A 144,179-nucleotide genomic window follows, 5' to 3' on the forward strand; every position below is an offset into this window, starting at 1 on the left:
AACTTCTCTGTTTGTTTTTATTACTCGCAAGATGGGCAAGCATCGGTAAAAATTGCACAATAGATTCAAAAACACAATAAACAACATGGGATACATTTTTATCCGATTGTATTCCGTGCGATGTAGCGTATTTATAGAGAGACGTACCGCGCAAAATTGACAACAGTTATTTATTCGTAAGGGCCCCTCTATTCTTATTACATCTCTCTGGTCAGCCCGCTACAAATGGTTGCAAACCACGTGGCCGCATGCTCATTTCATACTCTCGTCTTTCGTACATGCTGAAATTCAAACAGTCAAAATTTAATCGAAATGAGCCGTGTTGTTTGCAACCATTTGTAGCAAACCCATTATAAGTAAAAACTACCTACCGATAAACAATAGAAAAATTAATTTACTAACCCTTTGAGTGCTGACGTCTTTTCTGTTGAAAGTCCGTCACGCTGAAAATTTCGCCGACATTTCCAACTAGAATTATTTAGAAATCCAATAGAAAGCTGGTATAAACATTGTAGGTAATCCCAACAAACCCTAGATAACTTTTTTTGTGGAATTCTCATATTTGGCATGTAAAAGGTACGTGAAAAATATTTTTTATGTATTTTTCTGAATTTATTTGTGAAAAATACAGCATGTTATGTAGTCGAATTTTCATTCAAAATAACGACAAAAAACATGGCATACCTGGAACGGAGTGACCGAGCAGCGATATTGTGCAAGAATTGCCGTATAAAATAATTCTCGTACACTATATGTAGGGCTGCCATACGTCCCGTATATACGGGACATGTCCCGTATTTGTCCCGTTTTCTCCCCAAACTCTGCGTGAGAGAATCGGCGCGGCAAGGATCTGTACCTTGATGATCCAATGAGTGAAGCTTATTTTTGCTTCTTGCATTCACAGCTCAATACATTTGGATCTCAAATTAAAAAAAATAGAAAAACCAAACATCACAGCCCTGGAAGTAAAGTCTTTATTAGAAGAGACAAAACGACATATGATCGAGAGAAAAAAATCCAATTTTATTGGAATGACGACAAAAAAATCTTGAATCTCTTAAAGCTTGATTCTGGAAACAGTGCCAAAGTGGAAACTTTCGAAAAACAGACTGTCGATTTCTTTAGCACTGCTGTGGAATACATTGATTGTGGTCCCAATCATTCAAAAAATTTAATGCTTTCGATTGGATGACTCTCAAGCAAGTTACTGAATGGGGGGAAATAGAACGAACCGTTGAATATTTGCAAGTAAGGAACATCGATGTTGGAAACAATGAGCTTCTTTTCAACCAGTTAGTATATTTAAAAGATTATTTAAATAAAAATAATACCAACGAAAACTTAGAGACAACGCTGAAATTGAGTATGGAAGAGAAATGGCTGAAGTTTTTTAGAGATACCAAGCATATTGAACAGAAGTCATGTTTAATAAAACTATGTGAGTATATATTTGCCATTCCAGCCCACAATGCCAATGTGGAGAGAATATTTTCCCTGATGTCAACAAAATGGTCGGATGAAAGAAATAAGCTGGCAGTTGAGACAGTTGAGGCAATTTTGGTTTGCCAGTATAATTTTAAAATGACTTGCGCCCAACTTTATCATCATGTAAAAGAGGAAAACGATTTAATTAAAAAAGTTAAATCATCGTTAAAATACGATTGGGCAATAAACTATTACCTACCTACTTTTCCATGTTTTATTTATGTAGCACTTTTGTTTTATTTATGTCCCGTATCAATGCTTGACAATTATGGCAACCCTAGCTATATGACAACATTGACAGGTCAATGAAATAATGTGGTGTACACTGTGATGTGCAAAAGGTCCTGGTGAAAATAACTTCAATATTAAGCGATAAAGTTAATGTACAGGGTCTGAGGAGGTTATGGAAGTATTCAACACAAATATACGAAACACGACAAAATTAACAAGAATGTAAATTGTCAAACTCTGATAGGAAACGATCGACTTGGAGTCGCAAATATCCAAGTCCGGCCAGCAGCACTAGAAATACTCCGAATAAATTCTTTTTAATCGAGGTTTACCCGCGGCTCAGAAGTCAGGTACCTCTCAATGGTTAGCATTAACGCAACTACTGAACTAAATTGCTGGCTATGAGTATGTAACAGTAAAAGTGTATTACCAGTTGTAATATATTTTGTTTAAAGTTTTATATAGTTTATATTCGACTACAAATTAACTAGTAGACGGTTCGGTGATTACTAGTCAAATGTGAACCGGTCACAGGATAACCGTTCGCTCTAGATCGGTCACACATGATCACCTGTCACACTAAAACTGGTCACGAGAAAACTGGTCACACCCTAAAATCGGACAACCAGTTTTCTCGTGACCGATTTTTGGGTGTGACCAGTTTTAGGGTGTGACCAGTTTTCTCGTGACCAGTTTTAGTGTGACGGGTGATCACGTGTGACCGATCTAGAGTGACCGGTTGTCCTGTGACTGGTTCACATATGATAAGTAGTCAGTTTACCCTAGTAGACATGCTACTACATATGAAAATACAGTTTCACCGGTGCTCGCCAGTAATTATATATAAGCTTTGTTGGTTCAGATTTTTTTACAGAATGTTTTAGAATTCAGCAATGCGTTAATATTACGTACAATTACGAATTATGGAATAGCGTTTCATATTATGATAACCCTAAGAATGTATTCAAAACGTGGCTTCCCGACTCAAATTGTTAGTCAAGTGATGCTTTCATGAAAAGCAGTACTGTGAATAAAATAATCTAATGTCTAGGTCTGTGAATCTTATTCAAAAAGTGGTCAAAAGAAACGGAATACAACGAAGAACAGAATACAAATTGACTGATTCTGACCAGTCATATTGTAAATCCACTGTGTCATATCGTTAGTCAGGAAGAAAAACGTCACAAGTCAAAAAATGTCTTTTTTTCAATAAAGTGTTGCGTAGGGGTGGGTGGAGGATCCAAGTAAAAGGCCAACAGTCGTTTCACAGCATTTATTGATGATTAAGGAGATACACGCACTGTCACTGCTCAGTCCAGAATGACATGGTATCGCCTAAGTACCGCCTTATAAGGGGTAGATCTCTCAGGACGTCTAATCTGTTAACCTACTGTATAGTCACGTATTCGGATATGTATTCCCACGGTATGAGAAGTGCAGTCATTGTTTAGCTTTCATGCACTTAGCTTGTCGCTAATCCTTAAAACCACTTACCCCGGTCACACGGTCTCTCAGGACGCTACCCGGCCTAATCCGATCGCAATTACTCGGCGGCTCTGTTTAGTATACGTAATAAAAGTTTGAACGTGGTGAACACTTCCCTACAAGTGGAAAACAAAAATATTTCCCTGTGTCAACTGTAATTTGAACTAGACAAATGACATTTTTCCAGCGAAAAGAATGAGTGTATGCAATCGATAACTCAAAAGTCGTTTCTTTTTTATTTGTGACGTTTTTCTTCTAGACTGACGATATAAAATAACTGGGTCTACCTCACGAGCCGGATTGTGAAATTACCGAAAACGCAAATATCGGAAGGCAAATATCGAAAATCGAAAGATCTTAAGTCGAAAGATCAAAAAAAAAGGGTGCATGGTAAACAGTACATACTCACTTAATTTTCGCAGGATACAACAGGAACAAGAGGAACAGGCTTTTCCTCCCTTCATCTTTCGATTTTCGATCTTTGCCTTCGGATATTTGCGTTTTCCGGCGTTTCACATTCGGGCTCGTGACGGAGACCGAAAATACTAACTACATGGGATAAATGAAACATATTTTTGCCAGCCAAATCATATTACAACTGGTAAATATGTACACTTTGACTGTAACATTATTTTATTTTGTTATTTGTTATTTTGTTTTTTTTGTGTTATATTTTTTGACCATTGTGGCGCTTTAGGAATTCCTGTTATGCCACAATGGTCTGTTTAGAATAAATAAATAAATAAAAAGCAAACCAAACTTTAGAAAAAAATGTCCCTTTCTCAAATACCTCGCATGACAGATTTGGTTTTCGCCCGGCAAATCAAACGTCAAATGGGCTGCCAGTAACAAAAATAAAATTTGACAAAAATAAATACCGACCCTAACAACCTAATCTTAATGAATATGGCCAACCCTAACTTAACCTAACCTAAACTAGCCCTTAAATAAGTGTTGGCTGCTAAGATATTACGATTACAAAGTGAAAATGTAACTGGTTATGATTTCACTGAAACGTCAAATTTTATTTTTGTTACTGGCAGCCCGTTTGACGTTTGATTTGCCGGGAGAACGCCGATTCTGTCGTGCGAGATATTGATATTGAGATGTTGATTTGATATTAAATGTATAATTGGGCACTCGGTAAATATCGCAATTCGGATCAACGGAATTAATAATTTAAAAGATTAATCTTTTTCAAAAAAAGTCTTTTGTTTTTGTCGGCGGATCATGTGAACGAAGTGATATGCCGCGTCTCTTTCCACGTTATACGATTCCAAGGGGAGAAAGAGGAGCATGGTGAGTGAGTACTTCGTTGACACGTACGCACGCACGCACGCACGCATTTGACAATTATTACATACGATGTGATATTTCAATTGGTTTAGCATTACTTTGTTGACTTTCCACTTTTTATGTATGATTTGTGAGTGAAAATTTCTTCCATTTCCAGTTTAAAATTTTGTATTGCTGCCAGTTAATTTCGCACTGAATTCTTTCAACTGCGTAATTGGAAATCGTTTTTAAGAGTAACCAATTCGAGAAATTTCGCCATTAAGTCAACAACTGCGACGATTAGATAAAATAAAGCGAATGCCAACATTGTATAACATGCGTTTACATTTTGATTTCAGCGTAGCTTCTGAAATGAAAAAAATATTAAAAGTACATATGTAGATAGCACAGACATTACACAGTTAAATTTTAAGCAAACACATTTACACTTAATATAATATATATTTTAATAGACGAATTTGATACATTTATAATATTGAAACATTGATGACTAGAGCTATTTGAACGGCTCATGTAAAAATATCACATTGAACATGGATTTAAAGTTTCTTACACACTGAGAGAACACAAATTAACTTTATAATACAATACAATACAATATGCATAATATAATGTAACACACACATACATATATGTAATATTTTAGGCTCTTTTGAAACTTATGCACAGACATTTACATACACAGAACGTTAATAAAGCATCCATTAATAATAACTACAGAAATGTACACATTATAATTATCTATTGTTTATACAAACATAAGTAACGATTTAAATTGAGATAGACACATATAAAAATATAGCTTTCGAATGAATTCATGAATACGTATTGTTGACGATCACTTTATTTTTGGGCTCTCAAAATAAGGATCGCAATAATACATATTGCGTGATTTAATCATCTACACAAACATATTGAAAAAAATTTTATATTAATTTGATGTTTGGGAAAAATCCTCGCATTATTATGAAAGTTTTACTAATAACATACTTATCTACATACAATATTATAATGAAAACATATTTGAGACGTCTTCCACAAATATTGACATTGAAATGTATATTTAATATACTTACATATATGGATACGGTACAAACAATGGTTAATTAAACATTGATTTGAATACAGTTAATACATTGATCGTACAAACAAACAAATTTAAATTTAATTAAGTATTAAAGTTTTCAATGCGTAGTAAGCAATTTGCATATACATATAATATCTATTACATAAAATATAATATGTACAATATATGAATTTATAATGAAAACGCGGTACCTAAATACATACATATTAATATATAAATTGAAAATTTACATACATACATACTATTTACAAAAATCATTGATATTTTTTTTCATTCTTATTAAAGAATCACATGTAAATAAAATATTACATTAGTTTAGAAATTAAATAATATTTTTAAGAGTGAAATATATGTACATATGTACATACATATGTACACACTTTAATATTCCAAAACAAGGCACTTTTATGAAAATGATTTCCACTTAAAAGTCAAATATTATATTTGTTCACAATAAGCGACACTAGATTTTACACTACTTAAATATACATATATCACTTTCTGTATTTATTTTCACAATTCAGAAGTGAAAGTGTCAATTTTTGATATGCCCACCTATTATTTTATCAACGTTGTTAATTTTCACAAACTATCGGTGTAATGTTTTAATCTTTTAATTATCCTTTTTGAAATACATATAAAATAAATGCTAATTAACATGAACGGCTTAAAAGTTTCGGCATCTTTTACACCACAATTAAATTTATTTTAATTTTATTATTTTCAAACATCACAATGGTTTCCAGATTTGATATTTCGTTTTGTGTCTGTGATCTTTGTGTTTTGAATTTCATGAAAATTTCCTTCCATTGTAAATGGAATTTATTAGCTATTCTTTGTTGCGAGTGGGTAAGTATTTTAGCGTGTCAGAGCTTACCAAGCCAACCGCTATAAATGTTTCGCTTCCAAACATCTGACTGTTGTTCATTTAAAACAGTACAAGACAAAGTTTTCACTCAAATTAATATGTGGAAAATAATCATATTATATTATTCAGAAGATACTCATACGTTTTTCACATTCAATCAATTACACTGAGCAACAAAAAAAAAATCACGTTTTTGAGTTACCAGAGCGGAGACTAATCAATCTTTACTAAGTTTGACTCACTAAATTCGAATATGATAATGATTTTTGTTGGTTTACTCTCATTTACGAGATATGAGCGTTTAAAAAAAATGCGCGATTTTTACAGTTTTTTGGCTTTTGCTGTCTTACTCAAAATCTAGTATTGTTGTGCTCAAAGTGAGTATTGGAATCAATAGTCAGATGTTTTTTCTATTGAGTTCGTTTGTCAGTTTATTATTTTGGGTACACTAAAACTGACGAGATTGGTTCTTGTTTTAACGAACGAAATGTTCATTTGGACATATAACATTACGCCAAAAAGTAATTTTTGAATATAATGTCACTCGGGAGCTCAGAATATCAACAAAATCTAGCGATTTTATATTTTCTGAATAGAAATTCTAATATTATATACATATATAACATATACATATATAATATACATATATAACAGTGGCGTGCCGTAGAAATCTGCCTGTTTTTGTCGCACAGCCTAACTCATGTGTGCGCGAGCAGGATATAAGGGGACTCGGTATAACGTCACCTAGCACCCTTGTATCCTGCTCGCACACATATTAGTAAGGCTGTGCGATAAAAACGGAGATTTCCACGCCACGCCACTGATACGTACATAGAAATTTGAAAGAATAAAGGAGGTTTGTAAAAAGTGTACCTGTGCATGTTAACTCAAACTCAAATCAACATCTAAACGAATTCCAGAGATATTATTAATGAAAATGCTAGACATATTATCTTAAAAAAATATTGGCACAATGTACTTATGTATGTACATATAGTTTAATTTTGTTTATTAAGTGGATATTTAATTCTCAATAAAAGTGTTTTCATTTTCAAAATACTATTTTATTATTTTCGCTTCAGCCTGTATTGTATGTATTATATATGTGTTTGTTTTATTTTGAAATTTTGATCCAAGCAAAGTTTTCCTGGAATACCCAATTGATTCCAGATTGATGATTCTTCGCCTTCCTGTTCATTTTGACCTGGTGTAAAAGCACCCATGTGACACCAACACCAATGCCAAGTTTACGAGACGGAGTGGAAAAATTTATGAGCGCGTCTCGGTCGAAACGACCCCTATACATCGAGTCGAGATTTATTTCAACAATGTAGCTGGATCTCAATCAAGAATGAAGCATGTATTGATGTACATCGGTACGTATACATACTATTATCGTCAGAATTCACTGCAAACTTTCTTTCAACACCAAGTGCTAAATTGTCCTATGAATTTTAAGTTTTTATTTAAATATGACAGCGGACTTTTGATTTCAAAAACCTTTTAAGAATAATATCTTTATAATATACATATGTACATATGTATGATTGAAATCTGTGGTAGATCCAATCGATTTATTTAATTGGATTATTTTTTTGTATAATTAATTTATACGTGAAATCATATATGCGTACGTGGCTATGGTTGTATTTTATGTTTAAAATTTGCATAAAAAAATAAATTATGAAACTTAAATTTCACCTTCAATATGTACCTACACTGCAGTCTGCAGTAGACCCAAGAAGAATCTTTGTGGTTTTGACTTTCAACCCTTGAAAATGCCTAGAAGGCAATTTTTTCCCAAGTAGACACGCTTTGTACGTAATATGATACAGTAGAAACATGTTATCATTAATTTAAAAATACACTGAAAAAGCTTTATAAAGCAAAATAAACGAGATTTTCAACAAAATTCCTTTCAAATTTATATACGCTCAGTTATTTTAGAATATGTAGGAATAATTAAGTCAGCTTTTGAACATTGATATTATTTCAGTTATTTGATAATTTCCAGACGGTACTGAATAAATATTTTTATTTAGAGTGTAATTATTATTCGTGAGTTCAAAAGGAAACGATGAATTCGTCGTCTACATTGTATAATATTTGTTGCTTAATGATCTCCAAATCGTTTGTTAGGCATTGAATGAAAATACATAATTATTTTGAGAGTCAGCCTCAATCGCCAATTAAGAATTTAGCTTCAAAGTAACAACGTTTTGAACGTTTAATATAATACATATATATATTTATTATATGAATATAAATATAAATAAACACCACTGCCTTAAACTCTGAAAAACATTATTGTGAAAAATGAAAAATTAGCAGTCGTTAGAAAGCCTTTACTGTCATTCAAGTATTTTAATTAAAAAAAGTGTATATTATAACGCAACTTAAACAAACGAGTTTTCTTTTATATATTATTATTTCATTTAATAAATTTAATATCCCAGAGTTCATTTGTTTCAATTTGCAATGAATTTTTATATTATAAAAAATGTTTTTAACTAATTCAGACGTTCTCAATAAATGGCATTTCACACAGTCATACATTAGGACTATTTTAAAATATGTTTTAGATAACTTTCATATTACAAACACATTCAAACACATAAAAACTTAGGTATATGTACATATATACTCGTATATGTAAGATTTCATATATTTATTTTTTGAAAACTGTCATATCTGAGACAAAATGTTCTTTTGGAAACATTTTTTTTCATTATCTGTTTGAAAATATTTATGTAGATGATCGAAAAGGTTAACGTTGGGTTGAACCGTGTTTGAATGTTGAATTTGGTATGGTTAGGTTAGGTTAGACCGTCTAACTTAGACGTGTTCCCGTGGTGATCCCACGGTCCTCCGGCGCTACACTTGCGTCATCTGCGTCTTATCAGCACCGCCATTGGCATCACCGTCTCCATCACCGTCATTCTGTGAAACCGGAAGCCATCTTGGTCTGAACAATTGGGCAAACGTTGCCCGAAACTGTCGACTCATAGTACAGTACAGGATGAAGTTGATTGCGGAGTTCACCAGGGCGAAAATGTCCATCAATTCACCTGCAGGAAATAAAATAGTGTTAGAACATTTAAAACGGCTTCAAATAGTCAAATTTCAGTAATGATAAGATAAGAAATTTATATTACGCATGAAATTGTACAGGTCGAAATATAAAATAAATAAATGTGGGGGTCAGAGAAATGTAATAGTAATAAAAGTGGCGTTAGGTGTCATAGTGTTGGAAAGTTATGGCTTTATATGCTTTATATTTGCAATCGGATTAGCCCGAGTAGCATCCCAGAGACTGTGGGACCGTTATAATTGGTTTCGAGGATTATCGGCAAACTAAGTGCATGTAAGCTAAACAATGGTGACCGAGTTGGCCGTTATTGGTCCCTTCTCAGAATTGACCGATACCTTGGTACCGTGGGACCGAATGTTGTGGGAATACATATCCGAGTACGTGACCATAACAATAGGTAAACGAATCAGACGTCGAAGATGTCCTGAGAGACCTGCCCCTCATAAGGCGGTACTTCTGGACTGAGCACTGGTGGTGTGTGTATCTCCTTAATCATCAATAAATGCTGTGAAATGACTTTGGCCTTTTACTTGGATCCTCAAAGCAAATATATTTATATGGCTATCACCATGCTTAATTAGTTTCAGCCACAGTCATGTGTGGTGACGATGATTTCCATATTTGAAGAAATGATGGAAAAATTTTTAGAAATAATCGTACGAACTTATATTGATATGAAGATGCCTCTCACCGATAAGGTCTACGTACGCATCCCGTGCCACACTTTTGAGTATGTTCATACCATAAAGAATTTCGTGAACCGTATGAATTGAACTCAACACAGATACATGTAATAATAATGATAGAAGTGGCTTTAGGAGTCATAATGTTCGAATTAGTTTACGCCACAGTCGTCATTGTGCATCATTGCACATCATCAAAGTGTACATTGTGCAACTTTAAACGATGCACTTCCCCATTTTGCGAGTAATATGAACAAATGTCTGTCAAATTGTTCAAACAAACATCCACAGTGACATATTTACAGCAATTTATAATCAAATTGGTGAACCTCAAGACGCTGAAGATTGGCAAAAGAGATAGGAAGGAGATGCCAATTTTACAGGAACCGTTTCAATGAAAATCAGAAAAATTGGCAAATTCTGTTAATAGCGATCGACCTGGAGTCACAAACCAAGGTCTGGCCAGCAGCGGGACTCCAGTGTCCACTGTCAACTCGTGACCATTCCACTCAAAATCATAATTTTTATTTATTTATTTTATTTTTATTTTATTTTTACATACATATATACCAGGAAGGCCTTACAGGTAAATCCCAATGCGCCTTCCTGGCCAATTACAAATTACAATTACAATTACAAATGCAGCATTTTTATTACAAGTCGTTGAATTACGAGACACTGAAAAACTCGCAAATTAACGAGACATCTATGAATTATACATACATTTTATTGTACATCAATCATACTTCAAATAGTGGTGACATAGTAGGTAAGAAGGATTTTTAGCCAATTTTTTTTCCGGTAACCGTTTCAACAATGAAATCAGAAAAAATTGGCAAAATCTGATATGAAACGATCAACCTGGAGTCACAAATCCAGGTCTGACCAACAGCATACTCTGAAAAATTCTTTTTCATTCGAGGCCCGGGCTCAGGGATCCAACCCGGCGCCTCTCGACGCTAAGCAGAAGCTTAACGACCGAGCTATACTGCTGGCTAATATGCTAACCACTAGTCTGCGCGGCTGGTTAAGATGTAAGCTTTAGCCTACATATTTTTATTATTATTATTATTTTTTTATTTTACATATATACCAGGAAGGCCTTACAGGTAAATCCCAATGCGCCTTCCTGGCCAATTACAAATACAAATGCAGCATTTTTTTATTATAAGTCGTTGATTTGCGAGACACTGAAAAAACTCGCAAATTAACGAGACATCTATGAATTGTACATAAATTTTTATTGTACATCCATCAAATTTCAAATAGTGGTGACATAGTAGGTAGGAAGGATTTTTAGCCAATTTTTTTTTCCGGGAACCGTTTCAACAATGAAATCAGAGAAAATTGGCAAACTCTGATAGGAAACGATCAACCTGGAGTCACAAATCCAGGTCTGACCAACAGCATACTCTGAAAAATTCATTTTCATTCAGGGATAGAACCCGGCACCTTCTTGACGGTAAGCAGAAGCTTAACGTCCGAGCTATGCTGCTGGCTGGCTGTATATTTGTATAGTATATGTACATATACTATACAAATATACCTTACTAGCGTATTAAATTATTATAACAATGGTAAAACAGGGCACGCTTGGTAATATTTTGAGATGAGTAGTTCGTGAAAATTCCTTTTGATCATCGTGAAATCTCTTTTCAAAATATTACTCGGGTGGTTTGGTTCCACATTAGTATGTATGTATGTACATAGAAGCCTCCTCTTCCATGCGATAAGAGCCACAAAGTGCCGTCAACTAAATGTTGAAATTCCATGTGAATCTATGATATTGTCAAATACAAACAATTATGTGGCTCAAATGTAACTATTATATACACACACACACATATATACACATATATGTATATATGTGTATATATATATATATATATATATATATATATATATATATATATATATATATACATATATGTATATGTATGTAAAAGTAGCGTGTGTGTGTTTTGTCGCATGTTTTTGATTGTTAGTACAAAAAATGTGAGATTAATTTTAAACATCAATCACAATCATACGTCTTTGAGTAAATCGAACCGACCGATGTCAGAAACAAAATTAATTAATTCAGGCCACGTCTAATCGGTTTAACCACGCGTGTTTTCCTAGAAAGCTTCAATGTACATACATATATGTACATATGTACATTTGTAAATGTATTCTGTATATACATATATGTATGCGCCTTCGCGGTTAATTAGCGAAAACGAAATCGTAATATTCGTTACGAGAATCCGCCTCACTCTTGTCCGTCGTTAAGGTTTTTAATTCGTTTGCGGTTTCGGAGAGGACCAAATTGGACAGCGTCACATTTAGGCAAATGGCCTTTTTCTTGTTTTGCATTTTCGTAACGACGTTATTAACACAGCGACGTTCGCTTTGTTAAAATTTTTGTCACGGTTTCGAATAAACCTCAAATCCCTCAATTATGTCTTCAGCAATGTAAAACTACTCAGTTAGTTGCTGGCAACAATATATGTACATAGTATACACCGATTCTAAAAGAATGAACCTTTGTTATATACATACATATGTATGTATATAAGTATGAACATATGTATGCCCACCTCGTACAATATAAAAAAAATGATTAAGAATATATCTATTTTTATACATTTTGATCAATATTTTAACAGTCGGAATTTTATACCTTGTGAAGAAACAGTATTATATTATAAATATTTAATTTCATTACCCATGTCCCAGAACATAGCTCTAGGCCACAATGACCAGACCAAATGTATAAAAATGTGAGTGACTAAGAAATCACCGGGTGTGAGACTATCTTACTGCATACATTCCTCGGAATCTGGAAGTGTCAGTTAGTTCATTATAATTTTCATTTTTATCGTTTAAAAATGTTTCTATTTCTTCAATTAAGCTCACAAATCAGCAATCTCAATCACAATGGCAACTTTGCGGCTCCTGGCTAGTGTGGAGAGTGTGAAGAGTGCAGCAAGGATCGGTACGTGACGATTGGGCGCCCAGGACGATTGGGCGATCAGTGTTACTCGCCACTGCGACAATTGGACGACGAGACTGGCGGACACTGCGTCAATTGGGCCCTGCGTCAATTGGGCGCCCATCGCACTGGGCGATCATCGAGTGGCCGACGGCGACCGGGCGACCAGGGCGCGTGGGCGACCACCGACACGGCCCGCTGGTGAAGTGGTCGCCAAGCTTACGTAAACTCTGCGTTTTGCAAGGAACGACCGCGAACGGAGCGTTATAGGAATTTCCGATGCACTGACAAATATTCTACCTACATACATATGCTTTATACCGCTTTATTTTTCGTTTCAGTTTTACCAATTTTTCGTAACAACACGAATCATACTATTAATTTTTTTCGCTATATTATATTACATTTGCTGGAATTTTATATTAAACGTACTTTTATAAATACATGTGTAGCACCTTTTCACAAAAAATAATTGTAAGATGACAAATCATATGTACCTACATATTCTCCAAAATAATATAAAAGAAAAATGATCGATTGAATCTTTCGCGCAGTGCTTTTAGTTTTTTTTCAAATGGACACACTTTTTTTTCTTTTAAATGTTATATTTCAGTTTTATCAATTGGATAAATTCACACTCTATTCTCAATTTTCTCAACACTGTATTAGTTATACATAATAACAAAATATTTTCTAATAGCGATTCTCAAAGTTTTCAAGATTATATTTTTTTTCAATGATGAAATACGTTTACGAAAAAAAAGCGCATACTTAAATTCGTTCGCGGAGCTCGAATAATTTTTTTCGGCTTTTCCCATAATTAAATTATTACATCGTTTACGATTCGCAGAGGCAATTCTCGAAAAAAATAGCTTTTTAAAGTAATTTTAAACATCTCCCGTTCTATGGTTATTGTTGAAAATTACATTGAGCCACAAAAAATCACGTTTTTTAGTTACCAGAGCGGAGACTAACCAATCTTTACTAACTTTGACCCACTGAATTCGAATATGATATTGATTTTTGCTGGTTGGTGATCGTTTACGTGATATGAGCGTTTAAAAAAATGCGCGATTTTTACAGTTTTTTGGCTTTTGCGGTCTTTAACTCAAAACCTAGTATTGCTGTGCTCAAAGTGAGTATTGGAATCAATAGTCAGATGTTTTTCCTATTGATTGTGATATTGCATTGCTTTAAAATACTTATAAATAATTGTCTAGCGAATTTTAAAAGTCAAAAAAATATTTTTTTTACGGATTTTTTCTCCGTGCTATTTTGCATTTATTTGGCAATTTTTTTATTTCACCTCGTTTATAAGGATTGGTTTTCTATTTCAATATTTTTTATTTTTATCTAAACGTACTTACTCGAGCGGTAATTGCAATTTAAATGCTTTCGTTTTTGTTGCTCAGTGTTATTATAGTCACATTAAAATCTATATGATAGTTTATAGTAATTAAGGCTCATTTCGTTTATCAATAATTTAATAAGGTATATTTTTACTAATTAATATCTTTCGCTTTTGTAAATTAGAAACATACATACATATGTATAACGAATTATGTTTACATCTATAACTGTCATCCAGCGCTCATCTGTTCATCTAATGTATAATTTCTTTAATAATATTTTATGCGTATAAAATATTACAAAGACCTTACAAGAAATTATATATTTTCAAATATTTGGACCGAATGAACGAACTCATTCAAAACGTTTTTTTTTTACTATGAGTGGCAGTTTTATTGCCTAAAGATAAATAATACCGCGTCTCATAGGCTAGGCTAGAGATGCTCTGCAAGTCATTTTGATAAAAGAGTTCTCAAAACGACTTTTGACAACTGTTTCTCGAACTACTTTTTTTCTTGATTGTTTTACATGACATGTTATACATACATACATATGTAAGGTTTTTCAACGGGTTTTTGCGGTATCATAAATTTATGGCCCTCAAATTTGGTTTAAAATAATGCAATGACGTAAATGATTTTATACCCTTTATCCTTTTATTAAATTCAAATTATTCTGAAATGGTTTTCATCGTTTTTTCAAAACCTCTCCGATAAAATAAACGTTTTTTATTCCAAAAAAAATGGCAAAGTTTCAAAGCGATCGGAAAAGTTTTAGGAGGTTTGTCCAAAACTAAGATAAACCTTGTAATTTTCAAATGTTATAATTAGCATGGAAATAATTTTTTCAATGTATGTATGTGTGTGTTGTATGAATGTACATACATATGTACATATGTTATTTTGAAAATTTTCAATTTAATATTTATTTTCATTATTCATCAATGAAAAGTAAATCAAAAAACTTTATTAATACTATGATTTGATGAATATACTAAATACTGGCGATTCTAGAATTGATCTAATGTTGAGAGTTACAAATTTTACACGTTTTGGATTTTCGTAAGATTAAAAATAAGCACCAATCACACGGTTGATCCCATATTTTTTAAGATCATCGAAAGCCGATGCAATTCGCGCTATTATATAAGTATTTATATTTTTATTTTTGAACATTTAATTTGTACGAATATTTTTTACGTAAATTTGTACGAATATCGATTTTTATATTTTCGGGGCAATGAGAGAATTTGTTCGCAGAAGGGCCAAAGAGGCATTGTATTGCATTAAGACGATTGTATCGTAAAAATATCAAATATTATGTTCTTCCCCTTTTTTTTGTCGAAGGGATCGGTACCTGAAGGGATCGGTCCAAAATATCATCTAATGTTGAATGAATCACTGTTAGAAAATATTTTGTAATTATGTATAACTATTACAGTGTAGTACAAAATTGAGAATAGGGTGTGAATTTATCCAATTGATAAAACTGAAATATAACATTTAAAAGAGAAAAAAGTGTGTCCATTTGAAAAATGTTTGCAATTTTGGGACCGACCATTTATTTCATTGTTTTGGTAGGTAATCGTAAAACCTGCTTCGAGAAGAAAAAAAAATACTGAATGAAAATCGACGGATTGATTGCAAAATTATTTAAGGCTCATTTCGTATTTACTTACCTATTATACAGTTCACATGGTTTTTAATATCTATTGCTTTTGTAAAGTAGCAACATACATACATACATATGTACATATGTACGTGTATAACGAATCATGTTTACATCTACATATGTACATATGTATAACGGTCATCCAGCACTCATCTGTTTATCTAATACAGCGGTTCAGATTTCAAATTTCCAGCAAGAAATTGTAAAAGTAAATCACTTGATCAGTGATATATTAATAATATTAATAATAATTTGAATACGATATTGAAAAAATAATATTGGAATAAATTAAAAAAGGTCGAATAAAACGGGTCGATTTATGAGTTTCTAGAATTGACTACATACCAGCAATTCTAAAATTAATTTAATGTAAATAAATAAATGTCTTTGAATACAAATTTTACATATTTTGGAATTTCGTAAGATTAGGAATAAGCATTTATTACGGTTGATCCACATTTTTTAACAAACAAACCGATGATAGTCGCTCTATTGATCGACTAAATAATAATTAAAAAACACAAATCGCAGCCGAATTGATTACAGTTATACAGGAAAAAAAATAATTACGTAGGTTAATTCTCGCTCGAATGTTTGGTGTTAGTTGGGTATGTTTTTGAGAACAATAAACTGACCATTTAAGACTCAAATTCATTGAAGTATCTACTTCAATGCTCAAATGTGATACGAAAATATCTCCCTACAATAGAAAGTTATAAAAAAAAACTCTCGAATGTTAGACAATACTTTAAACACGTTTTGTATATATTTTCCTTTTTTAATGTTAACTGTATAATTTATTTAAGTTCAGTTATTTTTTTAGTCAAATGAATGGTAAAAAAAGGAAGCAGATGATTATAATGAAAAAATTAAGGTGAAGAAATAGAGAATATTAAATTGATCACCAAAAATACAATGTCGAAAGTCAGTTTTTACGAGCCCAGCTCAAATATGCAAATTCGAAAATATGGCTGCCATATCTACGATAGAAGCTCACATGAATATGATCAATATGCTAATAAGTTACGAAATGTGTTTGATAGATTTAAAGATTTTTCAAAAATAGAGGATATAATATTATTCATGTCATTCCCATTCAATGATGAAATACAAATAGAAGAAATATCAATCAAATTAAAATAATTTTTGGATGTAGGATGAAAAAGGGTAGGTACCTGGGTCAGATTCATTCTCGCTCGGTTTTCGGAACAATAGACTGACCATTTAAGACTCGAAATATCTCCTACAATAGAAAGTTATAAAAAACTCCTGAATGCTAGACAATAACACGTTTTGTATATATATCTATAAGTAGTATTTTTCTTTGATATTCAATGATGAAATTCAAATAGAAGAAATATCGCATGATTTTTAATTTGTGTCGATATTCGTACAAATTTACGTAAAAAATATTCGTACAAATTAAATGTTCAAAAATAAAAATATAAATACTTATATAATAGCGCGAATTGCATCGGCTTTCGATGATCTTAAAAAATATGGGATCAACCGTGTGATTGGTGCTTATTTTTAATCTTACGAAAATCAAAAACTTGTAAAATTTGTAACTCTCAACATTAAATCAATTCTAGAATCGCCAGTATTTAGTATATTCATCAAATCATAGTATTAATAAAGTTTTTTGATTTACTTTTCATTGATGAATAATGAAAATAAATAATAAATTGAAAATTTTCAAAATAACATATGTACATATGTATGTATGTACATGCATTCATACAACACATACATACATTGAAAAAATTATTTCCATGCTAATTATAACATTTGAAAATTACAATGTTGGACAAACCTCCTAAAACTTTTCCGATCGCTTTGAAACTTTGCCATTTTTTTTGGAATAAAAAACGTTTATTTTATCGGAGAGGTTTTGAAAAAACGATGAAAACCATTTCAGAATAATTTGAATTTAATAAAAGGATAAAGGGTATAAAATCATTTACGTCATTGCATTATTTTAAACCAAATTTGAGGGCCATGAATTTATGATACCGCAAAAACCCGTTGAAAAACCTTACATATGTATGTATAACATGTCATGTAAAACAATCAAGAAAAAAAGTAGTTCGAGAAACAGTTGTCAAAAGTCGTTTTGAGAACTCTTTTATCAAAACGAACTCATAGTAAAAAAAAACGTTTTGAATGAGTTCGTTCATTCGGTCCAAATATTTGAAAATATATAATTTCTTGTAAGGTCTTTGTAATATTTTATACGCATAAAATATTATTAAAGAAATTATACATTAGATGAACAGATGAGCGCTGGATGACAGTTATAGATGTAAACATAATTCGTTATACATATGTATGTATGTTTCGAATTTACAAAAGCGAAAGATATTAATTAGTAAAAATAAACCTTATTAAATTATTGATAAACGAAATGAGCCTTAATTACTATAAACTATCATATAGATTTTAATGTGACTATAATAACACTGAGCAACAAAAACGAAAGCATTTAAATTGCAATTACCGCTCGAGTTAGTACGTTTAGATAAAAATAAAAAATATTGAAATAGAAAACCAATCCTTATAAACGAGGTGAAATAAAAAAATTGCCAAATAAATGCAAAATAGCACGGAGAAAAAATCCGTAAAAAAAATATTTTTTTGACTTTTAAAATTCGCTAGACAATTATTTATAAGTATTTTAAAGCAATGCAATATCACAATCAATAGGAAAAACATCTGACTATTGATTCCAATACTCACTTTGAGCACAGCAATACTAGGTTTTGAGTTAAAGACCGCAAAAGCCAAAAAACTGTAAAAATCGCGCATTTTTTTAAACGCTCATATCACGTAAACGATCACCAACCAGCAAAAATCAATATCATATTCGAATTCAGTGGGTCAAAGTTAGTAAAGATTGGTTAGTCTCCGCTCTGGTAACTAAAAAACGTGATTTTTTGTGGCTCAATGTAATTTTCAACAATAACCATAGAACGGGAGATGTTTAAAATTACTTTAAAAAGCTATTTTTTTCGAGAATTGCCTCTGCGAATCGTAAACGATGTAATAATTTAATTATGGGAAAAGCCGAAAAAAATTATTCGAGCTCCGCGAACGAATTTAAGTATGCGCTTTTTTTTCGTAAACGTATTTCATCATTGAAAAAAAATATAATCTTGAAAACTTTGAGAATCGCTATTAGAAAATATTTTGTTATTATGTATAACTAATACAGTGTTGAGAAAATTGAGAATAGAGTGTGAATTTATCCAATTGATAAAACTGAAATATAACATTTAAAAGAAAAAAAAGTGTGTCCATTTGAAAAAAAACTAAAAGCACTGCGCGAAAGATTCAATCGATCATTTTTCTTTTATATTATTTTGGAGAATATGTAGGTACATATGATTTGTCATCTTACAATTATTTTTTGTGAAAAGGTGCTACACATGTATTTATAAAAGTACGTTTAATATAAAATTCCAGCAAATGTAATATAATATAGCGAAAAAAATTAATAGTATGATTCGTGTTGTTACGAAAAATTGGTAAAACTGAAACGAAAAATAAAGCGGTATAAAGCATATGTATGTAGGTAGAATATTTGTCAGTGCATCGGAAATTCCTATAACGCTCCGTTCGCGGTCGTTCCTTGCAAAACGCAGAGTTTACGTAAGCTTGGCGACCACTTCACCAGCGGGCCGTGTCGGTGGTCGCCCACGCGCCCTGGTCGCCCGGTCGCCGTCGGCCACTCGATGATCGCCCAGTGCGATGGGCGCCCAATTGACGCAGGGCCCAATTGACGCAGTGTCCGCCAGTCTCGTCGTCCAATTGTCGCAGTGGCGAGTAACACTGATCGCCCAATCGTCCTGGGCGCCCAATCGACCGTGTCCCGCAAGGATAGCCGCTAGCCGCTAGACAAGGCACGACAAATACATACAAGAACGAAAGCTAAGGAACCACTCATACATACGATATCGCAAACAACGAACGAATATAATAAACCTATTCAAACAATTTTAAAACTCTCACAAAAAGTGTTTGTGAAAAAAATTCTGTCGCGGTCGAATAGTGGCGGGCGCATACAAATCGGTCCGCGGGCGCCATGGCGCCCGCGGGCATGGGGTTGGGAATCCCTGGTCTATCCTATACCATTCAACCGATTGACATGAAACTTACATGAGTTATTGTGTGTATGCCCGCGATGGTTTATGTAAAAAGAAATCGCCCAAAAAACGGGAAAGGGAACGGTAAAAGAGGATTGAGTGGCATTGCAACGAGATAATTTCAAATTTGTTCACCTGCGTTGTTAGGGTAAAATAAACAAAAAATTGAATACTTTCTAATGTGTTTGCCACCTGCGTTTTTCCGATAAATTATCATTACTGTAATTTAATTTGATTGTTAAGTATTAATTTGAAACTGAAATTGCATGCGTTATTGTGGCATTGTAACGCATGCCGGGTTCGGCTAGTTTATAAATAAATTTAAATTTTACCATGGTGCTATTACGAGTTTCACACTTGAGCAACACCCATGGTATTAAACTTATACATACATATGTATATGAATTTATGGATTATAAATCTGAAATCATATTAAATCTGACCAACCCATGACTTTATCTATGTATTTGAGAAGTATGACCATGACGTTATCTATGATTCGACAATGTCGTACATCATATGTACGAGCCGTTATATTTTAAAGGGGGTTAAATCTAATTTTCTTCATTTTGAGAAATATTTCGCCAAACATTAAATATAGTGTTTTGAGTTTAACAATATTTAAAAATATTGGTGGCCTGTAATACTTTTATTCTGAGATTCCGGACATATCGAGTTAAAAGGAGTGATAACAATTTGTGAATTAATTCAAACAAAAATAGTGTTTTTGGAACTGAAAATCGGACATCCGTCACTTTCAAATGTAACGGCTCGTATATCCACATTCACAAATACCGGCTATCAGAAAATTTTCGATACTACATATTATAGTTTGAGCTCTAATGTAGGGAAACTCACATAAGACAAATGTTTTACTTCCGCTTGTCGAAATTTTTTCACATTTTTTTAGCACTTATGGTAATAACCATTAATATTTTAAAATAACAAGATAGAGATATTTTAAAAGGTCAAAAAAAAAAAATGAAATATTATTAGGTACTACTTCTGGCTAACGATCTACTCTGCGTTATGTACATAGTACACAGAGAATATAAATAAAACTTTTCAGCTTGATGCGTTCAGTAGTGTGGATTAACCGGTTCGTCAAACTTACCTCGATTATCTAGAGTATAAGTACTACTTCCGGTTGAGGTAAAAATGTTTAAAAAATATTAGGGTATCAAATTTATAATTTCTATTACATGTAAAAAAATTCTGTCTGATTCGGTTAGCGGCTTAGGAGATAATTATAAGGATAATTATATAGGAGATAATTATAAGACATTCCCGGTCAACTAAAAAAATTGAAAAAAATTAACTTCATATCGATAAGAATTTCAGTAACCGATATTAAGTTTCAGTTCGATAGGATGGGTGTTCAAAAAATATCCAAAATACACAGACATGCATATTAACATACTTACAAATATGTGTACTAACAGACTCACATATTTTCGTGATCAGTGATCGATTCTGAGTTCGTCAAAAGTCAGTCAAAATATTCGCATGATCACAAAACTTCATCTATTGTTACTACGTATGTATGCATGAATGTAAATACATTATATATGAATAAAGTAAAAATATATATATGTATGTATATAATATGTACTTGAAAAAAAAACAGGTCCATCATGGGAAATTAAAATTTCGAATTTAATATATTTTATTAGATTTTGGTATATATTTACAAAATTTCATTAAGGAAATTATTCTTTTCATAAGATGGACACAAATGTATACGTATTCAATAAATTTGAATGAGTGGACTAAACCAATTTCCAGAAAGGTCCAGGGCTTGCCTTTTTTCGATGTTGCGTATCGATTTATTTCCTCAGGCAGAAAGACGAAAGGGTTCCATGAACTGTTTGCTAAGAAATAAGCACCTGTTAACCCTTTATAGTATGGCTAAGTAAACACTCTCTCGAGTACGTTTTGACTAGGAAATTCGCATAATGCAAAAATAACTCGGCAGCCGTCTAACGCAGAACTTTACCTGTCAGTCAGCAACTCATGTGGAATAATATACATGTTACATTACTGACATTTAAAAATCGGATATAAAGTTGACAAAAATGATATATTCATAGAAATAATATACAACATTACTGAGCAATTAAAAAATATAAACGTTCGCAATTGAGGTTTTATATGTGAATAATAAAACTGTTCTTACGTACATGTATATTTATACAAAGAAAATCTCTGTCAGTGGAGAGCAGTGATTTTAAGATTAAACGAAACTGTTTATCATATTATTCACATTTATTTTATATTACACTCTTAGAGAGTTATGTGTTGTATTATTTATAATATTTGAGGGCCAATAGAAATATTATAACGAGGTCCTTGGGGTCACATAAAACAATCAAAACTCTCATACACGTCGTTGTTGACTCGCACGTAAGTTACGTCATTTTCTTTTTACTTCAGCGAAATATGCGGACTTTTATATGGAATAATTTATTTAGACAATATTGAACAAGGGTTGCGTTATAGAGTTGTTCGAGGAATTTGGTTATATGCAAAAATATCGAATATTTACTATCTAGTATGTTTACGCATAACAATATTCCTCATCCGAATATTTATGAAAACGTTGTTTGTCAACATCCATACATAGATTTCAATATTGAAAAGCGGTATTTTTATGGGAAGTATATTGACAATGTATGCATGTATATATTGTATAATTAATGAATATATTCGTTGATCGTCAAATACAGTGTTAATTTAAATTCAACGTATATTTTAGATCGACCAAAATTCTGCAGGTGATTTCGAAAATATATACATGCTCAAATTATGTTATATTCATACTAAGCCTGCTATTATTACACTATCGGTAGATACTTCAGCCTTCTAAGCCTGATTCCTATACAAAGCTTTGATACATTCTGGAATTTACTATGAGAAACGAATCGTCTATGCAAAGGAAGTTTCAATATGGTCTTATCTTTATTGGATAAATACTGCAATTTTTCACAAATTGGGTTTATTACGTGGATATATGGAATATAGGTTGAGATCAAAGTGAAATAAACAGCACGCATAGAGAATCAAATAAGCTTGAAGATCTAGAAATATTGAAGAAAAATAAACTAAAGTTGGAAAATTAAAGTTGGACTTCCTTCGAAAATTGTCAGCCAATATGAATCGATGATACGTGTATACTTAGAACACATCTCCTAAAGTTTTATTCCGTTATATTTTAGGGAATAAAATTATTGAAGGATTCATTACACTGCGTTTGAATGATCAAGTGTTTTTTTTTTTTATTCAAATAGTAAGTATTAAAATATATATATATTTTTTAACTTAAGCTTATTTTTTTACTATTTTATAAAGTTATATTTAAGCTTTCACTGATAAAGGCCAATTTATATTATTCAGCACGGCACAACATTTTATATTTCATAATAAAATTTTTCAGAAATCAAAATCATCATACATACATATATTGAATATGTGTACATTATATGAAAATACAGAATCGTCTTTCATTATGATCGGTATCTTTCATTATCGGATGATACATACATACATATATCGTGTCAGTTGCTGCTGCTATAAATTTGTTCATATAGATTGTACTAAAGAATAGTGTTCATACTGCTGTTAACGTGCAAGTGCCGGTCTATGCTGCACTAGTATAAATAAGCCTTAAATCTTGTAAGCAATATACCCGCCAGGCTTAATTAGAAATCTATTTGGAAATGTTTCTTTTTAACAACGTTCAGATTAGTGTACGTGTATGTATTTCTTAGAAGGAATATCCTTGTAGTAAAAGCAATCGAAACTTTGGAATATACCGTATTAGCCAGAATATAACGAGATACATGTATGCTATTTCGATGAGGATTTAAAACAAAATAAAGATAGAAAAATTAAATCCTTAGGATTAATATAATTGTATATAATAAACATGTCCGGGGGCAAATTTTTATTAGAAAACTTGTCTTATGCTTTTCACTGTAGCTAAAATACAATGATTTGTATTTGATTTCAATAATTGATTTAAAGTTTCAGTGTGATGGGATAAATGATATTCGAATTATATCCAAAGTGCACAGATACTCTAGACTCTGAAAACGTGATCAATAATCGATTCCGAGTTCAATTCAGTTGAATTTTCGCATGATCACAAAGCATCATCTAGCAGCAAACCAGCAGCATACATCAAGGATTAGCATGAAATGCTTTTAATTTTGTGGTCACGGGTTCTATCCCTGGTGTGTGCTGCTTTGGGGATATGTGACTCCAATTTCGATCGTTTTCTATCAGTTTTCCAATTTATCCGATGTCATTGAAACGGTTTCAACGGATTGGCAACTACCTGTCCTACCTCTTTCGCTAAACTTCGAGTTATTCAGCATCGCGATTGTCGTTGATTTATATAAATGCCGCATATTTGTCCATAGATGTCTCTGTGGATGTTAATCGTTTGTATGTATTTGCCTTGTATAATACTTCTGTTCAATTTTTGACCATATATGTCTTGTTTACTCTAAATAAATGGGTGTAAACCTGTATATACATTAAATTAATGATTATTAATATGTATAGCATAGCATACCCATCGCATTGGAGAAATCCGTTAAATATTAAATAAATAAAATTAATAAAATAAAATTTATTAAGTAAAAAATATCGAGTTTTGTTCGGGGGTTATGTTGTATATTATGTATATACATATACATATATACATATTTAGCTATATAGTAGAATATCGTTTGAAAAACACAGCAAAGTATAAAAACAAGTTCATAAAAATCACTCCTATGGAATCTTTTTCACTATCGGAAAACAGGAATACGCTACAAAACACATTTGCAATTGAACGTGTCGTAAGGCTGTAATTGAAATCTCACGAGTGACATAAATGATATTTTCAGGTCTGGAAACTTCAATCAAAATAAATTATCTATTATGTCGAATTTTATTTTCAAGAATAATTTTTTTTTACTCAACTCTACGCCCACGTGTATCCGAGTATATAAATTTTGAATTACATATGTATATTCATAATATATTATTTTTGAATGCATATACATATATATGTGTGTAGATTGTTGATACGAGTTCAAAGCGATTGGTTTTGAAAAATGTAAATATTTAAAATTATTGTGACATCAAAAAAATTGAGTTTTAAAGCGCTTTAAACCATTTCAAACAATCCACACCTGCTAAATGTCGCATCAAAAAGCTTACGCTAAAGCTCACTTTTGTTTACTACATAATAGGCTTACGAAATTCAACATTGTTTATACCGAGAGAGCCGCCTTTGAAAATATCATCACGAGAAATTTCATTTTCAGATTTTTCCAGTTACAAATTCGGTTACGAAAGAGAGAAGGATTTCCTTAGCATAAAAAATAAGTACGGTGAGCTTTTTCAGAAATCCTACGCTTAATTCGGCACCACCGACGAGAGACTATTTTTCAACGGAGGGTGTTTGCGTGAAAGGGTGGCAAATCTTATTTATGAGCTTCCCTCCGGATCTCCCCCCCGGAATAGATTTAATTACATCGTCAAGTTAGCACGCACGAAAAGCGCTCAAACGAGAGAGTATTGTCGATCACGGAACTACGCGTGGCCACCCTTTAATCACGACTTGTTTTGGCTTTTAAGACATGCCAATTATCTCATGATGCAATATAATAACAAACGTATCTACGTACATATACATACATACATACATACATAAATATATATTTATATATATATATATATATATATATATATATATATATATATATATATATATAAATTTATCATAATTTTCAATCACCCACCGCCGCGTGTTTAAGTTTTGAACCAAGATACATATGTATGTATGTAGTTATCTGAAATTACATACATATGTTCCAGATACTATGTCACTAATTGTTAAATCACAAAACTGCCGACAGACATTCGTAATTAACTTTGAACGGATCGGAAAAGCTTATGGATTCAATTCAGAAACAGATTTCAAAGTCAACTTGAGAGCTATTTGTAATAATTTGAATTAAATTCAGATTGTCGTTAGAGAAATCTACAGTTATCGACCTTGAAGAAATTGTTTGAAAATAGAATTCTGTTTAGTATGTAATTTCATATATTGTATGAAATAAATTATGCATAATATGTTATATATTTAATACTTAAGTATATACATATGGCTTTTGAATATCGCTTGCTATTCAAAATCTATTCATATCGAATGTTAGAGAATAGCCAATATTACCTAACAAAACATGGACGGTATATGAAAATGTTATTATGAATTACATAGGCATAATTATCACTATCAGTAGAAATAATAAAGCAGAAACCTACCCTCCACTTCATATTATTTTTTTGAAGTATTGCATAATAACTTTTCTTTGTTGCCGTAAAACAATTTCACTAAAAAAAAAAACAATAAAACGAATGATTTCTGCATATTTTTGCTATTCATCAAAAGCAAAGGTTTATTAATTATTTTTCATAAATATACTGCTTTGAAAAAAAATATAAATTGAAATTGAAATTGATAATAGTCGAAATTTCATATGAAAATAATACTCTATTTGTTGATACTTACATATGTACATATGTATGTATCATCATTATTTACAGCCATTTTCCATTAATTGCTCTCCAATGGTCTCTGATTTGGGCAACTCTCATCCATTAATTTTTATAATTTCTTCCACCCATCTCCCTTATGGATTTTTTGTATCCTTTTACAAGCTCTCGGGTATTATTCGAGCACTTCTTTCCTCCACCCATCTGCTGTTCTTCTAGCTACGTGACCTACCCATTGCAATTTCAATCTTTATTCTCTCCACTATATCATCTATTCTTGTCATACTTCTCATCCTCGTATTCCGTTTTCTATCTCTCCTCATTATGTCGAGCATACAGCATCCCATTACATTGTTTTCTTAAAATTATCGTATCAATAACATTTCAAGGATTTTTTGACAACTAGACACAATTTCAGAAACTATTTATCAATATCTGTATTTAATTTTAACGACAGTTACTATATACATATGTATGTTTACTTAAAAGGTTCATATATGTATGGAAATTTATGAAAATAACTCTGAATTTCTCACCCACTAATCTCATAAGACGAACCCATGACTGTAACAAATCCAGTTTTATATTTTGATATGGTAAGGTGTCGATCCACATTGGGTTTGATTGAATATAATGTGGCAAAGCACTCTGTAACCACTGCCAGATACATACAATTCCGTTTATAAGCAGTCTAAAATTGATTTGAAATTTTTGTATAAATATTGTCTTCATCCGTTCTTTATTTCTAAAATCACAAAAATTCGAAAATGTTAATTCTTCTAATTATTAGACTCTAATACATAGAAAGGTTTCTTTCAAAATTCATATGCAAAATTTAAAAAAATATCCCCGTTTGATATGAAACTTTTAACACATTGACATTAGTGTCGTGGAAAATAAGGAAAAAGAAGCCAAATTTCCAATAGCGTAAGTTTTTTGTGACGACGATTCTTTTCACTTTTTAGAATTGTAAAGTTTGTTCGTTTTCGAGCAAAAATTCGATCAACGCGGCCGATAAAAAAGTTCGCAAGGTAAACTTTTCGTTTGATCCGAACCTTATTGAGTGATTTCATCTCATGCCATGACAAATTGATCAAATTACTCGGATGACTGTATCAAAGGTTGTTTTGTAATCACATATATCAGACCTGGGCAACAAACAATGTTTTTTTAATATAATATAAAACCATCCACAATTTTAATTGATATCACATATCAGAGTTCGATGAAAATCGTCGAATTTCAACTTAGTATCTTCTTAATTAAATTTTCGCTCTCTTTTATTTGAGAATATATTTCTTGTCGATGAGTAGGATTCGTTATAAAGTTTAACATCGATTATGAGTTTCTTTCAATTAAGATCCTGTAATTGATGGACGAAATAAAGAGCGCCAGCACCGAACGGTTGTTGCTCATTAGGAAACCTTTTGATCTTAAGTGTATGTATGTAGGTACAGATCTAAGATAAAAATGGGATGGTATAATTTTGAGCATATACATAAAGTGAACGTACATGCATACATACATAACCAGCAGTATCACTCGGTAGTTGCTAATTTGATTAAAAATAATTTATTATGATTATTTCTGCAGTGCTGTTTTGCAATTCTGAGTATATCTGTAATGCTGCTGGTCAGACTTGGATATTTTTGACTCCGATTAGATCAGAGTTTACCAATTTATCTGACTTCATTGTTGAAACGGTTCCTCATCAAATTGGCCAACCTACATACATACCTATTTTTTGTCACCATTATTTTATTATAATTTAAAAATTATAACCTATAAATTTATATATTTTCAAGTTTAAGACCTTAAATGTCGCTTTGGGGCCATATGTAATGTCACCAAGGTAAAAATATAAATTTTATTAAATACAAAAATATAAATTTTAATATGTTTATAAAAACAATAATAATAGTGAAAAGATAGTGCAAAAAGATGGTCAATTTCTATTAAAAAATGTTTGCATCTCGTTATTAGCTATAAAACTCCAAAAAGATAACCATATTAATAATCAAAAAGTATATCGCTTTATTATTAATTCTAACGCCGACTGTCAGAGAGAAACTTTAACAAAAGTACAAAACGAAAAAGGAAAAGCGCAAATCCTAAAAGTACATTGGCGCTTTTTGAAATAAAAATGAAAAGAATAAGAAAAAATATGAATGTAAGCGAAAGCCTCTATATATGGCGACAAACGTCAAAATAAAACTTTTCTCGGAAAAAGCCCGGAAAACTCGCAGCGTGGGTAGTTCAAAATTCATATCGGCCGAATCGTAAATATTTCTCTTACTGGGAAAGTTATTTTGTGCAAAATCGAAGGTTTCGCCGGGTAAACAGATATTTAAAATTAGAATCAATGCCGATTCGAATCAAGTAATTCATGTTCTACGGAATCTCGACAATATTAAATGACGGAAATTTGTATTTTCACGTTTTGAAAATGTCGAATTAATTTTTGAATTCCGATTTCACAAGTTTAATTCAATCGATTTTTAACATTGGAATGAAATTTTGCTAAAATAGGCCAAAATTGATGGTATTATTGTACAATATACTATGTATCTAGGGGAATCCAATGCCGGGATCCCGGGCATTAATGTAATCCCGAAAAACTCGTGGAAAATTCGTGGCTATATTTAAAAGATCACCTACAAAAATGATGCTAATCTACAAAAATATGCTAAAAAACGAGCACGGTAGAGAACATTTATTTATATTAGACTGTAAATCCAGGTGAATTAGTGTTTATAATATGCTGAAGCGATTTTATTTTTATAATTAAATAAAAATAAAGTAAAAAGCGCTAGCAGACATGAAGATTTTTTCTGATATTTAGTGAAAATGACTAAATGAAAAAATAACTGAAATTTTATTATTCAGTTTCAATCAATTGACTGAACTGAAATCACCATTGAGCAAAAATATACGGTAATTTCGTAGAAAAATGAAGACGAGAAAATTTCAGCGATATACTTAAATATCTATTACATAAAATAATTATAAATCATTTTATGACAATAAAACTGAGATAATGTTTTCGATAACCACTCGTAAAACTATAAGAGAAACAATGTGAATTTCAAGTACAATTTTTTACCAGCCTCATGTGCACAATAAAAACGAATATTGTATTATATTAATTTATCAATGTAAATTCTTAAACTATTGCAAATAATCACAATCCCGGGACTGGTCCCGGGTCCCGAGACCGTCTAATTGTAATCCCGAAGTCTCGGGCTCGAAATTTTGGCTCGTGATTGGATTCCCTATACGTATATACATATATACATATTTATGTGACCGAAACACGTGAATTCGGATTCGGAAATTCGGATTTTCATTGATGAAACTTAAAGAAAATTTTCATTTATATCATGAAATTATTAATTAAAAATTTAATTGATTTTAAACAATGCCTCTCCATCCAATCGATTTATCTCGAAAATTTTTTCGAAAAAGTAGGTTTTTTTTCACATATCTCTTTTTTTACCTATTTATTCACATATTGAAGTTTATTTGAGTAGGTTATAATGAGTGTTGACTGATCAATGATAATTCAAAATCGACGGTTCGCTCGAAAGACGTACAAAGAACGGCCGCACTCGCTATGAAGTTTGTATGAGGAAAGCGCCATTTTCATAAAATCGTCATTTTTTTCATGTCATTATTTTGAAAATAAAAATCGTTGAGAACTTCCTTGGGTACGAAGTTTTAATATGCACACAAAAATAATTTTATGAAAACAAAACGATCTATTTTGACGTGAACGTGATATTTTGGGATGGTTTTGACAAAATAGATTTAGTTCTGCATATAAGATCTAACTCATATTCATTTACATAATACTAGACAATATTGCCAAAAATATGCCGTCATTAAAATTTAAGAATTATCATAAACTAGTACAAAATGTTTGCATGAAATTGCAGATATCAAAAACGTCCATTTTCGGATTGGTAATTATTATTTTTTTTGAACCTATGATAAGATGGCTTACATGCTGTTAAAATTAATGGTCGGTGAGCAGGTGTGCTAGTATTAGATTGACAGTTATCTGTTGACACAACAGCGAGCTGTCAAATATGCTGATTACTTTATATACGAGGGAATTTATTTTTCGCAAAATCCGTACAATATAACTTAATCATTCTAAATTTAAATCTTTTTGACAGTTTTCAAACGTATTTTTTACGGTGAAAATAATCGATTACGGTCAGAGCGAGCGAGCACTTCTGATGAATACAATCAAATTCGTTTAAATTGTACAATTTGGTTCCATTCACTTTGATTGACAACGACTTCAAAGCAATCGCTTGCTCTTATGTCGACTGAATCTCAAGAAAACATTACAAATAATTAAAAACTAAACATTTCAAAGTATTCAAATTCGATCTGCATAACCATTACCATATTAAAACATTATTAATACAAGAACATTTTACATTAATTGCCAATCCAATCTATGTATATTTTTAATTACATAAAAACTTACACGTATAGTAGTACTTATTAGACATTTAATTAAAGGTACTTTGTGTGCAATTTACTCATTGTTAACACTATATTTAACCTTACTTCAAAATGTAACGCTTTTAAATTAACACAGAAAATAATAAAATTTCTTCTGTTAGAATAAATTATTTATGATCATTTAAATTTAGTCTTCAAAATACGAAAAATGTCACGTTTCGTATCATGACTAGAGCCCGGAATCTGAAGGGGCTGTTTATTGTTCAAAGATTGTAAATGCATTGTTAAAGGTTTGCCGAACCTTTTTTACAAAGGATTTACAACAATGGAACAATAAGCGGCACGTTTCCGGCCCCTTCAGATTCCGACCTCTAATCATGACAAGATTATCTATTCATAAGCTATAATGTTGTACAAACGGTGACTTACTCAATTAAGGTCCGTTTATATTATCCAGCACTGCACGGAAAAGACTACTTCTATTCATACTATACAGCACCGTCCGTTTCCGTTCATTCTTGTTTTGGACAAAATCGGCTTACATATATGCATATACATACATTACAGAGCACGACGATACGGTGCAATGTTGCTTGTGTCTTTTATTGAGTCAATATTGTCTCAATATGACGATTTCGAAAATTTTCATATCCACATGGCCGCACTTTTGTTAGTACGGGTGCACTCGCCACTATGGTGTTAATCATGCGTGAATATTTACACTTTGGCCAAAGAAAACCGGATCTGCCTGATGCGTTTCGGTCACATGTACTGTTGTATATTATGAATAGATCGTGTCGGTTGTTGCTGCTTTCGATACGCCACGTACATATTACGGAATATATGAATGTGTCCATATAGAATGTACTAAAGAATATTTTTCTTACTGCTATTTACGTGCAGTTGCCGACTTGAGATGTATTGGTACAAAATAACTATGTATTGGTATAGATACCCAATATGTGATATACGAAAAACGCGAATTTTGGATTTTCATCAATAAACCCCAATGCCCCTTCCTCACCAATTACAAACAATGCACCATTTTTATTACACAAGTCGCTGGATTACGAGACATTGAAAACTCGCAAATTAACGAGACATATATGAATTTTACATATATTTTATTGTACATTAGTCATACTCGAATAGAGGTGACATAATAGGTAGGAAGGTTTTTAAACAATTTAATCGGGAACCGTGTCAACAACGAAATCACAGAAATTGGCAAACTCTGATAGGAAACGTTCGACCTGGAGTCACAAATGTCTACGTGACGAGACAGAATGTTAAATGACAGAAAACGCAAATATCGGAAGGCAAAGATCGAAAATCGAAAGATCAAAAAAAAATGGTGCATGTGAGTGTCCTGCTCACACAAATTAAGTGAGTATATACGTGAGTATGTACCAAATTACCATGCACCATTTTTTTTTATCTTTCGACTTAAGATATTTCGATTTTCGATCTTTGCCTTCCGATATTTGCGTTTTCGATAATTTCACATTCCGGCTCGTCACGGAGACCGATACTATACATATATGTATGTATGTATTTACATTGCAGTGGTACTCGTATGATATTTTTGATTATCTTAAAAAAATTCAAATATGTCTATAATTCATTATTTTCGTATAAATGTAAAAAAAAAATAAAGAATACTTTCAAGAGACGCAAATCAGGAATCAGAAAAATCACTGTCATTGTATGAGAATACCAAAGTGCGTAATCAATTGTATGCGAATTTATATACGGTGAAACGAACAAATATAAATCCGTAATAACCCATTGGCTGCCGGCTGCGTAACGAACCGGAACATTTATCATATAAATACATCGTCGGTGTTTTACGCCGTTGTATCACTTCATTGGGCAATTTGAAGAACAAGTTTTGGTGATGTTTGCTACAATGATTTCGAGATTTATAAGCTGACATTTGGACTGTTGTTTTACTACGACGCCGAATATAACGGTCGGCTGCATCGAGAGAGTTAAATCAATTGATGAGCGAACATACATACATGCGGGTTCATGAGGTCGATTAGTATTTTTGTGCGAACGCCAAATCGTACAAATTGTAAATAATAAATATCATAGATCGGAAACAAATAGACCATAAAATGAACACATTTATTTAAATGCGAACATTTAATAACTAAATAAAAGAAAACTATGTAAAATGTCATTCACAAATTTTAACATGATGTTGGACACATTTCGCCATTTTTCTTAACGTTAATCTTTAGATTTTTTTGGAATAGTTTGGTTTCGGTATGATGGGGTAATTTTCCTTTCAAGTCACCCGAGAAATATTACAGCAATGTGTTATGTTTTGTTTCGGAAATGTTGCTTGACCTCCACACATGCCTGATTTTGGGCTGAAACGAGCTACGACGACCCCCTTCTGGACCCATATTTACTTTATGCTCTCTTGCAAAAAATATATATGGGCACAACGGGGGGTTGTCGACGTGTATGTTGAAGATGTTCAGGAGTTCGTTTCATCCTTTATCAGCATGCTATTATTCTTCGCGTAAAACTTTTCAGGAGAAAGTATTGTAGTGTGGATGTGTAACCGAGACTTATATTTTATTTTATTGCTCCAAATATATTGAATGCAGGGTTTTCATATTCATCAAAACCCCTTTAATTCGAATTATGTCATTAGGAAATAAAAAAAATTGATCAATATCATCAGATATAACTATTTTAGTGGGAAGCCTCTTGTAAACGTGCCTCCCAGATGCGAGAGAGAAAGAAGTATATTCACTATGTGCCGCGCTCGACGGTCAGCGTGGTAGTGATATCCGCCTTGGAATGACGGCTCTGCTTAAGCCGTTATTTTTTTCATTTCTTGCACTTATTTTATATTATTCGACATTTAATACATGATAAAACGATTTTTATAGCCAATTACAATAATTAACTTCGCAGATTTTGCATTATTTTAACTTAAAAACACACATTTTTAACTGGACGCTTAGCATCCAGCAGTTTCGTGACAATGAGTGACAATTTCGGCTGGAATTTGAACCCTTGACCTCCCTTCTGGTAAACAATGGCTTAACCAGTGAGCTGATATGTATGCAGGTAAATGCATATTGATTTTGTTTACCGATTGAAAATTTCGTTCTCAATTGGCGTTCATTTTAAAGATACTAATCGTCTGGTTATTTGCATTCCGCTATGCATAAATATTCAATTGTATGAAATGATCAGTGCAACGTCCGTTTTTAGTATAGTCGTAAGAATGAACGGAAGTGTTAAAATGAATGACGCACTAAATATATGTACAGGTAGTATATTGAAGCATGTCATATTGAAGCATTTAAGCAATAATGTCATATTGAAGCATTTAAGTTGAAAGACAATCCATCTGTATACTGAAAAGAGGACTATAGCTCGGTTCCTTCTTTTTAATTTTAAAATTTGATTGACATGTGTAAACGTTGTTGGAGCAGATTCTATTATATTATGTTTCAAAGTAAAACGTAAGTCTAAACGTCCGTATATTAGACGCTCGTGCAATTCAAAACCGACTGTCTAGTTTCTGTTTGTTTTAGGCCCGGAGTTTAATATAACGGGCGATCAAACATACTTTGATGCAAATAAAGGAGTCAACAGAATGTTCATGGGTTTAGCCAATATTAAAAAGTTTTCGGGTCACCTGTAATTACTCGACAAAAAAGTTGCTTTAGGCGTCATTAAATACTTTCAAATTCAATGATTAGTTGTACCATATAATTAATTTTCTTCCTTTACTTTGAAACGTTTCAATCGTTATCCATTTTACAACGTTCGTTAATTTCATTTCAGTATTTTATTTTATTTTTATTTTATTTTATTTTATTAATTGAAAAATCAACAGACAGGATGTACAGAGATAGGTATAAAAAACACAAAAAGTAAATAAATAATATATGTAACACCCGAGTCCAATAATAGATTTTTACAAAAATGAAAAAGATAAATATAAGGAAAACAAATTAAAAAGTAAAGAATAAAGGCATGACAAAATATGTAGTACATTGCATAATTAAACTATAGTATTAAAATAATTGGAAAAGGTTATAAGATAGAATATAAGAAGAAATTGAAATTTACAAATATAAAAAACAAATGAAAAAGGTAAATACAAAATAAACAAATGAAATGGAAAGGAATGAAAGCTATAATATGATTAAATAGCACATTACATAACTAAACTAAAGTATAAAAATAATGGAAATATTGGAAAAATAGAATAGAAGAAAAAATGAATCAATCGGTCAAGATTCTCTTGATGTTAGACCTGAATTGATGTAGGGAAATACCAAACAGATCAACCTCATTCAGCTCTCCGTTAAACATACGATAAACGCGCTGCAGATAAAAATATTTTTGGGAATTAGTATTGAAAGGATCAAGTGAAAAGAGTGCAACGCGTCTAGGGTATCGAACTGGGATTTTGAAATTAACCTTATTCAGTAAATCAGAACAATCAAGGAAACCATTTATGAGCTTAAAGAAGAATATAGCATCAGAATGTCGTCGCCTGACAGAAAGATTGTTAAAAGAAAGGATTTTTAAAATGTCGGAAACAGTAGAATGGGTATAGGTAGGAAAAAGGTAGCGTAAGGATTTAATAAATTTAAGTTGAACTTTCTCAATACAATTAATATGGGATAAATAAAAAGGTGACCAGATAATTGAGGCAAATTCAAGGTGAGACCTTACAAAGGAAAAATAAAGTAATTTTAGTACGTAAGGATCATTAAAGGGTTTTGTTGAGCGGAGTAGGAATCCAAGAGATTTAAATGCTTTGTTGGTAATAAAAGAAATATGTTCAGAGAAATCTAGTTTATCATTGAGTATTACACCAAGATCCTTAATAGAAGATGACGTGTTAAGGATTGAATGATTTAATTGATATTGATTAGTAATAATTGACTTATTTCTAGTGAAATTTAAAATAGAGCATTTTTCTAGATTAATAAAAAGATCATTATTTAAACAATATATAGAGAATCTATCTAGATCTTCTTGTATCTTATGACAATCGTCTATGGTGTATATAGGTTTGTAAATTTTTAAATCATCAGCGTAAAGAAGTATAAAGGAATGTTTGAAGATGTATGAGATATCATTAATATAGAGTAAAAAGAATAAGGGACCTAAATGCGACCCTTGTGGGACACCGGAAGGAATATGTCTAAGTGATGATCTAAAACCATTGAGAATTATGATTTGGTGACGATTTAGTATATACGAAGAGATCCAACGAAATAAATTTCCTCGGATTCCGAGGGACCAAAGTTTATTGAGTAAAAGGTTGTGATTGATTTTATCAAAAGCTTTAGAGAAATCCGTATAAACGACGTCTATTTGGATTCGTTTGTCCATATAAGATGTGAGAGTACTAGTGAAATTAAGCAGGTTAGTCTCTACCGATCTCCCCTTAAAAAAACCATGTTGTTCAGGTATAATGTAGTTTTTGAAATTGGAGAAAAGGAAATTATAGATAATTTTTTCAAAGATTTTACTAATGACAGATAGTTTAGATATAGGACGGTAATTCTCAATAAGATTCTTATCACCTTTTTTAAAAATAGGGGTGATGTAAGATAATTTCCAATAGTCAGGAAATTTACCGTTCGACATAGAAAGATTGAAAAGGATTGTTATGGGAAGAGATAATGGGACAGCACATTTAACAAGGAAAAAAGAAGGCAAACCATCACAACCCGCACCAAGATTAACATTGAGAGAGTTGATGTGACTGAGTACAGTAGATAAGTCAAAATGAAAAGTAGATAAGTTACAAGAAGAAGTATCTGTATTAGAGATAGAAAGGTTAATGGTAGAATCACTATTGAAAGTGGAGTCAAAATAGTCAGCAAAAATGGTACAGATTTCAGAACCATGTGAAGCCGACTTATTTCCATAATACATTACGGAAGGATATGAAGAGGAGGTATTTTTTTTTGAATTTATATATGACCAAAATGATTTGGGATTAGTTTTAATATTATTTTGAATAAGAGAAATATAATTTCTAAAGCAGATTAAAGAATATTTTTTAATTCGAGCTCTTAATAGTGAAAAACTTTGATAATCTAAGGGATTTGAATAAATTTTAAATTTTTTATGGAATTTGTTTTTTTCTTTTATTATTTTAATAAGAGACGATGTAAACCAAGGGGGATATTTGGTACGTTTAGATTTAAGAGTAAAAGGGACGTGGCATTCAATAATATTTTGTAAGGTATCGTAAAATTTTTTACAAGCTAAATCAATATTTAAATTGGACAAAAGTGAATTCCAATTGATATCGCTTAAAATTGGAATAATTGTAGCATAGTCAGCTTTTCTAAAGAGGAAAGTTTTATTATAATTATAATTCAAGGGTGAAGATTTGTTGTAAATTATTGAGATGCAAAAGGATAAATGATGAGAATCTTCATGGATTAGCGTAGAGTCAGCACGAGAAATATATAAGGGGAAACTACTAATAGCTAGGTCAAGAATACGATTATTAGTATTTGACAAATAATTGTATTGATAAAGTTTATTATAAGATAAGAATTGAGTAAAGGAAAGGGAAGAAAAATTAATACAATTGGAAGGAAATAGATGCAGATTTGAGTCGTATTTTGTCCAATCAATAGTGGGAAGATTGTAATCACCGAGTAAAATGAATCGATCCTCTGGATAATTGGTTATTAGATCAGATACTTTATTTAAATGGGTAACTAATAGAGTTTGGTGAGAATTACCAGGAGGAATATAGACAGTACAGATATTTAGTTTAAAAAATTTAGTGGTAATAGTAATCCAAAGGTCTTCTGTGGAAGTTAACCAATTATTTTGAATGACAGAGGGTAGATTATTTTTCACAGCTATGATTACACCACCACCAAATATTTGGTTATGAAGAGAATAATCTCTGTCACGTCGAAACACCTGATATCTGGCATCAAAAAACTCACTATTATTGAATGAGTCATTTAGCCAAGTTTCTGATAGACAGATAATATCATAATTATTAACTAATACATTTTGAAGAAAAGAGTCAGATTTAGTTCGGAGACCTCTGACATTTTGATAATAAATGACAAGACGATTAGAAGACATTGTAAAAAAGGAAGTAGATAGAGCACGTAGTGATATAAATATAAATATCCATATGCATAAATGAAAATAGATATATGCATATAAACATACACATAACTGCATACACAGATAAAGATATGGAATTATTAAGCAAACCATCCTTGGTGATACCAGTTGAAATACAAAGGTATACATGGACACAAATATAAAAATGAACTCGTACCTTTTTTAGTTTATGAGTAAAATATATGTAAATAGCATAGTTATATAGTAATAATAAAAATAATAAATTATATAGCCATACGTACATAATTGTTTGCACATACATTATAATATGTGATGCAGACCAGTAGACAATAAATGCATAGATAATTATTAGGTTATTAAAATTTAATATTGCACTTAGTCATTTGATTTTGCAAAGATCTGATTCTTTTGAGATTTGTATGATATTGGAGCTCGCACTTTTTCTAATCATGATCTTGCAATCTTTAACCCACAAGTAGGCGTAGTTATATTCAGTTTTCAATTGGCGTGCTCGCTTCAATAATAATTTATTCGTTGGTGTAAGGTGATCCGTGACGTATAGGGTGGTGGGCGGGCCTGGAATATTGATGTCGTTGGTGGTGATGCCGCGGCGGGCGCGCACGGCCGCCATCAGCAGCTCCTTACGACGGCGCTGAGTGAACCGTACGACCACTGATGACGTGCGCACACTCACATCGCTGTTGCCCTCTCGCTGTTGCTGTTGCTGTTGCTGTGAACCTGCAACGCCCTGGGACGGGTACGGCCGCACACGGTGTATGGTGTCAATATCTGTGTCGCACAATTTGTGACCCACGACAGCACATAAGTCATATAATATAGACACTAGATTTTCACCCTTTTTCATAGGTATGCCGGATATTTCTACATTGTTTTTTCTAGAGAATTGATCTTGCAGATTGTTTTCTTGTTTCAGTTCAACAATAGTATTTTGCGCCTCAATTAAACCTTTATTTACATCAGAAAAGCAGGAAATTTTCTTTTCAGCAGTGGTTAGTCTTCCATCAAATTCATCAGACTTAGCCTCTATTGTGAATAATTTATTGTTTATGTCTGTGATTACAGATTTTATGTTTTCAAACTCATTTTTCATGGTATTAAAGTCTGCTCGAAAGCATTTAATTTCATTAAGTATATCAAATAAAGATGGCTGAGGACTGATGACTGAATCTTGAGAACTGAGCATTAGTGATGAGGACTGAGACGGCGGAAGGGGGTTAGGATGGATACGGCAAGAAACGCATCGCCATTTTTCCTTATTCTTTGACGTCATTTTTTTGTATTTTGTTTCCGAAATCCCCACACAATCATGGTGGAAAGGTTCTTCACAAAGCTCGCACAGCACATAATTAGTCAACAACACAACACTTTTGCATTTATAGCAAATCATTGTTAAGTATTATTAGTTATTAGCGTCACAATTTATAATTTAAATAAGAGAATATTCTCAAAATTTCGCACAAAAATATGTATGAAATAAATAGTTTTTTGTTTAACAATGTTGCATTATGCTGTAATATTGTAAATATGCTCTGGGTTCGAGAGTTAATATATAATTTCAGAAATCAGTTTGATCACGTTCGTTGCCAAACGAATATTATTTGAAGAAACAAAAGAACTTTTTTTTTTTTTTTTTTTTTTTCTTCTTTTTTTTTTTTTTTTTTTTTTTTCAAGTGAAAATTATCTTTAAAATATAACCTTAGAAATCAGTTTAACCACTGTATTTAATCACAAATTGCAAAAATTTTAATCAAAAATTAAAGCAACACCAATAACTCTACACAATATGCAAAGCACGACACCATTAACCGACAATATTTACGAAAAAAGCATCCAAATAGCGGACGAGCAAAACAACGAACCAGCTAGTTATTATGCTACCTAGCAACATGTTAATTAGTATCATGTTAATTAGCAACATGTTAATAGATATCAACGTGTTAGTTAGTATCCTAACTAACACGTTGCATAACGTTCACCATCACAATGTTAACATAGTTCAAGATTTAATCCGATTAAGACAGCATAGAATATGCATAATTAATTCAGTGGACGAATATTCAATTTAGGTACATATGAGAGAGTTCAATATTCAAATTAGGTACATATTGCCAATTTAGGTACATTTTCTAATACATAGCTGAACAAAAATTTTATTTTTGTTTTTCTTCATCGATTTCTGAGCATTTAGATCCACTAACACACATTGCACAATGAAAAGAATTTATCTTGATTGATTTTTTCCACCAAAAAGGATTAAATTAATTTTGCATAGAAAAAGTTACACTCAGAAATTACATACATATATCTACAAGAAAAAAATATTTTTGACTGTTAAAATTCACTAGAGAATTAATTATAAATACTTTAAAGCAATAAAAACATCACATTCAATAGAAAAAACATCTGAATATTGTTCCAATACTCACTTTTGGCTGGCACAGCAATACTAAATTTTGAGTTAAATAATTAAAAAAAGCCAAAAATCTGTAAAAATTGCGAATTTTTTAAACGCCCATATCTCATAAACGAGAAAAAACCAACAAAAATTAATGTCATATTCAAATCTAGTGATAAAACTTAGTAAAACTTAGTATGTACATATATGTATATACATACTAAGTATTAGGTTAGTTGTCATTATCTCAATCGTCGCTGACATGACGCTGGGGGAATTTAATTATTAACGAAATCATTAATAGTTCATCATAATCATCTGTCAGATTGACGTAATGACAGCTGGCTATTACAAATTAAGCTCACTAATTAAAATATTACGTAGTTGAACAGTTATAACCAAAGACCGGCGGACGCAATGCTCGACGGCTAAAAATTGTTAACCATTTTATTTGCTCTCCTGTTTTCTCGGATAATAGACAGATCTGTTGTTATTTTATAGCAGCATCCTCGCCGCCTAAGTCTGGTTATAACTAAGGATCGTATGGCAATCAGGACACAAATGAAAAAACTAATAAATCCATGTAAAAATATTCTGCGCGCGCACATTAATACGGGAGGAAAAGCCTGTTCCTGTTGTTCCTGTTGTATCCTGCTCGCGCAAATTAAGTGAGTATGTATCGTTTACCATGCACCATTTTTTTATCTTTCGACTTAAGATCTTTCGATTTTCGATCTTTGCCATCCGATATTTATGTTTTCTGTAATTTAACATTCTGGCTCGTCACGTAGACCCGTTTTTGACATATCCATTTGTATACATATATGTACATACATACATAGTACGTATTATGTATTTTATTCAAGGGAGCGTTATGCGTGTTTTAGTTTTAATACTTTTGAATTCTGAGAAATTGACGGAACGAATGAAAACGAAAATTTTGGAAGCTTACAAACTCAATGATTTTTCATCGTCTAATAACACTGTTCGACAAATGACGACTTTTTCTTGGTTCAGAGACGAGATATAACTTTTCTTATAGATCTATGCCTAGTGAACACGAATCTGGTAATAAAAACTGTTAATTGGCTCGAGATTCGGAGATATATGTGTTTTTTAAATCGCGCGATTTTTCTATATCTTGGTTTTGTTCGGTCGATTTCTCAAAATCTGTTAATTTTCTGTTCAAAATGAATATTGGAATCTATAGTCGAGTATTTTATCTTTTATTTGTAGTACTTTTAAGTTTTCAAATCTCTCTAAGTAGTCGTCCAGTTCAAATCAAAAGTCAAAATTACGTATTTTCACTTGGGATTTTTTCCCACTGTTAATACTATATTATATTGAGTTTTTTCTATTGAAACATATTTATTAGAATAGTTTTCTGGCCACACTATTTTTTGTTTTCGTTTAAAAGGGTTAATTGGATGTGTGCTGAATTTTAAATCTGTAAATTTACAAGCAAAAAATTCGTATTAGTAGAGCACGGATTTGTGTTTGATCTCCGAATCTCGAGCCAATCAACACTTTTTATTACCAGATTCGTGTTTACTGTGCATAGATTTATAAGAAAAGTTATATCTCGTCTCTGAACCATTTTTTGTGTCGAACAGTGTAATAGATGAGAAAAAATATCATCGTTCATCAAAATAAACTTTAAAAAATATTCGGATACGAGATGTTGTTCAAAATCGAAAGCAATGATTGCAATTGATAAATTGACTAAGGTTAATATTGCACTTAAGAAGAATGAACAGGATATTTATAGATCATCGTTATTAAAATATCATTGATAATATTATAATGCGATTAAAAGAAAGATTTCAATGCGTTCAACAAATGCTAAAATAATTTTATTTTTTAACTGGTGAGGTAAACTTAAATTTTTAAAACATCAATTATAAACTTTTTGCGAAGATAAAGATACCAGGAGAATGTATCACATTGATAATTAAATATACTGGGTAGAACCCAATATCGAATTAGCGATACGTATATTTTTCACAGTGCTTGCGATAAATAGGAGAAATAATAAAATATAAATAGAAAGATGAATAGGCATCGACAGAAAGGAGTTTTAGTAAACTAAAAATACTTAAAAATTACAGTTTGAGATCGACCAGTGGTCAAGAGTGATTATCAAATCTAAGTATAATATATTATCAATAGAAATTGAATTAGCAAGTAATATAATAAAGGGGCGGCAAATTGATATTGCCAAGGGCGCCAAAAACATCGCTACGGCTCTGTACATGTATGTAACTATTGTTGGTACGTAAATCCGTGACATCATCGAATATTCAATTCATTCGAATATTCAAATAAATTTAATAGCATGTTTACTATTAGATTGGCCATGTTTAAGCGGTTTATATTACAAATACCGAACGAAGCCGGGTAAAAACACTAGTATATAGGCAGTGCAGGTTTTAGGGGGGGGGGGGAGTCGGACGGCACCCGAGGGCACCAAATAAGTTAGGGCGCCGAACGATGCGCCAAAGGCGCTTTAAAATTTAAAATTAGAGCGCCAAAGCCATTCAAAATTTTAGATTAGAGCGCCAAAGGCGAAAGCTCTTTCTAAGGGTGATTAGAAAAAAATGCCCGAGGGCATCATCGGGTGTAAGGCCGGCACTGTATATAGGTATAATATACAGAGCACAACTTGAGAAATGGTACTTATGAAATAAGATTTAGAGCTGTATGAAAAGAGCAAAGCTGTATGAAATAATAGCATACTTTTTTGAAAAATAGTGGTTATTCCAGAGCATTTCAAATTACCCTCTTGACATTTCAAATAATACCAAGCCACGCTTCTAGAGAATTCATTGAGGTTGGAGATCACCGTGTTGTACAATGTGTGCTTAAGTGTCACCGAGCATTTAAAAGGTTACAACATTATAAATTTCAATGTTGTAAAATTCTCTGGTGTACTACTGGTTGTGTTGAGGTGTGTTAAGCAAGCGTCACTTGAGCATTAAAACTTTCCATGGAACACGACGAATAATTGCGCGTTGTTCGACGCTTGTCGCATAGAAAGTTCGCAAAGTTTAGGTCGCACTCTTCTCGCATAAGATTATTACATTGATGGGGTTTCACTTTGATATTATTGCAAAGTAAAGTCTTTATTTGCCGTTCGTAACCGTGATCGTATTTGATTTGTGAAAACGATTACTCATTCCATTTCGTGAAATTTATTTGTGTTTTGCGTCATCGGAAAACTTTTCGGACGATCCATTTAGTATTCGCATTTCGAGCAAACATTCTGTACATTTGGATTATTCTGTAATCAAAAGTTTAGTACGACAGCCATTATTATGTAGACCTTTTTTGAAGAAGACATTCAAAGAAATCCTCCAAATTAAAAATTAAACAAATTCAAATTTGAGTATTGGAGCACGTAATCCTGTGCTATTGTTATATCTGATACCAAAATTCAACCATCCGAAATCCATCATTGCCATTTTACTTATTTATTGAAAAACAGCATTACAATGTATATAACATTAACACCAAAAAAGTTTCTAAAGATAACACCGACGAAAAAAATTAAATAAAAAAGAAAGAATAACAGCTTTTAATAATGGTAGATATGGAAGATATTGACATATGTATTACTAAGAAAAATGATCAAACAATATAAATTATAAACAAGTATAGAACAGGGATTAATGTGAAATAATGAATAGTTGCCAAGGGATCTGATTGGACATTAAAATAGGGTCTTACTAAGTAAATAAGGACTATCAATTATATAATTCGAAAAAAAAAAGCGTAAATCATAGATTTTCCTCCTAGATTGTAGGGAAACAAAACAATCATTGTAAAGACATCTAGAATGATAGTAGGAATTGAAATTTTTTATGTATGCATTGTAATTTATTTACATATACGGGAAATAAAGGATTCCAAACAGTACAAGCAAATTCCAGATGACTTCTTACAAATTAATTGGACAAAAATACTATGGGATTTAAAGGGCTTGCATAGACTAAACATGAATCAAAAACTTCTATATGCCTTGCTTATTATTAAATCAATGTGAAAACGGAAAATGCCAAGGTCCCTCAAACGATCTACCTTAAGTACAGTTGTTTAGTAGCATAAAATTTGTGTAAAATTCTCTAAAACTATCGAAGAAAATGAAAATATACGAATTGCTTTATATGATAGTATGTAGTATTATCACGTCTTATAATACTGAAGCGTCAGAGTTGAAAGGATGAGCCAAGAGTAAATAAATTACTCAGTCTCTAGTCAATTATTTATTCGAAAATGTTAACCGAGCTTCCCGCCAAATATGTCAGAAACACCAAAAACAATTCCCGAAGGGAATGTGGGCTTTATATACTTTCCAATACTACATTTATCTTTGTTATCCAAGGTGTATCAAAACAAAACGATATAAAATTATAGTTTTTAATGTTCAGGACGTTGTAATGGGATTCGAACAACACTACATACATATATTCATATGTATGTAGTGTACACAATTATCGACAAAAATCATCAACAATTTATGTCAGTTTGTTTTATTTTGTTTATTTAGAGTGAGCACAGAAAGTCCACTTCGGACATATTTTATTTACATTAATAGTGTCCTAACTTTGTGTTCAAAATTGTATTAAGCATCTCTCGAGTAATAATCTTATATACTAATCATTGAGCAACACTAACAAAAATCTATAACTTATATATTATAAATAGGTTTAAATCGCGACGTCCGTTTCTCAAGTTCTGACACGTCTAAGCACGGAAACGGCTGAATGCTTTTAATGCGGTTTTCTTCAGCATATAGGAAATTTTATTGGAAAGGTTTTAAGCTTTGTATTGTGTAATATTATCACGATACGACTTCAACAGGGTGAGTTTCAAAGACAGGCTAAAAGGTGACGATTTTATCCTTTGAACTTCGATCTTTACATGAGACTTGGAACGGGAAAGATTGTTGCGCATTTTTTAAACAATTCACATCCATTCTCAAATGGAGATGCTTTTTACTTTTAAATTATGTACACTATTATTTTATATGAACGAGAATTTTAAATCGTATTTTACATGAGATATTTATAATTATTGATCACTTATTCAGTTCCAATGTATGCATATTTGTATCCTTTAAAAGATTCGTTTATATTATCCAGCACTGCACGTCAATAACTCGGCACAAAACTGCACGGAAAAGACTACTTTTATTCTTACCAGACACGATTGGTCGTCACGCCACATCCCTATGCGTAATGTATACTTCTGGTATTTTAAAATTTATTTTTTTGAAATCTCCATACTTCTCCACGCACTCGCTAATACAAACATACATACATTTAGCCAGAAGTATGGCTCAATGGTAGCGTGTATGTTTAGCCCTAAGTGATCAGTGGGTTCGATCCACTATACTGCTGGTTAAATTTGAGGGTATTTGTGACTCCAAATCGATCGTTTTTTAGCAGAGTTTTACAATTTTATCCGATCATTATTGAAACGTTTCCTCAAAATTGGCAAAAAATCATCTTTCCTGCTGTCACAAATCTTCTGTATTTATTGTATGTACGATTTGGAAAAATTATGTACAAAATATAAATCCATAGATGTCTCAATGGATTAATTATTTAATCAATTAATTAATTAATTGTCATTTCGTGTTCTTCAGCTTCTCGAAATACAGTGATTTATTTAATAATAAAATGCTGCATTGTTTGTAATCAATTGGGGTCTTCCTTCGTCATGCCTTCCTGGTATATATATCTATGTACCTAAATAAAAATAAAAATATTATATCTATGTTTGTACGTATGTACATCCCATCCGTTTATATACATATATACATATACAGTAACATGCAGAGAAATCGCATCACTTTCAATTGTTCGATGTTTTCGATTTTTTTAATTACATTTCAGCTTACACAAGTTTTTTTGGTTTTATTATTTGATTTCAACTATTTAACATGTTTTACGATTAAAAAAGATTATTTATATTTTTAAATTAAGGCGAGATACGAATTAAAAAAAAACATGTACAATAGGGCATTTTTCTTATATGTATTTCAAATGTCTCTAGCTACAATAATATTACAGTAAATATTTTTCTATGAATTAAAATACATAGTCAATGGACATATGACAACAATAAATAGTAATATAATAATTACTAGACAATCGTCGACTTTTTTTAGTATGTCGTCCGAAATTTCTTCAAACCCTAAATTTTCAACAGTTATTTTAACTCATAATTTGCCCCAGGGTGTTGTTTTTATTCCCTTTGCTTTATAATAGCCCATAAATATTCTAAATATATATATATCATCATCATCATCATCATTTACAGCCATTCGCCATCCACTGCTGGATGAAGGCCTCTCCAACACGCTTCCACTCGTCTCTGTTTTGCGCAACACTCATCCATCTCATTCCGCACATTTTCCTAATTTCGTTCACCCATCTTCCTTGCGGTCTTCCTTTTACTCTTTTGCCTTCTCTCGGGTACCATTCAAGCACTTCTTTTGTCCACCTTTCGTCCATCCTCCTACCTACGTGACCCGCCCATTGCCATTTCAATCTCTTCACTCTATCCACTATGTCCACTACCCTTGTCATATTTCTCACCCACGTGTTCCGCTTTCTGTCTTTCCTCGTTATGCCAAGCATACAGCGTTCCATACTTCTTTGAGTGCATTGGATTTTATTTTGCATCTTGGCGTTCAGTGTCCAAGTTTCACATCCATACGTCATCACTGGCAAAACGCATTGATCAAAGATCCTTTTCTTCAGGCAGAGTGGCATTTTTGATTTCAAAACAGCATTCATCCGTCCAAATGCACTCCATCCTAATTTCATACGTCTCTTTATCTCTTCATTTTTACTACCAGACATGTCAATTATTTGACCTAAATATAAATAATTATTTACTACTTCTACTGGTTTATCATCTAAGGGGATGCTATCAGGCATGCAATAACTATTGAACATTAGTTTAGTCTTATATACGTTAATTTTTAATCCTACTTTTCTACTTTCCCTGTCCAGCTGTGTTAGTCTGATAAGTAGGTCAGCTGAATCACGAGCTACTAAAACTATATCGTCTGCGAACCGAAGGTGACTCAAAAAGCGACCATTGATGCTTACTCCGGCTGTATCCCAATCCAATTTCCTGAAAACTCCCTCAAGCACCGCATTGAATAACTTGGGCGAGATTGTATCTCCTTGTCTTACTCCTTTTCCTATGCTAAATCTATCTGTACCTGAAAAAATTTTAACCGAAGCTGTGGCATTCTTATATATTGCAGCTAACAGTCCCACATAGGGTTCCGGCACTCCCTGTGATTTTAGAGCGTTAAGTACTGCATTATGACTAACTGTATCGAAGGCTTTCTCATAATCGACGAAACCTAGGCACAATGGCCGTTGATATTCGTTGGCGCGCTCGATTAGTTCGCCAACTACTTGAAGGTGGTCCATTGTGCTGAAATTTGCCCTAAACCCTGCCTGCTCTATAGGTTGGTTCTCGTCGAGGATATTTTTCAGCCTTTCTGTAATAACCTTCGTGAAGAGCTTGTAGACCGCTGAAAGTAGACTAATGGGTCGGTAGTTCTTGATATCGCTTTTGTCGCCTTTTTTGTGTATTAAAATGATAGTTGCGTTATTCCATCCTTCTGGTATAGCTTGGTTCTGGATGCATTTGCTGAAAAGCCTAGCTAAGATATTAATTAGGGGGGGGCCGCCACATTTTAGTAAGTCAATGGGAATATTATCTTCCCCTGGGGTTTTACCGTTCTTAAATATATATATATATATATATATATATATATATATATATATATATATATATATATATATATATATATATATATATATATAAATATATATGTATATATATATATATATATATATATATATATAATACCATTAAGAATAACCGTAGCCTGAAAAAGTGCAAACAGGATCTTTTCTTAGGCAAAAACCAAATGATCGCAATCAGATCAGAGAGCGGAGTAATAATTAGGAATAGAGAAGAAATCATAGACAGAGTTTACACGTTCTATGCAAAACTATACGAGAACGACAACGGCCAATTCCCCACTCTGGAATCGACACACGGCCAAAGGGTTCCTGCAGTATTGCCTAGCGAAGTAGAGGCCGCGCTAAAAACTGCAAAGAATGGTAAAACCCCAGGGGAAGATAATATTCCCATCGACTTACTAAAATGTGGCGGCCCCCCCCTAATTAATATCTTAGCTAGGCTTTTCAGCAAATGCATCCAGAACCAAGCTATACCAGAAGGATGGAATAACGCAACTATCATTTTAATACACAAAAAAGGCGACAAAAGCGATATCAAGAACTACCGACCCATTAGTCTACTTTCAGCGGTCTACAAGCTCTTCACGAAGGTTATTACAGAAAGGCTGAAGAATATCCTCGACGAGAACCAACCTATAGAGCAGGCAGGGTTTAGGGCAAATTTCAGCACAATGGACCACCTCCAAGTAGTTGGCGAACTAATCGAGCGCGCCAACGAATATCAACGGCCACTGTGCCTAGGTTTCGTCGATTATGAGAAAGCCTTCGATACAGTTAGTCATAATGCAGTACTTAACGCTCTAAAAACACAGGGAGTGCCGGAACCCTATGTGGGACTGTTAGCTACAATATATAAGAATGCCACAGCTTCAGTTAAAATTTTTTCAGGTACAGATAGATTTAGCATAGGAAAAGGAGTAAGACAAGGAGATACAATCTCGCCCAAGTTATTCAATGCGGTGCTTGAGGGAGTTTTCAGGAAATTGGATTGGGATACAGCCGGAGTAAGCATCAATGGTCGCTTTTTGAGTCACCTTCGGTTCGCAGACGATATAGTTTTAGTAGCTCGTGATTCAGCTGACCTACTTATCAGACTAACACAGCTGGACAGGGAAAGTAGAAAAGTAGGATTAAAAATTAACGTAGATAAGACTAAACTAATGTTCAATAGTTATTGCATGCCTGATAGCATCCCCTTAGATGATAAACCAGTAGAAGTAGTAAATAATTATTTATATTTAGGTCAAATAATTGACATGTCTGGTAGTAAAAATGAAGAGATAAAGAGACGTATGAAATTGGGGTGGAGTGCATTTGGACGGATGAATGCTGTTTTTAAATCAAAAATGCCACTCTGCCTGAAGAAAAGGATCTTTGATCAATGCGTTTTGCCAGTGATGACGTATGGATGTGAAACTTGGACACTGAACGCCAAGATGCAAAATAAAATCCAATGCACTCAAAGAAGTATGGAACGCTGTATGCTTGGCATAACGAGGAAAGACAGGAAGCGGAACACGTGGGTGAGAAATATGACAAGGGTAGTGGACATAGTGGATAGAGTGAAGAGATTGAAATGGCAATGGGCGGGTCACGTAGCTAGGAGGATGGACGAAAGGTGGACAAAAGAAGTGCTTGAATGGTACCCGAGAGAAGGCAAAAGAGTAAAAGGAAGACCGCAAGGAAGATGGGTGAACGAAATTAGGAAAATGTGCGGAATGAGATGGATGAGTGTTGCGCAAAACAGAGACGAGTGGAAGCGTGTTGGAGAGGCCTTCATCCAGCAGTGGATGGCGAATGGCTGTAAATGATGATGATGATATATATATATATATATATATATATATATATATATATATATATATACATATATATATATATATATATATATATATATATATATATATATATATATATATATATATATATAAAAATATTTACGTAAATTTAAACTAAATAATATACACGATCATCAAGCTTTTTTATGATCCAAATATTTACATACGACGATAGACAAGATTAGTTAAATTGATATTTTGAAGACCCTTTACACATTTTACACGGAAAAGGCGTGATATTTCCATTCTGTTAGTGAAGAGAAATTATTAACTGCATAATAATTATTTAAATCCATAATTTGGCATATTAAGTAGCACTTCTTATCAACAATTTTATTGATTTGAATTATTCATCCAGGTTTTTCAATATGTACAATATCAAAGATTAATAATGCCACATATATGTATATGTACATATGTATGTGCATATGAATGTATGCAGCCAGGATTAGTATTGATTGCTGATGTGTATATCTAATCTTTTTATTAAATAGATTATGAGTATCAAGATGTGTATGTGGATGTGTGAGCTTTATTGCATTGACAAGTATGGAGATTAAAAAAAATAATTTACAATTATTTAAAGTACAGGTCGTAGAACGGGTGTGTATGTGTTTGGATATATATGTATGTAGTATGTATATATGTACATATAGCGTGTAATTCTTTTAATTGTGAAGTCACCGATTCAATCACTGTCACTACTGTTAGCCAGACCTTGGATATGTCACTTCAAGGTCGATGGCTTCCTATCAGAGTTTTTCAATTTATCTGATTTTAATTGAAACGGTTCCAACAAATTGGCAACCTATCTCTTTCGGTAAAATTCGAGTTATCCAGCAGCTCAGTTTTAACTGATTTGTATATATGCTGCATATTTGTCCATAGGTGTCTCTGTCGATATTAATCGATGTTTGTATTTGCCTTGTATAATACTTCTTTACAATGTTTGTCCATAGATGTCGTGTTTAATATAATTAAATGGGTGCATACCTGTATATATAATTAATGGTTATTAATATGTATTAAACAAAAATTCAAGCTTACAGCATCTTGTCAGCCGGTGTCCGTGACGAGCCGGAATGTAAAATTACCGAAAACGCAAATATCGGAAGGCAAAGATTGAAAATCAAAAGATCTTAAGTCGAAAGATCAAATAAAAAGAGTGCATGGTAAACGGTACATACTCACTTAATTTGCGCGAGCAGGATACAACAGGAACAAGAGGAACAGGCTTTACTTCCCGTATTAATGTGCGCGCGCAGAATACGGGAGGAAAAGCCTGTTCCTCTTGTTCTTGTTGTATCCTGCTCGCGCAAATTAAGTGAGTATGTACCGTTTACCATGCACCCTTTTTTATCTTTCGACTTAAGATCTTTCGATTTTCGATCTTTGCCTTCCGATATTTGCGTTTTCGGTATTTTCACATTCCGGCCCGTGAGGTAGACACCTTGTCAGCATATCTGCAGTGCTCCTCGATCAGGCTTCGATAGTTGTGACACCAAATCGATCGTTTCTTATTAGAGTTTGCCAATTTATTTGATTTCGTTATTGAAACGGTTTCTCATCAAATTGGCAAAACCATCCTACCTTCTATTTGTCACCACTAGTTGAAGAAGATTTCAAATTTTCAGTCTATAAATTTATATATGTACAAGTTTAATACCATAAGTGTCGCTCAGTGGTAAACCCCGTATTAACATCATAGTAATATATAAATTATATTTAAAAAAAAATGAGAATATAGGGCGACTCATACAAGTATATATGTATGTCTTATACATTGTTGTTGCTTGTTATTATTATCATATACATATAACTTTATTTTAATTCATGTATTTATCGCTTTTTGAAAGCACCCGTTGAAATATCAACGGGCACAACACTAGTTATATATAGTAAATACATATATGAGCCATTAAATTGAAAGTTGTATAATTCCACTTTTGTTCATTTCGAGAAATATTTCGTAAAACATTAAATATCACATCTCGAATTTAAAGAAATGATAGCAATTTGTGACTTAAGTCAAACGGAAATAGTGTTTTTGGAACTAAAAATTGAACTTCCGCCACTTTAAAATATAACGGTTCATTCAATGTAAGTAAACAGCGGACACAAACAACTAAAGCCCGGACCCAGAAGGTGCCGCGTATTGTTCAAATGTTGTAAATGCATTGTTAAAGGTTTGCCGAATCTTTTTTACAAAGGATTTACAACAATGGAACAATGAGCGGCCCCTTGGCTATCCTACCTCTACAAATAACATTAGTTGGATAAATACATACCTGTTTTTGTAAATGGAGAATATTACGGCGGTAAAATAAATAGTCAAAACAAAGTTTACGTAATCTACCCGTTAGATACAGTTGGCTTAGTAAATAAGTTTTCTCTGTGATTTTCCACGCACCTAGGCTAAATTTTAGTTGTAATTAACGCATTAACTCTGACGAGGCTTTTTGAAATCCCACTCGAAGGGACTATCTTGGACCCTAAGAACCCATACTAAACGTAATACCTTTTGAATGGATTATAACGAGATTCATGCCCATACATTTATGTGGTAATTTCATCATCCATCTCACAGCACGAAACCTTCGTTTGTAGTCAGATCACATTATAATTAACCCCGGAACGATGCTATGCAAAAAATGTACAAGCCTGAGAAGTTTATTTTTTTTTCGTTATTTCCTACAGTGCAATATACTGCATTTTTTAATACTTCGCCAGTAGCTGGTTCAAAAGCGGCAAAGCACACTCTAATATAGCATGAGACCACTAGATGGGAGTGTAAATAATTGCTTGACTGCAAAAGATTGCGTGGACGAGATTAAAAAGTGCCAAGAAAAGGACCAGTTTAGCCTCGGGGAGCTTTGAGCGAATCTTCCGCCTCAGAGGAGATCGTCGCAGCTTCTCTCGCTGACCGATAAGATTAATCCATCACCTAGAAAGCTTTTCTCGAGGACATGTGGAATGAGGGTGGGTTGGTGTAAACCCCCTTATTGTCGCAGCTACTTGGATAGTGTTTTCCGCAGGATTGAAGCACGGATTTGTCACACGAACAGTATTTTTTTCGTTCGAAAGCTATCGGATACCGAGTAGCAAAATTGCTTCGATAAAGCTCGCTTAGAAATTGACGCTCAAGTGACGTACGAATTCGATCTGGATTATAGCCTTTCAAAGCAAATTGCTCTTAATATATTTTCTTTCCTTAATATATCTCATTTTCCTTGTTTTTTTTTTTGCAAATTTGCTTTACAAACAAGCTGATTACAATGATGATTAAAATTGACTCTCAATCGTAATTTTATATACGTAAGTATAAGCCGCTATATTTGAAAGTGGTAATAGTCCACTTTTCTTGATTTCGAGAAATATTTCACAAAACATTAAATATAATGTTTTGCCTTTAACAATATTTAAAAATACTGGTGGCCTGTAATACGTTTATTCTGCTTTTCCGAGATTCTGAACATATCAAATTAAAAAAAATATATATACATATATATGTATATATGTGTAAAGGGTCTTCAAAATATCAATTTAATTTATCTTGTCTATCGTCGTATATAAATATTTGGATCATAAAAAAGCTTGATGATCGTGTATATTATTTAATTTAAATTTACGTAAGTATTTTTAAGAAAATAAATTGAAGCAGTGAATTATGTGATAATCAGAGCATGCACTGAAAGGCTGGATTTTATTAAATGACTTTAAAGGTAAAATCGATTTTCGAGATAAATTAGTATTCAAAACGCGATTCTACAGCTATGGGTCACGATTTAAAGTAAAAAACTTGACCGTTTTTTTTCTTTCGATTTGGAAAATAAAATATGTAGTTCATCCTTTTAGGTGTTTATAATATATTATTATGCGTATGTGCGACGTATTTTGTATTTCAAAAGAGAGAGCAATTTAATCAGGAGAATCGGAAGGTGTGAGAAAGGACGAGAAGATTGAGTGATGAATTACTATGAATGGATTGAAATTTCTTGTGATTCGTTGAAGATATGAAAAAAGTGTTTCCATGTGGGTATTTTTGTATTTCATAAATCGTATATTTTTTGTGTTGGCGTACATCGTTTTTTTTTCAATAAAATTACACACAAGAAACGGAAAGATACAAATTTGACTCGAAATGATATCAAAAAAAGGTTTTGATTAATCGTGCAATTCTAAAAACGGTGTGAAAAAATTGAGGATTTCGAGAATATCCTCCAGTGAAAAATACCGCGCTCATTTTACAACTGAAAAATGACCCTTTTAATTTTTCACCTCTACTCTCAACCGGCGTCTGGATGGATAATTCGGCGGGTACTCTCCAAAGTGAGTATCATATTGTCATCAAATGCGGATTTGAAATGATAAATTTCTGCGTATTATAACGTCTACTCGACGGTAAAAAATTAGGATGAAGGCCTCTCCAACACGCTTCCACTCGTCTCTGTTTTGCGCAACACTCATCCATCTCATTCCGCACATTTTCCTAATTTCGTTCACCCATCTTCCTTGCGGTCTTCCTTTTACTCTTTTGCCTTCTCTCGGGTACCATTCAAGCACTTCTTTTGTCCACCTTTCGTCCATCCTCCTACCTACGTGACCCGCCCATTGCCATTTCAATCTCTTCACTCTATCCACTATGTCCACTACCCTTGTCATATTTCTCACCCACGTGTTCCGCTTTCTGTCTTTCCTCGTTATGCCAAGCATACAGCGTTCCATACTTCTTTGAGTGCATTGGATTTTATTTTGCATCTTGGCGTTCAGTGTCCAAGTTTCACATCCATACGTCATCACTGGCAAAACGTTAGTTTAGTCTTATCTACGTTAATTTTTAATCCTACTTTTCTACTTTCCCTGTCCAGCTGTGTTAGTCTGATAAGTAGGTCAGCTGAATCACGAGCTACTAAAACTATATCGTCTGCGAACCGAAGGTGACTCAAAAAGCGACCATTGATGCTTACTCCGGCTGTATCCCAATCTAAGTTCCTGAAAACTCCCTCAAGCACCGCATTGAATAACTTGGGCGAGATTGTATCTCCTTGTCTTACTCCTTTTCTTATGCTAAATCTATCTGTACCTGAAAAAATTTTAACCGAAGCTGTGGCATTCTTATATATTGCAGCTAACAGTCCCACATAGGGTTCCGGCACTCCCTGTGTTTGTAGAGCGTTAAGTACTGCATTATGACTAACTGTATCGAAGGCTTTCTCATAATCGACGAAACCTAGGCACAATGGCCGTTGATATTCGTTGGCGCGCTCGATTAGTTCGCCAACTACTTGGAGGTGGTCCATTGTGCTGAAATTTGCCCTAAACCCTGCCTGCTCTATAGGTTGGTTCTCGTCGAGGATATTCTTCAGCCTTTCTGTAATAACCTTCGTGAAGAGCTTGTAGACCGCTGAAAGTAAACTAATGGGTCGGTAGTTCTTGATATCGCTTTTGTCGCCTTTTTTGTGTATTAAAAAGATAGTTGCGTTATTCCATCCTTCTGGTATAGCTTGGTTCTGGATGCATTTGCTGAAAAGCCTAGCTAAGATATTAATTAGGGGGGGGCCGCCACATTTTAGTAAGTCAATGGGAATATTATCTTCCCCTGGGGTTTTACCGTTTTTTGCAGTTTTTAGCGCGGCCTCTACTTCGCTAGGCAATACTGCAAGAACCCTTTGGCCGTGTGTCGATTCCGGAGCGGGAAATTTAGATATATATAAATATATATATATATATATATATATATATATATATATATATATATATATATATATATATATATATATATATATATATATATAAATATATATATATATATATATATATATATATATATATATATATATATATATATATATATATATATATAAATAAATATATATATATATATATATATATATATATATATATATATATATATATATATATATATATATATATATATATATATATATTGGTTTTCGTCAACGCATTATACAACAATTCTTAAAGTAATACAAACTTGCTTTTGATATTTTATTTTTTTTATTTATTTTGATATTTTTTTTATTTATACAAGGGAGGCCTAACAGGTAGCCAAAATGCAAATTTCAGGCCAGAAACGTTGAACGTTTTATACAAGTATTATTAATATAATATACAAATACATATCAATCAACATCCACAGAGCTTTTGCGAGAAAATGGAAAATTTGTTGGAACCGTTTCAATGAAAATCAGATAAATTGGCAAACTCTGATAGGAAAATATCGACTTAAAGTCACATATCTAAGGTCTGGCCAGCAGCACCGGGCAGGGATTGAACCCGCGACCACTTGGCTAATCACTCATCTATGCTGTTCGTTATACATATACATATGCTACAGTCATTCATTCATTCATGTTAGTTTGTTCAAACAATCTGACCAGTTATAGTGAACAAAAAAGAACAAATTGACAAACTTACTAGTTTGTTCATACACAAACTCTTAGGCATAAGCTAAAGTATTCTTAATCATTTGTTCCATCCTCTATATATATATATATATATATGTATGTATGCTTACCTTGTTTGCAAAATTTTAAATGTTAGTGGAATTAAAGTAACGTTTTAATGTGGTTTTCATATGATTTTTTGTTTAAAATACTTGGCGTTTTAACATCAAAAGTTTTGAAAGCTAAGAGTTTCAGATGGCACCTAGAAGAAATCTATTTGAAGATAGCTCTTAACTGTTAGCACTTATATTAAAATCGAAACCATTGACATGTCACAAATCCACTAAATAAAAAAAAACATTTTTTTTAAAAAAATGAAAAGTCAGGACAGGAGATGTAAGTATCTAGTTCCATGAATTCCTGGGGTGTTATACATGTGAGTCTTGAGTCCCAGAACTTAGTAAATAAATAAAACAGAAGTGTGTGTGAGTGAAAATGTACACACTTTGAAACTCGGCTTGAAAACACTAATTGCAAACTAATTTTATTCCTCGTTGTATATAGCTGCCAATTAAACCTGTTTGTATTTGTACATTACACCTTGCGGAAATTTAACGATGCCGTTGTAACGACTAGGGAACATTTCGACATCCTTAACGACTCCTCCATATACCTAAGTATGTATGTACATACATATATACGTACATAAGTATACCTATACCTTTTCCCTAGATTGATAGTAATTGCATAACGATTAATGAGTATAAACAAATTTGTATATCGCTTTATATTTACTATTAAGTTTTATCTAGATTTTCGATATTATTTATTAGAATTAGCAGGGCTGAGCCTAGGAGTTCGGCCACCTGTGTGCAAACTTAAATCGGCCGCTCTTTAATTTTATCGGCATTTGTATAAATCATATTACACAATAAATAAATAAAAAAAAAAATTAAATGCTTGCAAGTAGTGCAAAAATCTTACCTTGTGATAAATATTGTGTGAGAAATATATCTAGTGTTGAAAATTTTAATCACAATAAAAATTAACCAGAAAAACAGACAAAACCAAAATGTTTAGTTCTAAACAGGACCAGACGACAAGAAAGTGTTTTTATCCCCAATCCCACGTCCAGGACATTGTTCTTTCGATGACCAACCAATACTCAACATCCTTGAAGAAATACATCTAGCAGTCGCAAAGATAATAAATAGAGGTAGGATAGCCAAGGTGCCGCTCATTGTTCCATTGATGTAAATCCTTTGTAAAAAAGGTTCGGCAAACCTTAAATAATGCATTTACAACATTTGAACAATACGCGGCACCCTCTGGGTCCGGGCTTTAATAATAAAGAACATAAAATACCTTGGTCTATGCGGACCAAAGCCATACCTGCATCCCGTTATTTCCCCGAATTGGTTCGGGAGTGTTACGAATTGAAACTTGCAACAGCAATCCACAAGTATACAACAAGTCAACCTAAATGAATTATAAAAAGTACGATTTTTTATTTCGTATTTTTTAAGGAATATAATTTCTTCGACTCTCATTTATTTCGGCCGCCTGTGTGCGTTGCGCACAATTGTACATATGGTAGGTGTGGCCCTGAGAATAAGTTTAAAAAACATTCACGGTATATCTGATAGTATATGTTGATTAGAAATGCAAAATTCATCAAAATTCACCAACGGTTTCTGGTTAACAATAACCAAACACAAACACTAATGTATTTATGTACATCGAATATATCCCGAATACAAATATCCTATGGAAACCACATTAAAACGTTACTTTAATTCCACTAACATTTAAAAAATTTCTAACAAGGTAAGCATACATATACATATGTATAGAGGATGGAACAAATGATTAAGAATACTTTAGCTTATGCCTAAGAGTTTGTGAATGAACAAACTAGTTCGTTTGTCAATTTGTTCTTTTTTTGTACACTATAACTGGTCAGGTTGGTTTTATTGTTTGAACAAACTAGCATGTTCAGGAATGAATGAAATATACATTTAGACTGTACATATAACCAGCAGCATAGATGAGTGATCAGCATGTAATGTTTTCAAACCAAGTGGCCGCGGGTTCAATCCCTGCCCGGTGCTGCTGGCCATACCTTGGATATGTGACTTCAGGTCGATCGTTTCCCATCAGAGTTTGCCAATTTATCTGATTTTCATTGAAACGGTTCCAAGAAATTGATAACCTGTCTCTTTCCCTAAAATTCGAGTTATTCAGCATCTTGATTTTCGCTGATTTATATAAATGCTGCATATTTGTCCATAGATGTCTCTGTGGATGTTCATCGATGTTTATATTTGCCTTGTATAATACCGTTGTATAATTTTTGACCGATGTCGTGTTTAATGTAAATAAATTGATGTATACCTGTATATATAATCATTGACACTCATATTTAATTTAACATACGCAATTTATACGTAATACTGCTTCAATTTTATATATTTGTTTTTATATAAATTAAAAATCAAAAATTACGAGTGAATATATATATATATATATATATATATATATATATATATATATATATATATATATATATATATATATATATATATTTATATATATATATATATATATATATATATATATATATATATATATATATATATATATATATATATATATATTTGTTTTTTACTCGATAAAATAAAAACAAACAACCTGGATATTCCAAAATTTATTAAGAACATAAATAAAACTTTAATTTGGCTTATGGTAATAAATTGAATTAATTAATGAAAGGGGGAGACAAACAAACAGCGAATAAGCATGTTAGGATTAGACTTGAATAATTTAAGGTTATAAATAAATGAAAATCTTTATTCATCGCATTACAAATTTGCATAAAAGATACTTCTTTGTGGTTACGTTTTAACACATATATCGTCGTTACTAAATAGTTAAATAACCACTATACAAAACTAAATGCATATCTTGTCTGAAAAGTTATTTTAATAAATATGAAAAAACAAACAGTTCGTTGGTAAATATTTACTTTTGGGTCCCAAATAACGAAATTCTCGAAAAAACCCGAATCTGGCAGCGCGCGGCACCAAAAGGTGGATTGAATGTTGCCAATATTCGATGTTCATAATTCCCTAGAACATTGTGTAGCAACAATATTTTCCCCGACCGAAATAAAGTCATTGTCCACAGGTACATTTGTCCACAAGTAGACCACTCTCCCCTATACATATAAAATATGTGTACCGCTTTAAATGCCCATTTAAAAACATAAAATCATCGAATTGTGAGTAACGCAAATTTGGAATAAGCCCGCCGTGTTAATTTGTTTAATTGATGTTTTGGCGTAAATTTACGTAAACCGCGCAATTATTACGTGAAATTACTGAACCGAATCATAGCACACCGATTCAATATTAGCTCATATTATACATTAATTTCCGATCCAAATCGGTTTTCGGCAATGAGGGAGCGAAAGCCGGAACTAATCCCTGGATTAAGTCCTTGATAAGTCAAACACTCAACTCAAAGTCTTTAGGAGATAATTGATTATCACGATCGTGTATGCTTTGCCATGTATTCTACATATGTATGTAATATATGTATGTACGGATCTTAAACGTAATAATATTATTTTATATACAATAATACCTACATATGTGTAAGAAAATTATTTATCATATGAAATAATTACCTACCAAATACAATGTTTAGTACATATGAATATTTCAAATGATATATTTCGGATTTTGATTCTGTTTCTGCATTTAATTTTGCTTAATTGAAAAGATTTGTGAAAACTCTCGTGAATCCTTTAAGTACTTTCAAATCCTTTTATTTATTAGAGCTCGATAAAGAAGTGATTTATGAGATGCTTTAAGGATAATGAATTCGTCAAGCCTTTCCTCCTTTATAAATTTAGTATCACTTATTTCGGGATTCAATTTTATATCTCATTATTTTTTCTTGCAAAATTTTCCATGCATATATTATAGTTACTTTTTTATAATATGTATATTGGTAATACATAATATGTATATTATTTGCATTTTCATATACATTATTTGTACACAGAATGCTTTATATAATATACTGAATTTATTCAGTATATTAAATATCGACAGATTGAACATTCAATTTTACTTCAAATTTATTAAGCGTTTATACATGTATGTAATAATTTCCAGTAGTATTTCAACTTTCATCGATTTAAAACAATGTCCCGTGCCTCTCCAAACAACCGATTTATCTCGACAAAAATGGGATATTATTTTTAAAAATAAACACTCAATATTCACCTATCGCAGTTTGATTGTGTCGATTTTTATCAATTCTGACTGATTAACAAAAATTCAAATTCACCGTTTTATCAGAATCTCCCATTTGTATGGTGGAATCGTTCTTTTTAGAGAACCGTAATTTTTTTCAAGTTCTCATCACTATTTTGAAAACTTAAGTCATTGAAAGCGTCCTTGGAGATATACATTTAATTTAAACACGAAAAATAAGCAAGCAAATATTTCATATTTTGGTGCAAAACTGGTTTATGAACATCTTCTATCCGTGTATATGTATGGAAAAATGTTTTTTTTGTCCGCTATGTAAATCTATAATTTTAAATTGAAACCATATTTTTCAAAGTAATTTTGCTTAGACAGCACTGATTTTTGTTTGAATAACGTCCCATTTAATTTCTCAATTAATTTATAAGCCACCTGTGCAACGCCAGACAATTCGGCTAGGTGTATTAACGGTTCCCGGAAAGATGCACTAAATTGCACTGAATAGTAGCGCAGTTTCGAGAAATCCTAATTTTCAAAGGCGCTCAAAAAGAACTTTTAATTAGTTCTCGTTGAGCATCTTTGAAAGTTTGGATGTCTCGAGAGTGCAACTATCTCGAGTGCACTTTTCCGGTCACCGTTTTAACAATTAACAATTAACAAGAACTATGTAGAATCAACAAAATTTATGCTAATTGTAAATTTAATTTCCATAAAAACTATGAACCATTATACAGCCAAACCTCCTTATAACCAAGGAAAGGCGGTCAGGATCCCTTTTCCCCAAAAAATGGGTAACTATTGTCAATTTCTATTGTCAAACTTTTTTTCCCTCTAACTTTTTAGGACAATAGACAATAGTAATTGGCAATAGTTAACCCTTTTTCTTGGGAAATGGAAACTCGACCGCCGAAGACTACTTATAAATTTAGAAGTAATCTTCTAGTAGTTCTTTGTAACACAACAGATCGGTTCTGTAATAAAACAGATAAAAACAACAAAGCAAAAAAAATGAAAATGTAAGTAGACGTGATACAGAATACGCTTACAGTAAGTAGACGTGATACAGAATACGTTTACAGTAAGTAGTCGTGATACAGAATACACGTTTACGTGATACAGAATACGTTACAGAACACGTTTCCATTTTTTTACATTTTTCATACTGAACCGATGTACCGATTAATTGCAGCTGGATTTAACCACATTATTATTTAACCAAATGCACAGATACATACATTGTATGTACACACAGACATATTTAAATTGAAAATTGTTTGTTTTCTTATATACGTAGACACGTATTCTTTATCGTGAGTATCGTAAAATCGCTGTTTCGACATCATGAGAGTTATGTACTGAGTCTGGGAACCAGAAAGTCGACATTTAATTAGGGATTTAGTATATACGAGGCGGCTAGATTGCATGAGGGTCTAGTCTGGGATCGTCCAGGGTTGGCCCTTTGTACCCGTCGTCCATTAATCACCGACGTTCGTTACAAATGCTACCGACCCTTATATCCAGTTTTGGAATTTTACTGGGCGTCGTAGAAAAACTTCCTTTTGTCGTCCAAACACGAATCCATATTTAATTGCCCTGACTAATTCCAGATTAAAGGATCCGAAAATTCGGCTAGATGAAATGACTTAGCATATTCGCAATACGACTAAGTAACGCAATCAACTCAAAAGGATTTATTCAAACGTATAAAAACAAACACAAACTTAAGTAGTACAGAAATCGGGCTTTAACTGTACATAATATGTTTGTACATTACGTATGGATAAAAATACATACTCATACATTCTCAAATGGCTGATTGTTCTTTTTACATTGTCTATGTATTCCGTTGTATAAATACACTGTGAAATTTTCATCGTTCCCAGTAGAGATTCTGATTTAATTTCCTCGCCAGGATATCAACGTGAGATATGAACCGCTTCAGTTATTACGTTGTAATGAAAGTGCGAGCGCTGCGATCTTGACGATAAATTCGAGACTACAACACTATTATAAAGTGCAATAAACAATTGTGAACATAGGTATACGCAGTTCATTAATTTCTGTTTTTGATATTAATTTAACGCGTTTGAGGCGAAAATTTAATCATTATTCGGCGCGAGATGCGCTTGATGAACGTAAAATTTACGGCACGAATTTTAATATAAACGCTCATCAAGGGACGATTTGGAATTTCTTAATAAACACTCGAGAGTTTATCATTTTTTATATCATATATAGGTACATATTTATTATACATAATCGCACATATACATACGTATGAGAATGGAATTTTTACTTTATCTCCGTACTTGTACATATTTATACGCACCATTGTATTTAAAAGTGGCGGATGTCCAATTTTCAGTTCCAAAAACACTATTTCTGTTTGACTTAATTCACAAACTGTTATCACTTATTTTAAATCGATAATTCCAGAATCTCGAAAAAGCAAAATAAACGTATTACAGGCCACCAGTATTTTTAAATATTGTTAAACGCAAAACAATATATATTTGATATTTTACGAAATATTTCTCAAAATGAAGAAACGTGGACTTATGCCACTTTCAAATATAACGGAAATATACGAAGTTTGAAGTACGTATTGTAATCGTAATTTTCTATTTCTACTACTTAACTTAACTAATACTTCATGCTTCTCCAATTCATCGTTTCAATATTAAGCTCAAGATCAAAGTGTTCTTCGAATCAATGGCCCCCTTTTTTAATTTACCCAAGCCAAGGCCACCCCCCCCCCTTAAACCTGATTTTTAAAAATACGAGATAAAGTAATTAAAATTGTTTGTTGATACATATTTAAATACAACTAGTATAAAAGTTCTACAAAAATTAACTTAGCTCACCGATTTCAAAAACTCATCTTTTTCGATAAGGTTTCGACAAAATTTTGTCATTATGGATATATTTCCAAGGAAATATATTTTTTTAATAATGACGTTACGTGATTGATTATTTCACTTGAACCCAAATGACTTTTTATGGTCTGCAACGATACAAGCACAAATAGTTTTTTCGATCTTTTCACATTTCTGGGTGGTTAAATAAAGGTGAAGCAAAATAATATTATATACGTACAAGTGTATGACAAGAATTATTTTTAAACTTGCGATAGAACTTAATAAAATAATAACCAAATATAAATATAAAAATATATTGACTGAATCTTCATCGTCCTAATAAACTTAAAAACTATCCCTGAATCGTGACAATACATAAATAAGCATTTATATAATATTACCTTCATTTATGAATTTGTTTTTGAACATTCGCTAAAATTGCCGTTCTTAATATATTGGTATTTTGTTTTCAACAAGGAAAGAAATATAAACATATCGTTATTTCTTTGAACGCCGAATTTTTATTACTTTCGCCTATTTTTTTCACCAAACAAAGTTAAAAGCCAAGTATATTTACACACGTGCGTATAAGTGTATATATGTACGTAATTTCAGGTATATTTAATACAACGAACATGTACACTTATATAATAAAATCTCGCAATTTCGAATAAAAGAAATACCCTTTGGCGAAAATGGAAAACCCAAAGAAAAACATAGATTTTCTTCCAGCGAGTGAGTTTATTTCAAGATTTCGTTGATAATAATTGTTTTCCGGCTCGAGATCTGAATACGAAATGGCGTTACGGCTCAGTAGATTCCTTTTTTCAATATTATTTGCTTAGTACATGCGTGTACTGTTAATACAGCTTTTATAAATATTTGACTTTTATTTCAATTTGATTCATGAGGTTCGCATACTTTTATCAAAATCAAAATTATATCACATACATACATACATACAATGATGTCGTGACTTTTCCACACAATTTTTGGTTGGTATTATATATCGATTTATCGCGAAAAGGGTAGCAATTCACACCTTTTCGTAGGGGTGACGCCCTTTTCCGATCCGTTGCGGTCACGGGACTTTTCCCTTGTGTTTTAGACAATTTACCGAAATGGACTTAGCCTACGGCCATGCAAATGGACGTACATTTCGCCAAATTCTCACTTTGGTTCGCTCTCTCCACTTCGGCAGATCGAATTCAATAGAGACGGGTAAACCTCAGAACGAACTCTTCCACAATTAAGTTTACACCACGCAATTTGCTATCGTAATGCATACGTGTGAAACTCGACTCGATTTAATCAATACAATTGAAGACTGCTATTACGAAAAACGATAAAAGCTTACATTTAATTAAATCAATCTACTAATACATTCCGTTTCCACGAAATTGTATGAACGGCCCAAATTGTGTTGCAGATTTTGTGTTTATGTTTTGTGCATATTGTGCAATGATATTTTTGAAGCATGTATTGAAAATTTTCTTTTTATGAGACCTGATTCAGGATTGAGCATGATCCATTGTTTCTCAGTGGCAATGTGGATTTTAAATAAACTACCTATGTATATATAAAAAAATAATTACGGAAAAAAATTCATAGGTGAGATATTTTTTACATAAAGTCAATGTTATTATAGTTTTTATAATAGTGGATTGTTTCGTTGCATAATTACTAGACGGCACAAACGATTAATAAAAAACGAATCAATAATCAAAGTAATGTTTTTTACTTTATTTAATTACATTATAGGATGTATTTTATTAAATCTTACAGAAATCTAGACATGGATGCGAACCGCAAAATTTGAAGAAACTTTCAAGACAAGAACGCTTTTTTTTTGTTTTGAAAATTTGTAGCCAAACTCTCAAAATATAACGCCAATATGGGAGTATTTTTTGCGTGAAGCATCGTGAGAGTATGCAAAATGCAATTGAACGCTCTTGAAATATGAAAATATGCAATTGAACATTTCTTTTCTTTTTTTTCTGATACACTTGATTTCTGCAATCCCGGTGCTGAAGTAATCTTCCGGGATTGGAAGCACTAATAGTTATCGTTAACATGATGGACTTTTCGGCTGAGAGATGTTCCGTTATATAGATTTTAGTGACTTTTGGGCGAGCGCTTTGTGAGCAATAATCACCGAACCACATAAATATCGCACAAACGATTCAGAATATCTAAACTTATGCCTAATAGTTTGTACATGAACAGTCAATTTGTCAATTTGTTCTTTTGTGACCAGACTACATATAACTGATCAGATTGGTTCGTGTATTAACAAACTAGTGTGGTTATGAACGAACTGAATGTACACTTGGACTGTAAAATATATATATTCATAAGTCATAATTACATACGTATGTACACATGCTAGTATATAACTATGTATACTGATGTAATAACAATACTTAAACAATAAAAAACAATTCATACAATTTCTTTGCAAATAGATTCAAATTTTGCACTAACCGCAAACGAGACAATGATGAAAAACCTACTTCAATTTCCGTCCCTGTACAGTGTTTCCGGTTAAAAGCGCGTTCGCAATTAATATCGTGAGGGAAACCCGACAAACGTGCCTGTTTCCAACATTCAAATATGATAATAATATATCAAAACAAGAACACACAAGTATATATTAAATACATATTTTAACAAAACAAATCCCTTAGTAAACAAGACTCCGACTCCAATCGTAATTTTACGAGTTTTTTCACATTCGATCGCAAATGTAATCATAATCCCATTCAAATGTAACAATAAAATTTGAATTCGACCCGATTTCAATACAGTACATGTGCATGTATGTATTATATGTTGATATAATGTAAAGTTTCGGAATTTACAATTCAAATTTCGGTTTTCAATCAACTCAAATGGCATTTTTGGGATATGCGGGAGGGCCGAATGTCAAAATGTGATTTATCTTGATCCTGGTCTTTTTATGTATTCGAAAAAAAAATCCTTTATCACACCTACTCGACATTTCCCTTTTTGGTGCTAAATTTCTTATTCAGTGACGTTTTTCTATTTTTGAATTGTACGGATAAAAGGTCTAAATAAGTCGAAATGATTATGTAACTTGCTTAATATTTCTATTACAAAATTAAACATAAATCTGAACAATGCACATTTAAAGTGAGCCCAAAAAAGTGCTAATTATAAATTAGCATTAAATTCAGCAACGTAAAATTATGTCTTTATATGGAGAGAGAAAGCTTAAATTTTGTAAAGCGAACAATTTCAACTCGATTTCAACAATAAAATTTGTTCCATGAGACGGCAAAGCTTTTAAAACGAAAATCATACAATTGTGTCAACGATTTGAAGTGGGTACTCATTTAAATTCAACGATATTAAATAAAATTCTTAACGAAGAAAATTTATGACACTTAACGCATTCGCAGCCATGTTTCGTCGTATATTATTATATATTAAATAGAAATATGTAATATAAATTATTATATGAGTGGGAGGTTCCAATTAAGCGACATCGCACTATGAAAAATAAACTGCTAGTTTACGACCTCGATAAATGATAATATAAAAATTAATGTCATAATAAATATGCTTAAGTGGTAACGAACGTGATGCGCGAATTTATGCCATTGACTTGGGATTGATCTACAACACGTTTATATTATACACTAGTTTTATGCCCTTGAAAATTCAACGGGTGGTTTCGGAAAGAAACTGATCTGATTAAAAATAAAGTTACATTGTTTCAAGGACCTTCAAAAAAAACCTATGTATATATTTTAAAACGCAACATTACTATTGACATTTTATTTTCTCCATACATATGTACATACATACATATGTACATATGTGTATGAGGGGTATGAAAACGAAGGGGATAATATTTTTGGCACGGCTGTAAAATAAATTTCACGACATATGTCAAAACGACATTTAATGTCAAATTAACATCTTTAAAATAACTCTCATGACCCAATCGGGGTTCGCCCTGCAAATCAAACGTCAAATGGGTTGGTTTTCCGGTAACACAAATAAAATTTGACGTTTCAGTGAAATTATAACCAGTTACATTTTCACTGGGTAGAGTTCAGTGAAATCATATCCAATTAAATTTTCACTGGCCCCAATAAGTGAAATTATAATTTTTGACAGTTGGATGATAGCGCGTCGCCCCACTCCTGTCCATTCCCACTCTCCTCATGGTCCACACATTGTAATATCTTAGCAGCCAACACTTATTTATTTAAGGGTTAGGTTAGGTAAGGTTAAGTTAAGTTAGGGTTGGCCCTATTCATTTAATATTAGGTTGTTAGGGTCGGTATTTATTTTTGTTACTGGCAACCCATTTGACGTTTGATTTACCGGGCGAACACCGAAACTGTCGTGTGAGCTATTTTAGAGAGAGGCACTCTTTTTATTTGCAGGGCGAAATATTTTAGAAATGGTCATTCGCATATAATCGTGATAAATATCTAATTTGTCTGGAAATAGGGCTATTTATCGGGCCGATAAATGATACCCTTTTAAAACTCATCATTACTATTGATATTTTATTTCTTCCATATACATATGAGAGGTATCCTTGCGCGCTTTGGTTTTCTAGTCTTTTTTTTGGTTTTGGTTTTGATTTTTGTTTCTGATTTTTTGGTTTTGGCTAGTTTTAATCTCACACATTTCATCTCACTTCGGCGCACTTTTGTCCCGCGCGATTTTGACTGACCACCAAATCAATTAATGGATGGTGTAGGTGTTTTTAGTCACACTTGCTTATGCTAAATTTTGATATTTTGTATTTTATGTGCACCTACATAAAATAACCTGGAAATGGGACGACTTATAGAAAATAGGAAAGAAATTAGTATCTACATATGTATATGTTCATATGTGCATAAATACATACATACATACATATTATATGTACATGCTACTAGTATTCATACCACTTAACTCGAACGGTGCAAACGATCGAAAAGCGCCAGACAGACTGAACCACAGATTAACGACACGTGTACCTTATGCGTGCGCACTGCTCGCACTTACACTAAGCAAAATCTACCCGAAGTCCCAACATACCTACCCTGTATACTTTCTGTGCTTCTGATACTTTAGTTCCGAATTTTTCCTTATTAAATTATTAAAAACTCGCCAGAAAGATGCAACTCAATTTTAATAATTACCATTTTAATAATTGCATCTGTGCACATCGAAAGGTTACTCGTCATCTGATGTGCAATTTTTCATTCGTGAAGTCGAGAATTGCGTTTAAAGCAGCCATCCAGTTAATCTGTGGTTCAATCTGTCTGGCGCTTTTCGATCGTTTGCACCAAACCAGTGTGCACAAATTAAGGCACAATTTCATATCAGGTACGACACATAAAAAAATACATCATTGAATTATCGATAGTCTTTGTTTATTTTATCTCAGGTTTCCTTTTATCCGACGTCCAAATCTTAGAAAATCCCAGGGTTAAAAATGGTCATAGCGCGTGGAAACTGTGGAAAACGACGACTCTTTTCCCCATATCGAAACAACGTAGTATTTTCACTACATTTACCAATAAAAAAAAAGTTTCGTAAAGGATTTATGCCACACAAGAGATAAAATTAAATTCTATTTAACCCCGCACCTTTGTTTCGGCTGATACCAGAATTGCGCGAAAAGATGAAACGAGAACGGGGTAGGAGATGAGACTATAGCGGTCCAAAATTGTAAAGGTTTTCTCTTAAATTTTCCTCTTAATTTGAAATCGGAGAACTGCTGAAACAATTTGTATTTTGCTAGAATGGCAAGGCGAAATTTAATTTTGGGCTTTCACTCGCAAAAGCTTGCCGCACTAATTCAATAATGAGATTGAACGATATCGAAAGTGTCACAATACGAGATAGTGACTTTTTCAATTGTGAATTCAAATTTATTCACAATAAGCGAAATTAAAAAGTATCAAAAATATCCTTTCGCTTTTTACATACTTTATTTTATATGCGCTTTTAAAACATCTAACTAGCAATTTTTGTTATTTTCGTTTTTAATACATACATATTATTTCACAGTTTTTTTAGGTCTATTTGTTTTGTTTAAATTTCATAATAAATTTTGAAACACTTCTTCCAAAGCAATTTTATTGAAACACTTATCTAATACAGGGATAACACGATACGAGTAAGCCCAGACTTCCGTCAGACTTCCGAGTGACTCGTAAGCGTGGTGGACACGTAATCGCAACTCGAACAATTTTTAAATTATGGCTCTGGGTATATGTATGTATATCGCAATTTATACGAGCTGTCAGTCAACCGGCCCATTAAAATCATCACAAAAACTCCCACTAAAAGTACTAAAAATATAAAATTGGTGCATCCGTGTGAAATCTAAAACATAATACGTAATTTAAAAAATAAAAAGGCACCTGGGCGAGATTCAATAGATAACATCATAATCAAACAACTTCCATTTAAAGCTTTAGTCTCATTATCTAAAATATTCAACGCATGTTTACTCACCGGGTATTACCCAGAATACTGGAAAACAGCCAACGTAATTCCCATACCTAAGCCCGATCAAAGCCCAAAAAATCCGGCCAATTATCGACCCATTAGCTTACTTTGCACGCTTTCAAAAATTCTAGAAAAAATAATCTACACTCGTTTACTCAAAGTCGTAAATAAGAAATTAATACATGAACAATTTGGATTTCGCACTGGACATTCCAGGACCCAACAACTAACAAGACTAACTGAACACGCGACGAAAAACTTTAATATGAAGAGAAGTACCGGAATGGTATGTCTCGACATAGAAAAGGCTTTTGACACGGTTTGGAACGATGGACTCATTCATAAGCTCCTTATTAACAAAATAACAAACTACCTAATTCTCATCATCAAATCGTACCTAACTCGTAGAAAGCTAGTGGTTAGCGTAAATAATGAATTATCGTCTTCAAAAATAATCGCAGCTAGCGTTCCGCAGGGGAGCTTGCTTGGCCCACTCTTGTTCTCCATATATATAAATGACATACCTATTCCAAAAAACTGTCACATAGCTCTATATGCAGATGATACCGCTTGCTTCACAAGTAGCACAAAACCAGACACTATTCTTAAAAATCTTGAATTTGCAATTAAAACAATGACTGAACACTTCACTAAGTGGAAAATTCAAATTAATCAAACCAATACAGACACTATATTCTTTAGTGTTAAAATCCCCTCTGGAGAAAGTCTGAAATGGCAGTCAGTAACGTTCGATAAAAGAATGAGATTGGCACCTCACATTGAGGGAGCGAAACGCAAGGCGATGCGGGGTATATCCTCAATATATCCAATATTTAATCGCCATAGTTCTTTATCAACTCAAAATAAAATAAAATCATATCGCGCGCTCATATTACCATTATTAACCTATGCTTCACCTGTATGGAATAACGCCTCGAATACTAAGCTTTCCAAGCTCCAAGTAATAGAAAATAAATCCTTTTTCTGGGGGTGCTGTAGCGCCGCACCGCCCACGAGAAAATTGGTTGACCGATTTTAGGGTGTGACCAGTTTTAGGGTGTGAACAGTTTTCTCGTGACCAGTTTTAATGTGACGGGTGATCACGTGTGACCGATCTAGAGCAACCGGTTGTCCTGTGATTGGTTAACATATGACTAGTAGTCCGTTTACCAAAAGACTTGCCCTAAAGTCGCCTATCATTTCTTCACTCCACGATCCTCCCTTACAGAATCCCACATGTATATATATATATATATATATATATATATATATATATATATATATATATATATATATATATATATATATATTATTTACAATAACTAAATACTTTTGAAGATCCACTGCTTTATTATAATACTTGTAATATGTCAACCATTAGAAATTATTTATTATTTATTTGCGTATTTAATAATATATTGATTAATGACTCATTAATAATGAGCCATAACAAGGAGAAGCTTTTTCTTTTTGGTGTGATGCCAACAAGATTTGAGCACCCCCCTGGCGAAATATGTATATATTATATATATATATATATATATATATATATATATATATATATATATATATATATATATATATATATATATATATATATATATATATAATAGCACGTGCCGGAAAATTCTACCGATTTTTTTTTAATTTAATGTCTCAAACACATTCATAAAATAAACAAAAAAGCACAGAAAAGGAAATGAAGGAGACGTGAATTATAAATATGGTTCGGTTGGTTCCAATGAAATTACTATGTGTGGGTGAGAGGCTTTGTACGCGAACACATGGAAAAAACATTTCCTTCTGAATGTGGAAATTATACAATAAAAAAAATGGCTTTGAATCGCAATACCAGAAAAATAATATTGATTTTAGGCTTTATTTTTTATTTCAATTGATCGCGATCAAAAACAATAAATTGAACATACATATAATCGTTTCATATAAACGCAAAGATAAAAGGGTCATGTACAATACAATTTTTTGCCTAAGCTTGTTTTCATTGGCGTATTGTTTACGCATATAAATATTTTTACACGTAAAATAATAACGAAAAAAATCATCTATTATAGTCAACCATATAAATGATGCGCATTTATTTATAAATTGACAGTAAAAAAAATCGGATATGACCAACCAATGACTTTTATCTAAAATAAGTTTTTTGTGAAGAGCACACATATTTAAAGGATCGAGAAAATTGTGGAAAAAAAATCGAACAAAAGTAAACTGCAACTTCCGATTGACGGATCTTTACCAAATTTTATATATTATTTGGTATTAAACTTCTAGATTTGAAATTTCACTTGAATACATTGAAAGGTATCCGAGGAAAAACATAAAAAACCTTTAATCTCTAGAAGAAACGAAACACTTCAAAATATATTCATGCATAAATATTAAGATTTCTATTATACGTAAAAAAGTTTTAGTCTGGTCCGTTGAACGGTTTGGGAGATAATTGAATCCAGAAACATTAAAAAAAGACACCTACATATAAGGGGAGGTAAACTTAAAAATAAAAAATAAAATTACGTCATGTCAATAAGCATTTAAGTAACTGATTTCAAGTTTCCATTTGAAAAGACATACAGTAAAACACATACATACTGTTCAGAGATCGATTCTGAGTTCAACCGAGTGAAAATCTGAAGTAAGAAATTTCGAATGATTACAAAACGTCGTCTATTGTTACTACGTACATAGATAAAGTAAAAACCGGTGAAAATGATTCTTTATCTATACTATTGTACATACATATGTATGTACATGTAAATAATATTTATGATATATTCACAGACGGGTGCTTCATGTTAACTGGAGTGATATGGTTCGCAATGACAGTCGTAAATGAAATGAATGAAAGGAAAGATAATACGTATCATAGAAACGGGAAAAATGTCAAATTTCGGCATGCAATGAGGCATCCAAAGACATATATATGTACATACATAACATATTCCATTATTATTCAAAAATAGTGGACGACGGACATTACAGAAAAAAATCTAAAACGATGCCTCAGCAAATAAGATTTCCATTATTACCGCTAATACAGTAGAATAATAATCATAATAATATTTTACGTCAGTAAGAAAATACAAATAGACTCGCATAGTTTCAGTTTTTTTTCGTACCTTAGTAATGTGATGAAACATTCCATAAGAGATTATTTTAATTAATAAGAAAAAATAATTAATTAATTAATTAAATAAATTTTCGATAGATGGCACTAAATGTTCAGAGACTAATTTGCCTATAGGAAACATACCAATGTTTCCTATAGGCAAACAATATATATATATATATATATATATATATATATATATATATATATATATATATATATATATATATATATATATGTATATATGTGGGATTTTATGTGTGTGAGTGAATTATTATTTTTTTTTTTTATTTATTTATTTTTTTTTTTTATTTCATACCAGGAAGGCATTACAGGTAAACCCCAATGCGCCTTCCTGGCCAAATTACAAACAATACAGCATTTTTTATTATATAAGTCGCTAAATTACGAGACACTGACTTAAACTCGACAATTAACGAGACATCTATGAATTGTACATACATTTTTATTGTAATATTTACATTAATCATACTCAAATAGTGGTGACATAGTGGGTAGGAAGGATTTTTAGCCAATTTTTAATCGGGAATCGTTTCAACAATGAAATCAGAGAAAATTGGCAAACTCTGATAGGAAACGATCAACCAGGAGTCACAAATCCTGGTCTGACCAGCAGCATTACAGATTTACTCAGAAAAATTCTTTTCAATCGAGGTCAGCTCAAGGGATCGAACTCGGCGCCTCTCAGTGTTAAGCAGAAGCTTAACGACCGAGCCACGCTGCTGGCTCGTAATTATGTAATGAGTAATATTGAGGGGTGGTGTACAGGCAGTGGTACACATGTGTACCACTGTTAGGAGTTGGTACCCCAGACTCCGGTTGGGAGTAGATATCAATATGTAACGATTATATTATATTTTTCATATTATAAATATATGTACGTAGCTTATTTGAAATATTTATTCTCTTTATATTATCATACAAGTTAATTTCTATGCCGAATACAAATCTTCCGTCAGCTTAATTGTTCTAGTAAATATGTATGTGTCTGCGTCGGCGGCGTTGAAGCGCAGTTAACTCTTTACGCCCGTTGCTCTCGGTAATTAATATAATTTAATTAACGATTCGTGTGTACAAAAGCGTTAAATTTCAATTTTGCCATTTTCGTGAAAACTAAGGGATCGCATTTCGCTAATTAACCACGTAATCGGTTTTGATAAAACCGACATTCGGCTTTTGACAACCGAACACTCGCCGACATCTATTCGTACGATGTGTATTAACAACTGAAATGTGATTATAACGAATTTTTACACGAAAATCCACTAATGGTAATAGTATTTTGGTTGTTTTTCCACCACATCAGTTAACGACTCGACTTGGCGTCAAATGAATTTCCGACAAATTATAGTCTGGTAATAAGATTAAAATTCGTGTTGTGAATTTGATGGCGATAATACGCTTAACAATTTTCCTCGTCACGCACAATAATGGAATAAAATTTGCAACACATGTGGATACGAAGCGAAATTGCGAAGAGCAAGTTTTCTGCCACTCGTTTTAACTCAATTATTTCCGGTTTCATAACACGGTGACATTTTCCTAAGTGCATGAGCAACATATGCTCTTGATCTTCCTTAGGAAATTATTAAACTGCAGAAACTTTGTCGACAACGATAACGCGCGTAGATGTTGGAATAAGTACTAAATGCAATATAATATAATAGCATGAAAATCTTTTTAAAATTAATATATCTACATGAATGGTTTGGTATTTAGCAACTGTGTCACAGTTTCACAGTTGAAAGTACTTGGCAAGATATACACAGCAAATGTACGAATATTTATATAGTATTCTCTCGATTATCCGGGCGCGGATTATCCGTGCTTGAAAAATAATAATATATTTTTTTTAATTTTTAATTTTATTTTTTTTAAACCTAACCTAACCTAACCTAACCTAACCTAACCTCTTCATCTTATCTGGTAACAAATTATAGTTGAACTGTATTTTCAGTTGTAGTTTATTTTGACCAGTTGGAATGTAATTCGCCATATGAATCAACTTACGTGGTTTAGGCGAAATATATTACAACTGAAAGATACGCTTCAACTGTAACATATGTACATACATATATACAAATGTGCATTTTATTTACCACTGATATTTTTCATAAGCATTTATAAACGAATTCTTTCAAAAAATAAAATAAAAAATTCTATCCGTATTAAATTTAAATGAACCGCCTTTATTAAAAAAAAAATTAGCGTGAAGGAATAACGCTTAAAAGGGATATTCATAAAGAGCTTAGCGTATATTAAACATAAAAAAATTAATTAGCGACTTTATAATGGAATAAAAAAACATCAATATTTCATTAAACAAAAATGATTTTATATTCGTGTGCTTTTATTATTTATTTTATTTTATCTTACAATTGAATCACAGTAGTATTACAGGTAACGCCATTACGCCAATATAATTTAAAATTACGTTATATATGATTATAAAAACACACGACAGGCACGATATATTTTAATCTCAACATACATAATTGGCAATATATTTTCATAGATTTTAAATTTTTGAATAGATTTAATACTATAAATAAATATAATATAAGCTGCTGACTTGCTTGATGTTTTGGTATAGATACAAATACGCTATTGCCTTTTTACTTTATTTTTACCGCTTTTGCTTTGGGTTTTTCGTACAACAATGACCGAGTATATTTATTTACATAAAAAAACATTTCATTATGTTGGAAATAATTTATCACAATTTGTAATCCTCCATTCATAAAATTCATACTAATACTTTTCAGGATGCTGTTTCGCATAATATTTTAAGGAAATTTCACTGTCGCTCAAGTGCCATTCATTGTGTGATTCCAAGCTTACAAAGAGCGGCCGTAACTCCGAAAAGCCTCCATTGCTTAATTTTTATTCGTTGACGAAACGCAACCCCGGATTTAAAAGGTTAAAGTGAAGAGTGTTATAACAAAACCCTATATATTGTACCCTCGACGAGAGCAAACGACTCAACTTTTAGAAATTTAACCAACCCGAAGAAGATATTAAATCAGACCAAATGATTTCATTGATGCTACCAGTTGTAAAATATATATTTTTTAACAAGAACAATAAATATTTTGGTTTAATATATAATTTATTTTTTAAAAATATACTCCTTTTGGACTGTTATTTATTTATTTATTGAAAAATCAACAGGCCTCAAATGTAGAAATTCATAAAAACAAAGAGTAAATATAACAAAATAAGATTAAATTATTAAATTATATATGAAAAAATATTACAAATCGTAGAATTTATGCCATTCTTCTTTACTTAATTCCTTCCGATTGACTTCCGAGTATTTTCCGACTATTGACTTCCGAGCCCTTTTCTGGCGGCTCATCAATTAAGGAAAATTCATATACTGGATCTCAAAACGGTCAAATATGTACATTCCACAACATTTATTTCCAAAGAAGATTACCCACTTTCATCCGACTTAGTTAAAAAATAACACAAAATACTGATACGTATTGTTACATTCGTGGGTGATGTGTATTTTGTTGTTATTAATATTTCCGCTGCCACCAAGCGTTTTTGCGGAATGCTACTCCGTAAATAAAACTCTCTTTATTTTATAAGATGATTATCTTCTTTAATAGTAGTAAGTATACACGAGATTAATGTACAAGTTTGTATTACACGTTATTAGTTAGTAGTTACTAGTTAGGCTGTCTAATCGCAAGTCATCTTCCAAATGTTTAACATCAGTATATATTCAATAAGGGTAACAATTTGAACCAATCATAGCTCGTGAGAAAATAATATTTTAGGGGGGAACTCGAGTCGTTAATTAAAAACAATATTTTAAGACTTTAATATTTTGACCCTTGAGTGTATCGAGAAATGGTTTCGTGGATACACACAATTAGTTACGCAATTTAAAAGGGTTTTTGAGGGAATACGATTCGAATCGAGTCGTGTGAAAAATGCTGGTAAAACTAATTAAAGACAATATTTTAGTGTTTGCATATGTATCCCTTGAGGGTAGATACACATAATTCGTTATGCAGATTTTAAGGGTCGTGGGAATAATGCAGAAAAGCGATAAAGTTAGTTAGTTGGTTGAGTAGATGCACACAATTTGTTGTGCAGATTAAGAAGGATAATGATATTTGGGGGAAACATAATTTGTCTCGCAGATTTGAGAGGGTTTTGATTTTTGTGAGAAACACAATTTGTCACACAGATTTTAAGGACCGTGGGCATAATGCAGAAAAGCAATAAAGTTAATTAAAAACGATATTTTTAGTGTTAACATATGTGTCTTGAATGTATCGAGAAATGGTTGATTAGATGCACACAATTTGTCTCGCAGGGTCGTGAGAAAAGAATACAGCTAACATAAAACAAATAAAGACTTATGTAGACGTAACAGTATGTACATACATATATTCAAAATACGATTTCGGTCTATTCTAAGCCATCATCTATTTAGCACATATGTACATATTTATAATGTTTCTATTATTTTATTGTATTATTTATGTTTTCTATTATTTATGACACTAAGGCAAGGCTTACCCAAATCTAGAAGAACGGGTTTACACCACATTGACGAAGGTTCGTCGAGTCTAAACTTCAATTTTTTCATTATTATTTATTGTATATATTGCTGTCGGTTCCCTCATCACTGAGGATCGTGACTATGATGTGCGGTCAACCAGCTGCCTCCATTCAGTTCTAAATTCGGCCAGGCGAAGACTTGCTACCGTGGAAGCGCCCGTCGCTGCAGATACTTGGTCAGTCCAGCGTGCGGGGGATCTGCCTCTGGCTCTTCTGCCTTCGACGCTACCAACTACAACCAACCGCTCCAGGCTCTCCTCACCTCTTCGTGCAATGTGGCCGAAGAGCTGCAATATACGTTTCAGGCATATTGTTGACAGTCTATCCTTGATTTTTAATTCTTCAAGAATAGACACATTCGTGCGTTTGTCGGTCCAAGGCACGCGCAGTAGCCGTCTCCAGGACCACATCTCGAAGGCATCGATTCTCCGTCTATCCGCCGCCTTCATGGTCCATGTCTCGACACCATAAAGGCAGACAGAAAAAACGAGACTCTTCACGAGACGGATTTTGACAGCAGTTGTAATGGCTCTATTCTTCCAAATCTTCGTTAGTTGTGACATTGCCGATTTTGCTAATGTAATCCGGCGCCGTATTTCCAATTCGCTGCCGCCGTTGTTAGATATGAGTGACCCCAGATAGACAAAATTATCAACCACATCTATACCGTTTAAAGCTGAGTTGTTGTTTTGCAGCTGTTGGTGACGGTCAATTATCATAATTTTTGTTTTGGGGCGGTTTATCTGGAGGCCAAGCACATTACTCTCTGTCTCAACACGACGGATCAGTTCGGCCATTTCTTCATGATTATTAGCTATGAGCGTTGTGTCATCCGCATACCGAAGATTGGATAGTTTTTTTCCACCAATGGACACTCCACCCTTCCAACCATCCAGTGCTCTACGCATTATATACTCTCCATATATATTAAATAGGTCTGGAGATAATATACACCCTTGCCTTACTCCACGTTGTACTCGAAAATTTGTCGAGTTTAGCGAATTGATTCGAACTACTGCATTGTTATCATTATACAAGTTATGTATTATTTTTACAAGATGCATGGGGACTCCCATGTCCAGTAGAACTTTCCACAGATAGTCCCAGTTCACAAAGTCAAAAGCTTTTTTATAGTCTATAAAACAAAGAACGGCTGGAGTTTGAAACTCCCGACATTTTTCAATGAGTTGACGTATATTCAGTATTTGTTCCCTCGTCCCTTTGCCTTTTACAAACCCTGCTTGTTCGTTCGGTATTTGCCATCCAAGGTAACTGCTCAAACGATCTTTAATTATATACAGCAATACTTTACTAGAGTGCGATATTAAGGCTAAGGTCCTGTAATTCTCGCATTTTTTTGTAGATCCTTTCTTGTGTAAGGGAATGAATATTGAATTGACCCAATCTTTCGGCCATACTCCGTTTACCCAGATCTTGTTGCACATATTACATAGCGCCTTTATCGCAGTTTCACCAAGCTCTTTCAGAAGTTCAGCTTGTATACCATCGCTGCCAGGAGACTTTTTACATTTCAGTTTCTTTATGGCATTTACAACTTCAGATGTCAAGATGTCAGGCTCCCTGACATCATCAATTAGGGAAACAATTGAGGTCGACGAACTACCACTGTACAATTCCGAACAGTATTCTTTCCATCGGTTGAGTATCACATCAATATCTGTAAGCGTGTTTCCAAATTGATCATCTATTGTCCAAGTTTTGGGTGAAAATTTTTGAGTGACGATTTTTACTTTGTGAAAAATATCCCTTGCCTGATTCTTTAATGCGTGTTTTTCTATCTCCTCACATATGTCTTTTATATATTTAGCTTTATCCCGCCTACAACTCCTTTGAATATCTTTATGTAATATTGCATACCTTTCAAGATATTCTGTCGATGTTATGCCAGTTTGTTTAAGTCTTTTACGTTATTTTATCTTAACCCAAGTTGAATCAGAGATAAAAGACTTACGATGTTCATTTTGCGGTGTTTGATGTTTTCTGGCATACCGAATTATGATATCTTTAAAAATTTTCCAAGACTCTTCTACATCTACATTAGGATTTATTTGGAATTCTGCATCTTTTTCTCTGATTACATTGCCAAAATTAATTACATCATCATTGGTGAGTTTAATTGCTTTATTTTGATGTCTTTTAATCATTTTCAATTTCAGTCGAAATTTAGCAACAAGTAAGTTATGGTCCGATCCGCAATCTGCACCTGGATATGTTTTGACGTTATGTATCGATGATTTCCATCTAGAATTTATTAATACATAATCGATTTGGTTGCGGTGACGATCCCCAGGAGATATCCAAGTGTACAATCGCCTAGGATGATGTTGAAACCAAGTATTCATAATGGACATTTTATTTTCAATGCAGAAACTTATAAGTTTCTCTCCTCTCTCATTTTGAATACCCAATCCATATTTACCTACTATGTTATCAATGTTGCTATTATTACCGACTTTGGCATTAAAATCACCAAGAATGATGGTCATTTCTTTGTTTGAGATATTTGACAATGTATCGAGTAGTGAAGCATAGAACGCATTTATTTTAATATCTTCGGCATCTGCAGTAGGAGCATATATTTGAAGGATGTTGAGTTTATACGGATGCGTGTTGAGTTTTAAGTGTATAAGTCTGTCGCTTATGGGGTTGTAGCCAATTAGTGCACTGGTTAATTTAGATGCTAAGATCACCGCGACACCGCTATGTGACGAATCTTGGTTACCAGAAAAATATATCGTATTTCCATTTGAAGTTTTATAATGGCCGTTGTTCTTCCAGTGCGTTTCCGAGATTCCGAGTATATCTAGCCCATGACTGTACATCTCTTTCTCAACAACCAATGTTTTCCCAGGATTCAGGAGTCCTCTAACGTTCCAAGTACCTATTTTGGATTTGTTCCGTAAAGTTTCTCCAGTCGCATATTTTCCACATGATGCCTGGTGAGTCACATGCATGTGGCCAGTAGCCAATTTCACACCGTGAGACCTGGAACCTCGAAGGCGCCGGGTGTCAGCCGGAGAGTCAGACTTCTTCACACTTTTATTTTTGTACATCATAGTTATCTTGGGAGAATACTGCAGTGGATTCCCACTTCCTTCTACAGCGCAGTAAATGTTTTGACATCTTATACTGGCAGAGCTGCTGCCCACTACCAGGGATTTATTATAGAGTTTCCTTCTCTGTCAAAGATGATACGGTACCTTTGAAAACCGGGTTGTGCTTTTGTTAAGCGGCGGCACTTACTCGCCGCTGACCTGAGACCGTCATAGTGTTGTGTGACATTTTATAGAGTGAATCTTACCACGGATTCACTCATCACCACTCTTATCTCAGCGCTCCTTGTCCAGGACCACCATGTCGCCATGGCAGTTGACTGCAAGAGTCGTTCCCCTATTTGCAACTTGGGGACCTGAGCGGTTGCATGGAGCTCTGCTCTGAGCTTATTAATTACTCCGTGCGGACGGACGTGTGTTTCCATTTATGATATATTTACATATATAGACAGTTTATTCACAATCATAATATTTATGAAATTAGTACCAAACAATAACGTTAACGTTGAGTACAAGTATCCAATATCAAATATTAAATTATCAAAACTAAATATTAAATAATTCAACACTCAATATTAAATAATCAATTATGAAATAATTCAACACTCAACATTAAATAATCAATTATGAAATAATTCAACATTAAATATCAAACCATTCACTCAATATTAAATATGAAATAATTCAACGTTAAATATTATCAATACTATCATTAATAAATCAATCGACGTTAATAGTAAATTATTATCAAAAGAAATGTGATCGAAATTATGTGGGTAATTATGTAAATATGAAAATATTATAAATTTAAATTCCATTTAAAAAATATGAAATCAAGCATAGGTAATGATTCTGAATATGTACTAACTTGCGAGGCGCCAGAAGAGCTACATACTCATCCCAGCACCTCCTCTTTAGCTCCAATTTAACACAAAATTCTACATACTTATCGGGAACAACACACAATATTTATTGTATATTGGGCCATTAATAATGGAACGAAAATCCATTAAGGCCAGGGAACGAAAAACCATAGACTTCTTTGAAATGTAGTGCTGGGGCGTGTCATCAATCTGTTTTCAAAGACTCCTCAGCTTATTTGGACATTCCTATATAGGTACATACATATGTAGAATATATAATTACTATTTAATATAAATGATTATAATTATGTATAATAATCTGGCTCATGCCGAACAATTGGTACACATATGTGTTAGTACAAACATAATAATCCAACACAATATAAAAATATTCACCGCCAAATTCAAAGGAAAATTAAAGAAATCAAAGAAAAATGGATGGAAAATAAATGTAACGAAATTGAAAAATTACAAGAAAAACACGACGAATTTAACGTACATAAAAAACCAAAAGAAGCAACAGGATCATTCAGAAAAAAATATTTCATACTCCTTAGGAATAAAGATGGAAAAATCATTTTAAATATGGATGAGAAGAAATCAGAATGGACCGAGTACACAAAATTGCTCTTTAAAGACAATAGAGAAACCGGAGGGCATATTGAAGATCCAGAAACGGGACCATATATATTGAAATCCGAAGTGGAACATGCTATAAAACTAGCAAAGAGTCGGAAAGCTACTGGACCGGATCTGATTCCTGCCGAATTTCTCAAGTTATTGGACGACGATAACATAGAAAATCTAACAAAACTCTATAATAAAATATATTTATCAGGCGAAGTACCTAGCGATTGGTTACAATCCATATTTATCCCGTTGCCCAAAAAGAGTAACGCGAGGACGTGTAGCGACTTCAGAATAATTAGCCTAATGAGCCACACATTGAAGATCCTACTAAAGATAATACAGGGCAGAATTTACTCACGGTGTGAAGAGGCGATTAGCAGAGAGCAGTTTGGGTTCAGACAAGGCTTGGGTACCTGAGAGGCCCTTTTCTGTATGAAAACACTACTCCAAAGATGCAGAGAAGTCCGTAAACCTGTGTACATCTGCTTTATAGACTTTGAAAAGGCCTTTGACCGTGTCCAACACGCTCGCCTGATGGAAACATTAAAAAATATTGGCCTGGATGACAGAGATGTCAGATTGCTACGAAATATTTATTGGAATCAGACTGCAGTAGTACGTGTCGATGATCAATTCACTGATGAGATTCCTATAGAACGGGGCGTCAGGCAAGGATGCATCCTATCACCTACTCTTTTTAACACCTACACCGAATCCATCTTCCACGATGCTCTCCAAGAGGCGGAGGGCATCAAGGTGGGCGGCGAGACGATCACCAATATAAGATATGCTGATGACACGGCACTAGTCGCTGAAAATTTAGCAGACCTGCAAAGATCTCTAGACCGTGTACATCAAGAAAGCAATCGAAGAGGTCTGCGCATAAATCTAAAGAAAACAAAATTTATGATAGTAGATAGAATGCAAACAGACACCGGGAATCTAACCTTGGATGGAGAGGTGATAGAAAGATTAAAAAGATTCAAATACCTGGGTACCTGGCTGAATGAAGAGATGGACCCAGATGAAGATCTAAAAATCCGCATCGAGATGGCTAGAACAGCATTTGTAAAAATGAAGGCGGCCCTTACAAACAAGCATCTCAATCTTCATACGCGGTTGAGATTCGCGAAGAGCTACGTCTGGACAGTATTACTACATGGATGTGAGACGTGGACTCTGAAAACCAAGATGATCAGCCGCATTGAAGCTTTTGAGATGTGGGTCTATAGGCGTATGCTGAAGATTCCGTGGACCAAAAAGATATCAAACGAAGCTGTCCTCGGCATGATGGGGAGAGGCAGGGAACTTGTTTCTGTCATCAAGCGGAGAAAGATGGAGTACCTCGGACACATGATACGGGGTCCAAAATACGAATTTCTCCATTTGATAACCATGGGGAAAATAGAAGGAAAAAAATGGATTGGCAGGAAAAAGTTATCTTGGCTTCGAAACATGCGCATGTGGACCGATATGAGCGCCGAAGAGCTGTTCCGAGCCGCTGAAGACCGATGCGGATATATTCAAATAATCGACGAGGTGGTCGCCAACGTCCGGATGCGGACAAGGCATTAACAAGAAGAAGATGTGTTAGTGTTAAGAGTTGGTACCCCAGAGTCCGATCGTTTGCCGTCGACAGTTAGTAGCGTTGTACCGGATGCCCACGCGCATCGAATGTATACTTTATATACGAACAATAAACGTATAAGGTTGACTAAGATCGCCTTTTAATTGTCTCTCTCCTGCAATTCTCCCTACTACCCAGCGGATCCTACACATATATATATATATATATATATATATATATATATATATATATATATATATATATATATATATATATATATATATATATATATATATATATAATTTGCCCCAGGGTGTTGTTTTTATTCCCTTTGCTTTATAATAGCCCATAAATATTATATATATATATATATATATATATATATATATATATATATATATATATATATATATATATATATATATATATATATATATATATATACACATATATATATATATATATATATATATATATATATATATATATATATATATATATATATATATATATATATATATATATATATATAGAATATTTATGGGCTATTATAAAGCAAAGGGAATAAAAAAAACACCCTGGGGCAAATTATGAGTTAAAAAAACTGTTGAAAATTTATGGTTTGAAGAAATTTCGGACGACATACTAAAAAAAGTCAACGATTGTCTAGTAATTATTATATTACTATTTATTGTTGTCATATGTCCATTGACTATGTATTTTAATTCATAGAAAAATATTTACTGTAATATTATTTTAGCTAGAGACATTAAATATGTATGTATGTATATATATATATATATATATATATATATATATATATATATATATATATATATATATATATATATATATATATATATATATATAATAGCATACACACTGAATATACATAAATAAAATATGTATTATTTACAATAACTTAAACCTGTTCTCGTTTTGATACTCAACTTGAAATACTTGCATTTGTCGCTTTTCGTTGAAACTTGTCGTTTCGCAGAACAATTCCACGCGTGTGACACGTTAAAAGCTTTCTCCACCCCTCCCCCCCCACCCAGATTTTCTATTATGTCACATCATACTGTTGTTTCGCTTCGCCAGATTTAATTGCAGCTCTACTATTTCTCCCCGTGGAAATTCCGTGTTTGTTTTCCGCACCTCGAGAAAATATAAGATATTTTTATAATTCCATATTAGATTTCGTGCTCGTTTGGACGTGTCTAGAATGTCAGAACCCAGACGTGCAAGATTGATATTCAACGACTGATACAAAACTGAAGATGGCATTGTGAGGAAGAATCACACTAGAATTTGAATGTGTTTGGGCAGAGATCGTAAATCGTTTTCGGATATTGTAAAACACACATATCCCGTTTATAAATAAACACGCAATTATATGAACGTTTCGTGGAATCCTTTGAACTTTTGCCACGCCAATGAACTGATGCACATTTGCATTCAAAATAACTAACAAATGCTATTTCAATATACGAAATTGAATCTGTAATACGTACAACATATATTTACATACACACATAGGTACATATGTAGGTGTGAAAACCAGTTTAATTAATTTTGAAAGCCCCATCTACATACATATGTACATTATTAAAACAGTCTGTTGATAATTAATCTGCAGAACAATACGATCTAGTCCGAACGCACGGTGCACTTTTGCGGTTGCGCAGTTAATAGTGAGATTGTAATATATGTAAATATGTATGCACATTTATGTAGTTATAAATTTAACATATCAAGGTTTTCCAAATTCAAACAATTCATGCAATGCAACTAATATCCAAAATTATTAAAAAAATATATTTTTCTAATATTTAATATGCACAAATTTCACTTATATAATAAAGTATAATGCTTATAGCATATTAACGAAGTATTTAGCAGATTGTAAGCAAAAGCAAACATCACACAATTAATATTTCTACAATTTTATCGGCATTGAAGTAATATATTTTAAGATATTTGCACGCACAATGTGTCTACATACATATGTACAATAAATAATTTATATGTACATACATAGTTACTATCAAAATGTTTGTATAATCAAACATGTAAAATATGTATGAAATAAACAGATTATAAAACAATGATCACATGCATTTGAATATAGGTACATATTATGTATTTAATATGTAAATACTATAAGTTATAACTAGTCACCGGAGTCTGAGGGGGCCGTGTATTGTTCAAAGGTGGTAAATGCATTGTTAAAGGTTTGCTGAACAATGGATAGCACTGTGACTATCCTACCTCTAGTTATAACATTACCATATCGTACATAAATAATAGTAATATTCATACAAAATTGTCCCGTTTTATATTATATCAGTTAATGTTCTACGAAACATTGCATTAATGTGATGTGAACAACGAGCATATTATTATATGTACATATACATATACATATATGGTCTGGCAACTCAAAACAATAACATAAGTTGGTCTTAGATTCCTTCAGAGTCTCCTCCATTGGCTTGCGACCATCTGCTCTGTCTTATTAGCGAATAAATGACGCGCAAAATTGCAATTTTCCCATTATAATAAACGAAGAGACTCGGAAAATTACAAATAAAGTACACTTTTCTCATTTTTAAATTGATTTAAAAAATTAACGTAGATTAAACAAAACTTAATAATATTTTTAATATTATTAAGTTGATAAATAATTACTGAACAATTTTTTAATGTCTTCTCATCTACTATCAAAACGTTAGAGGTTTGCGAACTAAATCTGACTCTTTTCTACAAAATGTGCTATTAAATATAATTATGATATTATCTGTCTCTCCGAAACTTGGCGTAACGACTCATTCCATAATAGTGAATTTTTCGATGCCAGATATAAAATATTTCGGCGAGACAGAGATTATTCTTTTCTTAACCAAAAACTTGATGGTGGTGTCATCATAGCGGCTAAAAATTATCTATCCTCTGTTATACAAAATAGTTGGATGACTTCCACAGAAGACCTTTGGATTACCACCACCACAAAACTTTTTAAACTCAATATCTGTACTGTTTAAATTCCACCTGGTAATTCTCACCAAACATTATTTGTTACCCATTTAAACAAAGTATCTGATCTAATAACTAAAGCCCGGACCCTGAGGGGGCTGTTTATTGTTCAAATGTTGTAAATGCAATGTTAAAGGTTTGTCGAACCTTTTTTACAAAGCATTTACAACAATTGAACAATAAACGGCACGCTTCCGGTCCTACCTCTACTAATAACCAATTATCCCGAGGATAGATTTATTTTACTAGGTGATTACTAAACTACGGATACAGACCGTGCTTTTTCCAGGAATCGGGGCGGTTTAGCTCTATTTACAAAGCTAGAGTGCAAAAAAAAAAGGTTCGGCGAACCTTTAACAAAGCATTTACAACAATTGAACAATGGACGGCGCGCTATGGGTCCGGTGTCTAGTGATTACAATCTTCCCATTATTGATTGGATAAAACGTTACTCAAATCTGCATTTAATTCCGTCCAATTGTATTAATTTTTCTTCCCTTTCCTTAACTCAATTATTATCTTACAATAAACTTTATTAAAACAATTTTTTATTAATAATCATATTCTTGACCTAGCCATTAGTAGTTTCCCCTTATACATATACATTTTTCTCGTGTTGATTCCATGATTTATCCTTCTCATCATTTATCCTTCTGCACCTCAATAGTTTACGACAAATCTTTATCCTTGAACAATAATTATAATAAAAATTTTTAGAAAAGCTGACTATGCTACAATTATTCCCATTTTAAGCGATATCATCATCAATTGGAATTCGCTTTTGTCCAAATATTGATTTAGCCTGTAAAAAATTTAACGATGCCTTACAAAATATTATTGAATGTTACGTCCCTTTTACTCTTAAATCTAACCGTACTAAATATCCCCCATAGTTTACATCGTCCCTTATTAAAATAATAGAAAAAAATAAATTCCATAGAAAATTTAAAATTTATTCAAATACTTAGATTATCAAAGTTTTTCTATATTAAGAACTCGAATTAAAAATAATCTTGAATCTGTTTCAGAAATTATATTTCTCATATTCAAAATAATATTAAAACTAATCCCAAATCATTTTGGTCATATATAAATTCAAAAAAAATACCTCCTCTTCATATCTCTCCATAATGTATTATGGAAATAAGCCGGTATCCCATGGTTCTGAGACTATCTTTGCTGACTATTTTGACTCCACTTCCAATAGTAATTCTACCTTTAACTTTCCTATAACTAATACAGATACTTCTTCATGCAATGTGTCTACTTTTCATTTTGATGTACATATCTACTGTACTCGGTCATATCAGCTCTCTCAATGTTAATCTTGGTGCGGGCTGTGATGGTTTGCCTTCTTTTTTCCTTGTTTAATGTGCTGTTCAATTATCTCTACCTATAACAATCCTTTTCAATCTTTCAATTTCTAACGGTAAATTTCCTGATTATTGGAAATTATCTTATATCACCCCTATTTATAAAAAAGGTGATAAAAATCTTATTGAGAATTACCGTCCTATATCCAAACTATCTATCATTAGTAAAGTCTTTGAAAAATATATTTATAAGTTCCTTTTCTCCAATTTTAAAAACTAGATTATGCCTGAACTATTCAATCCTTCTGTGGCAGGTACAAAATCTAATATTAATGTTAAATAAACATTTTTGTTTTTAGAAACCTGCCATTGTTTAATGTATTAACAGAGGCTCAATGTTTGGAAGGATATCAACACTTTTTTAGACAATCAATAGAGAATATAAACAGTGAATCCACGCCGGATATATTGCTTTTATTGATGGCAACAAAAATTAAATATGAAGAGTTTGGTTGTGCAGCTCTAAAATATATTTGGAGTCCCGTCAATAGCGTGGATGCTGAAAGGTATTTTAGTAAATACAATATATGTAATTGTTACCGATCGTCGCACGAATCTCAAAAAAGAATCTGTAGAAATATGCTCCATGTTGAGTTTTAATAAATTTTAATTGCTTTTATATTCATATTTTTTGTCTTTGTATTTTTATATGTATTCATGTTTTTTTCATTGTAATTTTAATTCCAAAACATTTTTGAATTTTTCTATTATTTTTTAAATGTTGTGTTGTCATCGAAATTCATCGAAATTTTTTATTATTGAAAATGTAACTCTTTATAAAAATAGATGCTAAAATTGAACATTTTTAATGCCCTAAAGCCATTTTTAATGCGTAGGAAGTTTTGGATAGATTTGCCATATATTGTTTAAATAGTGACATTTTTAAACAATAATCCAGAAAAATGTTGTATTTTAAATTCTACGAGAAATAAATCTATTATCACCTATCGTTATCAATTAAACCATTCAATTATAAATATATCATCTTCTATTAAGGATCTTGGTGTAATACTTAATAATAAACTCGATTTCTTTGAACATATTTCCTTTATTACTAATAAAGCATGTAAAGCTTCTAAATGGTTTCCTTGATTTTTCCGATTTACTGAGTAAGGTTGGTTTCAGGATCTCTGTTAAGTATTCTAGACACGTTGCGCTCTTTTCACTTAATCCTTTCAAAAATTCCCTAAAATATTCCTATCTACAGCGTGTTTATCGTATGCTTAACGGGGAGATGGATAAGGTTGTTCTATTCGGTATTTCCTTACATCAATTCAGGACTGCCATCAGGGGAGTCTTGACTGATTGATCCATTTCTATTGTATATTCTTTGTCCAATTATATTATATCACTTTATTTTTACTTATGCATTGTCCTATTTAGTCATATTTTAGTTTTTATTCTTTTCTTTTTCATTTGTTTGTCTATATGTACTGGATATATTATGTATTTTGTAAAAATCTATAATTGGGCTAAGATGTTATTTTGTTATATTTATTCTTTGTTTTTATGAATTTCTACATCTGAGGCCTGTTGATTTTTCAATAAATAAATAAAAAAACATTAATTAAAATAGTTCAGTAAATAAAAAAATATTAATTGAAATATTAAAATATTAATTAAATAAGTCAACTGATAGATATAATAGATTATAAAACTGTTCATCCAGTTCCACCTCCATTATTTATCTTCTAAAAATAAAAATAAATAATGTGAGAGGGCGGAATCAAAATCTAAAACATGTAACTGAGAATACAAAAATTAATTAATAGAAAAACCAATTTTTAATTTAAAGTTTTATTATTCAACAAGAAGAAATATCATAATTGAATATTATTATAGTAATTAAAATGAGAATTTTATAATAAAAGTTATTAAAATGTTTAATTGTAGATGAAAAAAAAAATATAAAACCGATATAGAGAAGTTTCCTTTCAATTATTCTGATTATTCTTCAAAAAAAAATGATTAAATTTTAAGATTATCTCTTATACATATAATTTATGAGCCCAAAATGGATTTATTTACGGTTGAATATCACAGAAAAATAAATAATAAAACCATTTATATAATTTATAAGGTGCTTGGATTTGAATTGAAAAGTTTTAAAGCAAAAGAGCGAAGAGTGCGAATCTTCGATTCTGAAATATAATTCATATTTATTGCACGAATTGCGATATCGATTCTCAAAGCTGAAGTAGAAAAAAATATATATTTTTCAAATTTAGCCCAGAATACATGCATAAAATAGGTTTTTATGATAAGATTATACCCGAAAACTTACGAAATTAAACTTTGAAAATTACTAACGTTATTCAAAATGCAACCCATTTCAATACTGAATTAAATTTACTTTCATTGAATAAAATACGCTCCCTGAAAATTTTCAAAAACTTTTAAGTGAACTTTCAGAATAGCACTTAAGATAGGTTTATATATTTATGCTCCCCTTAATAAATAAAAAATAAAGGCTAAAACTTCCACAGCTTCACCTCTCTAAGGGATTTGACCAAAAATGGTAAAACGTTCTCAATTTCAAAAAAACACCGAACTCGAACGAAATGGATAACTATTTTGATAGCCATAAACGATTCTTATAAATACGATTTTTAAATCAACTTGATGGATACATCACGGCAGTGAAATCGAGTGCCACGAACGTGAAACTACATACATAAATTGGGTCTACCTCACGGGCCGGAATGTGAAATTACCGAAAACGCAAATATCGGAAGGCAAAGATCGAAAATCGAAAGATCTTAAGTCGAAAAAAAAAAAAAAAGGGTGCATGTTAAACGGTACATACTCACTTAATTTGCACGAGCAGGATACAACAGGAACAAGAGGAACAGGCTTTTTCTCCTGTATTCTGCGCGCGCAAATTAATACGGGAGGAAAAGCCTATTCCTCTTGTTCCTGTTATATCCTGCTCGCGCAAATTAAGTGAGTATGTACCGTTTACCATGCACCCTTTTTTTGATCTTTCGACTTAAGATCTTTCGATTTTCGATCTTTGCCTTCCGATATTTGCGTTTTCGGTAATTTAACATTCCGGCCCGTCATGGAGACCGACATAAATTACACTGTTCGACACGAAAAATGTTACGGAGACGAGATATGACTTTTCTTATAGATCTATGCCCAGTGAACACGAATCTGGTAATAAAAAGTGTTGATTGGCTCGAGATTCGGAGATATATGTGTTTTTTAAATCGCGCGATTTTTCTATATCTTGGTGTTGTTCGGTCTATTTCTCAAAATCTGTTAATTTCCTGTTAAAAATGAATATTGGAATCTACAGTCGGGTATTTTATCTTTCATTTGTAGTACTTTTCAGCTTTCAAATCTCTCTAAGTAGTCGTCCAGTTCAAATCAAAAGTCAAAATTACGTATTTTCACTTGGGATTTTTTCCCACTGTTAATACTATATTATATTGAGTATTTTCTATTGAAACATGTTTATTAGGATAGTGTTCTGGCCACACTATTTTTTGATTTCGTTTAAAAGGGGTTATTGGATGTGTGGTGAATTTTAAACCGGTTAATTTTCGAGCAAAAATTTCGTATTAGTAGAGAGCATATTTGTGTTGCGTGCGCTGTACATATATGTATGTAGCTTGTGAAGCGTGAAGCTGCACGAGCTATACGATGGTCGATGACTCACTATGCTCGCGATCTTTTTACCTCTTTTTATGTGTTTATACATTCGTATTGTACTTCAGTTCCCTTCGAGAGGTCTTTCAGTTCGAAAGGTGTTGATAAAACCATAGAATTTTACGGATCGAAGTTATAGACTTAATTTTTTTAAACGTATATTTACGTAAAAAATTTTTTTTTTTTTGTTTGAACTGTTTGAGTGTGTGATATTAAAATTGATTTTGTTTTTATTCCTATATATGTTCTGATATTTCAATATCAGAACATATATAACATAATATTTTATTTTAATATAGATATATTTTTATTTTTTCACAATTATTTATCTTTGAAATGTTCATTATCTTCGTATTTAATTTCATTTTGATTTTTGTTTTTATTTTCCATGTCTATTTTTATTTTTATTAGGGTGCTTAAAATGTACTGATACTTATTTTTACGTTATACATATTCGTATTCAATAAATATATTATTAAATTCAAATCCTTCTAATTATTTCATTACAAAATTATTTAAAAACACATTGAAAAAAGTTTGTGACCACTATATCGTTGTATACAATGTCAATGACGCACATACAGCGAACAATGATGCAGCGCACACAACACAAATTTGTGCTCTACTAATACGAAATTTTTCCTCACAGTTTTACCGGTTTAAAATTCACCACACATCCAATTAATCCTTTTAAACGAAATCAAAAAATAGTGTGGGCAGAACACTATCCCAATAAACATGTTTCAATAGAAAATACTCAATATAATATAGTATTAACAGTGGGAAAAAATCCCAAGTGAAAATACGTAATTTTGACTTTTGATTTGAACTGGACGACTACTTAGAGAGATTTGAAAGCTGAAAAGTACTACAAATGAAAGATAAAATACCCGACTGTAGATTCCAATATTCATTTTTAACAGGAAATTAACAGATTTTGAGAAATCGACCGAACAACACCAAGATATAGAAAAATCGCGCGATTTAAAAAACACATATATCTCCGAATCTCGAGCCAATCAACACTTTTTATTACCAGATTCGTGTTCACTGGGCATAGATCTATAAGAAAAATCATATCTCGTCTCCGTAACATTTTAAAAGTCGTCATTTGTCGAACAGTGCTACCGGTCTCCCTCACGGGCCCGAAAACGCAAATATCGGAAGGCAAAGATCGAAAATCGAAAGATCTTAAGTCGAAAGATAAAAAAAGGGTACATGGTAAACGGTACATACTATCCTAATTTGCGCAAGCAGGATACAACAGGAACAAGAGGAACAGGCTTTTCCTCCCGTATTCTGCGCGCGCACATTAAACAAGGCTGTATGACAAAAAGAGAGATAATTTCACCGCATGCCACTCATATATATTATACATATATAGATAGTACCGTTTACCATGCACCCTTTTTTTTTATCTTTCGACTTAAGATCTTTCGATTTTCGATCTTTGCCTTCCGATATTTGCGTTTTCGGGCGTTTCACTTTCGGGCCCGTGAGGTAGACCCATAAATTACATATGTATATATGTACATACATAATTGTAATCCGAGAAGGAAATTTGCAAAATTGTACTATCGTACGGTTAGGCGTGTAATGGATGAAGGCCATCACGTCTTTTTATTGGTGGCCTTCGTCCATTTCGGATGCATATTCGTACGTCGTAATTGGCCACACGCAGACTGGCCGATCACTAGCGCGTTGACACGTTCAGCGATCAAATACATGGAAACTCATAAATATTACACGAAAATCTCATTGAAGATAATCAAAACGGTAAACAAAAAAATACTCGGTAGCTCGGAAGAATAATTAGATACAGTCGCAATATGCCGGCGAGATCTGCACTTAATGGTTCGAAAATGTGAATAATTATTTGCCTAATTGAAGCAGACGGAGTTTCAATTCGATTAACGCTATAATTAATAAATATGATTTTTAGTACAACACTAATTTTGTGCGCGTTGATGTTTCAACGGCTAGTTTTTGAAAAATATTAAAATTTGAATTCGATGCGCCGAAAAAAATGAATGAAATCTTTCTTGTGAAACGAATTTTTTTCTATTTCAAATGTAATTTTTTATGTTTAGTCCTCTTTTTTCCATATTAAATATATATAAATAGACCGAGAAACTCTTCTAAACCATAAATATTAATTCTAAATTATAAATGTTTGTTATAGAGTGTGTATTGTGTATTGATTTACACACCTGCAAGATTCTCCATCTTTGTTAATTAATAATGATGATGTTACAAAAGATAATAAATAGACACTACTACGTAATATACATATATTAGAATGAATTTATTATAAACTAAACACATACATATGTATGTATGTATGTATATATGTAAATTGTACGTATATCAAACAACTTGGTTCTGCATTGAATATACATAAACCCTACATACTTGTAGTTTCTCAAAGACTTACTTGGTAACGGATAACCTCAGTATTTAATCATAAACTTTACCATGTAATTCACTTCAGATAATCCGTTACATTTTCAGCAAGTTTCTATATTTTACTGAAATGATAAAGAACGCGTTTTTCGTGAGATTTGATTATTTTTTTTCACCTATTCAAATATTTGCATCCATCTGGGGTAAGTTAAATGCAAATATAACGAACCGGAACTAAAAAAAAATGTATATTAATAAACGATCAGAACCTCTTGCGGTATACCGAAATAAGTATACGCACACCCACTTAGATTCTATACATATTTTATAAAGTCGTCAACCAAACAGGTATCCAAAAAGTTGAAAGCGAATGTGAAGCTAAGGGCTATAATCAATATCGTTTTAACATCAAAACGAATTTCCTTTGAAAAAATTCTCAAGCAATATACTTCAGTATAAATACGTACGCATTTAAATGTCCTTTTATGGTTTAAATTTAATAACATGACAAATTATAATAAGCTGACAAAATAAATAATGAATACTGTTTCATCACATCGAAATCCATTACCTATTTTTACCCACGGAAAGCTATATAAACTGAAACGGCTCCTCGGTTAAAAAATAATAGTAAAATGCTTAAAAGCTTTTTTTTCGATTTTCAATAAATAAAATGAAAAGAAAATTAAAAAAAAATAAACAACACCTGTCGATGAATCATTTTAAATATTTTTACAATTATTCTATAAAAGAAAATAAATTGAAAAACGCAAGTTCGTATTATATTATACATATACATATAATAATAAAACAAAAAAATTTAGTTTATGTAAAACGTGGTCCCATTCATGTAATAATATCTGATTTATTTAAATTAGACGTTCGTAGGAAATGTTTTATTCGTTTTCTTATGATACAAAACACACAGAGAGGTACGCGGCACGTGATTTTTTTTAGATAGTTTTCCACATGCAAAAAAACGTTTGTCGGTCAAATCTGTACCATCGAGTCTCTTCGCAAACTCCACCCTCTGGAGTGTTTTTTGTTATATTTTATCTTTGCATTGACATCGGTTTGACAGACGATAACGGTGATTTGAAGAAAAGTAGGAGAAAATTGTTGAAATAATTAGATCTTAAGAATGAACAACGACAGGAAGATACCCATCAAAATTGTTCACTACGAGCGCGTCCCGTGCCACACTTTTGACTGTATTCTCAACGTAATTTGCAAGTTATCAATACTGAGACGTATTTTTTTCCTTTAGAAATTTATAAAGGCGTAAAAATTTTATTTGTTGAAGTTTTTTTCAACCGAAAACTATTCTATACAAATTATACATTCCCTAAGGAAAAATATGTAACTGATGATGCCTTGGGATACTATTTAGACTAATATACATACATACATACATATATATCTATGTACCTATGCTATACCTATGTATTTGTAAAACCGTAAAACAGTTTTTTATCATTTTAAAAGAAGATATAAGAATATCAAAAGTTAACAAAGCACCATTTTTTTTCTTTTGCAACTAAGAATTTAAAATAAAGAAAAACTTTTTAAAAAGAATTTGCTATCTCGATATTAAATGATTTAAATAAAAGCATTATTTCCAAAAAGTTACCATCTGTTATTGCTTCATTTACGTTTTATTATAAAAAAAAAACAAACATACAAATTCAAAGCCAGGAGTATAGCTCTGTAGTTGCGTTAATGCTAACTATCGAAAGGTTCCGGGTTCAAGCCGAAGCCGAAGAAGAGAATTTATTCGGAGTATTTCTCCAGTGCTGCTGGTCAGACTTGAATATTTGTGACTCCTAATCGATCGTTCCCTATCAGAGTTTGCTAATTTATCTGATTTCATTGCTGAAATGGTTCCTCATCAAATTGTAAAAACCATCCTACCTACTTAAATTTATAATATATAGATATACACAAGTTTATTTACCAAAGGTTACGCTCAAGGGTAACCCGTAAGGGCATCAAGAGAAAATATAAATTATAAAAAAAAAACACGCAAAATCGCTAGCGCACATTCGATCTTTACATTTTTCCACTTCTCACGAAGACATATTGATAACCGAACTAGTTCATTATTGTTTTGGTATAGTGTACATAAATATGTATGCAACTCGTTCGACTGCGTTATACCATTATTGCGGTTTCAAACTGTGCGGAATTCGCCACTATTTCAATCACATCCATTAATCACCGGACCATTGCATTGCAAGCAGTCCACGAAAGTCAGATACTCAAGTTAATTTTAAGGTTTAACCCTTTGAAGCCAGCGTCGCGAAATAACCGAAACGTATCAAAGCAACATCCATCTTCCAAGTTTCGAAGCAGACCGAGTTTTACAAGCGCCATATTGTGTTCGGCAGGGGTAGTTAATTGCGGCCCGGGGATTTATTTACGGTCAAACTTAACGGGGATCACAATGATATACTATATACTAATACACTTCATATAACTTTACTATACCTTTATGAGTTTACATTGTATATATGTATATATATATATATATATATATATATATATATATATATATATATATATACAATGTAAACTCATAAATATGTACAGATGGCTCCGGTTGAGCCGAAACTTTTCGTCTGAAATTAAGCCGCTTATTTTTTGTATAGTTGTCCATTTTGTTAATATCCGGTTATTTCACGTCACATATTTTTTGAGTATGGAAACATATTGTAGATATCATTTTCCTAATTCAATATCGATGAGGATCGAACAACCATAAGAATAAACGAGGGGTCTAGTATCAAAACCCGATCTCCGCTAGAGTCTGATGTAGAAAAAATCGTTCATTCATCGTATCCACGTACAATATTCGTATATATACATATATATGTATATATGTATTTATTATTTTTTGCACAATTTTTACACATTGTGTATTTAGTTCGGTTTGCCGCACCCAAACAATGCACAGCAGATTTTTTAAGCTGCGTGATGAGTGGCGCAACGCAGCGTGATACGGCAAGCTTTCATCGAGTACAAGTATATGCTTACATCTGTTTTTAGACTGATTAGTGTTCCTGGTGACCTGAAAACAGTCATCACTTTTATTTTTACGTTATTTAATATACATAAATATATTCGGTGATGCAATTAGCCATAGTACAATGACAGGCCACACTAAATTGACTATATCTTCTATACATAGTACATATATAGTATCTTCTTTCTCGTTTTGTTCTATGCAGAGGGTCGTGGTTATTCATGTTATCCGGGATCCGGTGGATGATCAGCCTCCACTCTTTCTTATCCTGTGCCAAAATAAATGCTGTGCTTAGGGACAATCCCGTCAGTTCTTTGTTTTGATCTGACCATATTGTGGGAGACTGTCTTCCCTCTAGTGTTCTGGTCACTACCAGCTTCTCAAGATTCTCTATATGATTACTGACAATATGGCCAAAATAGGAAAAAAATATTCTTCTACATGGTGTGGAGTCTATCTATGTATAACTGCCAGCACTTAAAATTTGGACAGTTTTAAGGTCCACAGAATGCGCAATATCCGCCTCCAGCTCCTCCAGCTTTTCGTTTCAAAATCATGTAACATGTCCCGACTCAAAAGTGCAGCACGAGAAGCGCTTGTAGTTTCCAGCTTCGATTCTTCATGTAATTCATATGATCTCATAATTTCGACAAGTTTCTCCTACATTTCTTCAAATATGGAAATCACTGTTATCGACCACTGTCAAAAATATGTCAATACGATAATGAAATATCACCGAAACACTCCAGAAGGTTAGCATTGCAAATAATCACGATGGTATAGATTATGCGTGCTAGTGTTTTTTTACTTTATTTTTACATGTGTTTTACATTTTATCTCCTTTTTAACGTCCATATCTCCACACAATGCAACGGGGATCATCAGAGTTCATCCATATATGTATGTATGTATGCACATATCCAAACACATTATGCAATGTATGTATGTAATATGCACATCTGTAACATTAACTACTGATTTGATTAGGATAAATTGACAATCATAAAATTGATTGAACAATGATTTACAATCATAAAAATATAAATATTTTTTATATCTTATATATAATTTCGTAAGAGACTTTGTAAGTTTGTATCTTTGTTTGGGAACTTCGAACAAAATAAAATTTCCATGAAGACAATTCAATTGGTTGAATATTATATTTTTTTCGATTTTAAAATAAATTTAATAAAAAAGCAAATTAATATTTACTATTAGATTCGCCATGTTTAAGCTGTTTATATTACAAATACTGAGCAAAGCCGGGTAAAATAACTAGTACTTAATAAACATTATCTTAATTAGTCATCGTTGACGTCAATATGTACAGTCGATGATCGAAAATCTGGCAATCGATCCCGAGTTTTCCTCAGATCCGGCATGGATTTTGGAGTACATTTTTAAATTTACCGCGTTCACGCTCCAATAAATAAATATCTTGAATTTGACACTTGAGAACAGTTCGATAATAATCTTTAATTTTGCAGATAAAATTCAAAGTACATTTGATTAGAAAATTAGATTTTTGGAATTTATGTGTCGAAAATGATCAAACTGAAGTATTTGAAACTTTACATAATTTCTTATCTGAAAACGAGAGTCGCATGGATATACGTGAAAAAATAATTGAATATTTAATAGGGCTGAAATCGTCTTTTACACAGTGCTTCCCCAAACCTTTTAGAAGCAAACAATTTGATTTCAAACCTCTTTGATAATGAACATTTTCGGATAGCTACCAAGGAAAAGGAGAACTTGATTGAACTTTCAAATTATAGCATTTAAAAACTGAATTCGAAATAAATAAGGTTATTAATTTTTGGCTAGGTATTAGTGTATGATATGAACAGCTTTATGATATAGCGCTTAAATTTCTGTCGCCGTTTACTAGCACTGAACTGGTTGAGAGAGCTTTCTCTTCATATATTTTAGTAAGACAAATAAATAAATTGATTGAATCCAGCTTCAAACTTAAGGGTTAAACTCGCATCATTTGAACCAAATTAAAAAAAACTAAGTACAAGGATCTCATTAAATTTATTTTGTAAGGAGATTTAATGAAAAGAAAACATATTATATGTACTTTGTAATTTTGTGTTTTTATTAAAACAATAAATAATATTTTTATTATCAATAATAGAAGTATGACAAGATAGTATATCAATATATTAAACTTTGAGCATATTATAATTGTGACTACGCAAAAAATATTTTTTCCATAAAATTTTTTACCAAAACAGATCTACATATTGCGTGTATCCTGTCTTCATATTCCTCACCATGCAAATACTATATATAATGATTACACTTGAAAAAACAAATTTCATGAAATACAATCATTTTTATATGGTGGTACAATTTAGCGTTATGTACTACCAAGTGGTACATAACGCTAAATTATGGTAGTGGTACATTGTATGATACATACATTTATGGATTATAAATCATATTCAAATAGTGAGTTGGATGGCTTTGCCAATTTGTTGATGAACTGTTTCAACTATGAAATTAGATGAATTGACATACTCTGACAGAAAACAATTGATCTGGAGTAACAAATATCTTAATCTGCCCAGAAATACTACAGAAATACTTCCGAATAAGCTAATTTCAATCGAAGTCAACCCGAGCTTTCAATCGAAGTCAACGAAGGCTTGAACCCAGGAGAAGCTCGGTGGTTAGCATTAACACAACCACTGAGCTATACTGCTGGCAAATTTGAATCCATGACCTTTATTTGTAATCAAATCATTTAACCAATGAGCTGCGCTGTAGATGATGTATTATACAAAATTATGCAAATCTACTGTTTTATGCATAAATTAGTATTTGAATTCGAAGTTGATTTTCGATGTATTTTCAATTTCACCAATAATATTATCTCATGAAAATAATATTCCAAATCGGAATATTATTTCAAAAATAAGCACGGTTCCGTACGATTCACCGTACATAAATATTTGTGATTTTATCGCAAATTAAACATGTTACAGCTGATTTATTAAGTCGTACTGAAATTGTAAGCAAACAAAAGTTGGCTGGACGAACCTTACCTGCAAAATTAATTAAAATAAACAGCGTCACCATCCTTCCACGTGAAATGAATTACACGTGCACACGTGTGCGTAACATACGATATTACCCATCCACAGTGCGAGGCCATTAATTGAATCAATCCCTATGGTGCGTTACGACACAATCGTATCACAAAGTTTCGAAATAAGATTAAGCTGTTACATTTGAACGGATATTGAATTTATATTATGACGCGTATTCGCCTTCGAAACGTCTGCTTCGGATTGTTGGTAGATCGTTAACTGAAATTTACGACTCTGATGTTTGGTCATAAATCGCCACGGAGTGCGGTTTCCGATCAGAAATTCCATCTCATCGTTATCGTCAACAAACATCGCTTTTTTTTGTAAATATTATGCAAAGGGGGTAGTAAACAGTAATAGGACTTTTTATATTCCGCGAAACAACGATTATGTATGTCTGTTTGCGAATTAAGCATGTTTTCTCGCGTTCTATAGGTACATAGCAACAGATGTGCTTTTGGTCTCGAGCGTATCTGACATAGTGTTTATACATATCTCACGAAAGCAAATCTCACAAATTATATTTGGCGAGAATAAAAATATACATATTAGGTATATAAAAAATCCAATACATCTACATTAGTGATCGGTTATTGCAAAACTCTTATACATTTATACAAATGCTCAGTATATTGATTACTAGTGCGAATCGTCACATGAAGGACATCGTGGAATACAGACACAATCTTTTCATTAACAATAGGTATGTATGTATATAAGGAAACTAAACATCTACATTAGTGATTAATCATTGTAAAACTCTTATACATATTGTAGCTTGGACGTGTAGAGGAGTTTCCGAGATCGGAGTGAAAGATGTAGACGTTCTTGATCCGTCGACCAGCTAGCTCTGAATAAAGTACGGAACAAAACCGTCGAATATTTATACACCGCGTGTACTCTCAGCACAGACAGGTCATTGGTCAATGGGTCGCGAAATCTTATTGGCTGTTGTATACAGAATTTTTGGCGTGGACGAGCGATCGGGTCATTAGTGATGGTAAGCCAGTGGGCCACGATAACCAATTATTTATTTTAATTAATCTCCACGTTACAATACATATATACATACATACAAATGATCAGTATATTAATGGATACTTCTTTTACTAGTGTGAATCGTTGAAACACCTTCATTGTGAGATGAAGACACAAATGTTTTCATTAGTTTGTGTTGTCATTAAAACAGTCTATATTTTCTCTCTGTTTGCAACACGAGTTTTCTTTACATTCAAATAGTTTCTTTGTTTTAACAAATATTAAATTGATAAATAGTCGGAAGAGGAATTATTGAAAATCCGATACATTAATTTTATTTGAATATTATTCAAACTTGTTAGAAATTTTAAATAGAATTTTCAGGAAAAAATAATAATTTACTCTTTTTTAAATACAAATGTCCATCAATGCTGTTTAAATCAACATAACTGTTTTGTGATATCGTGGAAAAGTTATTTCAGAAACGAGTCATGCATACGAACGGTGCATGAATTTTAAATTGATTCTTGTGAAACTTATAAAAACTCCTAGTTTACAGTTTCCGATACTACAAACCAAAATATTATACTACATTTAGAACACCGATATTTAAGCTACGACATGCTGATCACAACGATAAAATAACTATCGCAGGAACCCATTAAAACTTAAAATCTATATATGTATATTTACATATATACAAATCTATCACCGTAGTTTTCATTTTCTAGCTAGTTGGAAAGCGTTGCTAAAATTTTACACTAAAAAAATTCAATTCCTATGGATTTTCTTTTAACTTCCCACTTTGTGAAACACAGTACACTTTCCAAAAACGCATAAACCAGCGGTTTTGCAAAATGTTCTTTATTACAATATGCAAAGTTTTAACGATGGCATCATTTTTCATAACCTTCACGAACATTTTCGAAAGGTCTAATGTCCATTGCTATACTAAAAGTAATTGAAAACAATGTTAATAACACTAAGCGTACATATAAAATATATTTAGTCACTAACCTAGTTTGCTGTAGCACTGCTGAAAGAATGGTGTTCCCAGAAACACAGACAGCAACCCCATGATCCCTTGTGGAAATTCAGTAAGAAGGAATAAAAACAGAACTGCCAACAGCATCCTAGTCGTCCTGTCGGTTTGTCTTTCAGAACGACGACGAGCCTTACTGGCAACATTTTCTACTCCATCTCTACTCGGAGCCATCAGCTGCTGCCGCCTCTTCTTCGTCTCCACAAGTACCAAGATCAGCTGCGAGCTCAGAACCGTCAAAAGAATACACGGAATCAGCTTGATGACGACGCTGTAGATCCAAAAGATGACCGTCATCATAGTATTCGAGGCGATAAAGTCTATGTAGTAAACAGTCTCGTTTTGCGGTGGTGGCTCCAGCATCGAAATGTTTGCCAAATTCTTCGCCAACTGACCGTCCGCCGTTATCAGCTCTTCCTTCTGTCCTATAGCCATGATCATGAGGATCGGCACGCATATTAAAGGGCATACTATGTATGCAGCTGTTATCGTAAGGGCGGTTACACGCATGTTGCACCATCTCCTGTTGATCTGAGGATGCGCTATGGCTATATATCTCCACACGGCCAGAGTGACAGTCAGGAATATGGAGACGGTGTGGCAAATCTGAGTGAAGATTGAATGGAAGTAGACGAAACATGCCCAGGGATAATTATACTGTTCTTTGTAAGACCTAGTTTCAGTAGGCCAGTACATATGGAAAGCGTAAGGGATGTACTCCAGCATGACGAGCAGATCTGCAACGGCCAACCCTGTCAGTATGGAGTTAGTAGGAGATACCATCTCCTTTCTGGTGAGCACTGCTATATTGAGGGTGTTTGCTACAGATCCGAAAACACAAACCAGCACGCTGACATATCCATGCATAAGAGCATAAGTCTTGTGAAATTCGGCGGTCGATTCGCCGCAGTAAACCACCGTGGAGTTCTCGAACCCGGTGTCGTTCATCTTGACGGTTCTTCACTAGCTCCAAGAGATCATAAAACAAGCCACATCGTGTGATATTAAACTTCAGTTTACACTAAGTCAATTTTTTTCTTTTGCACTAAATCGACGGACGTATCTTGAGCACTGTTTCTATTGTTATTTGTGACTTTACACAACACGACTTTATCTCGCGGTGGCGTTCGGTCATCTGAAACGAAAAATAAAAAAATATATATAACATATTATGTAATATATGCCTTAGATATGTATCTCAAAATGGGATGAATTAATATTCTTTTAAATAAATATTAGTTGTAAGTTCAAATGACATTATTATTCAAAAGTAGATTTATTTATTACAGTGTATATATGTAAATCATGTTACATGTGTTTCAAAGAAACTCCATATATTGAGAATAAAATATTCTGATTTATTATGACCAAAATTAAGTGGACTTCCTGTTCAAAGAAAGAAAATATGATATGTGTACATATGTATACGTACATACATTCATAGGAATAAGTATGCACATATGTATGTACATATAATATATATGGAAGCCGCATACAAAACGAAAAATTGACCTTTACGTTTTGAATATCGTATGTACATATGTGGGAATAAATTTTGCTAAACCTTTATATCGTAAGACAAGAAAGAGGTTATCAAGTTCGATAAAGAATCGTACGGCTATGAATATTATTTACGAGCTGTTTATCGGCAATTCGGCGTTGTCGCAATTAGTATTTTATTTATAAACAAGCGATTAAATCTGGTTTAAATGTTGTATTTTATTCCAAAAAGAAATATTTCAAATGTACCGATACACATATTAAAACACTCATATTTTGTAAATAAATGTTGATTCAACATTAATTAGAAAAATAAAAGTTGTTAAAAGCAGCTTTGCGCTTTATGTGGAAAACGTAATGAAACGTTTGCAAAAATCAAAGGCTAAATAAGGGTTGACGAGTTTTCCCGACAACATTCCATGGTAAAAAACGAGGCTTTTTTTCCCATGGGACTTTTATACATTGACGAGTCTTCCCTCAATGTATTATTTTCTCTTTGAAACTCATTCTATGGTTTCGATTCATATTACAAACATACCAAATGAAAAAAGCTCACGTAGTGATTTTATTACCCGCTTTTATACGGTTGGCTTTCCAAATGTTTGCAGATTTAATGTTAAATATCACGTCGCAAGATGTGAACCCTATTTTGATTAATATTGACGTGTTTCAAAAAATTCCGATATGTGAAAATTTGGCAGGTATATCAATCGCTACTGTACGTAAGATTTTTTTCAATATCAAATGGGAAAAGTCGAAATCAAATTATTTTTTGATACACCTTTGCTTTGTTCTCTTTTATCGAATCGGAGTATCTCATATCTTCCGACTGTATTCTTCGCTTTAAGTCTTTCTGTTATATACCAATACATACATACATACATACAAGATCGTATTTCGACTTGACGATATCTATATTTGGAACGTTAGATTCAATAGTAAACCATAATATTGTATTTGATTTGATTTTGAGTAAAAGGGCTTAGTACGCGTGTACTGTGAGATATCCAAATTCCATTTCATTGTATTGCTATTTTAATGAGAATACCACGTTCAAGTATTTACTTCAAATGTTTATCGGCCGTATTATATCTTTGTAGAGATTTCAAAGGAACGATACAATTAAATCTCTTTACAAGAATCGTGAATTTCTCACAAATTGAGTTCATAATTTTACTGGGGGATAAACGTATCAGACGAAACGTTTTTAATGTCAGCGTCTCTACACGCGTATAAATTTTGAACGAATGATATTTGAATGTAGCGTTTGATGTGGAAATTTTCGCATTATGCCATTACACGTGCCGAATAGCAGATTTAACGTGTGGAAGTTCAGACGAGTGTGCGTTATTGATATCGCCAAAGCTCTTCTACTCTCCACCTTTTTTCGCGAACTTTTCACTTGTATTTTCGGAAGGATAAATTTCCGAATTTATTTTTGATGAAAAATTCCGATTTATTGTACGGTGGGAAATGCTCAGATTTTTTCCTACTGTTGGCGATAAGGTGCAATATATTTCGACGGTAATAATGTCATAGCACTCGAAGGAATAATAGGTTTTAGCGCGAACAAAGAGGACGTGTCAATTATTCGATTTCGACACGCGAATATAAAAGATTTCGATATTGAATCCAAATTGTTCCATTCACCACTTTATATTTATGAGGTGATTGTTCATTTGCGATTATTTTTCAATTCAATCGACCGTTCCTATTGTTGCATATTCAAATATTATTCTATCTATAATTTTGTACAGCAAATGAAATTATTTTTTTACTTCACAATTCAAAGTGTACAGAATTTCTATTCATACTGTCGATATATACATAGGTAATATCGACAGTATGAATATTTTATTTTATTTTATTTTATTTTAAAAAAATCAATACCACAGAGACTTGACAGGTTGCCCCAAAGCGTCAATGTGATTATAATACAAATAATAAAAATCATAAAAATTATAAAAAAAACATCATAAAAAATAATAAAAATCATAAATAAAAAAAAACATCATAAAAAAATAATAAAAATCAAGTAAAAAATATGTACACAAAATAAAAACAAAATTGTAAAAACATGAAATATAAAAATATAAAAATACGAAATTATTATATGTATATATATTTACTTACATAGAGTTAGTTCCATACATAAGAAAAAATAAAAGTATACCATATATGAACATTATTATGTTCATATATATGATACACTGTATATACTGTACTGTACATAATGGCCTAAAGCAAAAAACGCGAATTCTAGATTTTCATCGATGCACCTAGTGGAAAACTTTCGGCATATCAAGGTAACGTTAAAAAAATATATTGATTTTAAACATGTCCTGAGCCATCAATCGATTTATCTTCGCAAACATTTCGAAAAGGAAGGTTTTTTTCGTATTCACCTATCGAAGTTTATTTGGGTTGATAATGATAAGTTTTAGCTGATTAACGAGGATTCAAAGTAGCCATTTCGCTCGAAAGTCCCCATTCAAAGCGAGCCGCTCTCGCAATGGGTGTTTGAATGGGTGGAGCGTTATTTTCAGAAAATCGTTATTTTTTCATGTTCCTGTTATTATTTTGAAAATTAAAGTCGCTTCCTCAGCTATAGATCTTTAAATTGAACACAAAAAAATTACGAATTAGAAGGCCGAATAACCTATTTTGACGCAGAATGTCGTGTTTTACGCCAAAACTGGTCATTTTGGCCTTACGTTTTATAAAATTCTTAATTTTTTTCATCGATTTGTATGCATTTAATAAAATTTGTATATGTACATACCAACACAACCTCGATAATTATCTACATGTATGTATGTACATTTGTAATTTTTACATCAAATAGGTAAAGAAATATGTGTCCTTAATAATTCAAAAAAATATTTTTTATATACCTACATAAATATCATTTGTACTATACTAACAATAAATTTAAATATTCAGCATAATCAAAATATTATTATTTTTTCACATTTACATATAATTATCATAAATAAATAAGCGTGGACGTATTTAAAGCTTTTTTGAACTTTAAACGTCGCTATGGGCATAGTTTCACCATCATAAATGCTAAATATTAAATCGCAGAGCAAAAAACATATGAACAGACCTTTAGAATTGAAATAAAAACACGAGTATTAATCGCATAATTTAAAATTACTCGGGTTCTTACCCTCGAAGAGTGTTCACCCAATTTTTTCAACAGACCACTCACTTCTCTGTTACCTCACTTTTCAAACCCCTAATTTATAGGTCGGTATTTTAAAATTTTCCAAAAAGGAAAAACCAAATGTGTGGCCGTAATTAACGATATGTCATAGGTAGTCGTAAAACACTTCACACGCAGATCCCCAATAAAACACACGCCGGATAACAAGAAAAGCGGATAAAAACCAGAACAAACTGGCGGGAGACGTGTCGGGAACAAAAGGACTCCAGGACTCACGGATCATCTCCTGTGAGCGATTGTTGCGTCTAATGATGTCTACGAAATCCGACCTTACCGCCATTCTCCCTAATATCCCTATCGGTGAGCCGAGAAATATTTGACGTGGTGGATTTTGCAAAGTCTCCCACGCACCCACCCGAGAAAAAGGTTTGCAAAATACACCAGTCATCCTAAAATATGTGTATTTTTATGAGAATCATAAACTGCTATAATGTTTTAGAATCTCACACATATGTATAAGGGTGTTTTTTAGAGGTACAAAACTTTAAAATCAAATAAAATACATAAAAATCGTGGTAATGGCCATAGTATTGACTTTATCGAAAGATATTATGCCATTTATGTCTAAATATAATAATGAGCATATTGGCGTCGCAGCTGGTCCGAATAAAGCGCAATCTGGAAGACCAAATTTACGACCACTTTTTCCAGCAGCTGGGGTTGTATATCGACAATAACGCGGCGAAGGCTTCCGAGACGTCCACCGTCTCTGGGTTATCGGCGTAGACTAGCGACTAATCCAAAGATGTTAAATCACACAATCTTGATGGCCAATTCACAGAAGGAAATTTATAATATATAAATTTATATATGTGCAAGTTTAATGCCATAGTTTTCGCTCAGGAACAAATCTTAAGGGCATCATGAGACAATATAAATTTAATTAAATAAAAAAAATTGTAATAAACATCTATACATACATATGTACATGTAACATACATACATACATACATATGTACTTTCATGTTCGTTTCACATTTCCACATCCTTTGAATCGTTGCCGGATTTCTCGATACATTTCAACGGATGCATCCTTCCAAACAGACAATACTAAATATGAACAACGTAGTGGCGTGTAAAGTCGGAGATTCATTCGTAACATGAATTGTACATCATATATGTATGTACATATGTTCATTGAATACTCACTTTGAACTTGATGCTCTTTGGTTTAAAAAATGCAAAAATTGGCAAACTGAGTACGCTCACGTTACATTTTACAAACGAATAACCAGCTTGAAACTCTCATAATCAACAAAAAAAAAATTAAATAATAATAAACATCAATAATGTGAATATTCTATTTATACATAAATATAATATTTAATCATCAAAATAAAAAAAATCTATGATGGCTACATAAAATGCCAAAGCGTGTGTATAATTTTCAATGATTCATTCACACATTGATATTTACGATGCTGCTTCAAAGCAATAAACGTACCAGTAACATAAATATTCATAATACAAAGCAGTCAAAATATCTACATAGATAGTTTCATTTTTTTGCAAAACTGCCTGTACGCATAATCAAATCAATACGTCATTAAGTTTTTTTAGACAAAGGAGGGTATATATATATAAAATGATAAATAACGTACGGCACGCTTTTTTACGATTCTCAAAGAGGAAAATGAACATTTTTTCCCCATTTAATGGTGATCATCCTAACGTTGCACATATGTGATCACATTTTCAATTTCCGATTGGATCACGCGTTAAAAGTTAATTAATATATGAAACACTTGATATTAAGCAAGATATTATATTCGCAGCCCATTTTTCAGTATAGAGAGGTATTTTAACACCAATATGTTTTTATTCAACTTAACAAATCTGCTACAAGAGTGGGATTTTTACAATCTATTTTTAACCCATCTTCAAATAGCCAATTTTCTTGAAAGTAGATATTCAAATGGGAAAATTTAAATGCGAATTTATCATAAGAATTTCATTAAGCTTCTTTGAATTAAAAAAAATATATCATTTAAAAATAAAATCTCATATATTAAAAAAAATAATAATAGAAAAAAAATAGATTATAAAACAAAAGAATACATAAAAAGTCTTATGTTCCATTCGTATTATATGTATTTGAACACTTAAAAAAAGCAATAAGACTTAAAACCTCTAATAAATATTAAAAAAAATACTTGATCATTTGAAAAATTACGATCCATTGTTTTAATTAGGTTAGAGTTTTAATATCAAATGCGGGCATTTAGTTACTTTCACAACAGAAAAAATATAAAGTAACCTAAAATGAATGAAATGCGCATTAGCGCTGAGCATTAAAGATCTCGCATATAGGATCGGCAACGTCTCAACCGGCAACCGTCCAAATTGGCCAACTCTATATAATAGGTGTTTAATCTTAATAACTCGCAAGCTACGAATTTGTGATTTAAACTGCAACTTTGTTGTATTGAAATCATTATACATTTAACTGAGTCCTTTTAATTGGTATATGATGGAAACATTTCTTTATTTCATACTACACATAAAATATTGCTCAATCTAACATTTTTTATTGAACGGAAATATAGTCAATAAATATTTCCAGTGACTAAACACTGTTCAATATTTAAACTAAAATAAAAATGCGCAAATGATTCGTTCTAAGGAGCAAAGCTATTTTTTTAATGCACCGCTGAATCGAAACCATTTTCAAAGCAACACAAAATTGACACCTCCCCCTCCCCTTCTCTATACCATCAAATATTTGTAATATAAATCAAAACCCAAAACTATCTATTTCATTTTTTCGAATGATTCTATAACCATGAGTGTAAAAGATAATATCTGAGAATTCATTGTATGAATAATTAGGGTGTGATAGGACCCGATTACACGTTGTAATTGCCAGGCGACATTTTACCTCGTTTCAATTGTTTAATCCGATCCTCGTTAACCTTTAGAGCGCGTTGCGCATTACGAGCACGTCGACGGAATTATCCGTGGGTCGCTTTTGGTTTTAAAACCCGCATAAATCGCGAATCGTGCACAGCGAGATACGAAGGAAAAATACAATTATTAAATATAATAAAAACGGATTTTGCAGTTTATTTCGTTCACGTACCTATCTATTCGAATTCGTGGATCTGTGATTTGTTTGTTCAGGTTTCTGTAAAGGAATTTTGTAATAGCATGTAGTAGTAGTGACTTTGCGCAAGCTAAGGATAATATCTACTTTACCTACGCAGTAACAATATATGAAGTTTTGTGATCATGCGAAAATTTTAGCGATCACGTTTATCTATATCACGTATAGCGATCACGTTTTCATGATACTAGAAAAAATGTTTGTGTGTCTTTATGTGAGTGTCTATATGTCTGTGTATTTTGGGGATTTTTGAACACCGTTAGTCATAGATTGATCACATCTAAATATTTTTTTTGCAAAATCATGATAAGTTTCATCATGATAAGTCAAATATTATTATTACGTAAACTTATATGTAGCTAGATATTATTAAAGCCGGTCTCCGTGACGGGCCGGAATGTGAAATTACCGAAAACGCAAATATCGGAAGGCAAAGATTGAAAATCGAAAGATCTTAAGTCGAAAGATCAAAAAAAAGGGTGCATGGTAAACGGTACATACTCACTTAATTTGCGCGAGCAGGATACAGCAGGAACAAGAGGAACAGGCTTTTCCTCCCATATTAATGTGCGCGCGCCCTTTTTTTTTGATCTTTCGACTTAAGATCTTTCGATTTTCGATCTTTGCCTTCCGATATTTGCGTTTTCGGTAATTTCACATTCCGGCCCGTGAGTTAGACCCTATTAAAGCACATAGCGTGATTGAGTTAGGTGTACCCGGTCAAAGCGAACTTTATATTACGTTATAATTAAGTTTGTTAGTCTCCGATAAAACCAAATATTATTTTCAAGATCTTGTAAATCAAAATGCTTTGATATATGATTTTCACAATGTTTGTATATATCATCTCTGTACAAAAATGTTTGTATATATCACCTCTGTACAATATATTTTATCAGTTAAGTGTGGTGGATAAATTGGCGAGAGTAAAGAGATTGAAAAGGTCTTAGACGGGTCACGTAACGAATGGTACCCAAGAGAATGTACATAAAAGGGTGAAAGGAAGGCTACAGGAGAAAAAAATGCGTGGGATGAGATGAAAAGTTACCAAAAACAGAGGCGAATGGAAGCATGTTGGAGAGGTCTTCATCCAGCAATGGATGGGGAATTTATAATTTAAATTTGAAATTGTAATAACATGACTTTGTATATCTAAATAATAGAACCATAGGTAATATAGTAGCGAGAGAATGGATAAAAGGTAAACAAAAGAACTGCTGGAACGGTACCCAAGAGAATGTAAAAGGTAGAATGGAAGAAATTAAAAAAAATGTGTAGGTTGAGATGGATGAAGGATGGGGGAGTTGCGAAAAACAGATACGTTTGCTGGAGAAGGCCTAAGTCCAGCAGTGGATGATGAATGACTGTAAATAAATTGAAAATATATACACATGGACATACATACAATGAATTTATGAAATTGACTAATTTCTAAAAAGTGATGCATCAAGATTATTTAACATCCAATATCTATATTTTTATCTCTCTGGCCAAATTCCAGAAAATTTAATAGAATATATAAATCTTCGATTTAAGATTTAATAGCTATACTAATCGACACATTTAAGTGTATTAAATTAAGCTTTAATAGCTTTACTAATCGACACATTTAAGTGTATTCCCGGTGCTAGCACCGGGAAATTAAATGTATAAGAAAAAAGCATTTTTACAATTGAATATTTTTGTATTTATTTAAAAAAATACACGTAAATACAAATATACTTAAAATATTAGTAATAATAATATATAATAAAACACAAGTATAAATAACAAAATTAAACGAAAAAAAAATACAGTATTCATGTATTTAGATATTATTATATAATATTTGATATTTTTATTATATAGTACTGAATTTAATTATTATTATTATTTTTAAAATAAAATCGAAGTAAACTTAAAGTACTTAAGGTTTCATCGTTCAACAATGATCTTATCTTTTGTCGCGATTATTCCGCATGCTGAAAAAACACGTTCAAATTCCACACTAGTGGATTTTATGGAGCTTAATTTGTAATAACAATTTTCGAGCTTTGCTCCACGCATACCATTCTAAAATTTTGAAGCTCTTTTTTCACTATATCCAATAAATCTGGTGTTGTTGGTTTTTTTGACAGTGTTAGAATTTAATTCTTTGTTAATTGTTTATCAAGTTTTTCTTGCAATGACTGTTCAACTTCTAGTTCGACTTCCGTCGTCTTTTACATGTTTTTGTATCTGGCTCTGAAGTATTATCTGATGATTTGGACATGCCAACAACCAGGTTTATTATTGATTATTTATGTAAGTGCTTAAAATTTAACAATGTGTTTTTATTCATGTCGTCCTGTTCGCCCTTATGCAAAAACTTGAATAAAGAAGAAACATGAGTCCGACGTTTGTTTATTCGACGAACAATTAAATCCTTCAGTTGAAATGCTAAATTGCTGTTTCCTAAATTGTTCATGATAAAATTTATAGTCGTGTCAGCTTAGAGAAATGTTGCATCACGACGACAAAATTATTCGACCAAAAAGCCAAAGGGGGTGGGGGGTGGAAATTATTAAAAGAAATAGATCCAGATAAAACCAAACTTGTGTATGTATATGTTTGAATGTATGCACATATAATATTATATGCTACTTATTTATTTATTTATTTAACATATTAGCCAAAGTGACATTACAGAGATCTCCAACGCGTCACTGTGGCCGGTCATTCAGTAAAAATAACATCATAACAGTAATAATAACTTATAAAAATAACAATATTGACACAACATCATTAAAATCATAAAATCATAAAAAAAAAAACATAGATAAAGTAATAACAATCATTCATATTTAATAGGCAAAATCAACCACTGGCATTCCTCAACAACCACTCAACCACTGGCATTCCTCAACAACCACTCAACCAGATTAGTATATTTTATATTGAAGAGGTCAATTTCACCAGAAATCCGGTTGAGCAGATATATAGCCCTAGATATAGGAGCCGTTGACAACATATTTGTGCGAGCCACAGGAGGAACAAACAAATCACGATATCTCAAGTCCCTGAATTTGCTAGGTGCATTAAACCTAAATTCATTTAGAACCTGAGGATTGTGAATTATCCCATTCAACAGCTTAAAAAAGTGCCTTCCCAGTAACATATTCCGACGAGACTCCAATGAGTTGAAACCTAACGCCCCTAATAGGAATGCACTAGGATATAGCCAAGGATAATAACCATACTGTTTCAAATAAAGATATCTGAGAAACCGTTTTTGGATTCTCTCAATCTTCAATGAATGAGTTATATGGGTAGGATTCCATATAATAGAAGAAAATTCTAGAATACTACGTACTAAAGATTCATAAAGAATTTTAAGCACCAACGTACTCTGGAAAGGTTTGCTAACTCTTAGTAAGAATCCCAGCATTTTTGTGGCTCGCAAACAAATATTGTCTATGTGTCGTTTAAATTGAAAATTATTCGAGAACAAGACCCCCAAATCACAATATTCATCCACAAACTTTAATTCAACACCACTTAGGCGATATGGATAAATCAAGCGATTTGAAGATCTTGCCACATTGAGAACACCGCATTTTTGAATGCTAAAAAATAATTTATTATCGACAGACCAACTTGACAGCGCATCTAAGTCCAATTGGAGAAGGGCTGCGTCACTATGAGACTTAACTGTCATAAAAATCTTAAGGTCATCGGCGAATAAAAGATAGTCTGAATACTTGATTATTTTTGAGATGTCATTAATGTAAATTAAAAAGAATAATGTCCCTAAGTTGGACCCTTGAGGTACCCCAGAATGTGAAATAAACTCATTTGAGGAATTAGGGTGAAAATAGACAAATTGCCTCCGATTTTCAAAGTAATTTTGTATAAGTTGCATCAAGCCATTTGATAACCCAAAATTTCTTAACTTCACAAACAAAACATTATGGTCTACCATATCAAAGGCCTTCATGAAATCGGTATATACTACATCAACTTGGTTTCCCGCATCAACCGATTTGGTTACATAATTGGAAAAACATAATAAATTAGTAACTGTTGAACGAGAACTTCTAAATCCATGTTGTTGATCGATCAAATATGGTTCACAGTGATTGTAGATATACCGATGTAAAATTGCCTCGAACACCTTGGCAGGAGCAGAAAGTAGCGCAACCGGTCTATAATTTGTAATTGATAAAATGTCACCTTTTTTAAAAATGGGAACAATTTTTGTGATTTTCCAAAAATCAGGAAAAATTCCCGAATTTAATGACAAATTGAAGATAAAGCATAGTGGTTGCTTTAAAGGAGCTTTGCAAGCTTTCAACACATACGCAGGAATGAGATCTGGACCAGCCGACAGTTTTGGTTTCAGTCTGTTAAAACCATAAATTAAGTCATTTTGATTGCAGCAATCTAGGTTTAGAAAAGGGAACCAGCCATTGTCTGATATACTGTTAGACTGACCTTGTACAGATTGACAACTCCGCACAATATTGCTAAAATGTTCACCAAACTTATCAGCAATATTTTGGGAACCATGTACCTCACAGTTTTCATAAATCATAGTGCCAGGCATATTTTTAGTAAAACGTTTAGAATTAATAAGTGACCAGAAAGCAGACGGCTCCTTAGATAGTGCAATTTCACAATTTAAAATATATTTTTTACGGCATTCATCCATAGTTGATTTTACTAATTTACGCAGATATACAAAATCAGCACGTGCTATGCAACATTTCGTTGTTTTCCAAATTTTATGGACGTAAATTTTTCTTTGAATAATCTTAATTAAATCTTTTGAAAACCATTTAGGATACTTATAATCGTTGGATAACTGGGCAAATTTCTTTTTATTAAAAATGCCATTACATTCATTATATACAATATTATAGAAGGTGGAAACAGCTATATTTACATCACAACACTTATACAACTCATTCCAATTACAATTGGCCAGACTATTTCCTAATTTAACCAGCTTATCTCCATATTCAAATTTCCATCCAGGTATCATTTTTCCATCAGAACACAACATATTATTAATATTAACTTTAGCTGAATTAAAAATAATATCAACATCAAGTGCTGGATGATAAATATCCTCTGTAACTAAAGGATTAGACGCTCTTGATACAGATATATTAACACAATCAATATTAGTGAAGATTAAATCTAAAATAGAACCATTATAATTGTTTTTAATAAAATTGATTTGACTTAAATCTAACAAAGATAAAACAAAATTAAGATCCTCACTCGAACAGTTCGAGGAGATTAAATTAAAATCCCCAATCAAAATTACACGCCCCTTGGATAAATCTAAAACATTTGAGACAATCAAATTAAAAAAATCCCTATAAGATTCAGGCGTTGATCTAGGCGGAAAGTAAACAACACATATATATAATAAGAATGGAATACAATACAGTTTCAACTTAAGCCACACACATTCACTTCCTTTCTCTAAACGATCAAGTCTCTCTATTGTAACATACTTGTTGCGTTTCACTGCTAACAAAACTCCTCCACCTCTCGTAGGTCTGTCCTTGCGGAAGATTGAGTAAGTTCCGTCCAGCAATTCCGCATTATGCACAGAGTCGTCAAGCCAGGTTTCCGTTAGTACCAGGATATCAGCACATTGTATAGCCGAGTTAGAACCTAATTCATCCAGTTTAGACTTAAGGCCTCGTACATTTTGATAAAAAATTGATGTGCTTATATTATTGCCGATCAATTGAGACTTTCTCGGAAGAGGACGTGGGCATCTTTGTACTTCTCCGAAAAAACCACTCCCTTATACCGGTTCCCTCTGGCCAAAATTCGGACACATTAATTAATTTAAAATTATCCACATCCACTGTAATTTTAAAAGATGTACTAAAAGAAGTCTTTCGTAATTGATCTACTGAAACGTTATCATGGCCCAGTTTTTTTGATACATATTCCTTAACTGCTTCCACAGTACAATCGTTCGTTAGGTGGAAAATATGTAGGTATTTTCTAATTTTCGTCACCTGAAGATTGGCATGTGGTGCTCCTGAACCACGCATAAACGGTCTAGTAGAACGAGGTAGCGAGGGCCGCAAGGGTTGAGATGTCGCCAAAGGATCAGTAGAAGGCTGGTCGACATCGTGAGTGGATGGCACTGAAGCAGGAACAGACACAGGTTCTGAGCGTGGTAGCGAGGGCTGCGAGGGTCGTAACGGCGCCAAAGAACCAACTGTATCACCAGTGATAGCTGCAGTAGAGACGGAAGCAGAGGCAACAGCCGAAACAATGGCTGAGTCCGAACGGGTCGATGAAGCAGCGTTTGACAGCTGATATCGTTGTTTACTACGTCTTGGCCGGCTATTGGTTGACGAAGTATTGCGCTGATTGGATGCAAGAGGCAATGCAGGTGTAGAAGGGGGCGGAGAGAGTGCAGAGACAGATGGTGGTATTGTTGCAATCTTTCCAGCCTCAATTTGAGCAGCCAGAGAACAGAAAGAATCAGCAATGAACAGCTTTAGTTCACGGGAATCCTTGGTGAGCTGGTCCACTGCATGCTTGAGGTTGGACAACAGATTGGGAGAGTCAGGCGCCCGCGAGGATTCCTCTTCAGCTCGCGCCAACATGGCTATTTGAGAGGTGGCCTCCATCAAATCAGCCTTTTTTGAGTTTGAGAGGATATTAGTTTTCCCAGACAGGTCATCGGTAATCGCACCACACAATTTATATATCGCTTCGAAGCGCGACATACTAATTAATAATTAATAAGTATAGACAGAACGACGCACGTCAACCACGTTCAAAAGGCCATTCATGTAATATCATCTATGTATGTATGTATGCACATATAATATTATATGATACTTTTATGTAATATCATCTATGTACGTATATATACTACGCTACCACTAAGCCAGCAGTGTGCCAGCAGTTTGGCAAAAAAAAAATCTAAAAATAATCCATAGATATCTCTATGATAATTATTTCTGATTTATTGTTATATGCCATATATTCTGATTGTATATGTATTACTGTATTTCTGATTTCTGATTGTTTATGTATTCTGTATTTCGTTAACGTACACCCGTCGCATTGGAGCAAATCTGTAATGACGAGTTTATATTTATTTGTAACAATAAAAATAAAAATAAAATAAAAATATTCAATAATATTATTATATTTACATTCATATACCACGATACAAGTTAAACCCAGTTTATGTGAAGGCTATTCTCCCCTTATCCTCATTTGACTAATGGCTTCTTAACTTTCATTCAATATTTAATTTTGAGTCTCTTTAAGCTCTGTAAATATAAAATTTGTCCGTTGCCGATACACTTCGGAGTTTGCCAATTAGCGTTGTGACCGAAAAAGGCGCAGAAGTGAAGAAATGATTGATCTTCCCGTTTTACGATCAAAACGAGTGTAACTAACGCGAAAACTTTTCCCCATAAAACTCTAATTGCTATTCATAGACGACAGAGAGATAGAGAGAGGAGGGAACGGGAGAGGTGTTCGCTCGACAGACTAATGTTAATACCTCTTGCGAGTTGGTAACTTTAAAGCGGAACAGCTTCCACCCATTAATTGTATAATACCACTTCTGACGGGATTCGCCCAATTTATTGACGTTGGTAATCGTATTAGTGCTAATAAACCTATTGATTCCATTTCTATGTGGATTAATCCAACTAAAGCGATCGTGCCGTCGAAACTCGTCTCCCTCATTATTTTATGTATTTATGTATTATTATGTATTTACGTTTCGTAAAAAAGTGGTGTATTCTTAAAACCATATATGTACATACAATATATGATACATACAATGTAAGCTATCCTACAACATTGATCGTTTTGAAACGTGTAATTTCATAAAATTGCATTTTAACAAAACTTAATGTATGTATAATTATACTATTTATATCACATAAACATATAAAAAAAAAATATGTATATATATATATATATATATATATATATATATATATATATATATATATATAGAAGTTGACCGGAAATGGTACCTCCCCTTATACATAGGTGTCCTCTTTTTGTAAGTTTTTGAACTCAATTATCTCCAAAGCCGCTAATTGAATCGGACTGAAATTTTTTTGAATGTGATAAACATTACAATTTTTATAACCTTACATTTTTTGAATATTTTTACCAGAACCAGAAGTAGTACTTTTACTTTAGAGAATCGAGATTTTTTATCTTTTTCTCAAAAACTTTTAGTTTATTGAACTAAAATTTCATATATAGAAATTTAAGTTTAATACCAAGGAATTGGAAAGCATCCGTCAACTGGAAGAGGCAGTTTACTCTTGTTTGATTTTTCTTCCACTATTTTTTCTACCCTTTAAACATAACTGATCTTCACGAAAAAATTCAAGTATAATAATTGTATCAATTTGATGAAAAAAAAATCGCTAAATTTAATAAACCGGAAGTGGGATTTTTGTCTCTTAGAAAGGTCAAAAATGTTGTGGCCACTATCCTGTCCACACCGCTGAACATTTTAAGCTGAAAATTTATATTCGTATTCTTTATGTACTAACTTAAAGCTGTATGTACATAATAGTATGTATTTTTTATTTTAAACATTATTTCATTATTTTATTTTGACCTTTTAAATATGTTATAATCTTCTTGATATTTATTGTGTATAATACTGATAGTTATTTTAAAGTAATAAAAAAAATTAAACAAAATCCAACAACCGGAAGTAGAACTTTTGTCTTGTGCAGGCTTACATAAATTTGTATCGAAAATGCTGTCATAGCTATTAGTATTTCATAATGTGTCTGTACGGTTCAATATCAAATTTTGTTTTGTGACCTTCTTATCTTCCTCAAATACATAGATAAAGTCATGGATTGGTCACATCCGAATTTTTACTTTTTTTTCTTGTATTATCAAATGGTACGCGCACCACAGGTTTGGAACCGCTGTTCTAGACGACTACTCTCACAAACAATACTTTTTTTTTCCTTTAACAATAATTTATTTTATATAAAATTTATTTCTAATTTTCAAAAATAGTTTTAGAAACAGGTTTTAATTTTAATTCAATAATATATGAAGTGTTATAGAAACATAGATTTGTACATAAACACATAAATATGGTTTAGCCGCAATCAAAGAGGTATTGTTCCATATTCGGCTATTGATGTTTCAAAGTGAGGAAAATTCAGCTAGGAAATTATTAGCAATTGCTTTTAATTAAGTTTGCCCCGCCATTGTTTCTGTTTCAGTATAAATAAACAAAACACATTTGTGAAAACGAAATAATAAATGACATTTTCAACAAATAAGATTTTCAAAAAGGTCTATTCAGTGAAGAAAAAATAGCAACATAACTATATCTAATATATAATTTGGAAAGAGACTTTGTATGTATGTATGTATGTATGTAAATATGTATCCTTCGTCGTCGTCCGTAGATCGGTGACGTCATCGAACACGTGATTCGATTTTTTTTTTTTCGATCCATAGGCGCCGATTTGTTTTTTTCGATTCAATGGATTCACCCCCGCGGGGGCGCAAGGCGAGTAGTCTCAAGGGGCCCCGCCAGGGGCGCCACAAGGGGCGCAGCCCCGTGGGGCCCCAAAGGGGCCGCAGCCTTATGGGGCCCCGAAGGGGGCGCTGGGGGGCGCAGCCCCATGGGGCCCCAAAGGGGGCGCAGCTTTATGGGGCGCAGCCTTATCGGGCGCAGCCTTATGGGGCGCAGCCTTATGGGACGCAGTCTTATGGGACGCAGCCTTATGGGGCGCAGCCTTATGGGGCGCCGCCTTATGGAGCTCAGCCGCATGGGGCCCCGAAGGGGGTGCAGGGGGGCGCAGCCCCATGGGGCCCCAAATGGGGCGCAGCTTTATGGGGCGCAGCCTTATCGGGCGCAGCCTTATGGGGCGCAGTCTTATGGGGCGCAGCCTTATGGGGCGCAGCCTTATGGGGCGCAGCCTTATGGGGCGCAGCCTTATGGGGCGCTGCCTTATGGGGCGCAGCCTTATGGGGCGCAGCCTTATGGGGCGCAGCCTTATGGGGCGCAGCCTTATGGGGCGCAGCCTTATGGGGCGCTGCCTTATGGGGCGCAGCCTTATGGGACGAAGCCCTAAACGGCAACTGATCATGGGGACGAAGCCCTAGACGGCATTTAATCATGGGGGCGTGGAGGGGCGAAGCCCTAAAAGGCATTAACTAAGGGGGGTGAACCCTTGACGGCAATTTATCAGGAGCAATTTATGGGAGCGCGGAGGGGCGAAGCCCTAAAAGGCATTAACTAAGGGGGGCGTAGCCCTAGACGGCAATTAATCATGGGGGCGCGGAGAGGCGAAGCCCTAAAAGGCAACTGATCATGGGGGCGAAGCCCTAGACGGCATTTAATCATCGGGGCGCGGAGGGGCGAAGCCCTAAAAGGCAATAACTAAGGGGGGCGAAGCCCTAGACGGCATTTAATCATGGGGGCGCGGAGGGGCGAAGCCCTAAAAGGCATCAGCTAAGGGGGGCGAAGCCCTAAACGGCAATTGCTCATGGGGGCGTGGAGGGCCGAGGGCGAAGCCCTAGAAGGCAAAAAAAAAAAAAAAAAAAAAAAAATATATATATATATATATATATATATATATAGAAAAAGCGACATCTATGGCCAAACTTGTACATTAATACTTAGCACATTTTACAATAGGTACACATATAAAACAATCAAAATTTGCGACGAATTTGCAAGAAACGAAGGGAGAAGGGACGTCGATTTTATTGGATCGGTCACAACAATGCATCTAGCTAAAATGATAAGCTTCAACAGAAGACAGTCGATCTGGATTCAACCATCCAGATCATGCCGGCATCGTATGTAAATTGAATAATTACACGAGTTTGGCCGGGATTTGAATCCTTGACCTCTCCTGGCAAATAATCGCTTAACCAGTGAGATACGCAGTACAAACAAGTGTTGTGGCTGTTGATATTTCAACGGGTGGTTTCGGTTTCGGGAATTGATATATGAATTAAAATAAAGTTATATCTGTAATATAACACACAACAGCAGTTATCGTCCTAATCGTAATCGAAAGTGAAGTCGGAACCAAAGTCAGAAGCGAAGTCACAACCAAAGTCGTCATCGAAATCGGAATTGGAATCAAAATCTATATAATATGTATAACTCATGATAATTCTAAAATTTGTGTTTTTTTAATCTCGATACTTGTCGATGCACTCACAACATGTGAACATACTCACATATAAATATACAAATCCTTCTGTTTTTAAATATATTATCTACAGTAAAATAATAAAATGTACCCAAAAAACCTTCCCAAATTCATGGTTTGTAATCGATTTTTGAAAAAATACAACTATCAAAAATATTCACAAAAAGTCATCGATACAGAAAAAGTAATCGTAATTAATATTTAAGCAAAAATTTTATTATGATAAAGGCGAAAAGGTCCCTAAAGCTGCCCTTTTCCAACCCAATTAAGGGCCCATTTGACACGACAAGCATCAAGGCCCCGAGCTTTTGGGTTCGATATTGAGATTCTTAGATAAGTGTTGTTGGGTTCTTGTCGAGATCATCACGTTAATTACCGAAATATCACGCACATTATCGAGCTCGTTTTTTTGTGTCAATTTAAGTCTTAAGACTTTCCGAATTAATGGTTACAATTTATAACTACGTACATATACTCGTAACTACTCGTATACATTCGGTACGTATATTATCTGCAAACATCTAATAATCTTGAATTGTCACAAAACGTTGAAAAATTTGCGTATTTTTACAATTTGAAAAATGGTTGAAAACGTTGGGAATATTTTTTCCGCAAGTCATAAGCCGCTTTTTTACGAGCTACACATTTCGCTTTCCGGGAAATTCTTCATCTCGTTGAATGGACTTGGATATCTTGCGTGTTTCGCACATAATCATCTCCCAGTATTTATCTTCAGCGTTTTTTGCCCAATTTTGTACATAATCATACCAAAATAGCTGTCCATGGATTTTCTCTACTTTGATCGAGAATTTCCCTTTTTGGAGGAATATAAATTACGAGGTACGAAATTGAAATAAATATATAACGTAATTATTATTCCGCTTAATTTATTTCAATAATCGCAATAAATTATAGGAAATAAAAATAAAGCCAGGATATTGGAAAAAAAATCAATAAAGCAATAATTTCAATTAATTCAAACGTTATCAAATTTTCCACTTGGAAAATTACCGGCATTCGCTTTAAATTTTAATTGGAATTCAGAATAATATCAATTGTAATTTTTGCATAAATATTTAATATTTGACATACATACATACGTATGTATATTGAATTAGAGTATAACACAAAATATACATACAAACACATAAATGTAGAACATACAGTAAAAAAATCAAAAAGAAATGGAAGATAAATTTAATTGTTAAGTGATTGTGAATTTCGAGAGGAATCCTCAAAAAATAATTAAAAAAGAAGATCCTCTAAAACAAACAATCTCTTGGAATCTGTATCTGTAGCTATATTGTATATCATACGTAAATATCAAATATATACTCGTAAATAAATAAAAAATCGAATAATCTTATGTAAGAATCGAATGACTAGCATGTTTACATATTTTTAAATTACATCTTATGTGAAAATTGTGTGAAACTATGTACTCTTTTCGAACTAAAAAAATCGATTTAAATAAGTCTCAACTTATTAAAAACCCATTGAACGACTTGAGACTAGATTCTACCCTCTTACACACCGTTGCCTACATCAATGGTTACCAGCTGCTGGTTCGCGAAACTTTTCCTGCCAACTTTCTATTGAAATGAAAATTGTGAAGATCATAATTGAACTTCGTAATCTAGCTATCATCTCAAGAATGTTCACAACATCGTGTGAGAATATGAACTTGCACCAACATCTAATTCATACGCGATGTAACTATCTAGAGGAAGAGTTCTTCCACGCCTTGTCGAACTAAGTTAAGAAGTAAAGCAGTTTCTGCGAGAGGGAAACTTTGCGCTAGCTTTATTCGATGAGAAATGAATGGCTAAGTTTGTGTATTTAATGTACATTGTACATATGTACATACATAGGTATTTGGTAGACTTATTTAACCTAACAACAAATTCAATATTTTCATTTGAGAGATTTGAAGAATTATTTTTACACTGATAAATAAAGACGGGTGAGTATAAAAAAGAGCTCTTTGTTGGGTAAATCGCGTGCAAGTGGAAAAAAAATTGTTAATATAAATCTCTACATATGAATATATGAATATACGATATACATACCTGCTATTGCAGATAGAATGAATCAAAGATTTAATTTATAACAAAATTCAATTATTGCGTACCTACTTGAATTAATCTAATGAAGTATGTAATCAATCGTAAACAAAGGTTGAATAAAAAAATAATATAATATGAATTTTAAAATAAGTAAATTGTTTTCTTTGATCATATTTACATATGTATATTATATTTATGTATTATATTATGTGTAGTAAAATATAACCTGTGACGTATAAATACATATATGCTGTATTAAATTACATTCTTGGCATCCTGTAGCTAACAACAATATATATGTAATACATTATTATTATCTTTGGTTTTGGATAGGTTTTGAGAGATCATCAAAAGTGTTAAATTAGATGGGTCATCTTCAGGATGCATTCTGTTCGCCATCCACTGCTGGATGAAAGCCTCAACATACATATGTACTTCCACACGTTTCCGGTTTCGACAACTCTCATCTATCTTGTCCCACACATTTTTCGAAAATTGATCCACCCATTTATTCTGTGCCCTTCCTTCCACCCTTTTATATTCTCTCAGGCATCATTTGATCACTTTCATCCATCTATCGTCCATTCTTCTAACTACGTGACCCACCACATTGTCATTTCAATCGCTTTCTCTCTCAATCCTATCAACTACCTTTGTCATACTTCTCACCCACGTTTTCTCTTTCACTATCTCTCATCATTAGAGAACGGATAGCCAAGGTGCCGCTCATTGTTCAATTGTTGTAAATGCTTTATAAAAAAGGTTCGGCAAACAAGGTGCCGTTCATTTGAACAATGAACGGCACCTTGGTTATCCGGGCTTTACTCATCATCATACAGTACAGAGTATACAGTGATCCATTATTCTTTGAGTGAATTGAATTTTTGGCATTCAATGCTCAAGTTTCGCTTTCATACATACGTCGTTACTGGCAAAACACATTTTTCTTTAGGCAAAATGGCATTTTGGATTTGAAAACGGCGTTCATTCGCCCAAAAGCACTCCATCCTAATTTATTATAATAGTTAGTATTATAATAAAGTCAGTTGAATCACGAACTATAAAGATACAATAATTAAAAGCTGAAAACCCTGACTCGCATATGTACATATGTATAGGTATGTAGTATAGTGGTCTTTTTTTGGACGTATTTCATTTTTTCAATATTATCCTATTCTATTCTATTTTTTATCTATAGATATAGTTGACACGGATTTTCAATATAAAATATAATATGTATTTTAATCAAATAATTCATAATAAAATAGATAAACAAGTACTATGTATTGTATTAAAATAAATCAATAAACTATTTTTGTGTTGAATATTGTATAGGTAGATATGTAAGATCCATCGTTTCTTTTTTCTCTTTGTCGGAGAAGTTTATAACTACTTTTATTATATTTAGACTTGCACTTATATTTAACAACACCTGTAACAAACATTATGTCCTGTTTTAAATTATTCGGCTCCTTTGAGTGTATTGTTTTTAAATAAAATGAACATCCTGCTGGCAGCTAAATAATGTTTTGCTTACAAAAAAATACTGAGATAAAACTCGCCGTACTCTAATAGTCGTTTCGATTCGACATACATACATACATACATACATATGTACGTCACATCTAAAACAATGCTAACAAAACGTTCAAATATAATAATTAAAGAAAAAACTTCTATATATACTGCTTGCTACTAATTTTTCCTCTTATTTAATTAATTAATTTTTCTATTGGTGTTTTATATTGTTTATATGTTTTTTTCATATCAAACAACTAAATATGAATATTAAATTAAATATATTTTAAAGGTATTTGAAAAAAAATGTTTGGCATGTGGACCGACACATTTCTTTTATTTTTTTATTTATTTAATAACTTAATGTGCCAACACCCATGCGATGATATTTCATCGGGTAAAACACTAGTATAAAAATATTCTCAATGAACGGGCATAGCAGATACTAATATACCATAGTTATTCAGAGCATTTATGTATTTTCAAAGATGCGAGAACAATATCAATTTCTTGACGTATTCGTCCTTTATTAGTCGAAAAAAACAGGTTCACGCCCAAAATACAAACTACGCCCGAAAAGAGCTCGCGTGGCGACCACTGATGTAGTAATCTCATGTTTGCAAGCATTTAGTAAAATGGCGTTCGCCAGACAGAAAAAGTAGTATTGCGTTTGGCACTGCAGTACACACGATTTAACCGAGTTGTAGACCTTTCAATATGTTACAATTTGACTCAATTATATGGAGTATGTTTTTAAAACTTTTATCTTGAGAATATTTTGTGACCCAATAAATATTCCGGTCGATCCAATTTTGGGTAGCGACCCAAATGTTATGAAAAATTCAAATTTACGTCGTCAGTTCCTCTTTAAAATAAGAGGTATCTCCAATTTCATATGTTGCTCTTCTTCACCTGGCAAACTGCACATGGCATAATTTTACGATAGACACGTCGAGGTGTGGAGCTCGTATAGTACGGTGAACCTTGCAAGCAATAATTAGACTATAGTGGTTGTTGTGTTGACAGGTGATGCCTCATTTCCCCTGTGTTTACTTTACTTGAGCTCATTTTCAGGGCTGCGAAAAACTGTCGGCGCCATACCACCAAATTGAATTCCGCAATTCATCACGCCTTATTGCCGTCCCAGCAAAGCATTGCCAAATATGTATATAGGCATGTGCATATATAGATGTATTTGTATACAACCACATATGTACATGGACCACACTGTAAGTTTAAGTAGAAACGTGAGGTTGGAACTGGGCGAATTTGCACGTAGCCGACGCAGAATTTTCTATTTATACGCGGCATAGAGATGTACCATGTAAAATATGGAGATCTAGTGTACATATATAAAATAGCCGCGGAAGTGCGATTTAGAGAAAATATAGAGCTCTCCAATTGCTTAAGTTTCATTCGTTATGCAAAATTCTTCATATGTATTTTATTATTTATTATTTTTAAACCAAATAAATTCATATATTTAAATCACATGCTTTTGATCAAAAGACATTGTTTTTATGTCAAACATATATAGATACATACATATAATAGTCGTTTTTTTATTATTTAAATTGAATTTATATGTTAGAACCAAACATTGTATGTATTTAATTTGATGTTAAATAATCAGATTTTTTCCTTATAGAGATGTTATATATTATTATTAATTTTAAAAATATATATCACGTTTTCTTATACAATATATAAGATATGTTTCATAAAATATAGTTTGCTTATTCTACATCACTAGAAAAAATGGTTAGACTATGCTATTTTCATCGAGATATTTACAATATAAATATTGAAAAACTAAAATAGTCTACATTTTTTTGCCAAAACACCACAATAATGTATCAGTTATTTACCACATTTTATTATATAATGTTTTACGTATTCCTTTTTCGTATTCATATTTCTTTGTAAGTTTGTGTCATATGTAACTACAGATTATTTCATTAGAATGGAATATTTTATTGCATATCATACTTACAATTTTCCTACACGTTGAGGTAATACCATATGCCATACTAAATATTTATTTCTTTAAAATATTTGGAAGACAGAATAGCCGATGGACCAAGAGGTTTATCAATCTGCTTAGAAAAATACATTGCAATAAATAAAACATATCTCAGTGGTTAGCGTATAATCTTAGAATTTGGGGGGTCATGGGTTCCAACCCTGACCGGGTGTTTCCCGGTCAATCTTGGTAAAAGATTGGCTCCAGGTCATCTTTTCCTATCAGAATCGAACACCCGGTTCGACTGTTCGACTTAATACAAAGAAAGAAAAATCAAATATAAAAATACATGAACTTACATATAAAAACATTAAAAGTGAAGAGAAAAAATAATAATGGTTCTATGACTATTCTATGACTATTTCCTACAAGAATATTGACCACACGAGTATTATTTATAAAAGTATTGCTTACACATACAAAAAATTAATAACAAAAACTGATAAAAATTAGAATAAAACCTACGATAAACTACTAGCAATAATTGTATGCACAATCCACTTGTAGGGAATAGTTCATTCACCAAAATAGCAATAACTGAAAATGAAAAACTAAAAAACTAATAAATTTTTCGAATATCATCAAGTTTATTTTTACAAAAGCTTAAGTTACTAAAAGCCACTAATTCACTAGGTTGACTATTCCAAATGATCGATATTATTTCACACATTATAAACCTTCCCTTTGAAGATATATTTTCTATTATTTGTTACATAATACTTTGACAGTTTGATTAATTAAAACTGTTGTTGTTGTTTTTTTTGAAACACGTCTAAAAATATGCAAAGTCACAATATACACATCAAAAAATTTCATCGATATACGCTGAAAGAGATGTATTGACGTGAAGAGGAGTTTTTGCTGAAAATGCGAGCTTTCATCAAAGTTTTCACACGCATATAATACGTCGTTATAATATGTGGTCATGAATATGCCCCGAAGGTAACTTCAAGGGAATTCTAAGATAGGACACTGAAGGACAGATCTCGTTTTTCTTGTCATGACGAGGGTGCTATCCTGACACTAAATAGATATAATAAAATATTCTATAACCATATTTAAATTCGGCCGGCGTTATTTTACGGTGTCGATGAAAAAAAAACACCAATTTCGGTAATTCGTCGCTTGCACCTGTAATTCGATATGCAAATGAACTTAATAATCTAAAGTCGCTTCGGTTAGTTATCACAATGTAATTAAACTGGCGGATATAAGGTCGTTAGCGTAATTGATGCTAGCTGAAAATGTCGAGGCCAAAAAAAGGTCACGCCAAGTTATAATATGCGTTTCATTTATGACTCGAACGTCGAATATAGAAAATAAATATTATCCACAATAATAATACGGAGATGTCTTGTATAAATGTTCCTGAATTTATTATGTTTAAGTTGGAACCAGTTCATGGATTCGATATTTGCTCTTGAAACTTTTAAACACACATATTTTCGATTTATTTGGTATCAAAACTTTTGCCTTTTCTAGTTTTACCGACTATTTTCATATCTAATTTATGTATTATACATATAAATTTGATATGTTATGGATGTACAAATACTATATTTTCAGTTTTTATATAGTGCTTTCCGGGATTATTTTGAAAGCCCTTCAAATGCACTGGAATGCTTTTTAATTTATTTGAATGCGTTATGGTCCAGTGGTGTTAAGTGGCGGCCCTCGGGTCAAAAGTAGCCCTTCAGTCGTATTTGTGAGTATAATTTAAGCACAAAAACGTGTTGATTTTAATTATTTTTTTATTATTAGGATTGGGAGTGAATTAAAATTTTCAAATTTATTTTTAACCATACGATATAGGAAAAATCAAGAGCGGAATTAATTTAAATCTACTTTCATCTGAAATTTAATATTATATACTGTCTTCTCAGTGGTAACGAGTAGTAATAACAGAAATGAATCGTAATAGCAATAGAAGTCTTCGATTGGTATTTGATTATGCCAATTTAGCGTGGATTCAACTCGACAACTCTTGAGATGGAATTTTGGTGGATTATAGCCGTTCAATTAAGTTGCAAGTACACTTATGTTTATCTAAAGCTCAACAGCAGCTCTTAGAACCCTTGAAACTTACTCAATAGAAATATTATACCGACTTAAAATGCATTGATCCAGTAGTGAAAATGAGTATTTTCGAACATATGTATGCTTTAAATAAATAGACATTTTATGTATAAAAAATTTTTAAAAATGCCTTCCGAACTTAAATTACTTTCATACTATGTTTGTAAGATTAAAAAAAATAATCTGTCATATTGAAGATGAGAAGTATGAGAGGTGATCCACATATATGTACATAGTCTTGTAAGTCGAGAATACTCTCGGAGAACGAGAATATTCCGAGAATATTCTCCAAAATATTATTCACCGAGAATTTTCTTTTTTATTAGTTATAAAACATCTCTAGATAGTTTATTAGTTTTTAGATGATTCTGGGATATTTTCAGGACCTAATAGGAGTAATAGGACTTTCTAGAATGTCTGAGAGCATTTTTATCGTTTCTAAACTTAATAAATTTACGATTTCATATTATGTAATGTGTTTTAAAAGTACGCACGGATGTGAAATAACAATTAAAATACCCAAACAAAATTTGTGTCAAAAAATTTCGTCGAAAACTATGAAAGTAAATTGATAAATTCATGTGAACGGTAAAGATGAGGGTAGTAGTAATCTCCCTTGTAGGGAGAGCGATGGTAACACTGACGATGTGAGGATGATCGTAGTGTTTTTATATTCTTATGTTAAACAGGAGGGGATTTTTCAGAGGTTGTTGAGTTCAGAGAGTGACGATTTTAACAAAGGTCAAATTCCTTTTCGAAACTAAACTAAATGTAATTAATGATTAAATCAGTAAGTTGGAACAATTTAATTGGAATATATTCACCAAAGCAATAAAAATATGTATAATTTATTGCTTCCAGAGTTAATAAGCATTGCATTCCTGTGAGAATTTAGCGGAAAACGTTCATGGTAGTAGTGCGCGTGTTATTATTACGAAATGCATGTTAAAGTGCAAGTTATTACAAGTGCATGTTAAAATTACGAAATGACCCATTCAGTGTCGTCAGAATGAAAAAATGCTCTCAGACATTCTAGAAAGTCCTACTACTCCTATTAGGTCCTGAAAATATCCTAGAATCATCAAAAGCTAATAAACTATCTAGAGATGTTTTATAACCAAGAAAAAAGAAAATTCTCAGCAAATAATCTTTTGGAGAATATTCTCGGAATATTCTCGTTCTCCGAGAATATTCTCGACTTACAACACTACGTGGGAACACGAGGAAGAGTATCCACTGTATATACTGTAAGTGCATTCGAGGGTGAACAATGAAGACCCCAGAATTGGCCAAACGGGACTCGGTAAGTGCCTGCTAGAATTCTCAGAACCCGGGAGAGAGTGTGATCCTCACTTAAAACTGTATGTGTCTAGACAATAGATACATAAATGGATCGGGGAAGCTGTGGTGAGCAACTCGTCCTTTAGAAGGAGGTACATACGCCATATCAGATTATTCTGGAGCGAGCGTTGGTAACGTGTGAACCTCCTGAATCATTCAATTAATGCTTTCATATGTGTCCTGAACCCATCCCTACGTAATAGCATTATATTCATTGTTTTTTTCCCTCCGTTTTTTTGTTTTTATTTTATTTGATTTTTGTATTTTTTTAATATAAAATTAACAAACCCTTTGATATTGATTTTATTGTTTCAACGGGTCCAATAAAATCAGCATGCCACCCCCTTACCACAAATTCACCTAGTCCAAGTTTATCGATTGTTGCAAGGATGTAATATGCTTGCGGTTTGTAAATAATATGTATATCTACGTTCTATAATGTGTTCACATATGTATGTATGTACACAGTTAGTCATAGTGTCGATTTAAGGTGAGCTGTCATAGCAGTATGAAAAATTAAAATGTAATATGATATGAATTTGTAATGAAATATATCATAGTAAAATTGCCTTCTGTTTAAAAATGTTTTGCTACGCTGCTGCTAACCTTTTAGAATACGTAGAAGTTGCATTAATAAATTCTCAACACGCGAACTGGTGGGTTTCATTAATTCTGCAAAAATTGTTTTTTTTTAATTGCTAGAATTGCTATTCCCTAAGTGAAGAATTATAATATTTTTTCTTTTTTTATGCAGTAACGTTTTAATTAATATAAAATTTTAATTAGATTCGATCATTATCTGATTTCTGGAAAACACTTGTTACATGTTACGAAGAAGTTACATGTACCACTTTGATTATTGCTGCGATAAATCAAGGGAGTGTTCCGCTTTAACTTGCGAAGAAAATTGAAACTACATATGTATGTATGTATATATGTATGTAGATACAGAAGACGAAGAACATTCGTGTCGGCATATTTGAATCTCAATTTATCACGTTAATTTGAATCGGTGTACTTTGTTTTAGTATTGGCATATAAAATTGCCGTTTTAGAGGTCGTAAAATTTTAATGAACTTGAAATCATTTTTTTTGTATATGTATAGCAAGAATTTTGCCGATGCAAAATCTCTCGATTCAATTTGGCGCCCTTTTCTGTCTGATTAATTATGATTTCAGCTGGCTAAAAGCCGTTCGCTTGCTTGTTAACGTAAACAATTTTATCACTTCTGTAAGCAAAGCGTTCCCGTAAAATCTCTGTATTTATTCCCGTAGATTCCCGTAGAAACCAACACGATCGTCAATACTTTCGAAAAATATTATCTGCTTACATATAATATCTTACGAGCAAAACTTCGAGCAATTTTTTTTATCAAAATAGAAACAAACTATTTTTATATCTCAACGATAATTTTAGAATATATTAGTAATTTAAATCTCGGGGCTGGTGCACGGAACAGTGGAGTAACGGGATTTGCCCAGAGCAGAAGTAGAGGGGAGGACGAAACATTAAAAGTAAAATCTGTGTTTGAAGGTATAATTTTTTATCCAGAATGGATTCAAATAACATGACATATCGCATCAAATAAACCCACTACTCAAGTGAGTGTGTAGCGTGTGTTTTCTGCGCTAAAGTTAATTTTAAGTGAGAGAAGACAAATTATTATTTGATCTCGTTATATTACAATGTAAATAACGATGACGATTTATTATAATTTAATATAGCTTTTTAAGATGTATGTATTTCTATTTTTTAAAGAAAGGCTAAAGTTTGTATATATTTTTGTGTATGGGGTGGGCTTAGGATCGAAATGAAAGGCCAAAGTCGCTTCTATGCATTTATTCAACGATTCAGGAGGTCTACATGAGATCGCCATTCACTCCAGAATACTTAATCTACCATATGTACCTCCTTATATACATAGGACAAGTTGCCCAGCATAGCATCCCCGATCCGTTGGCGTGTCTATTGTGTAGGCTCGTGGGATAACTTACTAAGTCCCGTTGGCCTTACCCGGGGTTTCTATTGTTCACCCACGAATACGCAGACAGTGGATGCTCTCTCCAATGTTCCCACGTTACAATATGTATATAAATTTTATTGCCCTGAGCTTGGAGTGAAGCACGGTGAGGAAAAAAAGCAAATATCTAGATACCGGAGTGAAACCTGGAGCGGAGCAATACTGCGCTCCAAGCCTCTGTTAATTACAATGAAAATTTAGCTTTAGATTTTATATACTTTATATTTGTTCAGTTTTTACTATATAATAAATGGTCAATAAATAATAATAAAAACAGTACATTTGAATCAGTAGACAAACGGCCAGTAAGAATAATAAATCAATTTGTCAATATTTAAAAAAATGTTAATTTATTTAGGTAGAGATAGCACCATTGAATGATAGTTGAGTAGAGAAAATTATTAAATGATTTTTAAGGTGAAATAGCTACATACATACTTACATACATGGGCTATTTTTTAATTTTATACATAATGAATATATTGATGAAATAGATATGTACAAATATTTACTGGCTAAATTAACAAACTCATATACATACAAGGCTTTTATTTCATTGCCATGTTATGTATATACTTACGCGCTTACTTACTTACTTGCGTGACATAATTTAAAATTTGATCGCCACCTCTAATTATTTACTGACCAAACATTAAGTAGCCTTTCAAATTATCATTAAGAAAGACGACTCATCAAAAAAATTATTAACTTGGAAAACTTTAATTTTTCTGTATAAAGAACAACTTAATATTTATATTTATGTAGATACACCAAAAAGCTTTTAAGAAAAATTAAATGAGATGAAAAAGTCCGTTTCAAGCGCATTATATAATATTTTTATTTCAATAAAAATAAATACTTCCATTAATAAGGTATTTTGTAAATTAAATTATAATATCCAACTTATTGTAAGCACATATTATATTGAAAACATCTCGTTGAAACTTGAGAAGTTTTATTTTACAACAATGTATCTAATTGTATTAAATAGTATCATATTTACGCAGCGTCTCCATAATTATTAAGGTCCGTTTATATAATATTACCCAGCACTGCATGTAAATAGCTCGGCGCAGCACTGCATATTACATGAATATTTTAATAGTGGCCAAAGAAAATCGGTTCTGCTTGATACGTTTCGGTGACATGCACTGCTGTATAATATAAATAGATCGTATCGGTTACTGTTGTTTCGAATACTCCACGTACACATTACGGAACATATGAATGTGTCCATATAGAATGTACTAAAGAATATTTTTCGTACTGTTGTTTACATGCAGTTGCCGGCTTAAGCTGTGCTGGTATAAACGAACATGAGTACATAAAATTCAATTTAAAATATTTTACGATAAAAGTATTTACTCTATATTTAATATTCATATTCAAATTCACATCGTTCATCATCAGAATCCATTTGTGAATCAAGGTGATTATTTTTCCGACCGTCGAAAACGTCGAAAATATACATTTATCTAGTGTAATATTTCAATTAATATGGCGGAACCAAATTTTTTTCGCCAAATCCATTACAGATAAAATAACTTTGCGGATCGTACGAATATGTTAACATGATAATGTGCACGCTGAAAATAATTCGGTTTAAGTTACGCGTGCCATGCTAATGGCACACGAGGCCAGACCGTCCAATTGACCATTTCTTGAGATTTAACACTCGGCTTTACATTGTGTGCTAAAATATATGTATATATGGGTGTGTACGTTTTTCTATATATGTAGTGCTTGTTTTTTAACGTGCATAGTTAAACTAAAATTTCGCGTTCGGAAAATGCGACTAATCGAACCTAATGGCTTTCAGGGCCAAAAATAATGGAAAAAATCTTACGCACACAAATGCTCACAAACAAACAAATTCATGTTCCTTAAGTACTGTATAATGTATATTTAGATATACATATTTACTCTAAATAATTCATCGCTTAATATTGAAGGGCGGATATTAAGAATAATGAGAATATTTCGGGTGAATAGCTTTTAATTGTTCGAGACCTTTCAATACAAATTTAATAAATATTTAATATTATATTTACTTTAAATATTTACTTGAGAAAATTTCATAGACATCGCTCTCTAATTGCCAAAAATATATACACATATATATATATATATATATATATATATATATATATATATATATATATATATATATATATATATATATATATATATATATATATATATATATAAGAACGGTAAAACCCCAGGGGAAGATAATATTCCCATTGACTTACTAAAATGTGGCGGCCCCCCCCTAATTAATATCTTAGCTAGGCTTTTCAGCAAATGCATCCAGAACCAAGCTATACCAGAAGGATGGAATAACGCAACTATCATTTTAATACACAAAAAAGGCGACAAAAGCGATATCAAGAACTACCGACCCATTAGTCTACTTTCAGCGGTCTACAAGCTCTTCACGAAGGTTATTACAGAAAGGCTGAAAAATATCCTCGACGAGAACCAACCTATAGAGCAGGCAGGGTTTAGGGCAAATTTCAGCACAATGGACCACCTCCAAGTAGTTGGCGAACTAATCGAGCGCGCCAACGAATATCAACGGCCATTGTGCCTAGGTTTCGTCGATTATGAGAAAGCCTTCGATACAGTTAGTCATAATGCAGTACTTAACGCTCTAAAAACACAGGGAGTGCCGGAACCCTATGTGGGACTGTTAGCTGCAATATATAAGAATGCCACAGCTTCGGTTAAAATTTTTTCAGGTACAGATAGATTTAACATAGGAAAAGGAGTAAGACAAGGAGATACAATCTCGCCCAAGTTATTCAATGCGGTGCTTGAGGGAGTTTTCAGGAAATTGGATTGGGATACAGCCGGAGTAAGCATCAATGGTCGCTTTTTGAGTCACCTTCGGTTCGCAGACGATATAGTTTTAGTAGCTCGTGATTCAGCTGACCTACTTATCAGACTAACACAGCTGGACAGGGAAAGTAGAAAAGTAGGATTAAAAATTAACGTAGATAAGACTAAACTAATGTTCAATAGTTATTGCATGCCTGATAGCATCCCCTTAGATGATAAACCAGTAGAAGTAGTAAATAATTATTTATATTTAGGTCAAATAATTGACATGTCTGGTAGTAAAAATGAAGAGATAAAGAGACGTATGAAATTAGGGTGGAGTGCATTTGGACGGATGAATGCTGTTTTTAAATCAAAGATGCCACTCTGCCTGAAGAAAAGGATCTTTGATCAATGCGTTTTGCCAGTGATGACGTATGGATGTGAAACTTGGACACTGAACGCCAAGATGCAAAATAAAATCCAATGCACTCAAAGAAGTATGGAACGCTGTATGCTTGGCATAACGAGGAAAGACAGGAAGCGGAACACGTGGGTGAGAAATATGACAAGGGTAGTGGACATAGTGGATAGAGTGAAGAGATTGAAATGGCAATGGGCGGGTCACGTAGCTAGGAGGATGGACGAAAGGTGGACAAAAGAAGTGCTTGAATGGTACCCGAGAGAAGGCAAAAGAGTAAAAGGAAGACCGCAAGGAAGATGGGTGAACGAAATTAGGAAAATGTGCGGAATGAGATGGATGAGTGTTGCGCAAAACAGAGACGAGTGGAAGCGTGTTGGAGAGGCCTTCATCCAGCAGTGGATGGCGAATGGCTGTAAATGATGATGATATATATATATATATATATATATATATATATATATATATATATATATATATATATATTGAAATATATAAAAAATATTAAAATAGATGTCAAAATATTTAAAAAATGTCATTCTTTAAATCTACTGAAAAACTATAAAAATATGTATACTGAGTACAAACATCCTAATATGTTCAACTCTTCTATAATGCTCTGAAACGCTTCAGAAAAATGGCTAAAAAATGTAACAAACGAAAGGAAAATTTTAAATAAATGAAAATGCGAAAGGGCGTTATATCTTACTAGCTGTATTACCCGGCTTCGCTCAGTGTTTATAATATAAACCGCTTAAACATGACTAAGCTAATTTAATTAAAAAAAAAAAAAAAATTAAAAAAAAATTTAAAAATTAAAAAAAAAAATAAAAAAAAAATAAAAAAAAAATCAAAAAAAAAATTAAAAAAAAAATAAAAAAAAAATAAAAAAAAAATTAAAAAAAATTTTTTTAAAAAATCAAAAAAAAAAATCAAAATTTTTTTTTGCCTTCTAGGGCTTCGCCCTCGGCGCCCCCCTGAGCCTTTGCCTTCTAGGGCTTCGCCCCTCCACGCCCCATGAGCAATTGCCGTTTAGGGCTTCGCCCCCCTTAGTTAATGCCTTTTAGGGCTTCGCCCCTCCGCACCCCCATGATTAAATGCCGTCTAGGGCTTCGCCCCCTTAGTTAATGCCTTTTAGGGCTTCGTCCCCCGCGCCCCCAAGATTAATTGCCGTTTAGGGCTTCGCCCCCCTTAGTTAATGCCTTTTAGGGCTTCGCCCCTCCGCGCCCCCATGATTAAATGCCGTCTAAGGCTTCGCTCCCATGATCAGTTGCCTTTTAGGGCTTCGCCCCCCACGCCCCCAAGATTAATTGCCGTTTAGGGCTTCGCCCCCCTTAGTTAATGCCTTTTAGGGCTTCGCCCCTCCGCGCCCCCATGATTAAATGCCGTCTAAGGCTTCGCCCCCATGATCAGTTGCCTTTTAGGGCTTCGCCCCCCGCGCCCCCAAGATTAATTGCCGTTTAGGGCTTCGCCCCCCTTAGTTAATGCCTTTTAGGGCTTCGCCCCTCCGCGCCCCCATGATTAAATGCCGTCTAAGGCTTCGCCCCCATGATCAGTTGCCTTTTAGGGCTTCGCCCCTCCGCGCCCCCATGATTAATTGCCGTCTAGGGCTTCGCCCCCCTTAGTTAATGCCTATTAGGGCTTGCGCCCCATGAGGCTGGGCCCCCCGGGCCCCCTTCGGGGCCCCACGGGGCTGCGCCCCTTGTGGCGCCCCCTTTTGAGCCCCATGGGGCTGCGCCCCATGAGGCTGGGCCCCCCGGGCCCCCATTCGGGGCCCCACGGGGCTGCGCCCCTTGTGGCGCCCCCTTTTGAGCCCCATGGGGCTGCGCCCCATGAGGCTGGGCCCCCCGGGCCCCCTTCGGGGCCCCACGGGGCTGCGCCCCTTGTGGCGCCCCCTTTTGAGCCCCATGTGGCGCCCCCTTTTGAGCCCCATGGGGCTGCGCCCCATGAGGCTGCGCCCCATGAGGCTGCGCCCCATGAGGCTGGGCCCCCCCGGGGCCCCACGGGGCTGCGCCCCTCGTGGCGCCCCCTTTTGAGCCCCATGGGGCTGCGCCCCATGAGGCTGGGCCCCCCCGGGGCCCCACGGGGCTGCGCCCCTCGTGGCGCCCCCTTTTGAGCCCCATGGGACTGCGCCCCTTGTGGCGCCCCCTTTTGAGCCCCATGGGGCTGCGCCCCATGAGGCTGGGGCCCCACGGGGCTGCGCCCCTTGTGGCGCCCCTGGCGGGGCCCCATGAAGCTACTCGCCTTGCGCCCCCGCGGGGGTGAATCCATTGAAACGAAAAAAACAAATCGGCGCCCATGGATCGAAAAAAAAAAAATCGAATCACGTGTTCGATGACGTCACCGATCTACGGACGATGACGACGACGACGACGACGACCAAGGATATTTACATACATACAAAGTCTCTTTCCAAATTATAGATTAGACTAGCTGTATTACCCGGCTTCGCTCAGTGTTTATAATATAAACCGCTTAAACATGACTAAGCTAATTTAATTAAAAAAAAAAAAAAAATTTAAAAATTAAAAAAAAAAATTTAAAAAAAAAATTTAAAAAAAAATAAAAAAAAAATAAAAAAAAATCAAAAAAAAAATCAAAAAAAAAATTGAAAAAAATCAAAAAAAAAAAATCTAATTTTTTTTTTGCCTTCTAGGGCTTCGCCCTCGGCACCCCCTGAGCCTTTGCCTTCTAGGGCTTCGCCCCTCCACGCCCCATGAGCAATTGCCGTTTAGGGCTTCGCCCCCATGATCAGTTGCCTTTTAGGGCTTCGCCCCTCCGCGTCCCCATGGTTAAATGCCGTCTAGGGCTTCGCCCCCATGACCAGTTGCCTTTTAGGGCTTCGCCCCTCCACGCCCCCATGATTAAATGCCGTCTAAGGCTTCGCCCCCATTATCAGTTGCCTTTTAGGGCTTCGCCCCTCCACGTCCCCATGGTTAAATGCCGTCTAGGGCTTCGCCCCCATGATCAGTTGCCTTTTAGGGCTTCGCCCCTCCAAGTCCCCATGGTTAATTGCCGTCTAGGGCTTCGCCCCCATTATCAGTTGCCTTTTAGGGCTTCGCCCCTCCACGTCCCCATGGTTAAATGCCGTCTAGGGCTTCGCCCCCATGATCAGTTCCTTTTAGGGCTTCGCCCCTCCTTGCCCCCATGATTAATTGCCATTTAGGGCTTCGCCCCCCTTAGTTAATGCCTTTTAGGGCTTCGCCCCTCCGCGCCCCCATGATTAATTGCCATTTAGGGCTTCGCCCCCCTTAGTTAATGCCTTTTGGGGCTTCGCCCCTCCACGTCCCCATGGTTAATTGCCGTCTAGGGCTTCGCCCCCATTATCAGTTGCCTTTTAGGGCTTCGCCCCTCCACGCCCATGATTGAATGCCGTCTAGGGCTTCGCCCCCGTGATCAGTTGCCTTTTAGGGCTTCGCCCCTCCGCGCCCCCATGATTAAATGCCGTCCAAGGCTTCGCCCCCATGATCAGTTGCCTTTTAGGGCTTCGCCCCCCGCGCCCCCAAGATTAATTGCCGTTTAGGGCTTCGCCCCCCTTAGTTAATGCCTTTTAGGGCTTCGCCCCTCCGCACCTGACTAAAACATGACTAAACATGACTAAGCTAATTTAATTAAAAAAAAAAAAAAATTAAAAAAAAATTAAAAAATTAAAAAAAAAAATAAAAAAAAAATAAAAAAAAAATCAAAAAAAAAATTAAAAAAAAATCAAAAAAAAAATAAAAAAAAAATCAAAAAATAAATTTAAAAAAATCAAAAAAAAAAAATCAAAATTTTTTTGCCTTCTAGGGCTTCGCCCTCGGCGCCCCCCTGAGCCTTTGCCTTCTAGGGCTTCGCCCCTCCACGCCCCATGAGCAATTGCCGTTTAGGGCTTCGCCCCCGTGATCAGTTGCCTTTTAGGGCTTCGCCCCTCCGCGCCCCCATGATTAAAAGCCGTCTAGGGCTTCGCCCCCCTAAGTTAATGCCTTTTAGGGCTTCGCCCCCCGCGCCCCCAAGATTAATTGCCGTTTAGGGCTTCGCCCCCCTCAGTTAATGCCTTTTAGGGCTTCGCCCCTCCGCGCCCCCATGATTAAATGCCGTCTAAGGCTTCGCCCCCATGATCAGTTGCCTTTTAGGGCTTCGCCCCCCGCGCCCCCAAGATTAATTGCCGTTTAGGGCTTCGCCCCCCTCAGTTAATGCCTTTTAGGGCTTCGCCCCTCCGCGCCCCCATGATTAAATGCCGTCTAAGGCTTCGCCCCCATGATCAGTTGCCTTTTAGGGCTTCGCCCCCCGCGCCCCCAAGATTAATTGCCGTTTAGGGCTTCGCCCCCCTTAGTTAATGCCTTTTAGGGCTTCGCCCCTCCGCGCCCCCATGATTAAATGCCGTCTAAGGCTTCGCCCCCATGATCAGTTGCCTTTTAGGGCTTCGCCCCCCGCGCCCCCAAGATTAATTGCCGTTTAGGGCTTCGCTCCCCTTAGTTAATGCCTTTTAGGACTTCGCCCCTCCGCGCCCCCATGATTAAATGCCGTCTAAGGCTTCGCCCCCATGATCAGTTGCCTTTTAGGGCTTCGCCCCTCCGCGCCCCCATGATTAATTGCCGTCTAGGGCTTCGCCCCCCTTAGTTAATGCCTATTAGGGCTTGCGCCCCATGAGGCTGGGCCCCCCAGGCCCCCTTCGGGGCCCCACGGGGCTGCGCCCCTTGTGGCGCCCCCTTTTGAGCCCCATGGGGCTGCGCCCCATGAGGCTGGGCCCCCCGGGCCCCCTTCGGGGCCCCACGGGGCTGCGCCCCTTGTGGCGCCCCCTTTTGAGCCCCATGGGGCTGCGCCCCATGAGGCTGGGCCCCCCGGGCCCCCTTCGGGGCCCCACGGGGCTGCGCCCCTTGTGGCGCCCCCTTTTGAGCCCCATGGGGCTGCGCCCCATGAGGCTGGGCCCCCCGGGCCCCCTTCGGGGCCCCACGGGGCTGCGCCCCTTGTGGCGCCCCCTTTTGAGCCTCATGGGGCTGCGCCCCATGAGGCTGGGCCCCCCGGGCTCCCTTCGGGGCCCCACGGGGCTGCGCCCCTTGTGGCGCCCCCTTTTGAGCCCCATGGGGCTGCGCCCCATGAGGCTGCGCCCCCCGGGCCCCCTTCGGGGCCCCACGGGGCTGCGCCCCTTGTGGCGCCCCTGGCGGGGCCCCATGAAACTACTCGCCTTGCGCCCCCGTGGGGGTGAATCCATTGAAATGAAAAAAAAAATCGGCGCCCATGGATCGAAAAAAAAAAAATCGAATCACGTGTTCGATGACGTCACCGATCTACGGACGATGACGACGACGACGACGACGACGACCAAGGATATTTACATACAAAGTCTCTTTCCAAATTATAGATTAGATATAATGTTTTTTTACATACACATTTTTTTTTTTAAATTTTTCTACTCTTTTTTTGCTGACATAATGACGGATATAGCACGTTATAGAATTGACTGTAAAATACTAACTAAAATTTTTCCTGACCAACTTTCCGATCTCTTTTGAAGTTTTGTAACTAAAAATCATACGAGCCGCTATATTTGAAAGTGGCATAAGTCCACTTTTCTGCATTTTGAGAATATTTTGCAAAACATTAAATACAATGCTTTGCATTTAACAATATTTAAAAATACTGGTGGCCTGTAATACGTTCATTCTGCTTTCCCGAGATTCTGGACATATCGAATTAAAAGAGGTGATAGCAATTTGTGAATTAAGGCAAACAGAAATACATAGTCCTTTCGAAACTGAAAATTGGACTTTTGCTACATTCAAATATAGCGGCTCTTATATGTATTTCTTTCCGATACTGTATTTATTAGATCTGAAAGTAGTCTCATAGTTAAACAATTATTAAAAATAAAAAAAATTAAAGATCATAAAACAAATGATTATCTTAAAACTTTGATGTGATTGTAAAATGAGTGTTTATGTAACATAATTTGAATCAAATGTATCGAAATAAATACATAGTATCTCGAATTTGATTTTATTCTATGAAAAAAAATCATCTTAAAATCCCCGGGGAAAACTTCATATCAGATTTTTTCCCTCACAAAAATCTATTGCAATAAAAAAGCCGATATTTGAGAAAATTGTTTGCGACCAAGCTTTATTTTTTCGGCTACCGATTTATGCCAAAAAATGAAATAGCCTAGCTAAATTTTCGCGTGTTTTATAACAATAAATTTCATCGCTACCTATAACATAAAGAGATTCGATTAATTTATATGCATTTTGATATCTATTAACGTTACAGTAAATGGAAACACTTAACTACATCATCAATATTTATGAAACTCATATAGAAAGGTACAGAATTGTTTCAAATATGTACATACATTTAATACGATACATGTGGTGATAAACTATTATATTAACTAAAATTATACTCGTACATACATATGTACATACATTGCTTGAATCCTTAATAATAAATAAAGAAAATTTGACCAACCCATGACTTCATTTATGTGTTTGAGGAATATAAGAAGGTCACAAAACAAAATTCGATAATTAAACATATGTACATACACGTTCACACATACTGGTTATGGTAGCGTTTTCGATACAAATTGAGCGCAAATGTAGGGAAACTTACACAAGACAAAAGTTCTACTTCCGGTCGTCGGATTTTGTTCGAAATATTTTATTACTTAAAATTACTATAATTATTATACACATTAAATATCAAGAATATAAAAATAATTTAAAAGGTAAAAATAAAATAATGAAATATTGTTTTAAAAAAAAGTATCTTTATGTACATACTAAGTTAGTACATAAATAATACAAATATAAATTATCAGCTTGATACACTCAGGGATGTGGAAAGAATAGTGGCCACAACATTTTTGACCTTTCTAACAGGAAAAAATCCCACTTCCAGTTTATTAAATTTGGTGATTTTTTTATTTTAATCAAATTGATAAAAGAATCATACTTGATTTTTTCGTAAAGAGCACACATGTTTGAGGGGTCGAAAAAAATAGTGGAAGAAAAATCTTACAAGAATAAACTGCCACTTCCGGTTGATAGATGCCTAGCAAATTTTATACATAACTTGGTATTAAACTTAAACTTCAATAAACCAAAAGGTTCCTGATAAAAACATAAAAAAACTCGATTCTCTAGAGTTTCTATTATTATGTAAAAAAAAGAGGACACATACATATAAGGAGGGGTACAATTTCCGATCAACTTAAAAATTTGAAAAAAAATGATGTATCGTTAAGAATTTTAGTAATCGATTCTAAATTTCAATTCGATAGGACTGACGGTGTTAAAAATCCGCAAAATACACTAACACAGACATATGTACACTCACAGACACACACACACACAATGACATCGTGATCAGTAATCGATTCCGAGTTCGAATCACTCAAAATCTCGAGTTCGAATTTTCGCATGATCAAAAAACTTCATTTATTGTTACTAGATAACTTAAATATGTATAAAATATGTAACTGAATTAAACCAACTTTACGGTGAGTGGAATATGTATGTACATATGTACGTGAATATACGGATTTATTTATTCAAAAAGGTCAAATTCAATCTAGGGATCAAACTCCAATACCTAATAACAAGAGATAATCCACTTAAAAGTTGTTGCTGATTATAATGCAGAATACGTATACTTGCAGAGCACCACTCAAAAGTTATAATATATATATATATATATATATATATATATATATATATATATATATATATATATATATATATATATATATATATATATATATATATATATATATATATATATATATATATATATATATATATATATATATATATATATATATATATATATATATATATATAT

The 144,179-nt window shown here is 33.3% G+C and overlaps 1 protein-coding gene across 1 annotated transcript; it reads right to left on the bottom strand.

Annotated features, from left to right (window-relative positions):
- Positions 1–9,259: 9,259 nt before the first annotated feature.
- LOC143909791 (G-protein coupled receptor dmsr-1-like) lies at positions 9,260–103,927 on the bottom strand. Its single transcript, XM_077427968.1, has 2 exons — positions 103,036–103,927; positions 9,260–9,520 (listed from the first exon to the last, which is right to left on the bottom strand). The coding sequence occupies exons 1-2, from the start codon at positions 103,925–103,927 to the stop codon at positions 9,327–9,329; spliced, it is 1,086 nt and encodes a 361-aa protein (XP_077284094.1). The 3' UTR covers positions 9,260–9,326.
- Positions 103,928–144,179: the final 40,252 nt, after the last annotated feature.

This window comes from Arctopsyche grandis, chromosome 1 (assembly GCF_051622035.1).
Source record: "Arctopsyche grandis isolate Sample6627 chromosome 1, ASM5162203v2, whole genome shotgun sequence".
Taxonomy (NCBI): domain Eukaryota; kingdom Metazoa; phylum Arthropoda; class Insecta; order Trichoptera; family Hydropsychidae; genus Arctopsyche; species Arctopsyche grandis.

What these genes read in the sequence shown, in the direction of transcription:
- LOC143909791 (XM_077427968.1), bottom strand. Translation starts at nt 103,927, where the DNA reads ATGCATGGATATGTCAGCGTGCTGGTTTGTGTTTTCGGATCTGTAGCA. An exon ending in GCAGTGCTACAGCAAACTAG is followed by an intron (nt 9,521 to 103,035) that starts GTTAGTGACTAA and finishes TATTTCCTGCAG; the next exon opens with GTGAATTGATGGACATTTTC.